General features: G+C 36.9%; 2 protein-coding genes across 3 annotated transcripts; both read right to left on the minus strand.

The window, feature by feature from the left end:
• Nucleotides 1-3688: 3688 nt before the first annotated feature.
• Nucleotides 3689-16179, minus strand: SLC38A11 (solute carrier family 38 member 11). 2 transcript variants are annotated; one of them, XM_053471694.1, is made up of 10 exons: nt 16105-16179; nt 14175-14309; nt 13251-13316; nt 12580-12686; nt 11806-11885; nt 7745-7815; nt 6980-7141; nt 5188-5300; nt 4721-4852; nt 3689-3941 (listed from the first exon to the last, which is right to left on the minus strand). In XM_053471694.1, the coding sequence occupies exons 1-10, from the start codon at nt 16163-16165 to the stop codon at nt 3702-3704; spliced, it is 1167 nt and encodes a 388-aa protein (XP_053327669.1). In that variant the 5' UTR covers nt 16166-16179; the 3' UTR covers nt 3689-3701. The 2 variants fall into 2 exon arrangements, with proteins under 2 accessions (XP_053327669.1, XP_053327670.1); XM_053471695.1 differs by lacking the exon at nt 13251-13316 and having other exon boundaries at nt 16105-16165.
• Nucleotides 16180-50493: 34314 nt separating this feature from the next.
• Nucleotides 50494-108086, minus strand: LOC128501557 (sodium channel protein type 2 subunit alpha-like). Its single transcript, XM_053471086.1, is given in 27 exon segments — nt 50494-54010; nt 54293-54563; nt 55962-56089; nt 56290-56431; nt 56808-56861; nt 57297-57578; nt 62505-62627; nt 66360-66533; nt 67648-67802; nt 69958-70078; nt 71005-71490; nt 71841-72200; nt 73490-73663; nt 76899-77137; nt 77348-77477; nt 78694-79074; nt 79547-79834; nt 80884-81090; nt 81869-82010; nt 82914-82977; nt 83948-84202; nt 85371-85462; nt 86875-87003; nt 87093-87182; nt 89774-89892; nt 95013-95327; nt 107879-108086. Coding segments are annotated over 26 exon segments (6054 nt in total). The 5' UTR covers nt 95280-95327; nt 107879-108086; the 3' UTR covers nt 50494-52829.
• Between the last annotated feature and the right edge of the window lie 13810 nt (nt 108087-121896).

Consider the following 121896-nt stretch of genomic DNA (forward strand, 5'->3'; position numbering starts at 1 on the left):
AAGACCATGAAACATACTCATCTCCATCATTTAGACCTCATTGTGGCCAGGGTGTTCAACACAAGAGCTAAGTCAAACTCATCTGATGGAAACAGAGGATTGTCAGTTGGATAAGACCCATGAGACAATAAAAATGAAGATTATACCTTTATGACACAAGGTACATGGATTTCAATGCAGACTTTTGGATCCAAGTGGTTATAACCAACATTCACACATCTCTAGATGATCCACTATAGAGGCAGCAAGCAAATGGTGCATCTCTGAAAGGATGACTTTAGAAATCACTCAACATTTTCCTGCACTTCTACTGGTTAAATCACCTTGATGGCAAATCAAATTTTATTGACCATAAAAGAGTCGGTATTGCATGAAACCGTTCTTGCAAAATATAAATATTCTCTGATCTCTAGATATGGGAAAACATCTATACAGTAATTATGAAGTCTTACTGGCTTCCACCCAGAATGCATTGTAAAGCTATTTTATGACTAGCCTGAAGGCATTTGGTAACTTTTGTCCTATTACATAGATCGGTACATTCTGTTTACTGCAAATGCAATTATTTGCATTTAACCAACTTAATCTAATAAATCCCTGCAATGCGGCATTTATATGTTTGTCTGCATTACCTCATAGATAAACATTCATTTTTAGCTCTTCTAGAGCTTTACCTTCAAGTTCAGTGATACTACTTTCTCTTGCAGGCAAGACCTTGTTCTTCCAATGTCTTGTAAATGGAAATATATAATTATATCACTGTTGCTGTAATTAATATGAGCTACTAGTACCTGATATTCACATCTTATAATTATTAATAAGCCAACTTCTTGATGACATCATTCACCTGGTATACTGTGCTATATGGAAGTGAATCTAACTTCAAGAGGATCTAGTGCCGTAGGTTATAGTACTCATGACTCATGAGCTTAACAAAATCAAATGTTTTCATTAAGAAACTATCCAGATATACCATAAGGTTTCTAAGAAGGCATAGGGGCCATGGGAGTGGGGCTTATTGAAGCGTTGCTTTGAAAATAAATAGTAATTGACTGAAACTCACGTTCCATTTCCATGCCCCGCTGATATCGCAGACTCCTTACAAATACCATTTTTCATCACCTTCATCAAGAACAAAGCGGGGGGTGGTGAAACAAATGGGTATTTCATCAGAATCTGTCAAATTAATAATTTTGGAAAGCAACCTATTAAATCTGCTCCATTTTTAGTTGGCAATGTATGGTAATTAATGACATAAAATATATTAATTAACATATATATTGTGTTTCCAAACAGACGCCATTTCCATTTCAAATTGAATAGACTGTACCGAAAATAAAAACAATAGCTTTTGTACTATAGGAGGATTAGGTTCTAGCAAACTGACCCAAAATTTAGCATAGTATTCTCGTAATTTGGTTATTTTCAAAAACGTGTTTTTAATCAAGCAAGTAAAGTGTTGTGGGAATCGCCCTTTTTAGAACATAAAGGGTGGCTTTATCATTACGAGTTAGGGAGGTAAATCTTGCCAATGATATTATCAAACTTCAATACATTGCTCACACCTCTGCCCAATTAAAGTGTTGAATTTCAGTACACATATTTGTATAGAATGGAATAGATTAGGCTTCTACGCTTTCATATGAAAAAGAAACGTTTAGTATTAAACCTTAACGAGGTTAGTATCAATTAGTTGTATTTTCCAGGCCTTTTGTAGAGTATTTTGTGCAAAGCTGTAAAGATGTCCTAACCATTAAGATCCTTACAGTCATTATATTAGAATTACCGACTCTCAGCCTTTAAATCTCTTTTGCGCCAGCAATACTACATACAGTGTACAGGGAATTAAATTAGCCCTGACACGTTTAGGCCAGCAGCTGATAAACGAAGTATGTGCGGCTGTTCTTTACGCCTGTAAATTTGCCACGTGTATCCGGCCCGAGGCTGCACATTAATGGACCGGATCTGCTGGACGGGTGGCGGTAAACGTAAGTAGCCAGCGCATTTTCCTGGTTTGCCAGATGGCCAGTCAATTTCTTAAAATTTTCTTAAAAATATTACTGAAATTTCTCAACTTAACAAAATATTAACCCGTTCTGCTTATAAAATGTTTTCCTTCCTTTAGGGTTATAATAAACATTGACTTATTTATTCATAATCTCTTAATAATACTAAGTATAAAACCAAATTGCGGAAAATAAATGGAATATTATTCTGTATAAATAATATCTTATAACATGTTAAAAAAAACAGGATTGGGGCACGTGAAATACCATTGCAAAGAAAGAGTCCGTTAGAAGTAGTAGTTTAAAGAAAATAAAAATTACGGTTATTATATAAAAAGAGCAACATTTAAAAAGACTATGAATACATGTAGTTCCAAGCCAAATATTGCTTTTATCACCGGTTTATTCAGAGACTTGCATTCTTTTCCCTTTTCCCGTTGCACTTCCTTTTATTTTCTGGTCAGTTCTGCCTGGAATTTCCTTGCTTCCAAAATCTCCTTTTAGTGTATTGTTGGGTTTCCTATGTGGGATTCACCATCACAGGGTGCCAGTTCATGATACATAATGAGTTTTCATTAAGTTCTTTTTTTTTTTTGTGTATACTATAAAATTAGCTATTGCAGTAAATGCGGATCCAGTATTTGCTTTCATTTCCAAAAGTCAACTTGGGATGAATGTTTATAGCCCTCAAAACATAGTTACAATTTGAAAAATCTGACCGCTATTTTCACATAGATAAAGAGAATATCGTATATATATTGTTTGGTAAGTATTCTGGATCCATGGAGAAAACGTTAATCATAAGTGAATGGGGATTTTAAAAATACCTGTGATTTTTTTCACTGTGATGTTTTTGCTGAACAAAACCCAAAAATGCAACGTGAAGGGTGTGAGAATTAAACCCGTCCTTAAAATGCAGATGGAGTGTCTTGAATTGTTTCAAAAGGCCTAGAATTGGATATAAGCAAATTCATTTTTTGTTTTCACCAATCACAGTCTATACTTTAGTTTCATTCTGAAACTATTGTTTGCTTCTTGGTCATTTAGACATGTGCCGAAGTTCTCCGTTCTTAAGTTCATTCACTTAATGTACCAGACATTGTATATCATAAGACCAGGAAGAACCTTTAGATTCCAGAATACAGGAACGTTTTATAATCATTCATGGTTAAGGAAGTGAAAGAGTGAGAACAATGCTGACTAGGGCGGCAAATCGGAGAATGAATAACTATGAAGTATTGCCACAGAATGAATAACAAGGCACAAGTCTGCTGAGTTGAATCAATCTATGACTGATAACCGATATACGCCTAAAACTGTTATACTGTTTGGAAAAAAAAACATTTTTACAGAACCAAGGAACTAATAATAAGGAAAGAGGAGATAAAAGTAATTTTTGGTAAGAGAAATCCTACTCAACTGTTCACATATTATTAGATGATGCTAAAAAATGAGAATCCATAGAATAACATAAAACGTTTAAGTCCCACTCTCGCCACCTAAAATAAATAATTCTAAGCACTTGAATTATGCAAGAAGTTTCAACATGAAACAATTAGCAAGAATGAAAGCTCAGAATTTAGAAAAGCAAAAATAAAAAAATAAAAAATTCCATTTGTGTCACTCTGTCTAATGTTCAGAACATGTACGTATCAGACATTTTGATTTTATTACACGTGTTAAGTAGATTAGAATTTAATGAGGTGACACTGAAAATGTTGAATTTTTTAAAAAACAGTAAAACATTTCTCTGCCGTGACTACACTCTTGTGGGTAGAGGACCGCCATAGCAAACCCTACAGGCATTATTACTATCCCAAGTAGTAGAATAAAACATGGTATGGCATTGTTCATATGATACCAATGATCTGTAGAAAGCTTCAAATAACATAATGGAGGGATGATGAAGACCAGAGGGGTAGCACTCAGAACACCCTGCAATAAAAGACATAACAATGCTAAAAAATGCATCTTCTTTATATTGATGTCAGAAAAGACAATGGGTCATTGTTATCATACTTAAAAAAAAAAAAAAAAAAAAAAAAAAAAAAGTTTGTTCCAGCCTGTCAAATTACTGAACTACTGAGGTCTATTCACTAAATAGGGAGTTTGCATATGTCTATGTGTTATGAAAGGGAACCCCCAGTAAACCCCCTGCTGCAAGAATGAATAGCTTAGTTAGTGAGGCTCCATAATACTTTCTGTGTCACTGGATATATTGAATCCAGATCCGGAGACCATAGCTTCAGAAAGACATCAGCAATTTAGAGAGAATAGAAGGGCCGCTAAAATGCTACATGGTCTTACAACAAAAAATACCAGAATACCCTTTTTGCCAGATAGTCATTCAAGGCCTGGGTGGCAGAATGGTAAACGGAAAAGATACCAAAACTCTCAGAATGATATATCAGATGAGTGGTCATATCCTAGTGTTGACATTTCAGAATGAAACACTATTTGTCATTTGAAAATTCCCCAATTAATATTCTACTTTAGTTAAAAAATAAATAAAAATAAAAAAAAATATATATATATATATATATATATATAATATGTATTTTTGTTAAGCATAAAAAAAGTCTATGGGTTATACAGTTTACTTTTATGCTTCTAATATTACCATTTTAAATAGCTGACTATTATTATTGCATAATATTTATCTTATTAATTGACAACTCTTAGCTAAATTCTTTATTCTTACAGATTATACTTACATTGAGTTCTAGGACCATCCCGAGGCAATCGCTGCCCAAAGATATGGCTGTAGTTAGACAAACAACCAGCAGGGTCACTGCTAAATGAAGACTGTATGTAAGTTCTCCTCCAAAGAACATATTTGCTATTACCTGCACAAAATAAGGAACAGATAAATGCGAGGAACCATTTGAAGTTAATAATCACACCATATTATCTGTATTATTATGAAAAGCCATAGCACAGATGCAAAAGGGCTTGAAGTAGCAGCGACATCTACTGCCAAATTAAGAAAACTGTAAGTAGCATCAGGATTTGCAAAAAAAAGTAATTATGGCTTGGAGACTGGGAGTGGCAGATAATTGAGTCGTCAAAATCCAAGAGTCCCAACAGTTGTAATAAACTGTGTATATGTGAGATAGTATCTATCTAATCTATCTATCTATCTATCTATGAGATGATATTGGTCAAGCATGTTGAAACTCACCTCCCTGGCCACAAAACATTCCATTGGGTAGGTAAGAATTATTGTTATTGCATAGCAAAAACGTCCAATTGTTGCCAGGTTATCATCTTTGCAATAATTCTCAAACAGATCCCCTATAAACGACAAATATAAGTCAGGTATTTATATTGAATACCCGATAAAGGACTAAATGTGACAAAACAGGAATATAACACCTACACCACAATTTGCAACATAATTGCTCTTTAAATGTTTGTTTAACTTTAATTTTGTGGTTGGTTCTCCATCTTAAAAATTATGCTACTAAAAAAAAAAGGATTACTCTGAACCTTGTAAGCCACACTTACCCTGACACTCCTTATGGATGTAGAATTTTGGATATTAAGATCACATGGAAGATAAAAGGTGTCTTTTCTTGAATCAAACAAAAGTCTCCTTATTAACCAGGTACATTTGTGTTTAGAATAAAAGATTGGCCAAGGTTTCATTTTTTAGAAAATGTTTGCGATAAAAGGACACACAGCTATTATTATTAATTGAAACAGAATATGCATATGATTAGTTTGCAAGAATATTTTAGCAGATTAAATACTTTTTATTGCAAAACATCAGATGTGTAAATGTATTTGGTAAGACTTGACACATGTCTTCTCTAAGCTTTCTGAACCTATAGAGGTATGCAACAAATTCAGAAGCTCATCTTTTCTGACAAGCATAGTCATGCGGGACTGTAACGGAGTGGACCCTGTTTGGTGGAACACCAGTTTTCTGTAGTCTTTTTTTTGTATGGAGTTTCCAACTCCTCTTCTCAGCATGCAAAGTATGCGACACTGTTGCATTCCCAGTGACATTCAATATACAGGTCACACATCTAACATAACCTCACTACCACTTAGTTATCCCTCCACTTAAGGGCAAAATAAAAGGCTTCCAAACAACATAAATCCAGACTGCTTAGTGTGTCACAGCCTCCATGAGATCCACAAATGAACCTCCTGTTTCAGCGAAGGTGTGTTTCATTTAATCCCCAGTAACTGCTACATCAGCAGATATCAATTAACTAGATTGTAGTATTGGGCTTAGACGCCTGCAAGCAGTTAACCCTTTCTTCAGGGAAACTCGTATACACACCATCACAGGGACCAATAGGGATTCTTTTAAGAAGGTGTTATTTGGCAAGATGCTGGGGGGTTGCTTTTTGTGTTGTCAGTACTAGATTGAAACCTTTTATTAGTTCAGCATTACAAAAGTGCAGTGCAACCCAACCACTGGTAACCTGTAGCGAACATAGACAGATGGGGGCAGACCGGTTTGTTTTTGGAGCAATTTAGGAACCCAGCCATAAGGGCTTCTCAACATTAGGACAAGACACTACCAGACAGGGAACTTCTCCAATGCTCAAGGCCAACACCACCATTAGGTAAACTAGGCAGATGCCAAAGACACAAAGCTGGAGAATGAGGCTGTACCATGAAGCTCTTAGCAAGCAAGAAAATTCAGGCAGATGGGGTCATGGAGACATGGTTTGCTTAGATTGTTAGATGTGACCCTGGCAATGCTAAGGGGCAGCTCAAAATAAGGTCACCTCAAACCGTTTGTTTTCTAAATTAAGCCCTGAAACTAAATATCAAGTTAATGAGTAATGTTCTCTTTGCTCAATAGAGCATGTTTTGTAACACGGACTATCTGCCATAAAAGTGGTTATGTTATCTTCTCAAAAAAGCAAAATAATGGTGATAACTTGCCTAGATCATGATGAAATTACAAAGGAATAGTTAAAATATCTCATAAAGAAATGTGTAAAAAAGATTACCCTGAGTAAGTCCGGTGAATGACATATATCCAAAGATTGAGTACTGTAAACTGATAAGCAATGACAGTATCATTGACGTATGGGTTATACGAGACCAGTTAGTGACTGTAGCTTCTTCTAGAGATCCATAAATCAGGAAGCAAGCATGATGGCACATGAATACTGCAATACAAAATATCACCATTTAATAATCATTTAAAATAGGCCTGTCATGGGGAGGGGGCTAGCGCAAGGAAGGTAAAGGTAGAAAATCCCACTAGAGTTATTGCTTTAAAGACCTTGGGACACTGCCAGAAGTCTTTTGGTGTGTTGATATTAGGATTTCTAGAGTAATCTGGACTTTAGGCAACATTCTGGATCCTTTGTGTGCTCTTATTATGGGTTTTGTATGCATTCCCTTTGTGTCAATGTGCCTTGGACAGGACTGGATAGTGCACAATGAGTGAGGACCTTCCTAGCATCCATATTTAATTTCATTCTTTTCAGTAGAAAAGTAGTTCAGTAGGTTGGGCTACTTTGTAACATTGAGATAATCTGCATGCAGTGAATTTAGTAACAAATTTATTTATTTTTGTAAAATAGTTGGATATGGAAGGGGTGCTGAGGTTTTTGTCCATCCATACTGCCTTACGCAGGAGTGTTCCAGGCAGTTGTAATATCTCAAGGTATGAATAAACTGTCTACATGAAGAACAGAGGATTATACTCCAGAGCAAATCACACAATATTCAAAAGTTGTATTTTTATGGAAAAAACATATTCTTACCAAATGACATGACACCAACTGCTTGCACTGCATTTGACTTTGCAAAAACCCATGCATCTTCGGTGGGGGGTCTAAAGTACAGATGATTATTTTAGAAAATTATACAAATTGTCGCTGCAAAAAGTGGTATATTACTATGTCACTACATGTCTTGAAGAAGGATCAATATGTTTATTAGGAATCTGTTACACTGTGGGAAAATGTTTTGGATTTTTTGCTTGCTGCATGTTATTGTTTCTCTTTGTATATCCTGTTAAACTAATATACTTTATATTTTTGACTGGGTAAATAAAATAATAGATTCCAGTAAGGGATTCAACACTGTCCCCCATGCAGTCTTTATGTTTGGATGTTAAAATAGTTGAATGGATAATTAAACAATTGAAGAGGCAGAAGGTTGTAGTTAATAGTGTAAATTCGGAGGAAGAACTTTTAGGGATCAGTATCACCTTAGGGATCAGTATCGGCGCTCGTACTTTTTAATATTTTTTTATTTGTGATTAGAAGTCCTCACAAATGATACAAAGGTCTGCAACAGGGTAGACCTTCCATGTGAACAAGTCAAATGGCAAATTAGGAGAATAGTTGAGAGTGTGGCAGCTGCAGTTTAATCTTCATAAATGTAAAATAATGCACTTGGGATGTAAAAAATCACAAGGAATAATATAGCATTGGAGGCACTGTTCTGTCGGTGACAACCAAAGAGGAAGACTTGGGAATAATTATGTCTGAGGACTTAAAGGTAAGCAGACAATGCAATAAAGCATCACAAAAAGTATTGCAGGGTGCTGGGTTGTATAGATAGAGGTATTGGTAGCAGGAGGATCCCTGGTCATACCTCATCTAGAGTATTGTGTGCAGTTCTGGGGATCCCAGCTTCAGAAGGAATGATGACACAATAAAAATAGTTCAGAGGAGAGCTACAAAAATGGTAAGTGGTATGCAGGATATAAAATATCAGGAACGACTAAGGGAACTCAATATGTATAGCTTGGGGGAAAGAAGAGTGAGGGGAGATGCAAAAGAAACATTTAAATATTTAAAAAGGAGGCACAGGAGGCAAGCTTATGTTAAAGGGGCAGAATGATGCCACAACAGCAGGGGCGTAACTAGAAGCCTCAGGGCCCCGGTGCGAGAATCTGTTAAGGTCCCACCCCCAACCCATCTACCCCCTTCTCACTATCTACCCTCTCCCTACCCCCCCTACTCACTATCTACCCTCTCCCTACCCCCCCTACAGTGCAAGAGTTTTTACTTAAGTACTATTTGCATCTGCAAAATAATATATTTTAAAAAAAATTTATTTATGTTTACCAAATATCCTAGCATTGCCATTAGCCGCATTCTCTAGAACTAAAGTTTTGAAAAGTTTTAAAAACCAACATTTGGGGCATTTGAAATGTGGGTAGGTTATTGTGGGCAATAAAAACACTCCACAAAGTCTCCTGAATGTTTACAGTACAGAATTTACATGGCTGCTGAATATTATGAATCACCCGTGGTAGGCGTTTTCCCCCTCGATGATGGAAATTTGACTAAATTCTCCTATAGCAAGCAATAACATCCACAAGGCTTATCACAGAAAGCTCTTTTAACACCCCCCTAAAATAAGTGTGTTATAAGCGCGATACTGTTCTATGGTACTATTATATGTAGTATACACATGTGTCTTTATAACACACACTTTTAGAGCAGCCATGGCTAATGAAATGTCTTTTTTTTTAAAACAAAAATAATGGCCTCTTTGCTTTGTGAAAGGTTCTTATTCCACTGAGAATTGGTTCGGGAAGTGCATTTGTATAAAAACAGACCCTAAAACAGTCATTTATTATCATTTTCGGTTTCGTATTTCCTACTTGTGACCCACAAACAAAACATTCCCTCTTTTGCTTCCCAAGCTATCTTTTGAAAGGACATTTTTTCCCACAGTTTGCAGACGTATTTACTTTATCCATGTTTGTTTATCAACCGACTGTGTCAGCAAAATATAAGGCAACAGATTAAAGTAAATTAAAATAAAATCTGAACTACGTTTTGGTCTTTTAATACGATTGTTAACCCTATGAGCGCAGAAAACAATGCAAGCTGTATGAATTATTCTTAAACATAAAATACATTTTACATCAAATATAGTGGTACTATATTGAGGATGTTTATGTTAAGACAAACCCGAAAAAGGGCTAACAATAAATTAATAAACACCCATTTGACACTGTATATATAGGAAATGCAATCCCAATTTCAGTTAATTGGTTTACTTATGTGACATCTTCTTAATCTAAAACAAAACAATTTATTTATCTTTTTAATTTCACTGACATTTTTTTGTGGGATTAATGTCTAAATACGTGTTAATTACTATAATCATATAGGGAAATATTTTGTTTTTGTTAAAAAAATTCTTGAATAGATTTCTTACGAGAATGGCTTTTGGTGGCCCTCTAGTGGCGATAAAAGAAAGCATTTCTACGTTCCCTGTCCCACAGAAGATGTTATTTCAATGATTGTGGTGGAAATGGCAAAAGCAAAAATATGAAGGCAGAGATGATACTGATAAAACAAAATATTAATTGCTTTAATTTTGTTTTTTTGGGAAAGTGGAGACAATATAGTGAGCATGTGTGGTCCTATCATAGAATCGGGTTTGGTAGAGAGTTATCCATATGTAACAGAAATGAATAATGATGTTCCATCCCTATAATTTATAATTAGAAACATACATGATCAAATAATTCTAATAATTAACATATGCAATTATTTGTATCCATAGATTTTATTACAATGCAGTGCTCAGAGTCCTAAAAATCCCTAGAGTGTTCCCTTATTTTAAGCTTTTTCTCTTATGAAATAATAAATATTATTCAGTAATACTGGCATTCAGAGCAGTGACATATTTACCAATTCTCTTACTGCTGATTACTAGGATATGATATTATATCCCGGGGCTCTGCCTTTTAAGACGTGCGGAGCTGGTCGGAAATTAACTATGGAGGCTGTGCTCCATGGAGCTAATAAGTTGATAAGATCATTGATCTTCCTTTTAACTGGCCCATTGAACGGTGGCTTCTAAAAAGAGCCTGATTGCCCAAGTGTTCGATTGGCTTCCTGTTATACAGCTAGGAGGTTGCGGTTTACCTGACCCACTTCCCTAGGCTAGTCGGCCTAGGCCAGATACGCCACTGGTTCAAAGTACAACAACTCAACCAGAACATCCTTATTCAACAGTGTATTATCTTAGTACAGTAAAATGAAAAGATGAATACAGCAAAATCAAGATACAGCTGTGTGAAAAAGAAAGTACAGTTTCCTTGAATTCTGTGGTTTTACATATGAAGACAAAATAACAATCATCTGTTCCTTACTAGGTCTAAAAAATATGTAACTACAACCTGAGATGAACAACACCACCTGACATATTACACGGTGTCATGATTTATTCAACAAAAATAAAGCCAAAATGGAGAGGCCATGTGTGAAACCCTTACTGCTTCCATAGGAGTTAAGATGCAAAGTACCAGACAAGCAAATGTACAACAGAATGGCTGAAAAAGAAAAGAATCAAGTTGCAATGGCCCAATGAAACTCCAGACCTCAACCTAAGAGAATTGAGCATAAACAAATACCCACAAACCACAAATACTCAATGAACTGAAGCAACATTGTAAAGAAGAGTGGGCCAAAATTTCTCTACAACGATGCAAGAGTCATACAGAAAAGATCCTACAGAAAATAACTTCAAGTTATTGCTGCTAAAGGTGGTTCTAAAAGGTATTGAATGTAATTAAGGTGTAATTTGTCTTTCAAACATAGCTTCTCTTTTTGGCTTTATCTTTGTTGAATAAATCATGACACGGAGTAATGTCATGTGTTGTTGTTCATCTGAGGTTGTATTTATCTAATTTTTAGACCTGCTAGGGAACCAATGATTGTTATTATGCCCTGATGTGTAAAATCATAGAATTCAATGGGGTGGTACTTTCTTTTTCACACGACTGTAAAGATAAGTTCATCAACCTTATGTTTTAATGAGCATCTATGAGCCACTGTAAAAATCTACTTACATGATTGAAGTCAAAGATGGTGTTCGAATTATGACAATCAGAAGGACAATAGTAGTTAAAACGAGAGACACCAATGATACCTACAGGAAAACAATAACACTTATTCATCATGTTTTCCAGATGCTAATTCTGTAAATCTATGAAACATTCAGTGACATTAATGAATATCGCCTAGACACGTTTTAAGCGTGTGTGTTCATTATTCAAAAAACAATTCAGAGTAACTATTCCTAGGAACGGTTTTATGGTTGCATTTTCACATTTCCCAATCTCTATTGTCCTTACCCTCTGTTTTACAACCCAAAATACCACTTTGTCAAATTGAAATATAACTTTTGCAGGAACAGCACTTTATTATGGATATCTCTGAGTCTGAAAGACCAGAAATATGTGTGAATACAAGAACTACCAAGGAAATCTATGTATGTATTTTTTGGAATGAACAGCCACGAATGCTTATACTGTAGAAGTTCCTTTGAAGCTAGTGCAGACTCCATGTCTTGTATGAGCAAACCTAGGAACTTTCCGGGATTGACCCAGAGTCCAAGAGTAAAGCTCAACTTCCCCGGGTCACTTTCCTCCTTCTCCGGAGAGAGGGAGCAGAGTTCTACCTCCTCACAAAGCCACTGTCCCAGAAGAGGGAGAGTACTAGGTAGCCTACCCTGAGACGTTTCTACACTTGGGTATGAGACTAGCAATGCCCCCAGTCTGAGACTTTAAGTTAAAAAAATGAAATACATAATAATACTAGCTGGTTATAGAATCATGCTGTACCTTTCCAAGCTTTTGCATGTTCCGATACAATGCTATTGGAAGAGTTACTACCACTGTAGTAAGCAAGATAGCAAAACGTCGATCAGCAAGTATACTTTCTGTGGAAACTGGAAAAAGAATAGGTATTTAATTTTGTGTATCTAAACAAATAGATATAATACATCATTATTTATACCGGAACGTGTACCTTTGGGTCCTTTCATCCAGCTTTAGTATTTGTAAGTACACATGAGTAATCTAGATCTTTTTATTGGTGAATATACCCATTCTGTGTGAAGATCGTATTGGATTTATTTATACCGTATTAAAAAAGTGCACAATATTGTGTCAATCTTTCCAACAATCATTGCAGCCGTTACCTTTAAGACCACAATTTTGCATATAAAGTTACACTTCAGTTGTCGAGAGTTTGGACAGTTCAGGTCTGTTCTGCAAATGTGTTTTGCTGCTATCTGGCATATTTATGGTGTTTGTTAGCAGTTCTGGTGGTTTGCTTTCTCTCACTCTGTACAGTGAGAAGGGGCAGGCGATATCCGACATTCTACATCCAGTTTGGGAACATTGTAAATAACTTAACTAAATTAACTTAATAATAATAACTTAACTAAATTCACTTCAAGAATTGATAAGATGCTGATTAGAATGTGAAGTAACCGAGTGAAGATGCTCACCTCCAGGAATCCGTAGAAGTATTTTTGGCAAAATGTCTCCTGTTATTATGTTATAGCTAACCATCGCTGGAAAAAGAGATAAGATTTTAAATAATTTACCGTATAAGAAAGCATTTTTTGTGAAAACATTGATGAGAACATGTTGATACATTGATGAGAAAGCAAAGTCGATAAGTGTTCTTGAACTACATGTGAAATTTCAGAATAATTTGAGAAATATTTATGCTAAATGTCGCAGATTAGTATTTTTAATAAATCTTATTGTAAAAGGCCGCCCAGCTGCTGAAGTCTTCTACGGTTTGTAAATTATCAACTGTAGACTAAATCGTAATTCCATCGATCCAGTTTTCTGCTGTTCGTTTGAACAAATGGAAAACAAACACCTTTTAGTGTTCTTCATGGTAGTAAAAGGGTAATAATTATACGGTCAGGGGCATAAGCAGGTATTGGGCAGAAGTGATATAAAGAATTCTCATCAGAGGATACAAGAGGGTCTTTGATTGTTGGATTTTATTTCACATTTGGGGATAGATAAGAAATCTTAAATGATATTGTCTCTTTTGTGAAAATATACAAGTTTAATAAAATAGGAACCTCAGGGGAGTTTTAGGCTGTCTCATGCTAGATACTATAACACTAAGTCCATGTACAGTAACTAAGCTATGAATGTGTTAAATGACTATATGTATATATATATATATATATATATATATATATATATATATATATATATATATATATATATATATATATATATATATATATTGTGCTGGAGCAGGTAATCACACACAGTAATACTTGCCTTCCTTCTCTACAGTGAAAATTTTGAATATGGTTAAAAAATATAACTCCCCATGTGCACAAATGTATGCCGCACTCAGGTCTTGTTGATTTCAAACAATGAGTAAAAATCCCGTATCTTACCAGCAAATGGGTATAAAAACTGTAAAAGTGAAAGTATGACATAGCCAGGGAATCCAAATGTCCTGCTGACCAGTGACTGGTATGTAGAAGTGCCGGACATCGACCCAGCTTTAATCAACAATATCATAGAGTAATCTGCCAAAGAGAGAGAGTCATATACCATCCATTATAATGATGTCTTCTTGCAGCTAAAGAAAGAACGTCTGTCTGTCTATTGTAAGGATTGAAACTTTAGAGAAGCTCTGTCTCCAAATACTTGACATTAAACAATACAGGTTTTTATAAAGAGGAAACCTGACAGAATATGGAAATATGTTATTCTTTGATTATTAAATACAGTCCTGTATATAGTAATTGAATTTAGCATTTAACCTAAATCTAAGACAAGACCAAGTATTGATTAAGGTCCCAGTCTCTACATCAGGAAAAATGGACAGACTATATGGGTCAATGGTTCTTATCTGCCGTCAAATTCTATGTTTTTTATTTCAATTTGTTCCAATAAACATCCTGTATCTGCCATTGTTGTCAGTCCTTGATATTTTTGATGACTTTCCCTACTGAAACACCACACTAAGCTAATTATTTATGGCAAGTCTCTTTATCCAATGAAATCCTTTCCTTGGTAGACTCTCATTAAGTCAGCGTGTCGGTGATTAGGACTGAGTCATACTATTGTTTCCCACAAGGCAGCATACTAAGGAGTTACAGTGTTTGTCCAATAGATCAAAAATGTATAGAGATGGCTAATATGCAGCTTTATCAATATAAATATTAATATGCAGCTAGCATTTTATTATACAAGAAAACTTGGAACACTAATTTTGATAAAGATAAAAAAAAATATTAGGGTTTAAGTATTTTAACCTTTCTTTGAGCTCACAGGGCACACATTTACACTGATATACCGTCTTCCTATCAATGTAACTGCCAATCATTTATTGTAAATATCTTTAAAACCGCTATATAGTGTATAAAAATGTAAAACTATCCACTTTAGTTTCTAGGGACAGTACTTTATATAATAACAACTACAGGTAATTTCAATAATCTGTCATTATAAATACATACAGAATAAATTACACTTTTGCAGAAATTGTTTCTAGTGTAATTAATATCTTAAATATTTTTTCTTTAATATGTTAATCGCATGTTATTTTAAATTTCCATAGTTTCTTGAATAAAAGTGAGAGTTTTCCTTTAGTTCTATTGGCAGTGTTCCGGATTTTTGTCTCTGTTGTTTTAAAAGCCACTAATTAAAAACCTTTCAACACAAAAACATATTTTTTTTTGTCTGAAAACAGAACCTTCAGGGTGTAGAGATGGGAAACAGCTTAAATATGTTCTCCTAATTCATTTATCACAGCCTAACGTATTTTCAAAAAGGGTTGTATGGTACAACGTATGCCAAATACTCCCCTAAGCAAAAAGATAATAGATATTATACCCATTTCGAGCTAGAAAGAACATTGGTAAGATAACATGCCATTTTTTCTTAATAAAAATGTCAAAAAACAGAAACAGATTCATGTAATTTATTAACCTTTTTAACACTGGCTTTGTTTTAATCAAAATCAATCCAAGATATCAAAATATTTACTACTTATTTGTATTAAAAATAAATTGGTCATAACAAAGGCCAATATACTTTTATGTTATGTAGTCCTATGATGCGATAAAAAGTGAAATAATAATTACTTTAAAAAAGTTATAATATTTTCGGCACATGAAGGGTGCAATGGGTAGCAAGGCAGTCAGCTCATTTGCCTATGCACACAGGCAGAAATATCTAAAAACATAGAAATCAGTAATAGAAAACTATAATTCTAATAGTCACTGTACATTTTTGGATTTGTTTTTCTAAATATCACTATGATTTGGGTAGATTTTAAATATATTAACTTCTATAAAATAAAAAAGCATGATGTACCTGTTGTGTACGCCACTCCTACCAAAAGTAGAATGCCCAGTGGAAATCCGGCCATTTTCATAGAATAGGGTAAGCCTGAAAAGAGGGGCAGTAGTAAATTGTGGTAGCCAGGGGCCAAGGAGACATTGGAAGGAGACATGATGGTACAAAGTCATACCCAATATCATATATTCTTAAGCATTTTGATCAGCAACTCCTACAGTACGGCCACAACAGGACACACTGAGCTGAGCTGCAGAGCCTGTTGTCCAAAGAAATGTTCCAGAACCCAACTGAGACAAACCAAGCAGGTCTCTAAACAACAAAATTCATGCTGACTTTAAAAAGCTGTAGCTGGTAGCTCTTCCCAACATGTGCCTGAACTGCTAGTCTTTTGGCTTCCAGTTGCATTTTTTTTTTTCATATGGGACAACTGTAAATTTTTTATCTGCTTTATATTCTAAATTTTCTTATTTGTGTCGATAATAGGAAAAGATAGAAACATCAAAGCATTATATCCACATTATCACATCTTCAATTGTGTTCATTAATATGCTTCAAATAAGTTATTTTGCCCAAATTTACCTTTTCTTTCATTAGCAAACCATTCTCCCCTGGAAGTTACAGTATTTAATTCTTTAAAGTGTGTGAGATGTCCCCAAAAGCATTCCCAAAATTTCTGTAATAATAACTACCTTAGGTATACTCAGTGCTATATATTTTATAATTTATGAAAAATTTATGAAAAATGTTGTCTATACCAAAAATACAATGTATTAAATTAGACGTTGTGATTGTATATTGATTATGTTGTTGATTTTTAACCATCTGAGTGCCGGATGTTTTTGAGTTATACACATCTGTGACACCGCTAATTTTGCAGTTCCACTAATCAGCAGCTAATTAAAAGCCAAAAGGTTAGAAAAAAATGCCTCCTGGAATGACAGAAGCGAATGTGTCAGTGATATTGGCGAGCTTGCACAAATACTTTTTAAGAAGAAATATCAATAAACAACAGATAAAAGTGAACATATTAAAAATAACCTCCGCAAAATGTTTCAAAGAGCATTATAAATATTAAAATAAAAAAAAATATCCACATCACTGAAAAGACAGTTTAGAATATATCCCCGAAAACACTCCTTTTTGTCCCTCTATAAATTTGGCCTCCTAATCAGTGGAAAAAAATGTAGACAAAAAGCAGATTTTGTATCCATAGCAGATTCTTCATATCCAGCACTTTGCACACAACGCCAACTTTATACAGATAGCTCTATAAGTAATACAATATTTTATTTTTTTATGTAAATGCCAATTTGGTAGAACTATTTAGAATATCATTTCTATGACGTGCTGTTTGCATTTTTTTTTTTTAAATGTTTTTTTTCAGATGCTGACGGTCAACACAAACTTCTGTCTTCTTACCGATCATCCCCGTCCCGAGAATGGAGTTCATCAGATTAAATCCAGCCCAGAAGACGTTACTTGTTAGCCTTTTATTTTTCGCATCATCTTCGACGAGTAATTTCCTGTCATCTGTTTCTACCTGAAGAAAAATAAACATGTAAACCTATTTACAATTCAAATTAAACTGACTGTATGAAAAGGTTTGTCCTTCTACCAATGTCATACCCCAAATTCCTAATGTGCACTAATGATAACATATATATATATATATTGTATAATATCAAGGATGAAATCACACAAATCTTACCCGTTCCATCCATTGGCTCTCTGTAGAATCCATCCCATGTATCCTTTGGAGACTTTGTGTATATAATAAGGTCGTATATAAAATAACACTATTCCGTTCTTTTTCAGGCTGCTATAGAGTGTGTTCTGAGTTCTCGATGATCACAGGCATATATGGTCCTTTGGGATACACCAGGGTCCTGCGTGCTCGTTCAGTTTATATACCAGTGCCTTAAAGGGTCCTCTTATTCCAGATAAATGCCTCATTCAATGAAAAAAGCATATGCCAGACATAAAAGCAGAAGTACAATGTAACTGGGTTTTCTGATAATATGTCTAATTTAATAAAGTGACCTGCGGATATAAAGACTAGTTGGAGACTACCTAATTTCATTAACAATGAGTTTAGCCTTAAAATGTTTATCGAATTGAAGGTTTTTTGTAAATGTGCTTTTGAAAATATATTTGGTTGACAGCTGTGTTCTTTCTAAGGAATGCTGAAAGTGACTAAGATAGTGTATCACAAAAGCTGATTTCAGCACTTGTACGACAACATCTGTTCAATGCCACCTCCAACAATTGTTTCAGTGTTCACCTTAGCGGCAACACCGATGACTCAGGTGTTTCACACCTAGATAACGTCTTTCTGTCATAAAGGATCATTCAATGCCAAAATACACGTTTAATTTATACCATACATATCCGGAGGAGCTAGGTTATACATTGAACCATCTCAATCTCGGAGAAGTCACAACCTATAGACTCAGGGGAAAAGTTGGTGGGGGGTATGTAACATGCTGTTTTGGAATTTTGTCTGGATGAGCTTGATGGGGCTGTGGGCTTCACATGCTGGAGGGGTAGCGGCTTTGAACTATAACTCGCTTTACACGCAACCAAAATTGAGTTTGAGGGAAGCCAGAATCCAGAGCAGTTAATGTGGCAGGGGTTGTGTGTCTGGGAAACGAAAACTGAAATGAGTTGAGTTAAGAATGGCATGGCATGGCGGAGGTCAGGACTAAATAATAGTGGGAGAAGGTATAAGGATAGACAAAGGTCAGTGGATAGGACCAACCCCCAGATTGGCACCAGGTGAAAACAATGTTGAAAGTCTGGGCTGTGTACATTCATATTTCTGGTTGAAGGGGGATGAAAATCATAAGAAAACAAGGACCAAAATAAATGTATAATGGATAGATAAAAATCTATCCATTATATCTCTGGTTACTGGGGATCTGTGTGTGATTAGAAGCCTTTTGCAAACATAAAGTAATACTTAAAAGTAGTCACTAGAGGGTGATATATCACCATTTTTTTTTAACATGGTAGAAACAATTGATGCTGATGAGATTCACATAAAGGAAAAAAATTACTGAAATAGTAAAGGGGTTCTAGTTTAATGAAATAACTGAATTGTATTTAAAATAGTTTTCTCATTACAAGATCACATTATGCAAATTATGACATTTAGATTTGCGTTTCTAAATGCACTTCAGTTTTTATTACTATGGGCCAGAACACAAAGAGTTTGCCCCTCCAGATGGCGATGTAGACTGGGTTGGTGCCCAATAACCCCTCTCACCCACTGTCAAGTTTGTTCAAATGGCCGAGGTAATAACATAGCAATAGCCTACAGGATACATATAACTGGATGTTACATACAGTTCTACATGCAAGCTAACACAAAAGTGTAGCGTGTGGCCACTTGTATCCAGCAGGTGGCCTCATTCCTGTGATCTGATAAACTGTCAGGGCCCAAGTCTCAGTCCCATCCTAACTGCATTGCAAACATAAAAGACACAGGTAGATGGCCACTTTGCCCTTTAGCCACGTCGACCCAACCTAAAAAGCCCTCTCTTTAGGTAACTGTAAGTTCATTATGAACACAATATGTGATTTTAGTAAATAAGACGTTTGCAATTTTTTGGACGCTTACTCATGGCTACTTTCACATACACGGAGCTTCAAGATGTAAGGAGTGTAAAATGCTCTTGAACAGGCCTGGGCTAGCCATCTGGCACACTGGGCAACTGTGGCTGATAATTATGTGAGCATACAAATTTAGAATATGGCTCCACAAACCCAGCCACGCCTGTGTCATCAGGCGGCCATTGGCCTTAAAGTACCAGGGCAATCTGTAAAAGGTTTCCTGTCTTCTGCTCCATATAGGAGGAATGAAGGGGGCATGGCACAGTAAGGGCCAGGATTAGCCATACATAGGAGTGGAACCAGCCCCAATAAACTTGTAGGCCTGGCTATATCCTGGTTATAGTGATATGCTATTGGCTATTTACATTACTGTTACATTGTAATCTTTAGGAGAATATTCTACATAATGCAGCATCTAAAAAAGGACGGAAAAGAAAAGATGAAGACTGTAAAAAAGCATCTTAAATGGGTTTGAAAAACAAATGAAAAAGTGTTAATTGAAGGTCACAAAACATACATATTAAATTCTGGACCCACAGACGTCTTGACCCACATACCTTTGTTGCTGTTTGTGCTGCAGATCCCATCCATTACTACAGGTCTTAGAATTAATCTAGAATACCGACTTAAAATACCAAATGACGTAAAAAATAAACATGTTTTCTGAGGAACTGTAAAGTGATACATTTTAGTGTGTTTCCTTTGGGAAATAAAGTTTCCTTTAGGAATAAGTTTCATTTAGGAAAACCATTAAAAAAATGCATGCCATTGTAATGAAAGGAAATCAACAGGGTTCCCTTCGGAAACCTGTCAGGGGAGGAATAATTGAATGTGCCCTACGTGCTCCTTAAGTTTGCCTCTATAAAACAGTACATATTTTGCTGTTGCACTTTTGAATTTTAAATTGCACTTTTTGTAGGAAGGACAGTGAACTTACACATCCAACTCTGTTTCATTGTTTTGTTTAAGGACTCATAACCTGAAAACTGCAATACTTATGTGACAAGCAAATCAACCTCACTACAAATCATCTCCAAATCAGTCCTTATTCACAACCTCCTTTTTCAACAGTATTAGTTTTTAGACTTTCGTCAGACAAGCACTTGTTGATTAATTGATGGCTGAATTATTTTGAGAGTTCCTCTTGTGCTAATGCCTTCGCCAATAACGTGCTCTCCAGGATATCCTTAATGTGTTCATCGATGGTGCTAACTCCAAAAGAATACATACGTTTCAAGAAAAAAAATGCTTAGAGACAAAATAAACACTTAAATAAAATAAAGCTTTGCACATATACTTCGGGTTATACATCGCTCTTGCCTGTACATGCTCACATCTGTGCTTTGGAAGCTCAAATATTTAAGGACAATGTTTTGTTTTCTTCTGAATACCCCTACTGTTTGCAGATGTCCATTGAAGGCTAAATTTCTCTTTCAGTGCCTCTTAGACACAGAGATTCCTGGCCCCCCTATGCCTACAAAGTATAAAAAAACGTTTGAAGAAGATACTTGGGTTTAGAATTGGTATGGAATTGGAAGTAGGAGCAGCTTGGTAAAAATGGGCGGAGCATAAGAATGAAAGGGGTTCCTAAAATGCATTGTTTTCAATGGGTTTTGGGACCACCCATTGTCCTTAAGGGGTTAAACTATGCCCCTTTACCAATAATGGTTCTCTTAAATGGCATACACGGCACGATTGCGGCAAAATGTTGATGATGGAATACATGTCTTTTTCAGCCCTCAAATAAATAAAGAACGTATTCATCATTCCCAACATGTATTTACCTTTTTTGTGCCGGTCTCTCTGTTATTTCTAATCTCCTGAACTGCTCATAATTTGAGGAACACACAGTAACATATCGACACTGGAATCTTAAAAGAATAAGAATGTTGCAATAATGATTTTGAGACCAAATACGGTGCTTTTTGTGAAATTGTGAGTCACATTTTACCAATTCCTTAATATTCTTTACTGAATGACATAATAGTCAGAAGTCATGCTGGATCAGGCCATCTGCTAAGATAGCATCTTCCCTCCCCTGGGGATGTTCAGTGCAGTAGCTTTATCTATTTCCTCTTTTAGAGCTATGGGAATACTAATGGTTACTCTCTTAAAACCAAAGGCGCATGAGAGATTTTAGAGACAATGTAATGAAAATACAATTATACACATTATTTGGTGAGCAAGCGGTTGCTCCATTTATGATTATAGGCAGTGCAGTATTTAATCAATATTTTCCATTACATCTTTGAATATATTACTTGCAAAGTGTGGAGGTAGTAATTTTAAGTAGCAACACATTAATCAGGGGAAATAGTTGTTATTTTACCTGTTTTTTTTAGGCATAATAGTGTTTTAAATATAAAATGTACTTGTTGGCCAAAAACATTTCCTGCATGGCAAATAGTGTGTGCGTATATGATTGTATATAGTGAGTGTTTGAAAGTATACTTGTGCTAGTGTGTATGTCAGCTACTGGGGGGCAAGGGTGCGGGGGCGTAAATGCTCCTTGTGCCAGAACGTGCTGGCCCTTCCCTGTGGGCCATTTGGAGCCCTAAGCAAAGAAAACTCAGATAAAATATTAATTTCACTCTTAAGCATGTCAAGCAAATAAAGCCGTAGCAGATGTGGAATTTTATTCTTTCCTCTAAAGGTTTAATCGAATAGCAACACAACAAAAAATAACTTTTTAGAAGCTTTTTCAGTTTCTGTGGCAACGACCTGCTTGCGTGTCACAATAGAATTAAGTGTCACATAAGTGTTAAAATCAGCAACAACACGCTTAATAAATGTAACGCACACACAGGCCTGGCAATGGTGGACATGAGAACTATTCAGATTTTGCGATGCTTCACCTGGAGTCTCAAGGTCAACACAGGGAACCGTGGGAGCGTCGGGGAAGTGGGCACGCATCGCTCCTTGCCCACTTTCCCGTCAACAAAAGATTGTGTCAGCGGGAACTACTACAAGGGGAGCTTCCCAGGTATGTTGGTGGGTGTATGAATCTTTCAGACAGGCAGTAGTGTATTTTGGCTCAGGCCACCTAGACCTAGGGGGGCCGGTCTGTGTGTATGTGGAGGGGTAGCAAACCCTCTGCCGGAAACCAGGGGCAGAACAGCTTCCCTAGCATGCTGTAGCCAGCACTGAGGGTTCTTATGAGGGATGTCATATCCCATCACGCAGCAGTAAAGATGGCGGCCGTGGATCTGGCAGCTGGGGTCTGGATTTTCCATTTGTTCTGTATATTGCATACATTATTGTTGACATAGGCACATGCATCTCTTTATCTGATAGCGGATTGTCATTTGTAGCCAAATATATGTTTTTTGAGACAATATGCGATGAAAGCATGTGCGCAGCATGGCTTAGAAATATCTTAATGTATACACGCACAGTGCTCAGTGTATTGTTCTGATGTCATCAAAGACTAAAATTGATTTTTTTTTCAAATTAACACTTTTGGTGCCGGTGGAAACCATGGAGACTCACTGCATTTCTTGTAAACATAATATACTCTACTAGGCATGTCCCGTATTAATGATTAATGATGTTTACCATTTGCTTCTGTAACGTCCAAATTATTATGTGATGCACTATTGTACAGCGCTGCAGAATATGATGGTGCTATATAAATCAATAAATAATACACAATAACACAAACCCACTGGTCTAGACTCCATATTAATTATTATTATTACTATTATTGTTGTTATGATTATAATATTAATAATAATAATAATATGAAGGGATACCAAATGTTTATGAGTATAATTACTATTTATAATATGATATCAAATAATATGACATTGTAGCTTGGTATTGACTAATACAAAACCTTTGCCAGACATAAAGTGAATGCATGCTTTTGAAGAGAAAAAAAAACCCATAAGTAACCGGTGTTACTTAGAGTTAAACTCTTAACAAATATGCCGCCACCATCAAAAAGTCTTTAGCTACAGGACCTGGAATCCATGGCAACAAAGCCCAGCCCCGCTGAAGCAGAACCTTCCGTTTCCAGCATTCCGTCCGCGTCTGATGTGTTTTTCCCAATCGCAGCCGCTGGGTGCCGCTGTTACACAGGAAAAGGAGAGGCGTTCGTGGCGCATGCGCATCGTCTCGCTAGTCCTGCGGGATCCCGGGGTGTATGGAGCGAGGCTGCCAGTGCTGCATTAGGTTACCCCGCCCTCTTGCAGATAACACGGGCTGGGTTTCTGGCACAGAGTCAGCATCCCTAAACCTCGTGGGATCTCCATCTTTCTCACTTTCTCCACCGGGAGGGGCTGGTGGAAGCTGTATCTGTGTGCCAGGATGTGTGAATAATAGAAGAGGTGGGGGGTTGGGGGGCTTTCTTGCTCTGTTGTGGTACAGAAGCGTATGATATCAGGGAGAGACATCAGCACTTACCTGCTGTTCAATGTACTGCAGTCCAAACTACTAGGGTAACATTTAACCCATTCCACCATGAGATGGGTATGCACATTTACTGGACACCCTTCTGGCTCACAAAGGGTTAAGTGATCTAGCGCATGTTTCCAGTAAACTGCAGATGAATGCAATATATAAACCACGCTCGCACTTTCTTCAATTTACTCCCCTTATTTGCAGAATCTCTCCACATTCCAATCCTAGCAGCTTTCCGATAGGAATTTTAATCTGTCCTTACCTATTAATTAAGATTGTGGCCTCTGATTGTTTTTAGGCTTTGTTTGAAAAGCACTCACCCGCGTAGAATTGATAATGCTCATTGCAGCGTTCTCTTGTCTTTTTTTTTTTTTTGTTCTTTTAGGGAATTGCACTTTCTATGATCACTGAACAGAAGCTAGAACCAGTTCTTTTGATGCACTGCCATTTCTTGCTACCTGCAACCCAACTGGTTTCTGTAGTGCTTAGTCCTCCCTAGGGCCATTTAACATATGGTTCGATGCACTATATCAGAATCACCTTTGGAATGCGCGTTACCCGAGTCCTCGTGGTTCCATTGCCACATTTGCTTTTTCCGTTCTGTATGTCCTAGGCTTTCCCTTTCAAGCCAGTGGTCTTAGGTTGTACATTTGGGAACAAAGTATACTTATGATGTGACATGCCTGAGATTTATAAGCACGCTACTGAGCAGTATTTTGGAACGTATATGCATACTGCTCCTCACACCCAAGGGCAGCATTATATACAGTATGGATATAGCTAAAGCCATCTGAGCCTAAACTATGACAGTTTCCTCTGCACCTAGCGTTCCTCCTGTCCCTCATCCCCTGTAGATGGCATACTCGTGAATGGACCTTCACATACCTGTAGTCTCGTCTATACTGTGCTGAGAGCCTTCTTTATATGTAACGGCGCATAGTTACATACAAAGATGCATAATCGAGCCCCAGATGCATAATTAAGCCTTACAATGAGCCACAGTTAGCTGTTTCTGTGCACAATAAGCAGATATGACGCTTATGTTTTTTTCTTCTTCATTTAGGGGTAACCCCCAAAGAATCTTCAGTAAAGCGTGTACCTGAAGCTATGTCAGTGAAAAACGTGCTTAACGTTAATAGCTTATCCTAAGGAAGTCCCTCTTCAAGAGCACCTCGAATGTCATCTGGATCACTTGCGTCAACACAGAAGAAAACCTATTTTGTTTAAAACATAAGAGCTTCTAAATATTGATTGCAGTAGCAGCAGCCCTTCCCCCAGTACATTTACTTACAATCCACGATACTTTTTCTTTCTCCATTTTTAAATTATTGACTTACTGTCCCATTAACATACAGCGAGCATTTCACACGAGCATGTCAGCCATTGCAATATTGCATTTTAGAAAATAGCAGGTGATGAAGAAACGCAGGGAAACTATAACCTCTACCTTCCGTCCTGCAGTTCCTACTTATGTATTATTAGAACTGTAATTATCAGTCGACTGATCTGGAATGTGTAATGGAAAATTATCATGTCCCATAGCCCCTAACAATGTGGCCTAAGTGGGACACTGATATCAATGAACATACAGATTTTCGCAGTCAAGCTATACGTTGCGACGGCAGAAAAAGCATATGCATGTACAGTAAATCTACGTTTTACGCATCAAATCAATGAAATCTGACTATTGGAGTTCACTAGAGCATTAAAAGGCCAGATTAAAACTGGTTTTATTTAACAGCTTTGTTTTGCTAGCACAAAGCCAGTTTATATAATCTGTATCAGGGATGTCCAACTGGCAGCCTACCGTGTGCCATTTTGCAGCTCATGGCTGAAATATCTCCATTTCCAGTGGTGATGCAACAGCATAACGTCCATTGCACACACGCTGCTTGCTATTGTTATGGAGAGGGGGTACAGAAGAGTAGAGTAAGATACCATCAAGGGTGGGCTTGCATCATAAATTTTCAAGCTGGTCAAAAGTAAGTGGTGTCCCTCGGGGTTCTGTTCTGGGACCAATTTTATTCAACATATTTATAAATGACCTGGCAGTAGGCGTTGAAAGTCATGTTTCTGTGTTTGCAGATGACACTAAACTAGGTAAAGTTATACAGGGCGAGCAGGATATTACTGTGCTGCAGAGGGATCTAGATAGACTGGGGGACTGGGCACACAAATGGCAGATGAAATTCAATGTAGATAAATGTAAAGTTATGCACTTCGGGGTAGCGAATGCACAAGCAACCTACACCCTAAACGGTAGTGAATTAGGGGTAACGACAAATGAGAAGGATTTTGGAATTGTTATAGACAACAAACTAGGCAACAATGTGCAGTGTCAGTCTGCGGTTGCTAAGGCCAGTAAGGTATTGTAGTGTATAAAAAGGGGCATCAAGTCGCAGTATAAAGATATCATTTTGCCTCTGTATAAATCAATGGTAAGGCCGCACCTTGAATATTAATATTAATATTAATTATGGGGAAACAGCTTATTGATCCAAGGAGAAATCTGACTGCCATTTTGGGGTCAAGAAGGAATTTTTTTCCCTGGTTAGTGCAAAATTGGAAAGAGCGAAACCAGGGGTTTTTTTGCCTTCTTTTGGATCAACAGCAACAAATTAACAAATATAGGAAAGGCTGAACTTTCAGCCTATGTAACTATGTAACTGTAACAAAATGCTAGTTAACTCATTGTGTGTAACGTAACGAAGTTTTTTTTTTAGAACTTTGAATGGTTTGCTTTAAGCTAGTGCCTTTATGGGCCCCAAATCCCATGCACCTCTTTTTCTAGGAACTTTCTTGGGTATGATGGTATTACGCGGTTCTACAGCCATAAAAACTACAAAAAATGTTTATATAAAACATGCCTAATCGAAACAACATCTCCTAGGGGGCACCAGAGAGTATTGCTGAAGTGCCATTTATTCTGGGACCAAACCTGATGATAAGCAGGTCTTTTTTTTAGTTAAAACATTATACCCTTATGCATCAGGGACACTATGCAGTATACATAGGTATATCATATTTACCAAATAAAATATGGCGGCACATAAAAAGAGATTGCTTGAGAGCGCTAGGGAACAGACAGTTTATGAAGAAAAAAGACAAGCCGCCGTGTTTGGTGTCCTTACGGATACGTAAGTAATGCCCTGTAAGGAAATATTATACTTATGTAGTTAACATGTATCGTTAAAACGGCCCAAGCTTTTGGGAACAATAAAATGGCAAAAAATGTTAAAGCTGTTTCTCTTTCTCGGCAAACCGTGGCCTATTGTATATGTGCAACAGACCAGCAAGTTACTGAAAAATTACAAAAAAATTGAAACTATTCCTATTTTTCTCTTGCGCTTAATGGGAGCACAGATGTAACAGCATCCACCTGTTCATAACATTAAGCTATTTTTATTCATACTGCCGATGACAATTTTAATTCTAGCGAAGAGCAAGAACAATTGTTTGAGTTGAAGACATGTTTAATGTTAAAATGTGGTTTTTCAGTATGAGAAAAGAGATTCGCCTTTTCTAACAGAAATAAAATGTGATTCAATCTTGGAAACAAGTCTTGCTGATTCTGATTTCTTAAGTTCATGGCCTTTCTCACAGATATAACACAATTACTACCTTCACTTATCAAAATATCCGCCGATTGTATAGTCACATAGCATTTCGAAATAAACCAGCTCTGTGGAAATCATTTCTGATGAAGAATAACCTTACCCGTTTTGAGGCTTGCAGTGAGCTTTTGCAAGAACTGAAAGAACATGGTCAAAGTTTGGACTTTGGAAATGAAACATTCTAGTTCTAGATTCAGTGAGTTTTGACAAGATGAAGTCATGTTTCAGATCCTTTTAACAATTCACTCAATTACAGGAGAAGATGCAAAATATCACACGGAGCTGAGTGACCTACAAACAGATTCATATCTTTTCTCAAGGACAGAAACAGGAATTATATTCAACTCCTCTCGAAAGACAGGTATCCTGTTTGGAGGAAGCCCGTTGCCTACTTGTGCTAATTCTTTTTCTCTTTTGTATTGTTAAAAACCTGTTTTAAAGAATATTGGATCTAATTTTAGACAAACAGACAGAAAGGCATAATTGGTATTGTGCTATATGTCTGTTTGTGCTTTTGGGTCCCAGTGCATTTGTGAATGCCATATTGACTAAATTCAACCTACCCAGTACATTTGGAAAGCTAAGGACACTTTTGTTTTCTTTTTTAAGGAACCCCATGTTATATGATGTCATCACTATGTGATATCTGTGAGAAGAGTGAATTTGAGTACATTTGAGGTGTCAATCAATAAAGTCTCCATGTAGTGTCTGTGTCAAGATCTGACCAAAACTGGGGTATCTAATAGGTGGTGCAAGTGGCTTTGTGACTTGTGTGGTGTGTGTCTTTTGTATAGTGTGAATATTATGTGTTTAACGTGCCAAACATGTATCTTCCTTAAAGAGATCCGACACTCTACCTCTTAAATATTTTGTGTTTAAAATTTAAAAGGAACAACAAGGTGAAAAACTAAAGACAGACACTAATGAACCAAAATGGCTTTTGATTCTAAAATCTAGGTTGCAGCATGCCTTTTTTTCTACTTATACATAATACATGACATGGAAATGTCTTATCTAAATTTCATTTTAAATTAAAGATGCAGTTGCAGATTTTCAAGGTTCTTATTATCTCTTTTTAGTAATTCTACATTTCGTTGTACATACATTCTGCAAAAATATAGCATTTATGTATAAAACAGATACAGAATTTCACCCCTTTACTCGCTGTCTCCGGAGAAACTAGAAGGGAGAAAACCCCCCATCCCCCAAAAAATTCAATTAATTGATCATACCAATGTCATGGCTAAACAATCGATATTCACCATGTCATGTCTCATATCATTACTGGATCTACCAAAGGGTGCGGCAAGTTATGTTTTACATCATAATGTTAAATGAGCTACAGTTCATGTTTATTTTTAGTTGAAGTTTAAGGATGACTATTAGTACAAGCCCATGATGGGGACAATTAAAGGGAGAAAACTCATAGTGTGTAAATTGGAAGTCTAGTGTGTGTGCGAGGTGGGTGGTGCGTATGTACACGTACACTATATGGACAAACGTATTGGGAGACCTGACCATTACATCAACAGGCACTTTTTATTGCATTCTAAATACATAGACATTAATATGTAGTTAGTTCCCCCATTTGCAGCTATAACAGCTTCCACTCTTCTGGGAAGGCTTTCCATAAGATTTTGGAGAGTTTCTGTGGGAATTTTTGCTCATTCATCCAGTAGAGTGTTTGTGAGGTCAGGCACTGATGTTGGACGAGAAGGTCTTGCTCGCAATCTCCGTTCCAGTTCATCCCAAAGGTGTTCGATGGGGTTGAGGTCAGGACTCTGTGCGGCCGGTCAAGTTATTCCATACCAAACTCATCCAAACATGTCTTTATGGACCTTGCTTTGTGCACTGAGCACAGTCATGCTTGAATAGAAAAGGGCCTTCCCCAAACTGTTCCCACAAAGTTGGAAGCATAGCATTCTCCAAAATGTCTTGTAGCATTAACATTGCCCTTTACTGGAACTAAGTGGGCAAATCCTGAAAAACAGCCCCAGACCATTATCCTTTCTCCACCAAAGTTTGCAGTAGTCACTATGCATTCCATTAGGTAGTCCTAAATCACACTGCCAAACAGAGAAGCGTGATCGTCACTCCCCAGGACACGTTTCCACTGCTCCAGAGTCCAGTGGAGGTGTGCTTTACACCACTCAATATGCTGCTTGGCTTAGTAGTTGGTGATGTGAGGCTTGCATGCAGTTGCTTGGTCATAAAAACCCATTCCCTGAGGCTCCAGCTAAACTATATATTTAGTTTAGGTCCTGAGAGCTTATATCTCTACATGTTTTTCTTTGTTGGCCCAATGAATGGGATCCACTTTGTCTAAGGATTCTCTTGGACCAATACAACTATATCCTAATTCCTTATCACGTTGTATGAGCAACTAGTTTTAATACTGAACACAGCCTCCACTTTAAAGACTTGGATTGATGTACATTTGTTGGGATTGTGTTGATCTCTGTTCTTTTAAATGGTTTTAGTGGCATACATTCCAAATATTCTTACAAACTCCATTCATTATGGTTAAGTTGCTAGGTAGGGGATAATTTGTAAATATGTACAGGAAAGTAGCTACAGTTATGAGCTTCATAAAACTAGGTCACCTTTCACATGAAAATGTGTTCATTTTTCTTGATCTTAACATTAATAAATAATGCAACTGCTGTTTTGGCATTGCCCACTCACATATTGGCCACTGGAGTATATGTATGCGAATGCATTTTGGCTGTGCATACACAATCAGTGACCAAGAAAAGTAAGTGAATTCGTTCTTATTTCAGTGTTGTAGAAAATGTCAGAGACTCCCCTGCCAACAAAAAATAAATATACATTGCGATTATTGTAAGCTCACAAGAACGGGGCACTCTTCTCCTTTTGTAGCAGAATGACTTAACATTTGTTCATGTGATTGTCCATTTGGTATGTTGTCAATTTGCGTTCATTTTCACTCCTATTATAATAGCACTATATGAATAAAATGTGGATCAAAAGTGTTTTTGGGTCCTGCTCTTACATGACGCAGATTATATACATTTACTCCAAAATGTTAAATTGAAATATCAAGCGGTGCTAATACGCGAATAGGAGAATCTCTGGCGGCCGATCTTACCTACCACTGAGCCAGCAGTATAAACTAAAGCTGACAGAAAATCCCTGGTGACATAGGGGAGGCAGGTAAAATTTCAGCGTTAGTGTGTATCCATGGGGTATTATTCTATAACTTATTCATTAAGCTCCAGCTATGTAAGGAGCAGTTTCATATGAAGAGTAGAAAATTACTAGTGAAATGGGGCACAAAAATTAACTGATAAAAACCATGACACTGGCTATTGATGTGAATACATATATGTGTATTTAGACGTTAATGTTGTAAATGACTATTGTAGCTGGAAACAGTTGATCTTTCATGGGATATCTTCATAGGTGTACAGAGGCCCTTTCTCACTCCCATCACTCCTGTGTTCCAATGTGATGCTGTGCTCACTAATCCAAGTTTTAAGGCTAATTGATGATTAGAAAGAAATGAAATGTCGCTAATTGACCCCAAACTTTTGAATGGTGGTGTGTATAAATCAAGTAAAACTGAAAGCACACTTATTTATCAATACAACATGAAGACATTGCTAATATATACCAATCTGCTAATACATTTACATAGTTCCCAACTGTCTACATATGGTAGGGGCAGTCCCAACAGCAAGCGGGACAGGGCAACTGGCAACTGCACAAAAGTAATAAAGTACCATCCACCCAAAGCCAACCTAATCCATAATGCTCTCTGTTGTGTTTTATTGCGGCCAAACAGGTTTACGGTATTATTTTTAGGTAAATAATACACCTTAAAATAAATACTGCAGTTATGTTGTAACATTGTTCCAGTCAGTGTCCAAGCAAAACTATGAGATCATTTTAAAATGATTTTGTGTTTGTAGGAATACATTTAAAAAGTGTTAAACAACATGTTACAAAATCAACTACTGCAGCAGCCATAACGGTCTGGTGATTCACCTTTGCCAAGGGTTTCCCACCAGTAAATGTCCAAGTATGCTGTCCATGATATCAGGACATCACATATTCTAACGAATGGGCCACTGATATACTGTACACTATATGGACAAAAAGTATTGGGACACACCTCTTAATTATTGAATTTGGGTATTGTATTGGGAATTTGACCCATTGCCACAGGTGTGTAAAATTAAGCACCAACTGTGCAGTCTGCATTTACAAACATTTGTGGGTCAAAATCAGAGCCGTAGTAAGGGTGAGGCGAGAGAAGCACTCGCCTTGGGCGCAGCTGCGAGGGGGTGCATAGCCGCCCGATCAGCAGCTGCAGCCTCCAGGACAGGTTGGGGAGATCATGGATCTCTCTAACCAGCTCAACATTAACATTGCCATTCAAACGCATTGGGCACACTGGGCAGTTGCTGGTTGGAGGAATCACAATCCCCCTCTAACCAGCCCAACACTGCCCTCTAATCAGACCTTGGCTTCCTCCTCCCTAATCACTACGCACTGGGAATATGGGTGTTTATGTGTGTGTTTGTAAGCTGGTATGTGTGTGTATAGGCAGTGTGTGTGTATGGGCGGTGTGTGTATGTATGGGCAGTGTGTGTGTATATGCATGTTTATGGGCACGTGTGTGCAAGGGCAGTGTATGTGCGTGTTAATGGGCACATGTGTATAAAGGCAGTGTATGTGTATATATGTGTGTTTGTAAGCTGGTGTGTGTATAGGCAGCGTACGTGTATTGGCAATGTGTGCGTGTAAGAGAATTATAGGTATTTGTATGTTTATAAGCTGATGTGTGTGGATGTAAAGGCAGGGTTGTGTAAGGGCAGTGTATGTGTATATGCGTGTCAATGGCCAGGTGTGTGTAAGGGCGGTGTATGTGTATATGCATGTGAATGGGCATGTGTGTAAGGGCAGTGTATGTGTATATGGGTGTTAATGGAAAGGTGTGTGTAAGGGCAGTGTATGTGTATATGTGTGTTTATGGGCAGGTGTGTGTGAAGGCAGTGTATAAGGGCAGTGTATGTGTATATGTGTGTTAATGGGAAGGTGTGTGTGTAAAGGCAGAGTGTATGTGTAAATGTGTTTATGGACAGGTGTGTGTAAAGGCAGTGTGTAAGGGCAGTGTGTAAGGGCAGTGTAAATAAAATAACCTCTGTAAAAAAAATAGCTGGGGGGCACAATTTTCCATTCTTGCCTCAGGAACAAAAGGAGCTAGCTATGCCTCTGGTCAAAATGGGTCATTCTGAAGAGCTCAGTAAATTCAGGTATGGTACTGTGATAGGATGCCACCTTTTTAATGAGTCAGTTTGTGAAATTTAATTTCTGTGATATATTCCACTGTCACCTGTAAGAGGTATTATTGGAAAGGGGAAGTGTTTATGAACAGCAGCCACGAAGCGGGTAACAACTTAAAGTCACAAAGCAGTGTCACCGAGTGCTGAGTCACATGGTATGTAGAACTCTGCTGATTCCATGATCCATCGCTGAAGAGTTCCAAACTTAACTGGCATCGATGTCAGTAAAAAAAAAACAGTGCCACGGGAGCTTCATAGAATGGCTTTGCATGGCCGGGCAGCTACATGCAAGCCTCACATCACCAAGTATATTGCCAAACGTTGGATCGAGTGGTGTAAAGGAAGCCGCCACTGGACTCTGGAGTAGTGGAAACGTGTTCTGTGGAGTGAGGGATCCCACTTCTCTGTTTGGCAGTGTGATGGGCGAGTCTGGGTTTGTCGGATGCCAGGAGAACGTTACCTGCCTGACTGCATTGTGCCAACTGTAAATTGTAGTGTAGTTAATGCCAAGACAGACCCTGTAACAAAGGGATTTTTTCTTTTATAGGCAGTTATTTTAGATGTCATATTGTCTGACATCTGTGTGTGAAGGGACATAGTATGTTCCCCATTTGTTACTGCTGCAGCACAAAATTCCCTGTCTCAGCATGTTTTCCTGCAGAAACTGCTGAAATGTAGCATCCCATTTCAATGCTAAACATGCTTATTCCAAGACAGGGTGAACTGACCATGTTCATACACTAGTACGAATATTCCTGCACAGAAACAAGGAGCAAAAATAATGTGGGTCAACAAATATGAGTTAAAAATTAAATTGTTTTCGTTGTCCATTGCAGTCTTTTGCTTAATTAATGCAGTAAAATCACTAAATAACAAGGATGGAGTGGGGATTGAAATTGGTCCTGGCACTTGAAGCTAGTTCCCAATAAGATGATGTATGTAATACATGCTCTTAAATGTTTGCAGCGTGTGGCTGTGTATGTCCACCTTGCATGTTAAAGGACAGGCTCTGTCACACAATACATGGGAGACACCGTAGGGCTTGAGCATTTACAAGGTTTACCAAATGACCAGTCCAGGCCTTATAAATAAAGATGGCCCATTACTATGCAAAAGCTGTGCATTGTATCTGATGGTACATGTTAATAATCGAGCATAACAGTAAACAAGAACTTAGCATTTGACGGCAGATCCGAAGCATTCGGTCCATCTAGTCTGCCGGTATCTTGATTCTATTTACTGTGTTAAGGATCAAATTGAAAAAGCGTTTGCAGTTGAAATGAGACCAGATTTCAGATCAGCTTTTACAGGTGCTATCTGTGAGTGTGCAATACACTGTAAGTGGTTGTTTAGGCCATAACCCATCATGGTTTATTGATGTTGCATACTTATTATGCTAAATAGGTCATTTTTTTTTGTTAAGCAAATACCCACAGCATTTCTAGGCATCATGACACTGGGGATTCTGAGGGAATAATGGAATTGGTATTAAGGAGAAGGGCCAGAATGGATTTTGGCGATGTTACTAAAACAGAGCTCTCTCTGAGATTTGACAGACTGATGGAATTTGTCTTGTCAATTTTGAAGGAACGTATGAATTTACATATATATATGTTTTTGCTTGTGCAACTGTGTTTTATTTCCAACGTGGGTTTTGAAAACATCACTTACATAAGTGTGAATTAATATGAAATAATGCATCCCTTCCTGTACTTTAAAAGGAGTTAATGCATCCTTGACCTATTATCTCTATTTCCTGTTGTATCCGTTCTCTTGCGCCCTTGAATGGCCTTGGCTTGGGGATTATGCTGATGCATGTAAACTGTAGACATGTGCAACTAGGCAATGATTCCCAGAAATTCATTGCCCAGTGCCACATTCACACTCACTCTCTCTCACGCTGTCATCCTCGTTCACTCTCCCACATTCTATAAATGTTTTCCTACCTTCTCTGGCGACCATGTCCGCTTCTGCATCTTCTCTCTTTGTCTGCATCTCTGTGGACCTGGCCTGAAAGCACAACCATTTCTGTGGAAGTTCACTTACGGGCAAAATAGCGGCTCATTTGGTGATGTCCTCTCACCCGTTTTGTGAATCAGATATAACTTGGTGCAAACTTCCACTTAAATGGCAGCACCCTAAGGTGAACTTCCTACCAAATCGCAGTGCACCGGAAGCGCCACCATTTTGACTGAAGTTTGCACCAGGTTATGTCTGCGAGATGCTGATGAAGAGAGTAGATAAAAAGGAGTGATGAAGAACAAAAAGATGCAGAAGCAGAAGTGGTCAGCAGAGAAGGTAAGGAAACATTAAGAACACGAGAGAGAGAGAGTGGGCCAGAATGAGTGTTTGAGAGTGAAAGGGCCTATGAATTTCAGATGAAAATTCTGAGTTTTTTAATTAGTTTTCATCCCCTTTGTAGGGGAGTTTGGCCTCGTTTTTATGGCTTTGTAAGAATTGCTGAATTTGCCAATATTCGGTAAATGTGCAATTCCTACGAATCCAAATGTACAAGTCTAGTAAATTGCATGTTCTTTGTATTAAAACCTTTATAGGATGACACTTTTGCTTCTTGTAGATTGTCTTCTTATTGTATCTTAATTTAGTTTCATTGTAGCCGTAATAAAATCTCATATTTTGAGGCACCATTATTATTCTCTATTTATAGCGCACCACCAGTTTTTGCAACGTTGTTAAATGGGAAATAGGACATAACAAGTAGTGCATCACATAACAGGCTGGACTTCAAAAAGTTGAAGAGGTCCGTGGGCAAACAAGCTTACAATCTATCACATACAAATTGATGTGTGATACTGAGTTTTTTTTGTTTTTTTTTAAGACGAGGTGTCAAAATGATTTGTCACATTAGTTTGCAAATGAAGATGAAAACAAGTAAAATGTTTGACGCTGTGGCAAAACAATATTGTATTGTACCCTAGTGCTGCAATGCATTGGGGTACCTTGGCTAGAAGTACTTTGCAATGGATCCTTTTGATGTCCAAGGTCCTGATGCGCAGCACTTGCTGCGCCTTAAATTTGGGGCCCGAAATTTGAAAAAAAATATAGTTAATAAAGTTATTGCACTGGCTGTCTGGGCATGATATGAGTGTGATTGACGTTAGCTGCTAGCAATTGTTAGCAATCACACTCCTATCATGCTCAGGCAGCCAGTACATGCACATCACTTTCAGCCTCCCTGTGCCCCCTACACACGCATCCATGCTATCACACACACACAAATATATTCATTCATTTACTCCGCCACCCTTACCTGAACTACAGATCTTCTGGTGCCGCTCGCAGACTTCCGTGGGGGCCGCTGTTTCCCTCTGCGTTGCTCGAACAGGAACGGAGCGGAGTCATGTGATGTGATGTACATTCACGTAACTCCACTGGGTTCCTGTGTCTCCTCTACGGAACAAGAGACGCGGCTGAGCAACACAGAGGTAAGCAGCTGGTCCCCTGCAGATGATTATTTCCGGTAAAAAAACATGGGGAAATACGATAATTACCTTTTGTTTAAGTATTCTTTCTATAAACCATATATAGTCTGTAGAATAGCCAGCAAGATAAATATATAAATAGCCGTGCCTGTCAAATAATGCTTGAGGCATGATGATGCTCCTAAATAATTGTCATGAAGCGCCACATGCTCAGAATTGCTTGAATACATTGTCAACCTATCCATTCCCATTAGAACAGTACAAATAGGAAAACAAAAGAATTCCCGTTCCATACTATAACAGCATCACTAATGACCTCAAGTAAAGTGTTTTCTGTTCATTAAAACCTGGCTTTGCATCAAGCAGTAACCTCTTCCAGGAAAAGCTTTCTTCTTTGATTGGTGAATCAGAGATGTGTAGACTGGGAACACAAATCAATTACAGCCGCAATACTCTTTAAGGCATATCACACATTGAGAATACCATATTGTATGTCGTGTACACAGATACACACCTGCCAGCAAAGGATCTCACACAAAGTATGCAAGGTTTATACTTTATCCTTATGATCAGCACACCCCCCCCCCCACAATTTATTTACTATGTTTTATAAAAGTTTTATTTTTTTTATCAATCTTTCAGAGAACTTTTTTCTCGGCTTCCTTAAACACTTAAACACTACTACAGAAGAGCTTATTTTAAATATCAGCTTTTATTACTTTTATCTGCTGTCATACTTTGTATATCATTATCGATTAGATTACTAACCATATTTAAAGTAGATGAGCCCTACCTTTGATATCAGCAACATTCAAATAATATTCTGAAAGTCTATGTCTAAAAATGTTTACTGTGCCTTCCATTACTATTTCATTTTTAAGTAAACCTTGCATTAAACACAATTTTTATATTGTAAGTGAAACAACATAAACACACCTTTAATAATGTCTTCTTTGCTTGCTCAACTGGTTGGGCAGTAAACCTGAAACGTGGTTATTGAATCGTGGTCCTCTAAGTGGATCGGTCATCCACAAAAGTGAATTTCAGATGGAGTATCAATGTAAATATGATGGCTATAAACAAAGAACTGAATGAAAAAACCTGTTCCTTCACTTAAGGGACGTTTTAGATGCTGTTGAATAAAACTCTGAATATTAAATGTCAAGCAAACTGCCACTGCACAAGAGATCCAGCATCTACATAAATGCACACTTTGCATTACTATAACTAGAAAGCCCTGTGCCATCTTTGCCCTCAAATAGCTATTCTGCGCTATCATTGCCCTCAAACAGCTTGTCTGTGCCGTTATAGTCCCCAAACAGCTTATTTGTGCCATCATTGACCCCGAACAGCTGTGCCTTCTTTGCTACTTGCACATATACGTAAACACGCTTTTTACACAAAAATGTATACTTGCTAACACACATATACATGCTTACAGATACACTTCCTCACACTCACAAACACACATGTACACTCCCTCTAACCTCATATATATATATATATATATATATATATATATATATATATATATATACACATGTTCACATCTATACTAACACAGATACACTCATGCTAACAAACCCCATCTCATACCACTTACACATCTATGCTCACACACATCTATGCTAACAAACACTGTACATACAAACACGTTCACATAGATATTCATGCTCACATACACTTATACACAGACATTCATGCTCACATACACTAGACATTCATGCTTACATAAATACAGACATAGATACCCCCATTCTCCCGCCTGTACCCCAATACCTCTTCTGCAGCTTTTGGTCCACTACTCGCATACTGTATCACCGCACGATCACGTGACACAATGTGCCCCCATAGTTCCTGTCTCCCCATGCCGGTTCAACATTGTTTAGAAAAGGCCCTTCCGACCAGGACAATTATGAACTGGCACAAGGAGACATGAATAAGTGGTCACATGGGTTGCGTGGGCCTCCTAGAGAGATGGACCCTGTGGTAATGCCACTGACATTTTGGCCTTCATGGATTTCATCAGTAAGCTACTTTACTATGCAGAGTGAGCAAGCAATACATATTTGGGTGATGAATGTACTCATGCTTGTATGTATGCTTATAATGCTTAGGGAAGCCATAAAGCAGGGATCTCCAACAATCCATTTAATTCTATAGAGGCGTATTGAAAAAGAAAAATGGCATTTCTGAGCATACCAAACTAATCTTACTAAAAGGACAGTCTGGACTTAAAATGCTAAGAACATTTCCTCTGCGCAGGAGTACCTACCACGAAAAAAACATTTCCTTAGGAAATTATGCAATTATCATTCTATTTATTCCAGCAAAATATTTAGCTATTGCTTGGTCAATGGGAACCTTTTTTTATTATTTTTACAGCTGCAAAGAAATAGAAATGAAGGAAAAAGGCAACTCCTACAATAAAGAATGGATTTAATTGAACTTTTAGCACAAGTGGATCCACAATGAAAATGTCATTATGTGAATTGAAAAAAATAAAGATCTGACGATAGGACCACAGACAGAAGCAATTCATAATCTTTTGTATTTTTATTTGCTATCGAAACATCAGATTCTCGACTCACAGTAAAAGTCACAGACATGGGGTTAGTGAAAAGGCCTTTCTTTGTTTGTCCACCTGGAGGATAATATACACATATTATTTGTATTTGTCTGATCTCTGTACACTATGGAAAAACTAATTTACTGTTTTGGTGTAAATAAAGACTTTCCATACTCATAGCTTCCGGCCAAAGCTTTCTGCTCCTCACCTACAAATTAACAGTTTGGTCTATTAACCTAGTAATTTGATATTTGGAGCTATTAACTAAAGGGAGGGTTGAAAAGAGAGTTTGCAGATGAGTTGTGGTTTTAGCTTTTCTACTACACTATACACTGTACAGCCATAAAATTATGATCACCCGCCTAATTTTGCGTAGGTCCTCCTTTTGCTGCCAAAACAGCCCTGACCTTTTTAGGCATAGACTCCACTAGACCTCTGAAGGTGTGCTGTGGTATCTGGCACCCAGACGTTAGCAGCAGATCCTTTATAAGTCCTGCAAGGAGATGCATCCATGGATGCATCCTGGTACCTTGTGTTCTCCTGGTAAGTAACCATCCACGTGATGTAAAAGAAACGTAGTTCATCAGATCAGGCCGCTTTCTTTCATTGCTCTGTGGTCCAGTTCTTATGCTCAAGTGCCCATTGTAGGTGCTTTTGGAAGTTGACAGTATGGGCACCCTGAATGGTCTGTGGCTAGGCAACTGAGTTGCACTGTGTGTTCTGACACCTTTCTTTCAGAACCAGGGGAACACTCCAAAAGAGCTGCAGTTTTGGAGATGCTGTGACCCAGTCATTTAGCCAGCGCAATCTCAGATGCTTTTCCTATATTTTTCCTACACACCAACTTTGAGGACGAAATGTTCAGTTGCTGCCTAATATATCCCACCCAATGACTTCACTTGTCGGGGGTCATAATGTTATGGCTGATCGGTGTATGTTATGAAAGGCAGGAAGATTTCAGATGGCCTTATATAATTCATAGTTAATTCAGTGAGACTTTTTTAATCTTTCAAATCATTTAATTATGTATTATGCAGTGCCAACTCAGCTTTTGATAGAAACATCTGCCGGTGTTGGCCCTTCATAATGAATAGTGATGCGAGAGAGTTAAAACCAAAACTCTCCTGCCAACTCTCTCCTTAGTGAGTAGAACCCATTTCTATAAAGTCTCATGTGAACACATATTTTGAGTTTATCCTCTAAATCTATTTACTTGATGGTCCCAACAAACTTGAAGCCACGCTTGTCCATTTCTAACACCTTACCCACTTAACATATTTACTAAACGTATATATTTATTAAAGCACTCGTCTTCAGGGCACGCTTTTCCATTGTCTGTCAATGTCTACCGAGTGGTTTGAAATAATGTATCAATGATCATGACACATCTGCATGCACTTTGGGGAAAACCAGTTGCTACTCTCAAGCTCACACGGAAAGCAACATCAGCTGTTTTTAATGCAACATGATCAGTCTAAGACATGCTTTGTTTTAATATTTATTGGTGGCGTTAAAAGCCCAATAGATTTATCACATAGCATTACCTAGACTTACCTTTACTGATTTTGTACTGCATAGCATAACAACCACTGTTTTTAAGATGAAATTGTATATGTTTCCATATGAAACATGCCTGGGTGGAGGTGTGATGTTCAGCTAAACATTTCCTGAGCCTACATGGGTGCTCCTTGTTTAACACAATCTGTAGGGTTTTGATATTATTTATTAATTTAAATAGAGCCACCATATTCTGCAGCACTGTACAATGGGGTTTTGGGTTTTGTGACACTCTAATCCGATTAATGTAGTAAAAGTAATTAAAAAGTACACAAAATACCATGTATGCACTTTTCAGTGATCAGAATAACATGCTTCCCACCCATTCTTATTTTTTCTTGTTTGTCACATTGAGTTTTATTTCAGAGAAATAGTCGTCAGTCATTCATCATCTCCATAAATATATAACAATTCCTAAACGCTACCGCATCTTACTTATTGTACTAAATTACATTGAAGGGAAGCTTTTGTGAACATGCAGCGAGGAATTCTTTATTATCTATTGTGTATTATGTCAATAATCATCATCAATGTTCATGGAGCATCATGGGAAAGACTTCATCATTAACCATACGCTTATAAGCAGTGTACTTAAATGCAGTTAATTCCATACCTACCTATAACTTACTGTATCAGGAGAACTAGAGGCGGCATCAATAAGAAAACACATCTGAAGAAAAGTAGGGGGCAGCAGATCCTTCAAAATAGGTCATCGTGCTCCTGCATAATAAAGTGATGCAGAGATCATGTTATAAAAGAGCTGACAATGCTTTTTCTACGGATGTGCCAGGAGACATTGAAACACACCCAGCCCCCTACTCTACAATCTGAATAGTAAACTAAGGAGCCAAACAGATAGATGGGAGAGCAACAAAGCGCATGATACAATGGCTTAGGACTTCATTGCTACAATGTCTGGTTTGGAGGAAATAGAGTTCATAATTACACTGAATTATTTCACTCATAACAAACTGCTAATAATTACACCCTGCCCCTCTCGGTATGAGCAGCACAGTCCCTAAAATAATAGATGCCAACAAAATGTACGGAAACCTTTGTCGGAAACATATAAAACAATTTATTGATTTTTTTGCCTGAAGGTCACAATGACACAGCCATCATTTGCAAGTCTCCTAAGCTATGATATTATGTCACCGCTTTGTCTACATTAAGTACTCCTTGGCATGTTGCATCTCCTATCTCTTAGCTGGCCAATGGGACATACATTCTGCTTTAGATACTGTCCTAACCCCAAGCTAATTGCCACTGTGCAACAATACTATATGGTCTGTGTTTACACAAACAGTAGACAACAAAAGCATGGAACCAGGAAGCACCTATGTAAAGCTTCTCTCATTGTACTTATAATGTACATTAATATGCATCTCTTGTTGGTGAGGCTAACTGGGACATTAACATACACAAATGTCCCAAAACCATAAGTACCTACACATGTTGGATATATTTTTACTATCAAGACTCTTACATGAATATATTAAGTGGTTGGTCAACTTAACTAGTCTGGGGATGATTATCATAGGAAAATAGTACAAAAATGTGGGGTTATTTTCCAAATATGTTCATTATTTTAATGTATTATTCCTACTAAATGTTGGACTGTACACATACCACATACATATACCCACCCTTCCTGGACGTGGCCAGGAGTAGCCTCTGACGTCATTGGGTGGTCTTGCTGATGTCGGTGGGTGGTCTCACCGACATCGTGGGAAACACCCCCATTTAAATGGAAAATGGGCGAGGAGTGGGCCGTGTCAGGATCCCACTTCCTACAGGATTGCGGTGTTGACCCGGAGAAGAGGCGCTTTTTGCAGAGTCTCCTAGCAAAACCCAAAAAGTATGACTATACATCTAAAAATGGTATCAAAAGATTTATCTGTCCTTTAAAAAACAATATGCAATGTGTAGGCACATGAAAAATAAAAAAAATAAGGATCCTGGTTAAATAAACATAATCTGAAAGAAAGCCCTAGGTTTTTGGGTACAAAATACAATCAGTAAAGAAGGGGTTAATATTCTAACTTTCCTGACTACCGGTTGGTCTGTATCCCATATATTTGGCAGCCTGTAAGAAATATGACTAGGCTTTACATAATAACAGCAGCTTTCCCAATAATTACACGTGTCATTTGTGCATTTTAGGTAATTATTTTCTTTGCTAATCCCTTAACCTCTCTGAAAGATAATTCTACGCAATTATGACCTTTTCTGTTACATGTACTTTTTCATCAGCATTTTACCATGTACTGAAATTGCCATGTTTAAAAAAAAAAAAAGAAAAATGATTCCCCCCCCAATCAATTGATATGTTCCCAGTGGACGTACCGTTCCTATACAACTGCTCACACTGCAGATTTCGTGGATCTAATTATCTAGACACGAGTCAATAACGGAGTACCAGTGAGCTTGCAATTTAACATTATTGACGATGATAATATAGTCATAATTTATGCTTCCATTTTAACAAGATTTGTTTTTTTTTACGATAGGAAACAGTATGCATTATGTGCCAGATCGGAAGCAGGTATTGTATACACATGTAGAGTTGACCAATATATCAGGGATGTAATACGGTCAAAACATATGCAATGTGTATGAATTATTAAACACAACATAGTACACTCCTTCGTATACTGCTGACATGTATGAAATTAAATATATCGATCCAGATTTTTTTTTTAAACATACTACTTTCTGGCTTTTAAATGAACAAATCTGGCTATTGAATTGTCAGTATTATGGCCGCGTGGTTTACAAGATAAGATATTTTTAGATAAAGAGCTGCTAGCTGATATGCAATGTTGGTAAATGGATAAATAAGTAGATAATTGTTAGCTTTCCAGAGCAAATTAAACATATAAACAGTATTTGGAAGAAGGATGATGGGTTTTCTTGGACAATGCTTCTCCAGAAGGCAACGCTAATGCAATATTTTCTCTCATGTGTAGGTTCAAATGACCAGTAAAAGGCTCTTTGGCTCGTATTACTCTTGCTCGGGTTTATTGCATTCGGCACTACAAATATCACATATGTCATTACCCTCTGCTTACAGTAATAGGCACAATAAACATTTGTGTTTTTTATGCAATAAGAATATCAATTGAAGATATGTGGACCACTAGTTGAGGGTAACATTATTTCTGTTCCTTTTGTCTAGAGGTGAAGGAATGAGCACGGTCACTATACCCATCTACTTTGTATATAACCACTCTCTGGTCACAAAGCAAACGTGAAATATACACTAAAATATACATTTCTCTTTGGGTGATAAAAGTGGTAAGTCAGCATGAGCATCATATTGGTTTCCATGGTGATCGCATCACGCAAATCACTTTTCACCAGAATTTCTCTTTATACATCAACTCCAAAGACTACAGAATGCGTTGGTCACCATCTAATGAGTGGCAGTATTGGCACGGCATAGGAAAGAATGGAGAGTAACAATGGATAAAACATGGTGCTGGGTGGACAGAAATTGACTGAGATAGTGTAGACAGGGCGGTTACCAAACCACACTACATTTGGATAATTTTGCTGAACTGCACTTCTTTTCACTCTTAAATACTGGCTGGATGCAGTTATAGCCCAAGCATTGATGTTGGGGTCTTAGTTGGCCAAAACAATTGCAGAAATGGGCAAGTCAGTTAATAATGAGACACTGACCAACTAAAATGGCAGCCAAGCGAGGCCCACATGCATCTGTTTGATCTTTACACCAAAACAATAAAAAAAGAAGGACCTTGAGACAACTCGACTTCAGCTAGCGCCACTCGTGACAAATTGGGCAGAGCCCGACATTGGATGTGATATTAGCTCCAGCCAGCGCTGGACATGTTAAACATGGATGTAAAGAAATAGGTACCTGGTAACCAAAACTATAGGTTCTTATGTGCCTTATTCCATAATGATCATTTTAACTAACTGGTGATTAAAAACTAATTATAATAATTGCATCTACATATTATTAAGTATTATAGCATATGCATACGCAGAGACATACATCGTATAAATGTATGCAGCAGTTTATAGCTGCAGGGAGGGGAATGAAAAAAATAGTATGGTAGCATAAAATGCGGAGTGTGTTCTGCAACATTATAAATTGTTGATGGTGTGCTTCTCCGTGCTTGCATCAGACTGCATTGGAGAGATGGTGTGGGTTTTTAAATGAGCTCTCCTCGCTGTCTTACCCTCCTTCTGGGATACTGTAATATGTCGCAGTTTACTCCTGACTTGGCTGCTGCAGTACAATTCAATCTTCTCTCGTTCGTTTGACGCCTGGGTTATTCTGCATACAATTTACAATAAACTACATATGTTTACAAGATACATATAAATCTTGCTTAAATCTAGTTCGGCAAAAAAGACAATAAAACGTCAAAAAGAGAATAAAACAGCAAAAAGAGAATAAAATGCTGAAAAAAGCCCATCCCCCACTGTAGATGCTGTTGGAAGGAGTACAGAGACCTGACACAGCATGCTTTATATAGCTTTTTTTTCTGAAGATAGGAGAATTCCTTTAACAAGATACTATGTAACAAGTGAGAAGTGTCTTTATTGATCACGTTAAAGGGAAAGGATCATTATTGTTCTAAGACTTAAACACACAGTATTTTCTGCTTAATGTAAAAAGGTAGCACCACACGTATCAGTTAGTCTCATTCACAAGTTCTGTATATTATTATTATTATCCATTATTTATTGAGCACGTACATAGCCCCCCTGCTTTGTACAAATGAAATATAGGGTGCCCATTGACTGACCCTGGTTGAGCGCTGCCCTAGGCCTTGGTCGTGCCCCAGTTACCCCACCTCTTACCTCCACTAGGCTGAGCCCAAGGATATGATGTCCCAGCAAAGGCTAAGTTCACTATGGAGGCTGTGCAGGCTAGGCGCAGTGCGCTACGGTGTACACTGGCAGGTTACAAAGTCTCCCCAACCTGTCCTTGAAGCAGTGGTGTACCAGGCAGCCTTATTGCCCAATAGGGTGATCTGCCCCTGGTTATGTGGCCAAGGGGGTGCTGGCCTAATGTGGTAGGGGAGGGTTGTTCTGGGTCTACATACCTGTGTTTCACTAGAAAATATGAGAATTGCCGTATTGGCACCGCAGGCAAAACGATAATGTGAGTACGTGACACTTTTCAGTGAACCCATGAATACGTCACGCAGTGTATGTAGGTAGACTAAAAACAAAGAGGATTGTCTACAGTAATTGACCGAAACGTTAAAATGTCTGCATGATTAAAATCAATAGGGTATTTCTTACCATGTTTTCCATAAGGGACTAAGGGATATTAGACACCATTTTTAGACAGGAAAAAAGTGGACGCGGTGATATTATAGGGAATACATGAATTGAACATTTGTGTAAAGGAGGTCTTTTTTGTTTTTTTTATACTTTCCATAGTGATTCAAAATAGTATTCAGAGTCCCCTATATACAACCACCCTTCCAATATGCCTCCAGATTATAGCCCTATTCTTTTCACATATGTTTACCCTTAATCTTCCTTAACCTTTGCCCCTCATTTATTGTAAAAAAAAATTATAATGGGATAATTGGTTGTCTATAGCATTTAACGACTTTACATGTAATTACAATCCTGTTTACTGCACCAAAGCTGTGCCTGCCTGCTAATGGTTAATATTTGTTTCTCAAGAAAGAAAATCAGAATTTGTGCTAAATGTTCAGCTGGAATAAGGAAGAATCCCTTCTAATGCCAAATTATAGACAATGACCTGTGGATTGATACCATTATCATGAAAGCTGGTACAGAATATCTAATTCTTTGGTTGATCCCATTGATATGTTCACATACCTTCCAAGTGTCCGAGTTTTCTCTTGACATTTCCAATTTTTAGGCACTTGTTCAGCTGTCCTTATTCTGCGGGAGATGCTCCAGGCTCCCCTGACCATCCCAGGGGGCTGTAAAATCAACAGAGGTCTGTGCAGCATATACCAAATTTTGGGTAGCCCTTACTATGTATGTTTTACTCTGTATTTTGAACATGATCTTTCAAAAATATGTTTCAACAACTAAACTGCTTAATTTGTCTTTGAATAACTAAAAATGACACATATACACATCGAAATCCAAATGAAATTTTTGTACATTTTGTTTTAAATACTGCAGACTGTCTCCATGTTTCCTATGTAATAAATCATTTACTGCCTTTCAATAGTCCAAAGTAGCTAAATGGATTTTATTAATGACTAGACGCTTGCCTTAACACTTATCCCCAGGGTACTGCATTCAGGTCAGGACAAGTACAATGAGGCACTCAAGTAAGAATCCCTGAATTAGCAATATTCTTGTTTTGTCTTAGACAAGTTGAGTAGTAGAAACTGGACAATCACTGTTTCCCTTTAATATATAAATGTAGACAGCTAACATTATTTGTAGACCTGCGGGTTATTCATGGAGGTGCAAAAACATATATTGGATGCAAGTAACCCACATATATATTGCCTATTCCAAGCATTAATTTACATGTTTATTCAATGTTTTCTAAATTCTTCATGAATAAAACAGATTAAAGTTTAATCTGAGTTTCTGCAGTAGCTAAACTCACAATCACTCCCCACTCTTTCCCTACCCCATTCATGTTGGGGAGAAGGGGTAATTAAATTAATCTGTGGGGTGTAGTCACTCAATATACCCCCATCCCCAGCTCTGAATGTGAATGGAATCTGGTCAAACAGATTAACCATTTACTTTACTGACCACTTAGTGAATGGATCCATAAGTAAGACTTTTTTTCTAGAGTTACTGCAATCTAATGCAGGAGTGAGTTCTCAACCCAAAATATAATTTTTCTTTATAAAATACTTCCATGCATTCAGAATGTCCTGATAAACACAGCATCACTATAGAAAAGTGTTATAAGGGAATGTCTGATTAATATAGTATATTTTGCTCATGTATCTTTAGTTAAAAAGGAAATCTAGCCATTTAGCCATTCAGTTAGGGCAGTTTTTTCAGTTTTATTATACTTACAACCTATGGCTAAAACACAACAGCACACCATAAGGATTTTTTTTCAATGATGCATAGGAAGCATATTGATTGGGAAACCAATCAATTCTTTACAAGTCATGAAAGCTTTTTAGGCTAATTATTATTATAAGTGAAATTGCAGTGGGGTTTATTCACTAAACAGTGGATGAGCTACGATGAGATGAAAAATCTCACAACCGAATCAATACACTAGGAACTCTAAAACAATATATGTTTTAATATTTTTATGAGTACAAATAGCAGAACCTTTAGTGCTTATTATCATCAGAGGTTGATGATCTATAGATAATTGGACAACCTTGTCCCCAAAATTGCATTTTTTTGCATGGACTCTATTTCATCTATAAGCATGCAAATTAGTCTATGCATTCCTTGGTCATTGGAGTTAGACAATTAAGCTTCTTCCTGCACATGTTCTCTAGCACTTCTGCCAAGGTCAATGTGAGCTCAGCGCCCATTGAAATCAATAGAATAGTGGCAGCCAATCTCATGTATGTTCATTTTATAGCAATGTTCAGCCTGCAATTGGATAGATGCAATTGGCTGTCCCTCCTTTTAAATGTATTCAGTGGGAGCTCAGCCAGTGACTTATCCCAGCCTAGGCTGACTAAGCCTGATGTAGGTGGTCCAGGAGGTTAGCAGTCCCCCTGATGTAAAACTGGGAGCAGAACGCTGTTTTGAGTGGTCAGGTGCCTCAATGTGCTGATATTTCTGATCTCCCCAACTGGTCCATTTACATTATGGTGTCAGCTCAACACAGCCTCCGTAGACTGCATTAAAAGGTATTGTGTGCCTTAAAGACAGGGAGTGGCGGGATATTATGTCATGTCATGTCAATGTCTTCAAGGCCCACAGTGTTTTTCAATGCAGTTAAGATGGCGGCCAAAGGTAAATACTTTGCTGAGTTCAGCACAAATTGGTTTCACTATGAGTACTAAAGAGCATGTTTAGAAAGGAGGTGATAGACAGAAAAGGAGGAAAATATTGATTTTATTTAGTTTTTTCTTCTGTTCACTTGCTTTGCATTTTGTTTAATGATAAAAAACATTTATTTCACACATGCCTAAAACATTTGCACAGTACTGTATCTTAAATGGAACACGCAGTTAAATATTAGCATAGTTTGACATCATATCCCAATCATGTGACTCTGAATGTAGCCAGATATTTGTCTTTCAGCATTTCTCCGCACTCTCAGTCAATATAGCACTCATGCCAATAACCCATCCTCTATAATTCATTAGCCTAGGCTGCTTTCAAATGTTTCAGGAAACCAGATCCATATGCGCTAAGCTATTAGCAAATAGTTTTCAAAAACAATTTTCATATAGTAAAAACCCCAAACGTGAAAGGAGGACTATGCTTACATTACAGATGCAGTACCTCCATGCAAAAATATTGAAGACTACCCTGGCCGGCACCATATACATCCCTTAAAAGAAGACCGAGTGGAGCTTGTGCCCCAAACCACTTGTGCAATTACAAACCCTGTGTGGTAAAATTAGAAATATATTAGTAACCAGGCCACAATGACATAATTACAAAGCAGCGTTATACCCGATCCCGGTGGTAAAAAAGGATCAAGTGTCAGATTTATCGTAGTAATACAGACTAAAAATAATTTATATATATAGTATACCAATCCAGGGTCAAGTTGTAGCATATAAATATGAAATCGCAATCCTCACAGAAACTAGTGACAGGACAAATGCAGTTAGTATTGGAAATAACATATTCTGGACAATCCAATGCAAGATTCTAAGCAGAACTTTGTGGAATCAACTCGGCAAATGTAATTTGTCATCTGCCTTTTTTCATAAACAGCTTTTAATGCAGCATTAGAAACAACATTACTAGTACTGTTGGATGTCTCAAGCCGTTTATTAACTAGGAACAGTTATTTACCATGTGAGATAATAACTAATATCTGATAAAGCTTCTTTAAAGTTTCGGTTGTTTTTACTTAATTAAACATTCAAAGGAAATCATGAAATTACATTTCTGCTAAGTATTATTTGCTTAACATACTTGAGGTCTGCTACGTTGTGTCAGGGCGTTACTCTCAGGAATGGTCTTCATAAGCAACTCATGATCAGAAATGATAAAGTGACCCATGAGGGATGTAGGTTATCAATGCAGGATCTGAAAATGTAATTATGCCGCTATAATAATCATTAATTAGGAATCATTTAAATTATGCAGTTTATTTTTGGGCAACAGTTCGTAGGAATGATGTTTTTAAATTGGGCTTAATTAATCAAAAAAAAAAGCACAGCCTAAAGGTTGACCTCAAAATGTGCAAATACATTTGAGGTCTGTACAAGGCACTTAAAGGGGAAATATTCACACCACAACTTAGCAGATAACAAAAAGGCTGCTTATTAAGAACAGCCATGGTTCTTCAATATATGGACTGTAGACCACTGGACTGCTCTGCCTATGGAGGTAGTGACAAAAAAAATGGATTTATGTTCAGGGGTACACATATCAATTTTTCCTTGCAATTTTGGATAACTTAGAATGTTTGTGTCCTTTTTAACCAAGTATATAACGTAGAACCTAATCAAATACGGTCAATAACAGCAGTGCAATTATAGAAACATAGAATCTGGAGGCAGATAAGAGCAATTCGACTCATCCAGTCTGTCCATGGGGAGACTCTGACCTTAATCGGTCCATGGTCTCGTCTTAGATCCAGAATAGCCATATGCTTATCCCATGCATGTTTCAATTATCTTATTGTATTATCAATAATATAATTTAACCAGTCAAAATACTTCCTTTGCCACCTTTCTAATTATATTTAGGTTTGACTTAAAATGACTACATATGGAAAAGAAACACACAGAGCCAAACCACATGAATACAATACAAAAGGTAATCTTTATTCTTTTGGCTTGTTTGTAATGTAGTCAGCTGTATTTTAGGTAATAGCATTTTCCTGCATGCAATTCACAGTACACTACAAGGCATTAGTCTTGGAAAGCAAATTAATCTACATCGAACTTGTGCATGTATCCAAAACAGAACATAACGGAGATGACGTGGTGAGCAAAGTCAGGTCCATCTGTAAGAAACTTAGGTTAGTGATTCCTACAAAAGAGCTAAAACATTCCTGTGTAGCATGAACCAACAAAGATGGGATGATTCATTCGGACTATAGAAAGGATAATGCAAAATGAACAAATATTTGTAACTTTTTCAATTGGGGTTCATCCAGAAACAATTTGGTTTTAGGTGCCCCTGGTATGAAAAAGTTAAGACCCCCTGATTCAGGCAGTGTTCATGAATTCTGTCTTCGTATTTATTTCCCCCCTGCTGTTCCTATACTCCATCTTATTTAATACACGTGAGCTGTGGTCCCACTTTTATGTATTTCTATCCACATTCAGCATGTTAGAAAGAAACTAATAATAAAATAGGACATTTACAATTCTCTTATTTCACCTTTTATTTGTAAAGGTCTCAAATTAATTAGTGCTTTGCATGGGTAGTAACAAAAGTGACCACAACAGTAACCCTGAAGTTAAAATTCATCTCATCTCTTTATGTACAAAAATGCTGAAAAATAAAAATTAAATGAATATTTACAATATTTATATCATTTAAAAACTCTGTATACTTTAAAGCGATTTGCAACATAAAACAAGGAAACGTAAAGACAAAGAAGAAACAAAATGTGAACAATACATATATTAATATTTATAGCTGCAAACTATTATTTAACTCCTTCCCTGCCAGGGGTGGGGATCCCCAACTCCCTGTGATGCAGTGTAGGGGTTAATACCAAATTAGTGAGGTCTTGTTGAACAGTTTCATCCTACTTTACCATTGGTATATGGCTTTCCATATTAGGCTGCTGGACAGTGGAAAAAAAAGCACCACCAACCAAAAAAAAACCAAAACATCATATATTTAGTCCAGGCAATATAAACATGCATCTGTGATAACTTTCAAACTATTTATATTGGTACAGAATATTTCTATAATTTTCCAAAAGCTTGCAAACTACACATATTGTGGTACATATTTGATGCAATAAATATTGTGCCCAAGTCATTATTCTTTTGCTCAAAGATCCACCACAGGTTAAAATAACTATTTACATACCGTAACATAGGCATTTCCATTGGCTTGTACAATGTCAACCTTGCTGACAGCTGAAGATGACCAAAAACAATGAAGGGTAGAAGCTTTGCAAATTTTTTTATTTGATCAGATCATGTGGACACCTTTATTTTACACGATGATGAAAGCTGTGCCGCTTGGCCAGAGTTGGTCAATCTGGGCCTCTTCGGGTGTTGTTGAAGCCATCGTCTTCAGCCCATGACAGCTCATTAGATACAGGTCAACCAACTCATGTTCTAGGCACTGAAATGAGGTTTCCAGGAGCCAAGACGTGGCCTTTGATGTGTACGTTATGGGACCTTACAGGCACATATTAACTTTTTTTGTTTATGTGACACAGCATGAACAGTTAAGCACCTCAACATTTAGTGTCACATGATAATGTCTAGCTTTTTTTCTGTAGCTCTATGTTAATTTATCATGCATGACCTATGAGTCTAGCATGCTTTCATGCAATCAGGTTTATTCATATATGTTATAGAGAAAGATACCGTAGAACACCTGGTCCTCATACCTTTAAAGGTGTAACAGCCCCAACCCAACATAAAACCCACTTACAAAAATAGTCGCATATAATAGTAGAGAACCTATGAATTCAAAAAAATGATGAATCCATAAACATATAATCTGTAAACATATGGCAAATATGGCAGTTGAAATGCAAACAGTGAATACAAGTATTTTACTAAAGTGTTCAACACGCACACACAAAAAGTAAATAAAAAATACAGGTTTGCGTCCCAGAAAATGGTCCCCATCTCATACCATTTGAGTAGCCAATTTGAATATCCTCTATAGCAGTGTCAGCTGGGAGATACCCTTTAATTCTGCAGTTGCCAACAACACATTGGTATACAATGCATTGCCAGCCGAAGTAGTTAAAACAGTAGCCTCCAGTCAAAGATGCAAAGATCCATGAAGTCACTTCCTGACAGGGGGTCACTGTCTTTTTTTGTAGGCACTGACCATACATACATAGTTATAAGAACTGTCAGTTTGGCATAAATCTCTGAAATGAGTCCTGGTGACATAATAAAAATGTTCACAGGCTGTAAACAGATTGCCACAGAATTTATTTTTTATGCTCTCTGACGTCTTTGCCCCGGACTTCCTTCTCTACTTTGTCTTTTTCATGCTTTTCCTTGTCTGGTTTTGTAACACTGTCGTAAGATGGAGGAGACGTCGTTGAAGGTGTGAAATCTGCTTTCTCTGTTGTTGAGTTCCCATTTATTCTATCATTCAGCATGTCTTTCTTCATGACGTTGCCTTTCTGCTGATTGTACATAAAGGAAGCATGTTTTATTGTTTTCCTTAAAAGATATCTCCGGAAGCTGCGTTGAATAATAAGGGCCGACAATTCCTCTTGTTTCCTACGTAACGTGGATGTGATTGGCTCATAAGATACTTTGGAAGGATTAGATGCCATGAAACGTTCTTCCATTGGTTGTCGTAAGTTATCCATTTCATCTCCTTCACCCAACACACGTTTGGTAAAGGCAAACAAGATGTCAAGGCAGTGAATTCTGTCACCGCTTACCATTGGAAGATCCATAGCAATTAGCTGCACCTTGTTTGGTTTTGGTATACGGAGAGGTGGATCGAGGGCATCTGCAAAATCAGTCAGCTTACTATATTGTATAAACTGAGATGCATTTGGATCAAACTTTTCCCAAACCTCATAGAACCTTTCAAAGTCATCCTCCCCAAGCGGTTCTGCGCTTTCTTCTGTAGCAACACTAAAGTTTTCCAGAATAACAGCAATATACATGTTTACCACGACCAAGAAAGATATGATGATATAACTGACAAAAAAGAAGATCCCGACTGATGGATTTCCACAATCTCCTCTAACAGAGCTTCCCGGGTGTTCAGCTTCTGGGTCACAGTCTGGCGCCCCGCTATTAAGAATTGGTGACAACAACCCGTCCCACCCAGCAGACGTTGTAATTTGGAACAAGCAGATCATACTGTTGCCAAAAGTTTCAAAGTTGAACATATCATCGATTCCAGCTTCTTTCTTAACGTAGGCAAAGTTGGACATTCCGAAAATGGCGTAAATGAACATCACAAGAAAAAGTAATAAACCAATGTTGAACAATGCAGGAAGTGACATCATCAATGCAAACAACAAAGTACGGATTCCTTTGGCTCCCTTAATAAGACGGAGGATACGACCAATTCTGGCCAGTCTTATAACTCTGAACAAGGTAGGTGACACAAAGTATTTTTCAATAAGGTCAGCTAGAAACATTCCTGCAGAGAATAAATGGACAAAAGACAAATGTATGTAAAAATGTAGATGTGGATTTGTGTAAAAAATAATACATTCTTTGCTAAGTGGATATCAAGTAACAACTTATAGGTTAAAACTAAGATTAAGCCACATAAAAGTGTAATAAAAACCACACTAAACAAGATTATCCTATACTATATTTTAAATAGGACCCTTATATGAGTTGCTTGAGTTGACTTGTTTGGAAACAACAAATCCACTTAATATTTTACTTTTGCAAACATTCATGGCGATATACATACCTACGATAGAGAGGATGACGACAACAAAATCAAATATGTTCCAACCCATAGTGAAGTAATAATGACGCAGGGAAACCAGCTTGAGGATGCACTCCCCAGTAAACAGTACAATGAAAACTGCATTGATCCAGTACAAGTAGTTTTCCATTTCATCAGTCTGGTCATCTGTTTCAATCATCATCGTTACCATGTTCAAACAGATGAGAACCATGATGGTGATGTCAAATGGTTGTTGGGAAACAAAATCAAAGACCGCACCCTGGAATTTGTTCTGAAAAGCAAAACATTAAGGCACAATTTAGTTTCGCGTTGATTGCATTAAACCCCACTGCCTCTCTGCTCTTTCAGTGCAACATTAGTTACATTTTAATAGGAAACAAAATATTTGTTAATTAAACAAATATGACAATTTTTCTCTTAAAGTATCAAAACTAACAAATTAAAATATGACTAAGTGAAATTATAACCTCTGTCAGACACAGCATCATTACGTAAGCCCATAAAATATATATGTATCCCAAAAAACGGCCAATATGGCAACCGTAGGACTTATTGAATCCAACAAATATCGGCATTTTTTATTCCAAATCACAATAACATTTTAGACCTTTCACTAGAATCACGCTTGTATATAACCACCACTATCTGTTTGGATAATATTATGTTATGCTATATGATATATGATATGATATGTATTATATACTGACATCTGTTTGGTATTTTTTTAGCAAACTATACAAATAAAAGTTATTTATAGTTTGCCTCTGTTTGTGAAAAATTGAATATCCTGTATTAAAGGGAGTGTTTAGCAAAATATGCAGGTGAAACCCTGTCTTGTTAAACAAATTACTATTTGAGTACCATAGTAACTTGCAAAGCACTATAGTGAAATACCCTGGGCCCTCAAACGGTTAACCAAGATGCAAAGAAGCTTTGCCGCTACAACAGCTTCCACTCTTCTGGGAAGGCTTTCCACAATATTGTGGAGTATTTCGGTGGGAATTTGCACCCATTCATCCAGTAGATTATTTGTGAGGGCAGGCACTGATGTTGGATGAGAAGGCCTGGCTCGGTTCATCCCAAGGGTGTTCGATGGGGTTGAGGTCAGGGCTATGTGCGGCCGGTCAAGTTCTTCCACACCAAACTCATCCAACCATGTCTTTATGGACCTTGCTTTGTGCGCTGAGGCACAGTCATGCTGGAATAGTAAAGAGCCTTCCCCAAACTGTTCCCACAAAGTTAAAAGCATACTATTGTCCAAAATGTCTTAGTAGGCTGAAGGAGTGGTGTTTCTGCTTCTCTTTAGGTCTAAACCAAGGCTCCAGTCCACAACTCACATTAAAGGATTGGAGTTTTGCAGCTCTGGTCTAAGATATCCCAGCACCTATGTTTTGGTTAAACTAAGCCTACAGGAACACCTGGTACATATATTGATTAAACAGCACTACCATGTAACTAGTTACCAAAATAGTTAACACAGTTTGTAACATTAGTGTTAGTACGTGTACTTTACATACTTTACAGGTATTCTTGGTCTTATTTATAACTAACTGTAGCAACATATACATTCACATGCTTCAGCCTCACAACGCTGTATTTCAGGAATTATTTATTGTAAGAATACTGTATCTATCTGTATTAAACATAATGATTTAAACGGAATCTCTACCTCGGGCCGTGGAACAGGCTTTTGCGGTTTCTTAGATCCCAGCTTCTTCATAGCATTGTAGTATTTCTTTTGCTCTTCTGTCATGAAGATGTCTTGACCTCCGAATTATAGGGGGAAAAAAATCAAAACTGGTTACAATAATGATTCCAATAAAGCCGAGTCAACCGATTCACAGATCTTCATGAGACAAATAATAAAATGTTAACGTATTATTTCCATTCCAATTTTCTGTGTAGAAACTTTAAAAGCGCTTACTCGGTACTGATTATAACATCCATTATATCGCTTATGCAAATATCCTTTAAACAATAATTTCATTATTCAATACTTATCTTTTTCTTTTGTTGATTGAAGTTGTCAATGATGACACCAATAAAAAGGTTTAAGGTGAAAAATGATCCAAATATGATAAAAATAACAAAGTAAAGATACATATACATATTGTCTTCGTATTTAGGCTGTTCTTCTTGCTGAAAATGAATAAAACGTGGGTCAGGAATGTTACATCTATCGCTCTATAAAGTAAAGTCAATCTATTTATCGATCTATTGCTACATACTGCAGGATAGATTTGCCTGTTGGATTGGAAATGTGTTGTATAAATTATATTACAAAACTACTCTATAAACTATGTGTCACGGCATTAAAATACAAGGTCATGTTTATGATGAAATAATGTAATTTTCACTAAAACAGTGCAAAAGCTGTCTGGGTATTGGCTGACATGTTAAAATCTGAAACACATATATTCTGTATCCTTAGTAACAAACGCATCTATCCTAGCGGCATGTAACAAGCTGATTAAAGGAGTCGGTGCTCTTCAAATTGAAAGTGTCATGTACAAACCTTTCTTGAGTCCACTGCAGCATACATGATGTCCATCCATCCTTTAAATGTTGCCTGTGAGATAGGGGTTTGATTAAAAGTATAATTTTGTAAAAAACAAAAAAAAAGTATAATCAATGCATTCCAACACATTTTTTCACCTTGGATAACCAGAACTATCCATAATTGTTTCTATTTTTACAAATTTTGGACTACCAAATAAATGTACTTTATGCATTTTTAAATTTACTAGATTTACAGTTACTTAACCCAATGTCCCCAGAGGTTTACTCAATTTGCAGTTTATGATGATGATAACTTCTAACAAATACATTTTTCTCGGCAAAACCCTTAAAATAGCAGGCTTTGTAAATACTAAATAACTTGGGACTAGCCACATGCCACCATAATTGGCCCACAGCCCTGGCACCCACTAGATCTAGCAGAAATAATCGTCTTGACTATTTAAACTGATAAATTCTATAGACACCGTATAACCGTATATCTTACCACTTGAAGCAAAGCAAGGTATCCAAATCCAACGTTATCGAAGTTCACTTTAACATTCTTCCATCGGACCGTCTCATTATTACTTATTAGATCCATACACATGCTCTTGTTGTTGACTTTAGAGGTTGAAAATAGTTCATCGTCTGTGACGTTGACACAGTAACCATATTTGCCAGCAAACAGGTTTACTCCCATTATGCTAAAAATTAGCCAAAATATAAGACAAACCAGGAGCACGTTCATGATGGATGGAATAGCTCCTATTAGGGCATTCACAACCACCTAATTCAAAACAGTAAAAAAAAATAAAAAAAGGGAAAAAAATATTAGTATCAATTGGTGTGAGATAATTGAACGTGAAAAATGAAACATTGAAATGAACACAATGTTGCACGGAATGAAAGGCGCAAAGAGTAAAAATAAAGTATAATAAAAAAAAACATTAAGACTATCCTATTCTAAATTCACATTTGAGTGTCAGGGTCGTGCATGGCACATCGCCAAGCAGTATCTGAGATGCACACCTTTCTTACACTCAAACGATTTATGGATCAATGGAAATAATAAATAACATAAAGATGGAAAAAAACAGAACAGGAACAAAAAGGAAAAAAAAAGAAAAACCTGCAAGAGGCATGGAGGAAACCTGAGCAGTTATGCATGCTAAAGAGAAGAAAAATTGAATATTAACTAATATAATCTAAACATACTAGGTAAACATGGGCCATTTGCTAAAACATACAATGATGATGTATGGAAAGATGATGATGGAAGGATGAATAGAAAAAAGAGAATGTGGTACAAAAAAACATGCAATGACTTAATTGTAAATGCTGGCACCCTCTAATGCAAGCAATACCATGACATGAATCATTCCCAATTGGTTTAATTAATAGCCTTTTTTATGGTGATCAAAGCCAGGCAGTCGGTAAAAGGTGTATTCACTAAGACTATCATTCCATTATATGCATGAAAACGTCCTTAGTAAATAGAAGTTATTTAGTAATGTATTGCATTATGCTTAATTTCAAACTTCAGTCTTAAGCCATCATGAACCTGGACATCATAAACTTGGACATAATTTGAGGATGAATAAGTATTATTTTTGGAAATAAATGATTTTGCTTTAGTATTAGTTTTATGGCACTAAACCTGCTTGTGTCTTGGTGAACATGTGAAATAAATTGACAGCTTGTTTGTAGTGGAATATTTTTGATTCTCTACTGCCACGGTCCATGTTGGACGTCAAATGACCAAATGTGATAGTACAGTAACAAGAGGCAGCAGCTAGAAAGCACATTGTTAAATGAAAATGGTACATCAATGAGATTGAAAATGAAGTTCACTAATATTTTATTTTAATATATTAATGTTTTAGTAACAAAAATGTAAGTAGGGACATGTTCATGTCTTCTGGTGGCTATAATTAAAGGTGTTTGGTATGAAGAGGAATGTGTACAGTGGTGATATTAAGTACTTACTGCGGCAATGCAAGTTCTTGAGATAAGTATTTTAAAGAGAGGAAATCACAGAAAGTCTTGCTGGTATCCTGCTCATAAAACCATCAGCCTTAAGTTAAATGAAATGTAAAGAAAATCTCAAAATTCATTTGTGTTTGAACAAGTTGCGATTAAAGTGGTTTGTGTTGCAAGGCAGGAAAAAAAAAATGACAGCTCTCACAAGACTTTGGTGTCCTCGTGTTTGAGAAGCAAATGCTGTCTTTATGGAAGCCTTGAAACTCAAACTAAAGAAATGTTGGCCCGTTGCTCAACAAACCACATATAGAAAGGCCATATACAATCCAACGATTCCCTGCAGTCATGCTCCAACTTCTTTTATTGGGAAAACTTGTGGTCAAGTACAGAATATGATGATGTCACTAAAGCTTGGGGATATAAATGACGTTAAATTCCATTAAATATGAATTGAAGTTGGATCAATATTAACTCTAAGACTTAACTAGGTATTATGTAAGTCAGCCTTTCTTGTGGGGGCCTTTTTAGCATTTTCTTGTATCTACCCTGATGAAGTCCTTGTAACAGACATATGAGAACCTTAGTATTTTCTGTTCCGTGTATTCAGAATACATGTTTTGAGAGGGCAGAGGTGCTCCCTAGGGCAGACCGTTACTCAGCTAAAACTCATATTTTAGTGGACTGGTTGAAGTTTTCTCAACAATACCAGGTTTTTCTTTTTTGTCCCTGGTTGATACACCATCATATCTACATGGGTATAACCATACTGGAAAATAGCTAATATAGGGGCAAGATCCACGGAATGAAATCTCTCATATCAAAAATAATTTAAATATTAAACGCTGAGGCAATATACGTAGCCTCTGCGTCTGGTAGGGACTTTTTCATGATACACTTCATTTTTAAAGGGACATTCCAGATTTCTTGTGGTAGTAGAGCTCCTTCGACATTTTATAAACTTTGAGGGTCATCTATTAATAGTCATTCTGGTGCAGTGTTTGAAATGAGTTGCTGTCACTACAGAGACCAAGTAATTGATTTTGGGTGAGGGGGCCCAAGGGGAAGTTGCTGGGGACCCCTAAGGTAAGCCTGAGCTCAGGTCGGTTGTAGCAAAAATTTGATGAATGTTAATGAATTCCTAATGCATAGATATCCTAATATATTTAAGTTCATCTAGTTTAATGGGTTTCTGTATCTTGTCCATCCATATAATGAGCAGACACACAATAAAATGTATTATCAAGTGTAACATTTAAAAAAAAAATGGGCACCAGAGCCTGGCTTCGGGAGGGGCACACACAGACTTAGACACTAACGCACACATCCAGACACTCACACTAACACACAGACACACACACTAACAGACTTAGACACTAACGCACACATCCAGACACTCACACTAACACAACTAGACTTTCAACACAGAACCAGATACTCATACTAACACACATGCAGACACTCACACATACACACTTACACTAGCATACCCCACACACACTAATATGACCACATACACGAAAATACCCAAACACAATCATTCACTAACATACAAAAACCACACACAAAAGTGCTAACATACCCAGAAACACACACTAGTGAGTAGAGCGTATATTATAAGGACATTAAAAAATAAGAGTCAAAGATTTGTATGACACTGTGTGGGTTGTGGAAGTACATATATGTGCAATGAGGCAAGTTTCTGATTATGGTAGACTGTTACAATTTGTTAACATTACCAGTCTTTACTGGTATTGAATATTTTTACATCAGAACCAATTTATTCAATTTCATTTTAATTGGACTGGAAGTTTGAAATACAAAAAGTCAAAGAGCATTCAAGTGGGCATGCATATCTGACAGTTCAACTTTAATTTTTTTAAAGTTGGGTTGTCCTGTTTCTTTTTCAAAGTCAAGCAGTGTTGAAACAAGCTTATGTGTTCCTTGTAAATTAATGCATGCATTCATAAAATATTTCTTCAGATTAGTTTGATTTACTTATTTTTTCTCCCTAAAAATACCAAACCTATAAGTGGCAACCCCAATCTTTACCAGGTTAATGAGGTTTATAAAGGAAGCAGGGAATTTATTTATTACGTTGTAGTAGTTGGGGTTGTTTTTATTCGTTGGATTTAAATCTAGAAATGGTGAAAAAATATCAGGGAAGTAAATCATAGAGCTTGTTTAACTATTTTAAAAACAACTGCAAAACTTCAATGTTTTTATATGTTTTAATAGTTAACTGGAATCTAATCATTGGTAATTTGTAGAATTTATTGCATACAAAATGAGATTTTGCATGTTTTTATTTTCTGAGACTGACACAAGAAAGAGTTGAATAGAAATAGATTGTAGACATGTCATTGGGCATTACATTGGTGTAATATTGCTTTATATTAAGCTAATGTTAATAATTTAGTACATTTTTATAATTAACTATAAATAATATAACTATAATTAGGCCATAGAATGTCATACAATATTTACTACTCAATTTTTGCAAATTTACCAATTATGTACCATAGTTATAAAATAATTATAAAAAGATTTTAATATACCTGACACATCTATCTACAATTTATGGAAAAACATTGTTACTGTTCAATCGTTAACTCTTTCAAAGTTAGTTTAGAAGGAGTTTTGAAAGATTTACTCTCAAATCTTACTGATGAGATTTTTTTTTTCTATATTTTGAGGACACTTAGAAAGGAGTGTGTTTTATACACATTCATTATACATCCATGACACACAATCTTGTGTGTCAGTCAACAGAATTCATCTAAAAGTATACTATACACTCCCTATTTAGTGACAATATTGTAACATGTAAAATGTTTCATTACTTCAAAGTATTGTTAGGGTGAATACTGACAATGCATCCATGCATTTGATGACAATACAAACTCCATTATAGCCTGTAGGCTTTATTATTATATTAATGGGTCTATTAAACAGAAATATTTCATGATGTGCATGATTTACTGTTTTCCATATGGGGAAGATGGTTGTTTAATGTTTAAACTTGGGCTCTAACTTTCACGCATGATTACAAATTAGTGTTAAGAGGAAATCCTTCACCTTTATATAATTTTGCCCTAAAACTGGGGCCTCGTTTTGAACTGATTTTTAGAGACAATGGCAACTTAAGGGAACAAGCGTTTGTTTTCAGTACTTGGGTGTGGTATTGTTTCTTCCACTCTTTTATTCTTGCATGTTTACTTTACATTTCAATAAAAAAAAGACGAAAGCTGGAAACTACAATGGTGGATATGTTTTATTTGGACCAATCATTGAGAGGAGGTGTTATAGGGGGACTAGTTAGAATTTGTAGATTAATTTAACAAAAAAAAAATGGTTAAAGGGTAAAATTACATGTAAATAACTATTATTTCATTATGTGAAAATAGGTTTTCATTTGTTTGTTGGATGTTTTTATTAGGCAGCTACTTGAAGTTTATTATGGGATAGACATAAAAGGGGTATAAAACTGTAAACCCATGATTATGGGATTTCTGTTGAATAGACTCATATGAAGAAAAGCTAGTACAAGTGACAGCATATGGTTTTTGCAATGTGCTAAAGCATTTGACCCCCATACAATATCTGTTAGTGATAAACAGTAGGTATGAGGTTATTGCAGCCTTTCATAATGGATTAATCATTCCTTATGCTTTTTACACATGCATGATTTCATTTTCTCTATGCATGCATTTCACATTCTTTTATGTGATCTTACCCTCATCCCTTCAAACCGTGAGAGGGCCCTCAGAGGTCTCAATGCCCTTAGTGTCCTAAGGGACTTTATAGCCCCTAATTCTGAGTAGCCCAAGGCATTAGCTACTAAGCTAACCAAAGAGACCTACACAAAAACAAAAAAGTAATAGTCTCATTGGTCATCTTTATTCTCTATACATACATTTACTGCATCAAGCACATAGGAGTTTGGTACAAAGATGCTCCTTGATTTTCTTCATCTTCATCCTAAACCTAGGAGAGATCTTTAAAAGAGGTTAGAGAATAATGGTTATCGCAGCACCCGAAGAGACCTGGTAGTTTTAACACTGCAATCTTATTCTCCTATTTTTTCCCCTAGAGCTTCAGTTTCAGGTGAAAGAAAAGTAAGGCCAAGTAAGAAAAAAAGCAAAAAAAGAAAAATTTAGATCAGAAGGTCCTAGGTCGCAGTCTACTGGGCTTACCCTTATTCCTTCAAATCTTGACAATGCGCGCAGAGGCCTCAATGCCCTCAAGGTCCTTAGAGATTTAATAGCAGTTAGTTGATCATACTGGAGTGCCCCAGCCAAAAGGGATATGATTGAAATCTGTTCAGAATTAATGGCATTGTTAATCAAAACCTGTAAAAATCCTACTATATGGCTTGTGCGTGAGCAAGAGGGTAGAACCTTTCACCATCCAGCTGGTATGTGGCCAACCACTCCTCTCATCATTGGTTGAGATGCTATTCATCAACAGATAGATGGTAACAGGTTTACCACCCTGCTCAGTGATGTTGTAAATTAATCGGCTATTTATTTGCAACCATAGTGCAAGTTTTTTAGATTGCCAAATCTGGGAAATTGAAGCAGGCCAGAAAACATCTGATTTCAAATGATTTTTGATATCAGTCTTTGATTTAGAAATCTATATGATATCCGTGGGCTAATATCTAGACCTCTTTTTATGTAATTGCCAGCATTAAACAATATAATATAAAAGGAACAAGAACTTCTATTACTCAGTATGAGCTCATCCTCCGTTCCTTCCTCATATATCATCTTAACAATCTATTAATGTCATAATTTCATCTCTTGCAAATGCATTTTAACATTTCCCTCTGCTTCTCAGACATAATCCTTGTTATAATCTGCTACCCATATGTGTAAATACTTTTAAACCTAAACTTTAACATGATTCATAGTTGAATTATATGATTAATTAGATTTAAATCGTGTTTTGTGCCAGTATGCCTTAATATGTGTGAATGATTTTATATGTTTTGTATCTGATCCATTTTAATGTTGTGGTTAGTTTTTGTCTTCCTCTTGTAACAATGCAACAATATTTAGGAGAGAGAATGCTGGACACCATATGCAACTTTAAGTATAGTTCCAAGGTATTTCAAATTTCAATTACTTTATTAGAGCCAAGTTTGTAGGTCCATCTGAGAAATATGGGGAACCTAAAGCAACAATTTTACAACTGAAATCATGTCTGCTGAAAACAAAACATAAAACCAAAGCCAAAATACATAATATCTAAATATATTAATGCTTTTCAACAGAAGCAAAAAAAAAAAAGAATAGAAAAATGGAGTTAATCAAATTTTGTCACATATAATGGGTAATATTTCAAGTATCGGTTATTAAAAGAAAGTTCTTTGAAGGTTTTAAAAGTTAATTTGGGATCGCTACTAAAAATACTGACAACATATTCACACAAACAAGCACAATATCTATATAAACATCAGTGTCACATATCGATAACTTCATCATAATGTACGGACATATTTTATAACATATTAATAAACATAAACTGTGTCTTTTTTAGTATGGCTTATGAGTGCTCGATAACCAATGGGAACAGACCTGAGAACAGTGAATTCTCGCAAATATGATACGATATACAATTCAGAAAGCTATAAGTCATACTGGTTTATCGATGACATATATGCAAAATATTTTGCTAAATGACAAACAATACGCACATTTAGCTTTAAAATAAATATTTATTTTTAAACTTCTAAACACCTTTTTCATTTTGCTAAATATACTTTTTCAGATAAATTCTCATTGGTATAATGTATTTAATTGTTTAGATTAAGTAAAGGTGCTCTGGCATTCCACAGAATACAGATAGTATGCACAAATATTAAATCTCATAATATGCCATAATATATATATATATATATATATGTATATAAACTCTGTTCTCTTGTTCTAGCAGACTACAATAAAGTTACTTAAAAAATGATTACTTTTTAACAAATTACAAAACATTTGAATCTCTGAAAATAACATTTGACCACTTCCCTATAAAAAAGGTTAATGTACAATGTATATATTTTATATTAAATATACATTTGCTTACAACAATAATACTATGTTATTTAATTTAGAAAATATATGTAAATATATATTTGTATATTAATGTAAATATTAATTAGCAAAAGGTGTCAAGTTGTGTTTTTATTAGGGCGTATCTAAATGTTTTACCTAACAAAACAGAATGATGGTTTTGGGTAAAATATGTTATTTAAAGAAGTAGCATTCCCATCATTTCAATTTCTTTCTTTGCATACACTTGCCAAGTGCCACATTGACATGTAAGATTACCAATACTTATGTATAATAAATAAGATTATGAAAGCAACATACACATTGTTATACCATTTAACAAAAAAACCCATAACTGTATTATTTAACTGGTCAAGCTTATTTCAGGCACACAACTCATTCAACATAAAGCAAAATAAATGTATGGCCATGTAATCTTATTCAAACTATAGGGAAGGTTATACCACTACAGAGTCATTTCTTCTTGAGTTTCTACAGACTAAACTATAGACATTAATGCAGTAGACAGATTTCTGTGAGGATGGCCTCCCATATCAATGGAAGCAATAAAAAGACAAATTCAAGAGATGTTGTAGTAAAGCAGAGTGATATTAGTGTTTCAGTTAGACAAATCTAATCATTCACTAATCTCTTACCCCAATTTTTCCTCAAAATAAAATAAATTTGAAATGTTGGTCTATATTTGCAGTATACTTCTATTTAAGCACCTTCAAAACCTATACTTAGTCTTACAAGTAAAATGCAAAAAATGATTTCTAAGATGACTTAAAAGTTCCAAGACTGGATGACACTTGGTGAAAGAGTTCATCAATTTCTTACTACATCTTTATACTTATTCGCCGTGATATATTTTGTGTGGAGTCTAGCCAATTTACACTTATAACCTTCCATAACAACGTACTTACTACATTGGGGTGCCAATCAATACACAGCCATACACCCTATAGCATCCGATTATTTCTTATATAAAATCAAGAGCCCAGAATAAAAATAATTCACATAAAATGGCGCTAGTGAATCTGAGCAGGCAAGTAATGTTATTTTGTATCTTCTTGCATGCATAAAATGAAGTCACAGTAATTTACTGAATACTATGTCACACAATGCCGTAATATGGTCTCAAAACTAGACATTCTATATAATGTAAGGCATTAGTCAACATGAATGCAAAATTAGAGTAGAACACAGTAAAAACACAATGTTCTTAATTGTACTGCTTACAAATTTAGAAAAATATGAATCCCTCAACCATTTTTTTCTGTTTCTAGAAAGGTTTTAAATATTATTTTTAGCCTTTTTCATATTCCTTAATATTTACCTATAAGAGACAGTGCATACAATACTCAGCAAGAATACAATATAATATTACTTTATCACCCTTTTGTCCATTTATATTTCAGTGCAAAATGTATAAAAACTGCAACTTCTTCTAACAGAACCAATATCATAGTTAAACAAAAGAAGGATAATAAAGGCACTTAGTGTAAATGGGAAAAAATATATGTATTTATAATACCTACATCAACAATCAGGAAATCCAACCAGCACCATGCGTTGGTAAAATACTTAGCAAATCCGTAGGCAACCCATTTCAGCAGCATTTCCAGGATAAAAATGTAAGTGAAGACCTTGTCGGCATATTCCAGCATTGTCTTTATTGCTTTCCTTTGTTCAATGTATATGTCTTCAAAGGCCTGTAATTATTTTCGGGGTTTCAGATTTATTAGCTGAACTATCAAAAAAACATTTCATTTCATATCAAAGGCTTAGTGAAATTCTGTTTCCTATCAGTAATATTAGAGGTCTGGGGACCAATTTTAAAAGTTTAAATGGGAACTGTTTAATTACAAATTGACCCTGATCCAAATACACAACGTCCTAGTATTTTCTAATTTACATAAGTAAAAACATAATAATTAATTAACTCCATTGTGCAAAGTGGGAATTCTACCACCGTGCCACACTATCACAAGTTTTAAGCTTCAACTGCATGGCTTCTAGAGGTTCGAGGCTTAGGGTCTTAAAACTTTCTGTTTGGGATGGATTCCAATTTAAAATGGAATCATGAGGAATGGAAGAAATGGGGGAAAACTAAAAAAAAAATGAGCTGGTTCTGGTGGATGGTAGAACTACAAAGTATACATCTGAATAACTTAAGAATAAAATAAAAACTTTAAAAACAACAATCGCGCTAGATTCAGAGACAAACTTGGAAGAGTCTAGATAGTCAGGTGACATTCATCAGCGTGTGTTATTTAAACTTGCCATGGTTTATTTTTACCCGTACGAATGCTTGAGCACTGCCATTATGTGTGTGACAATAAATCAATAACGTTGGGCCTGCAGTGAAAATTGCACACTGCAAAATAATCCTTTCATTACAAAAAGAGTAGGTTGTAATTAGTAATACCCTTACTGAGTTTTACCAAACATCAACCTCCTGTGCTACAATTTGTTGAAATCTATGCATTTCCCGTGTAAAGCTATTATCGTGGCTACCTGCATCAATTAGAACAAGTGACGTGGCAGACACCGGCTCTCATATATAACATAGACATAAATTGATCATAGTGAAAAGAAGCAAACATGCTAAAATGTTGTATATAGGTATAATAAAGACTGGTATAATATAGAAAGGGACATCACATAAAAAGGGGCTTTTAGCCCATGTACATTTTTAGTAGGTGGTTAATGTTCACAAACGCACCTCATTTAAGACTAAACATCACATTACTTTACACATACGTCTAAAATATAACACAGCAACAACAAAACACAAAAAAATCTGTAATATTATTATCTACTTACCAGAGCACCACTGCTGAGAAGGATCATGAAGATAATAAAAGTCTCAAACCAGTTGTGCTCTACTATCTTGAAGCAGGTTTTTCTTAAGTTCCACCAAGACTTCCCTTTCCCTTCTAGAGTACTAACATCACAACATGGGAATTTCCTAATACAACCTGTAAGCAAAATTAAACAAGGAAATTGACTTGCCAATGGATGAATGCCATCAAATAAATAGATAAAAATAGATTTTTGATGGTAACTTGTCACATGACAGTATCTAATCCTAAGGCCATGCTAAATTGTATTAGCTGTCATCTTTATCTTTTACTGGTCTTCAACTTATTAACTTTGTCCTATTCAGGAGCACCCTAGACAAGGCACGATAGTAGGGTGGCAGCAGCATGTTAACTCGCACTTAGAGTGCAAGCAGTAGTGAAGACAGGGCTCCAAGCGAGGTGAGGGAGGTGTGCTGTGTAAGCTGCAGGGATGATGGAAGAGAATGAGTATGTGTCCATGCATGTGTGTAAGTGTATAGTGTTCAAGTGAGTGTGTGTCTGTACAAGTGTATGGTGTTGGAGAGTTTGTGTGAATGTGTAAGTGTATGATATTAGAGTCAGTGTGTGTTAGCGTATGGTGTTTGCATGTGTGTGTATTGCGTTAGCATATTTGCGTGCATGTTACTGTATGGTATTAGAGCGTGTGTTAGTGTATGCTGTTAGCACGAGGTTCTGTGTTAGCATATGATGTTAAGATGCATGTTTTGCTTGGTGTTAGTGCATGGTTTTAGCATTAGTGTGTGTTAGTGTTTGGTGTTAGCGTGTGTGTTGGTGTTAGTGTTTGGTTTAAGCATGAGTGTGTGTGGTGAGCGTGAAGGGTGAGCCTTAGGTTAGTGCTGTGAGAAGGGAGGGAAATAGTGTGTGTGTGTATGTGTAAGTGCATGGTGCTAGAATGAGTGGGTGTTAGAGCAAGTTTGGATGTTATTGAGTTTTAGTTATGGGGGAGGGTAAAGAGATACTGCACCCAGGCCCCACCACTGGCTGGGTTGAGGCAGGCAAAGGTTTAGAAGAGCTACAGTAGAGGGGAGGTAGCATTGAAAAGAAACCTTTTTCAGCATTAAATAAGAGTGCTCTATACAGTAATGTAGTTTACATTGAAGACAACCTAGTTTATTGTTCCAATAAAATTCCCTTAGACCTATAGGTTGCTATTGTTGTCAGTCATGTGATATTTTGGGTGACTCTCCCTGTTCCAATACTTACGAACTTACAAAGAGCTTATTGTGGTAATGCTAATTAATTGCTGTTTAGCTAATGAAAGCCTTTTGTCCATTAACTTTCCTTAGTTAGGTTGTCGGTGTGTAGGTAATTAAGACATTCAATTGTTTATAACAAGGCAGTATTATAAGAGTCAGAGTGTTTGCCTTGAAAATTGGGCTAAGATAACAGAGCTAGGACACAGCGTCTGTTAAAAATGAAAGCCGTGCCTTAACATTTAAACGTTCAGGCTTCCTTTGGGGAGAAAAAGACACTGATCGGTCTGTGACAGATGTGCAGTTTATCAAACATTAACAAACCTCAAACATTACAAAAGTAAAATGAAGATACCATCATTGCCTTTGGCCAGTATGGCTGTTGGCTACCATGGTAACCTGTCCTGGAAAAAACATCACTATTGGTATATCAACTAGCTGACGTTGGTAAAAATACTTGGTCCTTGGTGCCATGCAGGGATCGGGGGTCGTGATATCATGAAAAACGCACATGTAAACTAATAAAACATTTTTATTATAGTTTTGAAAATAAAAAATATGGACTGATGGAATTCTGCACCATATGTTCAAAAAACAAAAATTGTTTTAGAATATTATGGGACGTTATAAATTACTAAGGTTGCCTTGAAGGTAAATGTAAGCACTGGGTAAAAAATGTCTAAAGAATTGTTCTTCTACAATATACCAAAACAAATCTAATTATAAATTATAGATAGAAACCATGTCCGCGAATAAACGAAAAACTGGCAATCTGTCTACAAATTGGACAATAATAATTGTTATTGTTTTGTTTTTCAATATTAATAAAAAAAGGCGTCATTCTGTTCTATTCTATATTTCTATCCCTGTCATGCTTATTTTAGGTATAACACTATTTTCTGTATTTTGTAATTGTAATGTGTTATAAATGACAGTGGGAGAAAATTACTGTGGAAGCTTTAATTATTATAATTGTGAACCGTAATAATTACAAGGTTACTTTTATTTTACAGCACACAAATAAATAGAACGTAATCATTATTTGAGAAATACAAATTGTCGCAGTTTGTCTCAATTACCTTCTGTAAAGCAAGCCTCTGGTTCAGCCTCTACCTCAGGCTCCACGACGGCAGGGACTTCACCTTCACCAGGTGGCCTGATATCAATCGTACTACCTTCAGACGAGCTAGAATTCAATTTCTACAAGCAAACGGTTAAGAAATACACATCATATTTCCAACATACAGGACTCACGGCGAAAAACAGACTCACATTGATGGCACATTTTTGTATTATGAATTGTCAAGTGAAACATAAGTTCTAATAAGATGGCTAAGTGATATACTGAAGTAGGAAGATGAAAAAGACAATATATGGGGCCATGTTTTCATATATATGCTGCACATATAAAGTGCCACCCTAAAGTATGTAAGATGTACAAACTCATAGAAGGGAGTCTGCTACATCTGACACGCTGTAGCGCAGTGCTTTTTTGTGCCAACACAGACATCCTGTGTCAGGAGAAGGACCTCATTCACTAAGTGGACCCCATCTCAGCAACTACCACAGCCAGGTTTAGGTACCAGGCAGCTGGTCCACTGGGTGGGCTTGCTGGGGTCACGTATCACAAAATTACATGGCCAGGTGTTGCAGCTCATATGAGCTGATCTGAAGAAAGGCTCACCGCACTGTAGGTAAGTGGCGGAGAAGTGTGTGTGTTTTAGTCTCTGTGTGTTAGGCATGTGTGTTAGAGTGAGTATGTGTGGGGTAGTGTCAGTGTACAGTGTTAGATTTTGTTAATATGTAAATTATACTGTAACAAGTAAGCAGAAAGTGGGCCTAGGGAGCCTAGCCCAAACCCCCCCTTTCAAAATTCTTAATCATGTTTGGTTGCATGAAAGGTTTCATTTTGGAGGGTCCAGGCATGAGTCACCTCGGCATCACTGAGACAGTGGTGTTTAGCCCCTACCACTCCCCACCAGGTTCTACCTATTCTCCCCTCAATTGTTGTAAACCACCCATCAACTCCCTCTCATGGCTCCGATATGGAGAGATTGGGGGTCCTTGAGAACTTCCCAGGAAGGCTTCTTTAATGCCAACCAAAATAATTTGGCAAATAATCTTACCTCTTTGCTTTCTTCCAAATCAGACTCGCTGCTAAATTCCTCTGTATTCAAATTCTCAAAATCTGATTCTCCAACAGCAATTGGTACAGTCACTGTAAGGCTTGGGTTGTGTATAAAGGACATATAGTCACTCTCATCAATAATGTACTTCTCAACACTACTGCCTATCCCACTTGTTGCAGTTGTTCCGTTTCCATCTTTCAGATAGTCAAGGTCTTTGCTTATTTCCACTGTAGTGTGGTTGGAAATACAGCTGTCCTTTTGGTTCTGCATGTCTTCCAGAGGTTTGGTCTCATCTAGTGCCTTCTGCTTTTTAACAAACGCCTTCTGGAAAAACTCCCGGACAGTTCTTTTCACGTAGGCTATTCCATTGTGCATTCGGCCTACAGCAATCTGAAGATTGTTCATTTCATTATCTTCGTCTGTAGCGGTGAGATTGTCAGAACTAAATGAGCTGAGCAGCAAAGCCAAAAACAGATTTAAAACCTATAAAAAATAATTGAAAGAGAAAAAAGAATATTATTTTTTTTTACCTACATATGGATGCATTGTGAGAGTATTATTTACAGAACATGGATGTGAGATTTGCATGCATGTTTTTTAAATAGTATTAATATGAAGTGTATCCTGATTAAAATGTTCCTAATGCAAATAAATTGATTGGGAATACATGAAACCCATTTGTTGATCACACCTTATGCAAAATGAGTAGACCTACCAATAAAGATTAATAACACCCATAGCAATGGTCTTGAAAGATCAACACTTAGTAATAATTATATTACAATTTTAAATTTTATGAATTTAACAGACTCTCCTCTTTTTGTTTAACTTACCACTAGATTTCCAATAACCATCACCATCATAAACACTGTAAGACACATAGCTTGTCCTGCAACCTCCATGCAGTCCCACATGGTCTCGATCCATTCTCCGCATAGCACCCGGAACACAATGAGGAAGGAGTGGAAGAAGTCATTCATATGCCAGCGAGGAAGTTTACAATCTTCTGGTGCAATTTTACAAACACAGTCCTTGTAGCTTTTACCGAACAGCTGCATCCCGACCACGGCAAAAATAAAAACAATGATTGCCAACACTAAGGTCAAGTTTCCCAAAGCTCCCACGGAGTTACCGATGATCTTGATCAGCATGTTCAAAGTAGGCCAGGATTTGGCCAACTTGAATACACGGAGCTGGAATGTGATAAATTATAATAAAAAGTAGTTCTGAAACACTGTTAACAAGACACTTTTAAAATATTAACATATTTATGAACAAGAGAATATTTCTTATAACAAAATTGCAATACATAAACCCAACAGAATTACCTAATACATAAACTTTGGATCCACTAATAGATGCGCCTATCTAGTACCTTGGTCTTCTGTTGCAGGCCAAACGTTACGCTTACTCTGCATTCAGAAACGCCTTATTACGCATTACTGTTGTAAAGAGTGGTTGAATATTTGTTGTCCTGTTGTCAGATTGAACACCTCTAGCCATTGTCATCCAACCTTTCTCATTATTATGTTGCCCACAGAGCTGTGTATCACTAGATGTTTTTATTTATTGCAGAACTATCTGTAAGCTCTAGAGACTGTAGTATATGAAACTTCCAGGAGGTTAGCTGTTTCTGAGATAATGGAACCACCATGTCTGACATCAACAATAAGACCACGGTCAATGTCACTTAGATGACAATTCTTCCCCATTCTAATATTTGGTCAGACAGCAACTAAACCTCTTGACTTTGCCAGCAAGCTTTATAAATTAACTTACAACCACATAAATCACTGGATATTTGCGCTATCAAGCAACTGTATCTTATAAAATAGCTATAATTGTTGCCCAAATGGTAAACCACAGGTCCACTGCTGGTTTCAAAGTGCTCTTTTGTATGACCCAATCTGCTTGAAAACCCCATAGCTTCTATTACATGTCAATAATAAAATGATCTGTTTTTAGTTAACCATAAATCTAGTCAGTGAGTTCACAATAAAAAGGATAGAAAATGTATAGCTACTATTGCACCTAACTAAACACATTATTAGAAATGTGGGCAAGATGTTGGTTTCCCATGTTACAAAGTCTTAATTGATCTTTCAGTGTTGTTATACAATTATGGTTATAATTAATAATATATTTAAAAATAATTAAACTGTGTTTTCATCTCACATGAAAATGGTTCATTTTTAGTAAATATGCATTGGAAGAAATGGCTAATGGTATTATACTAAGAGTAAATAACTACTGCACTTACTGTATTTAATATTTATTTTATTTCTTGCCAGATTAATTTTAAATAGTTCTCTGTGCTATTCTGACGAAAACCACATCCAGCTTTTATAGCCTTTTTCATCAGAAATGAAGACCTTGAATGTTAAAACGTTAACAAAAGCACTACCAGATCTTTTCATGTGTTTTGTTTTACATGGTACTGTAGCTGTTTTTTTTTACACATTTTAGAACATTTTATACTTACCAATCGGAAGGATCGAAGCACTGATAATCCCTCCACATCAGACAGACCAAGTTCCATCAAGCTGAGACTTACTATGATGCCATCAAATATGTTCCAACCAACTTGGAAATAGTAATATGGATCTAGAGCAATAAGCTTTAAAACCATCTCTGCCGTGAAAATGCCAGTGAAAACCTAAATGAAATCAATAATGTTATAATTGATATATTGGTGGTCTTATATTATAATATTAAGAAAAAAAGTTTTAAAAAAGAAAATAGTCTTAAAAGTGAATTCTGCAATAAATGAGAACAAACAAGTTTTTTTTTTCTTTACCAATATTCTTTTGGGAGTCTCTGTTTTGTATCCCAAATCCCTCTGTCCCAATTTCTACCTCTGATGACCCCCTTTCCCGGGAGCTCAAATTCTTATAGTGTTTTACAGCTTTTAATGTGACAATCCAGAGGTCAAAGTTGATAATGGCCTGTCTCTCCCTCTTCTGGAGGTGTGGCCTTGTGTGGAGGCAGGGCTAGCCCCAGAGTGGTTTTTGTGGGTGGGGTCAGGGGAAGTGGCCAATGAGTAGACAGAACATGGGTTGGGGAGTGGGTGTGGCCAAACAACTCTCTTCAGCCTGGAGAAAGAAGAAACTCAAGGACCAGGGGAAGCAGGGCTTTACTCAGAGACTCCAGGTCAGACCTGAACAGTTCCCAGGTATGGGGCTAACTCATAATAAGTTATTTAGCTACTTAAATCGTACTGAAATTCCAGGCAGCACAAACTGGTTTTCAAATATACAACATGTTTATTGTTAATCATTCACCTCCTTGGATATATCTTATAACACGCATTCAATCGTTCAGGAAAAGTTTGAGAGGATGGGTATCTTCATTTTGGGACATTTTAAGTGGAACTCTCCATTTTTTCTGCTTCTAAAGTAAGATGTCACTAAATATCGTTACATTTGTAACCTGAGAAAAAGCTGCTGTCCTAACGATTATTAGGTAGTGAAAAACATAACAGAGACTCTTCCAGTCTTGGTATCAACGGCCTTCTTACACATGGAAGGACAGATGGACAGATAAGCAGATATCATGCGATTGAGTGCACAGCTTGAAAGATTATTTTAAAATATTAGTAAAAATTGGGTTTAGGCTTATTTCGTAGCACCATTAATTAGGTAAAACTGCCATAGGTAGCTGTTTAAATCCATTAGGATGTGTAGGCCCATGGACCCAGTATTTCCAATGGTAAAGCACTAAATGACTATGCGCTTAATAATTTATCTTTTCTAAGTACGCAAAACAGAGAAAACAATGTAATTGACAATCTCAGCCAAAGTGTGGTTGCTAATTATATAGCACACAAAGTGCACTGCAGCATATTAATTTTTCATGGCTTTGGTATAAAAGGATAAAAAGCAACATAAAATCTTTCTGGCTGATGAGAAATTGAAAAGTTTCATGAAGGATTCAGGATAATCCGAAAGAAGTCATGGCAGTTCTACGGGCCAAATAAATTCTTATTATATCATAGCATTAGTTATGAATTTGAAAGGATTTATTAGTAATGAGGATGTAAGCTGTGACAATTGTGTAGTTGAATTTTGAAATAAAGATCAAGCATAAGAATGCTCTTAATTATCTTTCGAATGCTTTCTTTTTACTACCCAACTCTACAATAGAAGTTGTCCTTTTATTAGTCAAGGCGAGCAATATTTACAAAGAGCAATTTTTGGAACAATCGTTTAAGATACCAGTAGAACGTTCTTATGACTGACGTACCTTGCACTTAAATTGCTCTTTAATTATTTTCAAGTGACACCACCAGATTTTATTCTATGAATATTGTGTTTCACCAAAACGTTCCACAAAGGAGTGGAAAAAAAGGCTAATATAGGCAGCAACTAGGTATGGTGATACAACCAAACTTTGCACCAGGAACATTTTTCTATGCATTATTAAAATGACTGGTGCATAAACCATAGATTGATATAAATTCAAATAAAAAATTATGTGAATTAAAATTATAATATTAATTTAGGTAGTCATATTTTAGCATGTAGACTGTTTTCAGACACTAACACACATGGTATGGAAAACTGGTGGACAAGAATAGCTCCCATTTTTATTTTGGTTGTAAATACCGGTCATTTCAAGCTATGAATTCCAGAATTAGGTTGCGGAACATATATTTCAGAGTAACATATATGTGGCTGCAATGTCTCATTGGTCATTCTCGCTGTAATCCAGCTTTAGGTAGTTTACATTTATACAAGTTTACATTTAGAAAAAGTACTCACAGAATGTCAAGACATAAACTGTAAACCTGATACTCACATAATTAAAAAATAATAATATCTACATTTTCCAAGCTAATTACAACCCAGTGCCCTAGTCTCATGACACAGAGACTACTGTGTCACCTAGAGGGGTATAGATGACTTTTTCTTTTTTTGAGTTCTACCAGGTGATATGTGGGCAATAACTATAAGATCTCAGACTCACACCAAAAAGAAAATCATGAATAGAGTACATGTAAAAAAAGAAACTGCTGAAAGGGTATACTGTTATAGCCATATCTGGCAGGGCTGCACCTGGAGACCCTGGACCTGGAGAGTCACAAAGGTATAGTTATAGACACCCTGTTCCAAGGTATGTTGATGCAATTGTATATGAATACAACGCAGCGCATATAAAACCCTATGAATGGTTCATCTGCTTTCTTCTTTATGTGTCTCTTATTTTGTCCTGTACAAGCAGTAAGCTCGTAGTGGGGCTTCATTGCAGCTGTAATTCCACCATATGGCCAGGCAATGCATAATGTAAAACAGGATTAAAATTAAAGGGCTCATTTTTGTATGAAAGAGATTTTTTGATTAGTGTAAGGTGATCCAAAGCACTAAAATGTAACATTCAGCGGAAAAGGTGCAATACTGAAACTTGGGTCATCCATAGTGTGCTCCAAAGTATATCAATCTAAAATCTAAAAGTTCTACAAGCTTTTCATTTCTATACAAATTAGATATTTACTGCACTGGAAATTATTTTGATAACACTTAAAGGCACTTCTTAAAATATGCATAGCTACTCGCAAGGTTACTCTTACAAAATGGGGTGGGCTTCAGGTAACCTTACCTTTAGAAGTATTCAACGATGGGAATTAAAAAATACCAGAAACTTTAATAATTTTGCATGCTTTATGAGCAAATCCACGTGGAACGGGTCACATAATGAAAGACTTGAGGCAATGTCTCCACCCTGACCAGGTGCTTTATATGCTAATTTTATTTTCTATGGACATGACTAACCTTAAATCTATATCAAGTGTGGCATCTGGCTGGGCTCAGCTCATGGTGAAATCTTGCCCTCCCGTTTTCTGGCTAACTCGTTATTTAGATAGTATTTTGAAAAACATGATTGGTGCAACTTACCAAATTTCCCACATTTAAGAAATTATTAAATTCTTCGGTTATTGGGTAATGCTCCATGGCCATAAACAATGTGTTTAAAACAATGCAGATAGTAATAGCTAGATCAACAAATGGATCCATCACAATCATGTAGAGCACGCGTTTTAATTTTAACCAGCAGTCACAGCACTCCCAGATAAGGTACGTGTTGGCAAATTTATTCCAGCATGGTGGGCATTTTCCTCTGGACTCCTCAAGTTCTGTGAAAAGAATATTACAGATAAATGAAATACAAAATGCTAGAGTAAAAACCCAGAGTAAAAACAATATTAATGAACAGAAGCATTCCATACATTTTATGGTGGATTGGAAACATAAGCCATTTTCACCAGAATTGCTCAATATTTAACTTAATAACTCAAGATGGGAATCTTATGGTTGACAGATACAAGTGGTCCTTTGACACATACCTTCCATTGTATTAGTGAGATTGCTAGCAATACTCAAGGCTCTTTGTCTCAGAATAGGATCTTCCAGAAAGTCCATGGAAACATGATAGGAACTCAGCCTCCTTCTCAATTCATTTTCCGTGTTGACGCCCTATTGAGTAATGAAAGTTATTATAGAAAATACTTTATATTGTCATTTTAAAATTAATTCTGCTAATGTAAGGGGACATGCTCAGTGCAAGATATATAGCTGTTTTGCATTGCGTGCTTTTTTTTTCTAACTATTTTGTTCTTTTGGATGTATTAAAGGTGTGGGTGCCAGAGGTAGTGAAAGGGTAAATTGTCTGTTTAGCTGAATACATGCAAAAGACGTTCAGAAAGGAGTATATATAGAGAGAGAAAGGTGAAAGAAAGAGTTGCATGTGGTTATTCTGGTTTACTGGTTATATACTACTTATGTAGGACGTCCAACTTTATGCAAAATAACTGCTTATATTGTATTGTGTTATTTTATTGTGTCATATGTGTCATATGTGACACTGAGGCATCACTTTCATGAGGGCTTAAGTATTCAGAAGAGCATGCTTGGAACTCAGGTTCCAAGGAGTTCTCCAGATTGAAGCTTATAGCTGGATCTCAATAAGGCAAGCCCAGCATTATTGAATGAATTTCTAGAATTGTTAAAAAAAAATGGTACAGAACATAAACCATACAATGTACTGATTGTTGGTTCATGAAACAATATTTTCTTCTGTTTCTAGCATCACAGATAGTTGTGAATGCCAAACTTTGCAACAAACGTCTTGAAAAATAAACGTATTTACCATTTAAAATGAAAGTCTAAAATTAGTTTAAAAACTTGGCCAGTAACTTACTTCTCAATATAGAACTATACAAAAATAAGACGTTCTTTACAATAGGGTAATGGGGATTTTCTAAGGATCCTCCTTAAAACCTAAAACTAGCGCATAGACCAGTCTTACTATATCCAAAATAGATTATATTTTAATTAATTCTTGAGATTTTAAGACATTTTAAGAATTATTGGTTTGCTTAGAAGGAATTACATATGTGTGTCTGCATGTATATATTGTATGTGCTCATGTATTAGATTTTAGTTTATCTTAAAACATATTGTCATGCCTGGGGTGTATCAATTTAGCGGACATAATTTTGTTCATACTGCATGTTTCAGAGTATTAATTGTTAGTCTGATAGAGATATATTTTAATTTAGAACTGTTCCTGTTAGTACATTATTGGCATTGCAAAAGCAGGCACATTCCAATGCTTGACCAACCAAAGAGCGTTCCTTATGGAGACACTGGGAAAAGGCTACCATGCCTTAACTATTTGAAACTTCCTTACATTGTCATCAGAAGCTGGTTTATCTATTATCACCTCTGGCAGAAGTAGTCCAGCAGGCGAGGTTGGACCAGATGGACCACCAAGCAGGGAGACCACTCCATTGCAATCCACCGTGCTGTGCAACTTGACATTCACTGGATGCACTGGCATGGTTTTTGATGTCTTGCTGGCTTGACTAATGTTACTGTTCCTCCGTTCCCCATGTCTGTGCGGTACAAACAAGGAACCCCTTCTGCTCTCGTTGTCCTCAAAGGTGCTGTGTTCATCATCTGCAAAGTCATTTTCCGAACCAACATCCTTCCCACGGCCTCTGAAGCTAAAGAGGCTGGTTCTGCTATTGCGCCTTGGGGAAAACATGGAGTCTCGAATATTAAGTAATGACTGTTAAAAAAAACACAAAACAAACAAATATTTAAATATTTTAAGTAATAATGTGATTTTTAGAACAACATAATAGTGGAATATGACTTGAACTATGTATAATTACTGATATTGCACATCTTAAATGTATGTAGCCATCCACTCTGAATCAGAGATGACTTCTTACTAAGTATTAACATATTGTTTAGTATGCATTAACATTATGTTTAGGATGCATTAACATTTCCTGCTAGGTAGAATCTGATTATTATTATTATTGCTGTTACTATCATCATTATTGGCATTACCGATGATGCACCTAATGGTCAATGAAATAAATTGGAAAATGTTTACATTTCATTGTTATCATGATGTATATATTTTGTACTACAGATGAACCCTTTCTATTCTACTAGGATCATAATCCTATACTGAATCTCCTTATACGACCATAATGCTTTAGCTATGTCAAAGTAAAGAAAGGCTACTGTACCTCACATGGGGAAGAGTATTTCTTTTCGTATGTCAACCTGTTTCCTTCAATGGAGAAACGGAAACCTTTCCTTTTAATGCTAGTCTCTGATGTTGACTTGTGGAATTTTTCATCATCTCCATCTCCCTGCTCCTTTTGTTTTCTTTTTTTTCTTCTATTTCTCCTTTCCTTGGCACTTTTTGAGCTTAGCATTGAGGCTTCCGAAGAGCTCTCCGAGAGACCACCATAACCTGTCCCACCACTAAACTCTTTGGATCCTGCCATGGCTTCTGCTGCTGCTGCCGCTGCCTACCATATGACAAGAAATATAACTCTAAACTGCAATACTACAAAGATTTTTCAAATGTAATAAACACAAAGCAGTATTGGTAGTCAATGAAATTAGACAAATGTAAATAATCACATAGGCCAATTTTACAGAATTCACTTTTCTTTAAAGAATGTTTACTGTGGGACTCCAAAGTCATGAATATCTACAATGGTTTTAAATAACCAAGTGCTGAGCAATACCATAATTGAGGTATGCATGGATTTTGGAATAGGGCCAGAATACGTTTTTCTTCCCCACAGTTAAGAGTAATATGCATACGTAATGATCATGCAACTTATTCTATTACACAAGAAGAAGCCTAAACTATAATAGATGAAAAATACCATATTTTTCACATTACTTAATTTAGGAGAATTCACATTTCATAGTGATAACAAATGCTGCCTTCTCTGACATATTTAAATAGGAACAGAGAGACCTACAGTAAGTGGTGTCAGGGGTTCATTCTGCGAGATATTTGTGTTAAGTAATGTTGATGCTTTCTTATTGGTTGTATATTGCGGACCATAAGAGAGCAAATAGAACAAACAGGATGTCCCGTATCTTGCTGTCAACTTTGAGTATCTACCCTGAGCTCTTCCTCTTCTGAGGCAGTGGCTTTATGATGGGCGGGGCTAGTTATCCACATGGGTGGGGTTAGCCACACAGGGGGCGTGGTTAGCCATGGGCTGGGCGGGAATAGCTGCAGACAGGGGTGGGGTTAACCCTAGATAGCATTAAATGGGTTAGGAATGGGAGGGGAATTGGATTGGGAGTGAGCATGGATACACGCTGCTCTCTTGTCCAGAGAAAGAGGAGAGTGACTCTGAGACCTAGGAGAGGTCCCAGGTATGGTTAGTAGGTGGCAACTGTTTTAAAAGAGCTGACATGTTGAACTGAACAAACCCACTGTCCCTAACAGCAGTTGTGCCCCATAATGTTAGGAGACCTCTCTACCTAATTGAATTTCTGCATTGCTTGTGACAACATTCAGATAATTCAGATAGCTCATTAAAGTTTGCACCACCTGGATATCTTCCTGATGTTTTCTCAGTTGTTCCAGCATCTGCTGGAATTCTGCTTCCTTCTGTTCAGCTTCCTCCAGCGTTGCCTGGTTTTGTTCTTCATAAGCCATGGCAACCACAGCCAGAATCAAGTTGACCAAGTAGAAGGAGCCCAAGAAAATCACCAACACGAAAAAGATCATGTAGGTTTTACCGGCAGCTCTTAGGGTCTGCGGGAAAAGCATTCTTGCATTTTTATTTTTGTCTTTTTTATAGATTTCTTTTATTTGCAGCAGAATATATGAAGATAACTTTTTTCTTTTCACTTTATTTTTAATATATATATATATACAGTTTATATGTATATTTATTATGGTTGCACCTGGAACACTTAGAATTAAAAAAAACTAACATAAAAAAAGATTTTTATGCAAGCAAAATTACCAGTATACATAGTATTAAACTGTCTGTTTCCGAGTGTCAGGAAAGGGCTGAGGCTCTCATGGTCTACTTTACAACTTTGTATTTAGTCCATCATTGCCTTTCATTGTACTGTATATTGTGTATATTGCTGCTACACAACCGTATGAATCTTTCAGGATTAATCTTTAACAAAACCGCTCAATGTAGGGATGTGCAAGATGAAGAAACACGTGAAGAAGGGAAACTGTACTGGGTAAACAGGGAAAATTTTCCATTTGCTTTTGTAATCTTAAGGCAGTCGACTCCCATAGGAGATCATTTATCACTTAAGACAGATAGAGAAACCCCCTGGATGGATCAATATGACTGTTTGATGGATGCAGACTTTCTATCTTAAATCTCCTTTCTTGTTCCTTTGCCTATTTCTTTCCCCTACATCATACTGTATATCTGCTCCATCCTACTCCCTTCTTGCATCTGATCTGTTCTTCTTCTGTGCATATGTTTAACTCAAGTATACACAGGCTATCAGTCAAATATGTCATTCGGTTAAAAATATATTTATCCACAACAACATATGCTCACCAGTTGGTAAAGATTTTCCCAATAATCTTGAGTCATTAGTCGAAAAAGAGACAGGAAAGCCCAGCCAAATGAGTCAAAGCTTGTGTAACCATAATTTGGATTTCGTCCAGTTTTCATACACACATATCCTTTTGGGCATTGACTATGTATTAAAAAAAAAAGAAACATGAAATATGGTGTAAATTATACGCTCCTTGATTTTTTTGTTATTCCAAATACACTACAAATAGCCACTTAACTTACAAAAAGGGATATTTGCAACACAGAGCCAATATAATTGAACATAAAAGCTTTCCACTCTTTTGTAAATAGGAACCATAATTTAGGGATAAGATATATCCCCTGGATAATAATTATGAAACAATTTACCACTTATTGGGATATAGGTCAGCCATCTCTAAAGTAAGTAGGCTATTTAATGTAGCAAGCTATACTGCCATTATATATTTAAGCCATATAAGCAGACCTTGCCAATTAGCTTAGCTGGTAAAATTAGCGGTTCTTAACCCAATGTTCAAAAAGGAATAGTGTAAAAAAAAAATCACAAAATAATTACAGAATTAAAAAATAACTCAATAGAATGCTGTCATACAACATTATACTTATATAATAACAGACATTTTAGAATGTTTGTAATAGACTTATTGTTATAAATACAGTCCATATTAATCAGTTATGTCAGATCAGCAAATCACAGCTCTATCAGTGCTAAACGTCAAAACCGGCCATTTTCTTTTTAGACACAGTTTGGTCACGCGGCTTTACTGTATTACAACATTCTCAGTGTCTTTATTTCAGAACCCTAAGCACTTTGTCTCTCCGCAGATGACTATAGACAGGAACTTCCCTGGGCAGACTTCCTGGAGTGGCTTCAATAGAGGGCGGGGTTGTGTGGGCGGGGCTATGTCTGTAATTGGCAGGCTTGGCAGTACAGAAGTAACATTTTAGACCAATCTGCCAGTGTAACAGGGCAACAGGATTACCACCAACAATGGGTCAGTACAACATTTTTGCTAATAATAAAATGTTATTTTTTTTCACTTACCCTGCATCTGAGCTGTTACCACACAGAAGGGCATCCCTCTGCCCATCCAAAAAATAAAAATTCTCTGTTTAGAAAAGCAAAAAAAATAAAAAGAGTAATAAATATATCGTGTCATTTTTTTGCATGCAAAATAAGCAGAAAGCTGACGATGCAAGTCATCATATGGGAAAGGTGTTATTACATCGCAGTATAGGATACATTGATAACATTCAAGTACATGAAGAGTTACTTCATCAATTAGCATCATGGTATTAGTACTTTTGAAGTCAACATATTTTTTCTGGTTGTTTTTCAGAAAAACAGCTTGATATCTTAGGTTAGCGAAGCATCTGTGCCAAAAAGCTAACCACACATATATTTTTTGTATGAACTATTATTTTGATAATAATTATTTTTTAGATCGTTGAAGATTTCATATGCAGCAAAATAGAAAGTAGCAAAATGAGTAGTTATTAGTGCAGTGGTCTAATATGAGTAATGAGATATGTTTATTATTAATTGGACTATATAATACAATAACAGTTAGAAAATTCCCTTAATATATAATATAATATATAATATATAAATGTGGGGAATAGAAACACATTAGTTTTCAACAACCTTTATGGTAGAGACCTGGCCTTAGACGCAAAGGTATACTTAAAAAAATATAAAAAATATACTTAAATACTAATATAAATAAAATAATAGTAAAACACTTATACTTATACAAAAATAATAATGCATATACCACACCCCTGTTTATAATTATTCTCTCTGGTTTGTTCAGACGGAATTGGATTATAATTAAAAAAGTAGAAAAGTGAATTAACTACTAAACCACCAAGCATTAAAAAACACATATTTCATATTCAGTATGCTTCTTGTTCAAGGTGCCTCTCGTGCCAATCTGTTTTCAAGAAGGCAGGTTGGATTAGACATTAAAATACATTTTATTTATAAAGCGCCCGCAGATTCTGTAGCACTATTATGACTGTTCATAACAACAAGAATAAAAGTATAAAGTACATGTGGAATTTAAGAAAAATACTTACTATCCTGCAGGATGTACTCTGCTTTGTCAAACGGATTTAATGTTACATTTATAAAGATACCAGCACTATCATTAAAATAGGAAGTAATATTTGCTTCGTAGTCTGGGGGCCACCTCACGCATTTGTTTCTTAAGTGTCCCATGAAAAGTTGTAGCCCTATTAGTGCAAATACACTCAGACAGAACACTGTGAGAATCATGACGTCTGAAAGCTTCTTAACCGACTGAATAAGCGCCCCAACAATGGTCTTCAGCCCTAGGGAAAATGGACACGTGTTACTCAATGTTATTAGAGGACTTTACTTTCACATAAGAAGTATGTTAACCATGCATAAGCCTAAATAAACATTCATGTCAGTGATATCGTTGTATCTGATGGAAAATTAGCAGGTGGCGGAAATGACAGAATAACGATTGGTTATTCAATAAAATTATATGAAAATGAAGGCCTAAAATTGAAAAAAAAAACACTTGTTTTATAGGAAAACAAGTTATCTTGCTCTTCATGCCATACGTGAAGTATTCTTCATACTCATAGCAGTTGCATAAATAATTGCATCTATATACCATAAACTTTTTGGTGACAATTTTATAACATACAGTTATAGTTCCATCACGGCAGGTGGATAGAGTTATAAAATGTTATGTATATTATAAAACTGCATCCATTTCATAAATGCCAATCATATATTTAAACAATAATTAACCTCCCATGCAATGCCCATGCTGTTGTTACATTATACTGTGTAGTTTTTTTTTTAAGTACATTTTTTTTTTTGCATTATAGCGAAGATGGTTAATTGATTCAGCATGAATTAATAACACGAAGCATTGTCTGGGATGAAAGGAATTCCCGTGGATTAATAACCAGAAAAAAAAGGCTATACACATTTAGGTTAGTCTGATGTGAAACATAAAAAAAAAATTAATCAAAACAAAAACAAACATCACGCAGGCTGGGCATATATAGTGATGTTCCATGCAAGGATTCGTTAAACTCCAAGGCTGATTTAAAAAAAAAAAATGAAAATATTCAAAATGCTAAAAAGCACAAAATCCGTTGGAAATTAGGCGATTGCCTATGGATTTGTGCTTTTTATTTAGTTGATTTGTTATATTTTTTTTCATTGCAATGGCAAGCAACAAGGCTTTGTGCTCACAATGTGAAAAAAAGGCAGATGGAGCAAAAACAAAAAAGGAAAAAAATTCAGCCTACGTGTTTAACCTGGCTCTCACCTGGAATGACTGATATTGTTTTCAATGCTCGGAGAACTCTGAATGTTCTCAATGCTGAGACATTGCCCAGGTCCACAAACTCTGTCACATATCTGTAATAGGGGAGTTCACACACAAACACAATGACAGACACAAAGAAACAGTTGGATGTACAAGGGACCTAGCACCTCACATCAATTACTTCTTACCTGGAATTACAGAAATAGTTTTCAAAGCTCTCAATACTCTGAAAGTTCGAAGAGCTGAAACATTGCCTAGGTTTACAAATTCTGTTACATACCTGTAGAATTAAATCAGAGTTATTCAGGATATTTGCTTAGGTCTTTAAGACAGACCTTTTTCGGTATTATGATAGTGACGATTTACTTTAAACCAAGTTTCGCCCGTGAGATTAAATATAATAATGAAGAGAAATTTAAAGGTGTGGTATCGGCTTCTTAATCAAACCACAACCAAAAGTATTTGCGAGCCAATCAGGGACTCATATTTTGGGACTTAATGGGCTACCCTTCCTTTTCTCAAGGAAGCCTACTCAATTCCTGTGAGATCTGTTGAAACCGAATCTTGTCTCTTCTCTGCTATAATCAGGTATAAACTGAATTTTTACTATACTATAGTACTATAAGGATAAATATTTTGGGTTATCCTGGATAATACAAGGTTTGTTGGGTGGATAGATAGATAGATAGATAGATAGATAGATAGATAGATAGATAGATAGATAGGATAAGATAGACAGATAGATAAGATAGATAAGTAAATAGATATTGATAGATGATGGAATAGATATACGGATAGATGGAATAAAAAGCTAGAATAGATAGCTAAAATTTATATAATTTAAGTACTTTATTATATCAATGAAAGTAAAAGCAACATTAGTAACCCTTTATATGACGAGGAAACATTTCTGGATATATAATTTTTCCACCAAAAAAAGAAACTAAGTTGTACGATCTCTAATTTTCAGTTCGCTATATACATCATGCATTTAGCTGCCAGAGCACTTACATACATGCATGATTATACACTGAGGGACAACTAAGTGACTGTATAAATATAGGTAGTTTATGGGCTATACCGACATGGGTAATCGGAAGTACCTATATACCCATGTTATTAGAAGCTATCACACTGGTTAGTGTAATATTACTAATAGAGAGACCTACTTAGACTCATAAGTTTGCAATCTAATGCAATTCAGTTATCCATTAAAGGTGTCACAAAATTCACTTGTTTTTCTTACCTATATAAGGAATAGATCATCTGTACAGAAAAGTGAAGAATTAATTGTCAATTCATAATTAGGTTCTGTCTTTAATTAAATACTTATAATTACTCTGTGGCCTTAAACTGACATTGCTCAAAATGAACTGTAGTATTCTTGATCTCCTTGGATATGGGTGTTATATGATCATGGGAACTATACTATATAATTAGTATTATAATTATCATTCCAGTAGCTTGATTATGGAAGTTGAATGGTAGGCAGTCAACCATAGGAGTACACCCAACGGAACTGTATAACTCACTTTCTATAATACTATAGTGGGATCATTGGGGTGCACCATAATACCTAAGTAGAATGCCACTATAGCAGTTCAGTTTCCTCATAAAGCCAATACGTAAAAAATCTATATAATAGTGCTGAGTATGTTCACTTTATCTTAAAAGTATACATAGAATACTTACGCCATGACAATGACACTGAAATCCAGCCAGTTCCATGGGTCTCGTAGAAAAGTGAAATCTTCTAAGCAAAAACCTCTGGCCAGGATTTTTATAAGAGATTCAAAGGTATAAATTCCCGTGAAGGTGTATCTGTAGTTAATAGCGAGAATACTTTCCATTGGATTGTGCTAATGATTCATTAAACGGAAATGTCTAAACAGAGTTTAAAATTGACTTACTCTACATTCTTTGTCCATTCGGGAGGGCTGCTCATTGTCATGAACACACAGTTGGTCAAAATAGTGCACATAATGAGCATGCTGAATAATGTATATTGTTGTTAAGGAATAGAACATACGAAGTCCATGGTATACCACAAAATTATCAAAATGGAAAAAACGTATGGAGCCTACCAAGGGAAATATGTAGATAACTGCCCCACATTCTACTCAAATATGCAGATTATAGGGACTACCAGAAGCGTTCTTCTCACTTTGTCTGTTGTACTAGCAATCCCACATGCTATAAGGGCATCATGACCAAACTGTGTGGCAGTTTCACAGCGGTTGCAGATGCCTATGCTCCTTTTTTGAGTTTTATAAGTAGCCTGTTTTGGACAGACAATAGCATACTTAACATTTGAAGTATCTAAATGTGGGCCACTGTGTTGGTGTGCCCTTCCACTCCACTTACCAAAAGAGCCACCTCTGCTGCAAAGAGTCTTGAGATGGCCATATGGCACAGACCTCCATTAGCCCATTGCGGCAGCTTGCCAGGACAGTGCTTGGAAATCTGAAGTGTCTTGCAAAAGCACACCATGTTTCAAACTGTTTTAGGATGGTCTTTCACCTGAAAATCGCGAACTTTACTGCACAGGTGACAGCAACTTAACTCAACCCATTTTAGTCTTTAGGGACTAATTAACTAATACAGTTCCATATTTCAATTCGCTGCCATTGCAAACCTCTCACAGAGTGTTGTGTGAGAGGTGGAGTCTGCTGGATTGTGTTTGATGTGAGGCAAAAGAAAAGAGAAACCAAATGAAAGTCAAAAGGGAAAGAAAGAAAGAAAGAAAGAAAGGGGACAAAGAGGGAAAGAGAGAGAAAAGTGCATGTCATTTTAATGACTGGAACATACACTAGTATGTGTAATCTAAGTATAATCTTGAGATCCGGTATGCATGTAACTATTTGATGTGTGTATTCTATGTTATGATAATCAATATTTTTCATTCTTGAGGAGCATACCTATTGCCAAATACAGGTAATATGTATTTGTTTCACTTTATAACTGTTATATGGCAGTAAAAATAAAGTGTATGAATAGCATTTATTTTCAGCTACAAAAAAAGTATCTACAATAAAACAAAGTATTTGCGTTTTTTGTTTATAAAACAAGCACAAATATGCAGACTGTATTGTACCGAAAGATTTACATGAATGACATCCTTGATTACGTTTGTATAGATGTCAGGCACCCTGACTGCAAACAGGAAGGAGATATATTTGCATGCCATATGAATTGTTGACCTTGACAAAAAAGCATGCAAATAAATACAAATACATAGAAACAAATACATGTCTCTAACCTAAACTCTGATGTCAGCTCCAGGGAACCTGGAATTGCTACAGGTGCAACCCTTTTAATGCTAGGAAGTAATTCTAAGCAATGTTAATATGATCTCTAATATGTAAGAATACTAAAAGTGTTTAAACAAATGAAAAAAGACTGATCACTCATATTGTATATGATATATTAACTATATTGATTTATTCAAACTACTTATAGATTATTATTTTGTTTGTCAATTAGTATAAGTATTCTGGACATGTTTAGTTTTATTGGACCTCTCATGGAAGCTGCATTCTGTGGGAGCTAGTGGACAGCATTTATCGAATACATTTAATTTGTAAAGTGTATCTTGAGAAATGATATACATGTACCTACATGAAGAGATAACATAATGGGGGTAATAATTAAGCATTTCCTGAGAACAAGAAGCTAGTTGCCCAAACCAGCACACCTTGGTTGGGCATCATGCCAAAAGGAGGACAACGCATGGCTAGAAGCACTCATCTCACCTTCTTATGATGAACTGAGGCAGAACATCGGAATGCGACTAGGTGGGAAATGATGCCAAAAGCACATATGCTTTTATAGCTCATTTGGCTGATCAAGAGAGATCCTGTGAGATTCCTAGTCTGCCCATTATCCTCACTGCCCACAAGGAACAGACGGTTCTGATGTATGACATAGTGTACCATATTTATGTGATGTAAACAACTGTAGAATATAGGAGTTGGAAAAGGAGACAATCCAGCCCCTGCATCACAGGTTAATGCAAATCTTTTAAAGAACTTGATGTTAAGTAGAGAACATAAAATTGCCTATTTTGGTGGATAACACTCCTATGATACAATAATGCAGCTTCTAAGACATCAGCAATACAATATTTTGCATTTAGATCTCCTGTCTCTTCTTCTGTAAATCTAATATATTCCAGCATGAAACGTCTTGCTTCAACATAACCTCTAGCTATTCTAACCAGCTTAAAACATTTATATATACTAAACTGGTGGAAGTGGCTAACTATGGAGCATGCACGATCATTCCATAATCCCAGGTTCAATGTCGTCTTTCTAAACAGAAATGTGAGCTGTTGGTTTTTTGGAACTTTTTTGACTATCATCAGAATCACTGGTGGGTCCGTGGTCTGGAATACACCTTATTTATCCACACCTGACATATATTTAACGTGGGATGGGGCAAGGGTATAAAGTGTAGGAAGGCCCCACTAAGTCTACATGGAAAAGAGTGGAAAAGTGGGAACCTACATGTCACGGTTGTCTTCAATAAACGATGATAGCATTAGAATATTAAGAAAAGCATAATTCAATTATTTGAACATATAAAAGGATATGAATGTACCAAAATCTTTATAGATATTTTTCTAAGAGGGTTGAAAGGAGTTAAAATGTACAAGGCAGATGTGGCACTGAAGCGGAAGATTGCCTTCCCTCTATTCAATACTATAAAGGTCTAGAAGAAAACAGAAGAAAAATATGTTAGTAAATATGCATTACTACAAACACTATATTATATATCATGGCTACGAAGAGTATATGTTTTGCCCGGTCAAATAAACTACTTTAGCTTTAGAGTATCCCTTCTATGTTGATTTTCGACTGCAGACAGAAATGGTTTGTTAAGTATACGTAACATAAACATTTCTATTTATTAATGATATTCTTCAAAATGTAATTATTAATTATTATACATTATGTAAAATGTAAACTTTTGGAAGTACCCCCTTAGCCTATAATGATTCCCAAGATCTTTACAGCACAGTAATGAACTCTTTGCAACAGGGGATGAATAAGCCCTACCTAAAACATTATTTATTTGCAGTTCTATATGTGGCCATTAGGGTGTCTTAAGTAAGACTTTAGGTAACATTTACACGATGACTCTATGTATTCTGTACATTTTTTTAATGGTTTTCTTATAGATTCCTTTTCTACAAATCTATTTTGGACTGGACAGGCTAGTGCACACTGAGAACACAATCTGTCAAAGCTATTTTTTATGGGGCCACTTGACAGGCCATTATCAAAGGTTAAATGTTACTAGCCCACCTCTTTTAACAATGGTGCCTATAATATGATTATATTATCAATATCAGTTGGTTAGTGAATTAATCATCAACTTGCAAAGTTTTAAGGGTTTATGTTTAGTTTACCAAGCACCAAAATCTCTTTTCCGATATTATTTGAAATAATTTAAAATACAGTAACTTAAGATAAAATTCGGATCTTGCAGAAAATGCAGACAAATTGTTGCTCAGTGCGTCAAAGATGTCCGTGTGAGTGCAAAGAATACACAGCGGCAATTTATAAGAATTAGAACACAAAAGCAAATTTATACAGGTAAACATTTTTACTTAGCTGGCTAATCTAGTCTGCTTATTTTTGTATCCACTGAAAAGCTCATATGTAGCTTCTAATAAAAAAATATTAACTTAGCTTGTAATTCATTTTTTCCTGTTTTATAAGTTCTATGTGGTCAGCCCCCGGTTTGATGCATATCAAATATATATTCAATTGTTTTATCAGAAGTCTACTATTTTGCCTTAGGTTGTAAAAATCTTAAGCTGTCATACTGGAAAATTACAAAAATACAGCTGCAGGGAGTAGACGCCTTTTAAACTGAATCTGCACACAAGGTTTTTAATAGTTCGGCATTATTGCCAGGAATTTCACAAAGAGCTTGTTTTGTTACCTTACATTGTGGGGAATGTCTTAAGAATTGATTTCCCCTATAACCGGAGAGACATATGGAAAATCTATATTGCAGAAATCGTTGCTACCGAGCAGGATGCATTATTTAGATATGTCCCTGGTTAACGGAAACAGCTGGTCACCCTCACCCAGAATGTACTACACCAAGCTTGCACCAAGCACTAACCTTCTGTTTCTTGAGTGTAAGACTCTTAAACCCAGATCACAAATCTTTTATTAAAATTATAAGTCAATTATTGTACCAAATCCATAGAGATATAGTTTTTTTCTGATGTAAAGTATGCTTTTAAGCTAAAGTATTAGTTCAAATGCTATCCAAATTACATCTCAGTACATTGTGCGAGATCACACGCCATATCAGCGTCTTCTAAGAAAATGTTATCTATGTAGTTTTTGTGCACTGCGTCGCTACATGGATTTGCTGAGCATGACAAAGAATATATGAATGACAAAAGCTGAAGAAGCTGTGTCAGCATTTGTTTATGTAAGGATGACCAGCAATCTGTACAGCAGGCAAAATATCATGCATGCAAAGTACAAGTAACCTTTTAATCCTTTTGAAAACAACGTGTAACCTAGCAAATGTGTTACTCGCACCTGCTAAAAACACAGGCAAGGGAAAGACACACCTTTTACTGCTAATTTTCTGTGAAATATAACCCACTTTGGACCCATACTCATCGTTCCAATGGCTCCAATGCTTAAACAAAAAAGAGATGACTCTCCCCTAAAGGGAAACCTCACCAGATTCCATGTTGTGTGAAAAAGAATGTACACTGTCTTTGAATTCTATGATTTTACATATCAGGTCATACAAACAATCATCTGTTCCTAAGCAGCTCTACAAATTAGGTAAATACAACCTCAGATGAACAACAACAAATGCCATATTACACCGTGTCATGATTTATTCAACAAAAATAAAGCCGAAATGGAGAAGCTATGTGTGAAAAACTAAATACACCCTTATTGCTTCCATAAGAATTAAGTTGATTAGTAGCAGACATGTGCTGCTAATCAAATGCCCTTGATTAACTGATCATCAGGAAATGTGACCACCTCTATAAAAACTGAAATTTTAGCAGTGTACTGGTCTGGAGAATTCAGGTGTGTGTTAACGCAATGCCAAGGACATCAGCAATGATCTTAGAGAAGCAATTTGTGCTGCCCATCAATCTGGGAATGGTTATAAGGCCATTTCCAAACAGTTTAAAGTCCATAAATTGTGTGAAAGATTACTCAAAAGTGGAAAACATTTGCTAATCTTCCCAGGAGTGGACATCCCAGAAAATTCACCCCAAGGTCAGACCATGGAATGCTCAGAGAATCTACAAAAAAGTCCATAAATTGAGACGTTACAGGTCTCAGTTAGCATGTTAAAGTTCATGACAGTACAATTAGAAGAAGACTGAACAAGTATGGTTTTTTAGAAGGGTTGCCAGATGAAAGCCTCTTCTCTCTAAAAAGAACATGGTAGCACGGCTTAGGTTTGTAAAGCAGCATCTGAACAAACCACAAGACTTCTGGAACAATGTCCTTTGGACAGACAAGGCCAAAGTAGAGAGATTTGGCCATAATGCACAGCGCCATGTTTGGTGAAAACCAAACACAGCATATCAGCACAATGCATGATTTGGGTGTGTTTTGCAGCCGCAGGAGTTGACTAGAGTCAAATGTGAGGCCAGCTCAATTTCGTCTGACAGCTAAAGCTTGGACGAAATTGAGTCATGCAACAGAACAATGGTCCTCCGCACACAAGCAAATCTACAACAGAATGACTGATAAAAGAAGAAAATCAAGGTGTTGCAATGGCCCAGTGAAAGTCCAGACCTCAACCCGATTGAAATGCTATGGCGGGACCTTAAGAGAGCTGTGCATAAACAAATGCCTGCAAACCTCAATGAACTGACGCAATGTTGTAAAGAAGAGTGGGCCAAAGTTCCTTCACAATGATGTGAGAGACTGATAAAGCCATACAGAAAAGATTGCTTCAAGTAATTGCTGCTAAAGGTGGTTCTACAAGCTACTGTAATGTGCACTTAGTTTTTCACACATGGCTTCTCCATTTTGGTTTTATTTTTGTTGATTAAATCATGACATTATTGTCATTGTATTGTAAACCTGCTAAGGAACAGATCATTGTCATTATGTCCAGATATATAAAACCATATAATTCAAAGAGGATGTACTATCTTTTTTCATGCAATGTAATTCTAGGATATTTCAATAACTGCAAAACATCTCTGTAGATTAAAACAGAATTTGAAAATGTATCTCTGATTAGCAGTAGCTCTTTTTTAGGGACCATTAATGGGTTTCTGTTCAATTGTTGTGGGATATTAGCCTAGTTGTCCAGTAAGTGTGAGTTATGATTCTAGAGAGTGGTAGGGCTTACTAATCATGAGAGATGTTTTCATACTTACCTATAGTTCATGGAACATGAGAAATAGGTTGGGTCGCCAGCTACTCAGCTTTTTTTTTTTAAGAAAAGCTACAGAATTCTAAATGTATTTGAAATACTGTGGCATAAATAGGATGGCATAACTAAGAAGACCAAAGAGGTGAACTCCCACTTCTAAGATAACCGAAGAGAGGCCTAAAAAGTCAGCCTTAATTTGTGTATTTATTTTTCATTAAATTTACCACTTTAAAGTTATCCAGGGCATTTTACAGAGATGCACCGTTAATTGTCATGACCCCTTTGCAAAGACTTAGTGTAACTGTCGGTTACCATAGTAACTGTTGGCAGTATATGTGTATATATATATATATATATATATATATATATATATATAATGTATGTGTGTGTGTGTTTGTGAGACATTTACTAAGTGGCCAGACATTTTAAGAAAATTATCCCTTACATATACAGAGAAAATAAATTGAAAAACTGTTTTATACTTTTTTCATTAATAGCATTATATCATATGATATAATGCACAGTTTGTCTTAAGCTAGAGATTTATGAATAGCTTAAATGACACTCAAGCCTTCACAAGCGCATAACTGCACAATCGCTGAGTGATCCCTTAAAATCTTTGTGGTGTCAAGAGATGTGTTCGGATGTGTTCTTTAGAGGGGGGAGTCAGGGACAATAGACCAACTTTAACTTGAACTGAAAAAGATTCATTGTCACCAAAATATAATTGTATCAAACTGCTAAAATTGGCCTCACCTCCCAGTAAAAAAAAAAAGAGCTGGACCTCCAGTGCTCGAAAAGTTAAAGCTTTTGTCTCCTTACAATCTTACATTTGTTTTATTTCTCATATACACATTAGTAGAAAGTATAAATTATTTCTACTTAACCCATTCAATGACGATGTATAAGTAATTCCTCTCTCCTCCATTACTCAAGATTTTAAAGGAAATGGAGCATGCTAACTTCAAATTCAAGCAAAAGCTACAAAAACTGCCTTTCTATAAACAAAATATTAAAACAAGATTCTATAAAACCATCTTGTACTTATATCTAATATATACACTATATTTATGAGGTTGACGTGACATAACACACCAACCGGATTACAGGTGACCCTCTGATTAAAAGCAAGGGTTGACAAACTGTCCCATTCACTAGGGGGAATGCTTGTGTACGTTTGACCGCATCAGCAATTTTTCCACAAAATATACACATTTCACGTTTTGCTCACCAATACATTTAAAATGCTGACACTCGGTAGGTGGGATGTATAAATGTATACACAATTCCATTCTGTAACTGTATACATCCTACAAAAAGCAGCTTAGTCCATTATTTGTGAAAACTCTTCCTACTTTCATACAGTCCCTGAATAAATCCAGTCCATGAGCCATATTACTGACATGCCATAAATTTATATATATAAACAAAATCAGACTTACCTTTTTGTTGCTGTAATATGGGTCGAGGTCTTCCATGGGTTCTGACACCATTTCGGATGGTAGGTCTCCATATATAAATGGCAAACTTTTGCCTGCTTCCAAGTCCGAATTTGGCTTGGGCCCGTTTTCATCATCATCATCTCGGCGATCCTTTGGTGGCTTCTTTGCTTTTTCTTCTGCGATACGTTTTTCGATAGCAGCAAGAGATTCTCTTGTGAAGAGACGTAGACTGTCAGGTCCTGGTGGGGGTATAAGTGGCTGCTCCATCTTCTCATCCTGCACTAATTACCAATCAGCCTCTTATATACGAAAGTGCTATAAAAAGAAAGAGAAAACCATGTAAAATGTATGATATTTCAAATATGGCCTCTAGATAAAACAACATTTGTTTCCTGCCTCTCTAATCTTACTTTTGACATTCAGGCCTAAAAATGTCCCTGTTTAGAACAGTCTCTTTTTGGTATTGGGCTTCCCGTAGCCATACTACTTAAGGGTAGGGGTTCTTTCTGGGCTGTTTGAAATGTCGTGAAGTATTGTATGTATCAAATATTTTGTGCTTATACATGTTAAAAGCAACGGTTCTATTGTGTTAGTCTGCGACTAAAAAGACTGCTTCCATTTGACTCAATTTAGACATACTTTTGAAACTGTGAGGTCTTAATTTACCCAGTTATCCTATTTTTCATATCATCTTTTCCTATGTTACCATTTACCTGTATATTCCACTATTTCATTTGTTATCCATTATATAAGCTTTCTGGCACAATTTATGTAGTAAGCACAATATAAAATACATGCGTATAGTTTATCCACAAGAGATCAAATTAAACGAACAGCCAAAAATAAAGCATGTTAAGGGTTAACACAATTCTCTAGAGACTACGTTTAATAAATCAAAGGAGCCAACAGAAAGGCCTAAAAAGTTTTCCCTTATTTTTTTTTTTTTTAGAAATGTCTCTGGGCTACTTTACATGAAAGGGAATATAATTATTAGAAATAGCGAGGGGGGGGGGATTATTTACTGATGTTCCATGGCTGTATGTTCTAATTGTCCCAAGCTAATAAAAAAATATATCTACATATACTGTATATACATAGACTGGAAGGTCTATGAATCTATGTGCGTACAGTGCCACAACCCTAAATCTCTCTCACAGTAATAGAAATGTGTTTATAGAAATGGCAGGTTAGCGACACATGCACTAACCTGTTAAATTGTCATATTTTTGCTGCCATAGCTGTGGTGCAGCCTAGCTCCAACATTTGTATGGAAAAACACTGACGATTCTTACCCGGTTGGTATCCGTCTAATGCCTCTGAATAGTTCAGTTGCGCTAATTTGTTATGGCTATGGCTTTACTACCATTTTCACAAAAAGGCTGATCTGCAATAGCTACTACTTAATCTATCTAACATTAATGTGTTAATTACATAGTAAAGGATGGTACAAACGAGAACAAAGATACACAATTAATGTTTCCATGGACTCCAATGCATTTTACTGCATGCAAATCAAGGCATGCATTCTTTTTTATTGGTGTTAGAAAAAAAGACTTTTGTCTACCCCCCCACCACAGCCACCTCTTCTGAAGACAAGTAGTGTACTTAAGGCAAGCAGTGTACTTAAGGCAAGTAGTGTACTTAAGTACATAAAGTATTTAAGTACTGTTGCACGCCCATTGAAGTCAATGGGAGGTAAGTCGCAGCAGTCAATCGCATGTATACTGGTTACGCATCAATATTGAAATATGATATGTGCAATTTGCCTGTTGCTGCTTAATTTCAATGGCAGTGCTGCAGAATACAGACTTTTGTTCAGAAGAAGAGAAAGAAAGTGAGCCAAAAGTCGCATTAACTCCAATAAGTAAAGAATGCATGCACCAATTTGCATGCAGTAACATGCATTTTAGTATACACAAAATGGACTCCAAAATGCATTTTACATGAATTAGTGTTGGAGCGCCCCTTTAATGTTTCAGAAAGAATCCCCCTGCGGTTAAACAACACCAGGATTCCTGATCTAGATAACCAAAGATTTCGTTTACATTGATGAAGGTGAACTCTTCTGCAATAGAATGAATCTCTGAGTCCTTTCACTAGCCACTCAACACAACTTGAAGCTTTGTGAATAGAACCCAGATGGTGTTTATGCTATATCGATTAATGTAAAGAGTGTGTGTATTTTACTTTGTATTATGCTCCATGCTTTCATCTCATTTGTTACTTTGTTACTCTCTCGAATGCCTCCTGGAAAACCTCACTAGGGCTTGACATGGTTCAACGCAGGGAAATTTAATACGTGAACAATATTACCGGAATCAGCAGCGTACCTAGCGGGGGGCGGGGGGGGGGCGGTCCGCACCGGGTGCCGCTCATCAGGGGGGTGCCAACTTGCCGGCACCCGGCACCCCTCCAGAGACGGACAGTAATGTCCGCCGCTGGAGGAAAGGCTCGCAAGAGAGCGGTATCGGAGGTCTTTAACAGACCTCCGGCTCCCTTGAGTGATTTTAAGCCGGTTCCCCTGAACCGGCTTAAAATAACTCAAGGGAGCCGGAGGTCTGTTAAAGACCTCCGATTCTGCTCCCTTGCGATCCGCGCGGCAACTGCTGCTGTGCAGAGGGCACTGTGGGCGCGGCTTCAGTGCCGCCGGGATCTGACAACAAACCCCGGCGGCACTGAAGCCGCGCCCACAGTGCCCTCTGACCCGGAAGAAGACAGAAGAAGAGGAGCGAAGAGGAAGACTGCTGTAAGTAGAAAAGAAGGTAGGAAATCATTCATTAAGACTGAGTGACAGTGAGAGTGGATTGGTATGTGTGGAATCTGTGGATTGGTATGTGTGGATTAGTATGTGTGGAATCTGGATTGGTATGTGTGGATTGGTATGTGTGGAATCTGTGGATTGGTATGTGTGGAATCTGTGGATTGGTATGTGTGGATTGGTATGTGTGGAATCTGTGGATTGGTATGTGTGGATTGGTATGTGTGGAATCTGTGGATTGGTATGTGTGGTATGTGTGGAATGTGTGGATTGGTATGTGTGGAATCTGTGGATTGGTATGTGTGGAATCTGTGGAGTGGTATGTGTGGAATCTGTGGAGTGGTATGTGTGGAATCTGTGGATTGGTAAGTGTTGATTGGTAAATGTGTGAGAGTGATGGGTGTTATGCTGTACCATTTCCAATGTCTTTTTCATTATAATTATGCTCTAAAGTACATCATAACTCCCATCACTCTATACTGTTCCGTACAGTGTCAGAGCTGGGAGACAGAGGCCTTGCACCCCCACCGCAGGGTGCTGGTCAGGTTCTATGTGGGCAATGTGGACGCTGGCTTTGGGGTGTGCAATCTGTGATCTATGCCTGTAATTTAGGGTGTTTTATCTATAACTTTAATGCTGAGTTTCTATGTGAATTCCAATTGATCAATACCTGAAAAGCTGGGTTTGTATGTTAATGTGTTGGTCTATATCTGCTATGCTATGTTTCTATACATTATTTATGTTTACCAGCAAATACAGGATTTGTATGTCTTATTCAGTTGATCAATACCTGGGGTGCTGTTTCCATGTGTTGTTTATTTGATCTATACCTTCAGTGCTGAGTGATTTCCAGTTGATCTATACCTGCAGTGCTGGGTTTGTGTGTTCTGTTGATTTATACCTGCAATGCTATGTTTCCATACATTATTTATGTATACCTGTAAATACAGGATATTTATGTCTTATTCAGTTGCACGTGCTGTTTCCATGTGTTGTTTATTTGATCTATACCTGAACTACAGGGAGTAATTAAAAGAGAGTTGTGGTTTAGTGACGTAGGGGACAAATGGACTTTGGGGATGATTACGGGGAGAGGACCTCCCAATGTCACGGTGCAGTCAGAAGAAGGGAAGGCTGTACTGACTCTCACAGTCTTCCCCTGATCTGCAGTTGAGGGCAGTACAACATAATCCCTATCACTATACATCGATCTAGACATTTACAATAATGCAGCATAACCCCTACCACTATATACTAAGCCAGACACTGAAGTGGTAGGCCTACACCACATCAATGGCTTTGTATATAGTGATATGGGTTATGCTGCATTATTGTAAATGTCAGGCTCAATGTATAGTGATATGGATTACGCTGCCCCACCGTCAATGTGTGCTCACTATAAAGTGATAGGTGTTATCCTGTATCACCGGCAATGTGGGCCTCAGTATATATTAACAGTTATGTTGTACCACCGTCAGCGCGTGCCTCAGTATATAATGGAAAAAGTTATGTTGTACTACTGTCAGCGCGTGTCTCAGTATATAATGATAGCAGTTGTGCTGCACAACTGTCAATGTCTGCCTCAGTGTATAATGATAGTTATGTTGTACTACTATAAGTGTCTAGCTCAGTATATAAAGATAGCGGTTATGCTGTACCACCATCAATATCTGGCTCAGTTATAGTGATAGGTGTTATGCTGTTCCACTGTAGTATCTGGCTCAGTGTATAGTGATAGGAGTTATGCTGTTTCACTGTAATGTTTGCCTCAATATATAATGAAATTACTTAAGCTGCACCACCGTCAATGTCTGTCTCAGTATAGAGTGATAGGCATTATGCTGTACCACCGTCACTGCCTGGCTCAGTATATAGTGATAGGTGTCATGCTATACCACAGTCAGTGTCTGGTTCATATGGTATATATAATCATGAGTCGACATGGCAACACCACTATATATGCAAATGCTTAAATAAAAAGAGAACAATGTTATGGTGACTCCTGATTATAATATCAGAATTTTTTTTAGTTTATAGTGTCTTTAGCTGCTTAGCCAGTACTTAATTTGTAATGTTTGTCACTCATTTGTTAGGTCTTCTTAGAAACTTGTTGTGTTTGTTGTTTTTTTGGGGGGGTTATTAAAGAAAGCACTATTATATGTTCAGTAAATGTTATTTAAACATATTTATTTTACTTATAAGTTATTAATTTATTTTTTCAGATTTCTTGTTGTTTACAGTTGACATACAGTTTACAAATTGGTGCAATAAATATTCTTGCCAACATAATTTTGTAGATGTCTTTACATTTGGGGGGGGGGTGCCACTTACAGGATCCGCCCCGGGTGCCAAATACTCTAGGTACGCCCCTGACCGGAATATCTTTTCATAAAAAAGCTTTTGATCTCAGCTACCACATTGTGCTAGGGGATCAAAAATAGAACAAAAAATCAGCTTCTTACCTGATTTAAGGATACATTGTATTTTTGCAATATATATTGACCTACAATCACATGTGGCAGCCCAGATATACGGTATTTGTCTGTGATATATCAATTATCAATCTAGTCTTTCCATTAGTAGTAAGTAGACTAAATAAAATATAATACACTTCCAGAACAATTTCAAAGGCTACTAGGACAAAACAAAAATTGAATGCATGTTGAGAAATGCATAATGCTAAAATATGTGTGTTCTATACAAGTTACGTGTTGCCTAATAGCCATTCTTTCATTTTGCCATAAACTGAATAGATCACATAGTTATCCAAGCAATTACTGTTACACTGGACCAGTATGAAGGCAGCAGTGGACAAATCAAAGTATGGGCAAGATCTAAAGAAAAAAAACTTTATCTGAGAAGGTCTTTGAGCAGACTATAGAGATGGATATATCCGTCCTACTTTCTTTTCGAACATCTTTCCATGATTTTCCTGGCAATAAAACCCAGGAGAGAATCAAATGATGTTACAGTGTGTAAATAAGGCATGATAAATACATTAAATATGAAATATAATAAATGTAATTATAAATATTTAAAGCATGTGTTGGTCTTGCATATCTAATAGACTTTATGAGATTATTTTGTGAAAAGGTTTCAGCATAAGGAATAAAGAATTATCACTTTAAAGAATAATCTACAACAAATACAATATAAAAAATAAATTAAAACAAATCGTGCTTCAATTTGTGAAGAAAGAAGAAGAGACATGTGTGGGCTTTGTGACTCTCCAAAAAGTTTATTTGGCTTTAACCCAAATCGTGAGTAACCCATGAAATGCTGAACCAGCATGTTGCTGCAAACTCCCACTGAACATATATTAATATTATTGCTTGCAGTCTTTTATGTGCGAACAGGGGTGAGCCTAGGGTTAGTGGCTCCCGAGTCCCAAGTGCAGTATTTCTTTGGTGCCTCTCCCTGCCCTCTAAATAAAACACACTAACATACATGAACACACACACTCACTCTAACACCATACATAAACACACACTCTTTGTCTCCCCCATCTCCCAGGGACCTCTAACCCTAAGCTCACGTCTAACACCATATGCTGATATTCCTATGCCTCTCTCTCGCATGCTTTCTTCTCTTCCCCCTCCCATCTGCTCCCCTGCCTCCTTTTTACCTAGCCCACAGAGCTTTTCATCTTTAATGCAGCTTGCACCCTATGTATAAGCTGCTGCTACTACCGTGGGGTTGTGTAATGCACGTTACTTGACCCCACTGGATGCCTCTGTTACCTTAGTGCACCGCTGAGTAAGAAAACCAGATATGGATCATAGAATAAACCCATTAAAAAAGGTGTTGGGAATTTATGGACATTTGCTGAAAAGAACGCAAGCTATCTATCTGATAACCCATTAATTGACCACTCCAGCCATCACTTGCATGTGTGTTAGCTAAGTGCCCCTTTTAAATTATATGGTTCCTCCACCTTGCAATTGCATGGTAGGAATTGGTAGAATACTCGCTATGCATTTGCCTCTTTTCCCACCCCACCGGTTCTGAACACATCTCCTGCTTGCCACTGAGCATGCATATCATACTAACCATCAGCCAGAGCTGGCATGTAGAAGAGGTCCACAGGGTCTACCAAAACTGGACCATGAAAAGGATATCTCTGGCGCTAAGGCTTCACAGGTTGAGAATGTATATTAAAGTACGTATAAGGAACTTCAATATGCATTCTTCATTAAAACATCAGCAATGATTTTCTTTTAGATAAGATGCCAAAAGAGAGGTTTAAAAACATTTTAGTGAACGTGCATACATACTCTACATTAGCAGGTCGATAAGTCTTCATAAAAATGTCTACTGACTTTTCTATAATGCATTACCAGGAAATGCAAACAGTTTTCATCCGCCTCTGACAAGTTTACATGGATCATTTTTGTCCTCAACACTTTATAGGTGACATTTATGCCACGTGTCGTTAGCCTCAGACTGGGTTCATATACACACATTGTGACAATGAAACCCGCTGTGTTTAAAAGGCATAGAATTTTTTTTGTACAAATATACATTTAAAGGGACACCCCAGTGCGGCACGCAGCTCCGCCAATAAAGAATGCATATTAAGGTTCTTTGTTGAGTGTATAAGGTATATAATCATAATATAATATGAGTGAAAATTGCACGGGAATGCTGCTGTTAAAATTGCTGCCTCTTCCTAAGAAATTATTCATTAAATAATAACGCCAATAATAGTTTCCAGGGCTGGATTTATCTCAGATGTCAGAGTTCCCCTTCAATTACAATTCAATTAAAGAAATGTATTTGACTTGATTCTTACTCTTGTCATCAAATTAAATTTAAACACGTTCATTGTAGTTTTCCCAGTGATAGGTAAACAAAGTGCGTATATGGATTACAAAAAATGGAAATCAGTTGGCCTTTACCGTTCTTACAGATGAAAAGACTGGGGGACGGGGAATGTTCTGAATTTGGGACCTGACAACCTCATAGGTAAAGGAGCTGCCAAAATGCCAGCTTGCCGTGTTTCACATGTATTCCCATCTCTGGGCAGGGAAGCGGTGGTGGCCCTTGCTCCCCCTCACCCAAATTCCACCCACTACCACCTCATACTCGTTCCTCTAAAGTATGTTTGGGAAAAGCCTCATCACTACATATGGTGAAACCCTCTCATGATCCCCCCCCCCCCCCAGGGAGAAGGGAACTCGGGGCAGATAACCCTGGGAAGATCCTAGGTATGTAAATCGAAATTATGTTTTATCCATTTAACTACTTCCTGTGCCCACAAACCAGGGCAGCTTATAGGCCATCATGATTGATTTATTCATAAAAATATAATTAAAGTGTCGTGTATTTTGCTTAAAAAGAATCAGGTCAGGTTTAGTCTCATAGTCTCAGTTTAGCTTGACAGATGTTACTAATTTGATGATGTAATGATACCCATGGGCTCTTCAGACCATCCAAAAACTCTCAAAGGAGGCATTAATGTACACATACAATGGGATCATTTCACTAAAGGAGATGAATTGATCTGATTGCTAACAGTAGTGATTCTTCTTAAAGTAAATTATCATTATCATGTAATAAGAAGAAGGAATCTGAATGAACTTCTCTAACCATTCAAGACGCACAAAGTTTCTTCCAGGATCAGCTGTAGATTCAATGGATACTTAACTAAAAGACTTACTTAATTTGGTCAAATGGAAATGCAACCTTTTGGCTGCCATTCTGATCATAAATAGTTCTTTTCCATGTAGGAAAGACAAAAAATTATTTTTGCCTCATGTGTATATCAGTTACCTATGGTCCCATGCTGGAACACAGTAGCTACAGCAATATGGGGGTGGTGCGGTGATGTTATGATCCACACATGTTTCCTGAGAAGCATCGTAATGTCACCAGTTCTGCCCATGGAAGGCCCCATGTACATCTGTTTTTAATATGCACAGTGTGGATTTTATAACTTCAGATTAAAAAGGACATTTGTTGGGACTGCTTGGGTATTTGTCAGGACTGGCCTAGAACATTCAGAACATATGTGTTGATGCTGCGAATGTCTCTTTTTAGAGGAAACAAAATATATTTTCCCATAGAAGACCACTATCAAGTAATGTAGATAGAGCCATGCAGGACACCGTGAGCAGTTTGGTGCCCGAACGTGGAGCTAAACTAGTCCACAAAAACACCACTGGCAGGGATGTCTTATTAAAGGATACTAGATTTGGTCATTTAGGTCATCAATACTTAACAGGAAGTCTGTTCCATTATTATTAATATATCTGACATGCAACTGAATGTAAAATAAAATAATGTTTTACAGCGTTATGTTTGTTCTCACATTCATTATTTTCCATCAATTTTATGTGTTGAAGCAGAACTTTCACCTCCACAAAATGGCATTGGTCCAGAAATTAGCAAAAAGCAATTGAATCTGACATTTATTTTATATAAAAAAAAAATTTAATAGATAAAATATTTATATAATATGAATGGTAGCTGGTTATAATCAATAAAATACAACAAATATAATAGAAAAATATAATGAAATTTAAATTCTGAACCAGAGTTTCCAAATGATATGTTCATTAAAAAGGGGAATTGGTGGAGCTGGTGCTAGGAGCCTGTTAGGGCCTCCTTTATACCAGTGTCTCTACTACTGCAGGGTCATGTAATGTTTGTTATGTGACCCAGTTGGATGCTTCCCTGCAGCTATAAGCATGGGGGCCATCCACACTGCTGTCTCAGGTAAGAGAGAAGGGCAGCAGGCCCCCCCTGCCCAGCTGGGCCCTATTTTTCTTTTTTGGAAGCCCGAGGTGCATGCTCCTTTGGTGCCGCAGCTGGGCCCTATTTTTCTTTTTTGGAAGCCCGAGGTGCATGCTCCTTTGGTGCCGCATTCTGTGCACAAGGCAGCAGAAGCCAGACTACGATACCGAGTTCCCTCACGGAGAACTCGGACAAATTCCAACCCCCCCATGGGAGGGTCGGATCCGAGGAGTGAGACTCCTTGCTGGCTTTTTTAAGAGAGCCCTATGATCACTGCTGGTCTAACCCCCTGATGGGGGCCCTGCTTGCCCTTCATGCATGGTACCTGAAGTTAGAGCAAATCTCTACATATTTAATGTGAGCAGTCAGTATGTACTGACTGAGTTTAGAATGCTTATGGATGTGAGTGTATCACAGTGTTCTACAGTACTAAAAGTCACAATAATTTGCATAGAAGCAACCACAAAGATGCTCATAAATTAAATATTGTAATTAAAATACAATATTCTTCTCCTAATTTCCTTACTCAGCCACACAGTAGCTATCAACAGTCACATAAAAATTCAAATCCCTGCTACCTAGCCACACCCCCAACACAGAAGTGTCCTTCATTGGCCATTTGAAATGTCGGGAGGTGTGTCATCACCCATAATAAAGAAATGTGCTTAGAAAATACCTCCAGAACTTTATATGAGCACAACATACAGATTATTTTGCAAGGTTCTTCTATAACCTCATTTATTTCTCTTTCCTGCTTGTCAAAGTAGGAAGAATAATCTCTCTTTGGAAATTTTCCTCCAACAACCTTTAAATGCTCCTGACGTCCCATGACGTACCTAGTCCTGACTCAACCAATCTCTTCTATCAACACAACAGATTGTCTCCTTGTTGCTACACCTACAAGAATGGAACCACTTTGTACACGGTGACAAGTGTTGGCCCACAATCTTCAAACATGATGGGAAACTGATGGCAAAATATAATAATAAAAAATAATTTTTTGTAAACATTTGTTTCAACATATAATTTAAAACAAAAAGAAAATATATTCCGTCCTAATTTATTTATGTTTTTACTGTCTTGAACTGTTCACTACTTTATTTTATTAAACTTATTTTTTTAATTACACTTAATTAAATCCAAGCTTTCGTAATGTTTATATCAATAAAATATGGACTTAAGGATAGTTATAAAAAAAGCACATCTTAGCAGTCTAACACTAATTATTATAATGTACTCTTCACAAGAGCCTCCATGTTATCAAAACGTGGCTGCAAACAGGAATTAGTCAATAGATAATGCTAATTTCGCAGGAAGTTATGGCCATTTTACGATGACTCAGAGAACTCAAGTGATAAAAAAATTAGTCCTACCATGAAAGTGCTTAGACATTGCATCTTGTAGATGACAGAATAACTATTTCACTCTAGATAGTAATTTGGATGCCCTTCAAGAAAAAGATCATCAACTCGGTTTGAGCTTTGATCTAACAAACCATCCTTATGGGAAACTACATAAAAGACAACCCAGATCAAAGGCATAAATATGTATGATCAAGATAAGTACAATATAGCCATTTAATCTTCTAAAAAAAAAAACACACACAGTACGTGCTGTGATCAGGATCCTATTTGTATGAAATTTGTTTTTGTTTTTTAATCATCTGTAGCGTCGTATAGAACCCAATTTTGAAATTCTCCATAAAACCAATGATAAAACATCATCAGAAAACATTTATATTTTTAAGGGGGTGCTAAGTATCCTCCAATGTAAAATACAAAAATAAAGGATCCTGAAATTGAGAAGCGTATTTGTTGTAAGGTGGTCTTCTATTTAACATACACGTTCTAAGGTGGTCCTCTGTTTAATGGCCCATATAAATGTCTCAGAATGGTCTCCTTGCTGTAGGGCATTGTAAGGCAGGGTCATTGAGGAGTGCCCTAGCTCTCAGGACACCATTGGTATTAATCACATAAGGCGAGAACAGGATGACATCAAAACTATATTTGGCCTATATCAAAGTGAACTAGGCGACTGTACAATGTCACATTTCCTAAAGTAGGCATGTTAGGTTACTGTGTATACTGGGAAATGCATGAAAAAGTCAGCTGTGTCACATAAGTTATAATATGCAGCAGCAGCTCCTGAACACACAGAAATAACACACTGCCATCTATAGGAAAAGATACGGGTAGTTAGAGTCATTAATAGGCATGCAAAGCTGCGTCTGCATCTTGTGCATGGTACACCAGTGAAAAATGTTTCCACTGGAGCAGTCAAACCACAAAACATGTTCGTATGAAACATGGTAGTAACATGTACATGTACATAAATCAACATAAGTCTATACTGCAACATCTATTTTGTTTTTTGAACACATGCCCTTGATGGTGCAGTGCATGTTGTCACCTCTCTAAAGGAATGTTTCTTAAGCAAATATTGTTACATCTTGACATATATGACTAACTAGCAGCACATAGGCAGAATTATGTCTTGAATTTAGGCTTGGGGAAGATGGCTATTTTGAACAAGTATTTCTATATTACTATACATTTGCATATATTTCTATATTCCTATATCATGTTATTTTCTATTAAATGGTTCGCGGTTGGTTAGAAATACACCAGAGCATGTTTTCGGATAATAAGGACTTAATTTCAGTAGATCAGCAGATGTTGAAGACCCATCTATCCTCAAGGGGACCATATCCAAAAAAGACAATTCTAATGTATCTATGGGACAGTTCTTCTACATTTAGTAATGGTGATTCAATATAGTTGCTATTTCCAAAACACAATCCACCTTGTAGTAAGATATGTCATTCATGGAAATGAGTGGACCTCTTAATCTGGAAGAGATTTGGAAAGAAGGGGATGGGATCCTTGTTGCTACCCCTCTCTACAACCCTATCAGACTCTACTGGTGAAAAGGAAATGGGACTGCCACATTCTACAATGCTCTTGGGTTCCAAACCACTCTCTTGCACTGTCTGCGCAGAATGCATAGCTCAACCATTATGACCTCCATTTGAGATATGAAAAACTTCCACATAAAGTCCAGATAAATGTACAATGTATTATTATGAAAATATATGCAGTAAGGATTAATCACCAAATGGACATTATTGAAGGAAAGACAGTGCAGGCCATTGAAACAAGGTGACTTGAAAATGCAGCAGATCCAGGGAGAATGTTAATGTCAGCTAAATGGGGAAAGCATCTTAGAAACTAACCATAGAGTATTGCAATGTATAAATTCCTACTATGAATGGGCTCACATGCAGAACATATCTACTGCTGCAATATGCACACACCATATACCTTACACTAAGCAGCTGGCATCCTTGCAATGTTTAATAATGCTGCAGGCTTACCTGATGTAGGGGAAACTCTGGCAATCATATCCATATGAAATCTGCAACAACAAAGAATCAGAATATTCCTTCTGTTGAAGATTCTATGATCTTCAAAAGCTGACCAAGCATTAGTCCTTAATCCATAATTCACTGGGAAAGACGACGAGGCTCCTCCACAACCCTCTTCATTTGTCCCTGTGCTTCCTGCTCTGAGCAGCACTCTACAGTGGGTAATATATATCAGGAATAGGTTTACAGGAGCATGAAGATGAGTAGAGTAACCAAGGAAAGCAGCGCCACCTGCTGGCAAATCGACTAGTTGCAGCATGCAGTTATTACAATACAATATTTTTTTTTCTGCAAACATTTTGCCGCATGACTGACAACAATCCTGATGATGATGTCTTGCTTTCAAACATGCATACTGAGTGTACATTCACAGTAACGAAAATGTAATTTATCATGAAGGAGAAGGAACAAAAATCCAACCTTTTCATATAAAGCCCACCTTGCACAGGGTCATTTGTGATGGAGACAGAATGGCAAAAACCTTTGATTTCATTCACAGATGATGCTTTTAATCTTAACCCTATGAGGGCTGAGTGGTGGAAATGATACACAGATTGTTGTATACAAGTATAAAAAACATTTACTGGCTTGAGTGCTTTTTCAATGCCATTTTCCCCATATTATGAATGGAGATGAAGTGCGGGATGTACTTTAAAAATGTTGTAAGTGTGGATTTATTGACACAGAACCCACTGGCAAATTCTCCTTATTGGCCTATTTGATCTATTTTAGCTCCTTATAAATATGGCTCATGGTTTTTGGCCTAGCTACTTATGTGAGGTGCAATCTTATTATAGTAGCTCTTCTGAATTAGCTTTCTCCTTCCTGGGCCTTTTTTGAAAGCATACATTTATTTCTATATTTATTTAAAAACTCATATTGTAATATATATATAATATATCATTTATCACATGGGTTTGGTTCAGACCTAATAAACTTGTTAGATGTGCCATTTTACATTACAATATATTGAAGTCATAGTGTTGATATTTATGCAGATGGTATGTATGCATTTGGGAAACTATATTTCCACAACACGCTCAGCTAGTCTGAGGGAGAAAGCCTGGAATTGTGGAGGAGCATGCTGGGAAATGGCGTATACAGTGACCTCACTGCCACAAATGATCTGTGTTGTCATTGTGTTTTATTACAAATTTAGATTTATGGAGAAAATCATTATTTATTAAATATGCCTGCCTGGACTGGTCATCTGACAAACAGGGCAAATGACTGGCGGACCGGTGGCCGATAGGACAACATACTTACTGATACTGCTGCTTCAGTGACAAATCCTGTCCAGTAGTGTGTGGCCACCAGTTGGATACCCACAGCCACATGCTGCAAGAGTATAAAATGTGGCTGTACATATCCAGCCAGCGGCCACACGTATGACATTTGATAGCCACTGGTCTTAGAGTGTCAGGACCAGTGGTCATCATAGGACATATGGTCAGGACCAATTAGTCAACCTAGTTTATTTTGGTTAATAGGTACAGAATTGGGCAGTGACATCAGCATACATGAGAACTATTTGCGCCTGCTTTTTAGGCTTAGGGTATGCGATCTAGGCGGGACGATGGATGTTTGGATCTATACAATCCCTGCCTATTCCTGCTCATGTGTCTTGTGCTTTTTCCTCGTCATTGAGGATTCGCCCCCCACAGCCCAACTAGTCACATATGGGGGGGACCTTCAGGCCAGCACACCTATAAAGTGTTGTGCAGTTCCTATTTTCCCATAAAACCAAATTACCGTTATGCGTATATACTATTGGCCAAACAAGTGTGGTGTAGCTGATACTCTGATCTATCACAGAATGCAGTGACTCTGAGCTCTGTGCCGGTGCAGAGAGAATGGTGGGTATATGTAACCTACCTAGCAATTGCATTTGTGCAACTACAATTATATGTCAACCACAGGTGGACACAGCCAGAAGTGCTTAGTGTTTAAGAACCCAGTCTATCGGGGTATCCCTGGTCGACGTTGCCACCTTCCACACATTCTGGGCCAGCTACAACATGGACAGCTGCTACGGTCATCAGAAAAAGGTGCTACTCCGGAGAAGACTCTCCAACGACATGACAAAGAATCAGATGCAGAAGAACACACTTCGTTGGGACTGGGCATGGTTTATATTGCCACTTTACCAGGGGAAGGCGAGTTGACATAAGACAGGAACATATGAGAGGAACCGGCACCGGACTAATTTCATGGGGAACAATGGGGAAGGAGCAACAAAGGTAAAGGGATTAGGGAAATCACACTTCCGTGTAGACTAGACAGTTAGACACTCTTAACACACATACATATGGAAACAAGGTTGAAAACACACAATGTTACAACTGCACCCCTGCTAATCAATGTAAAGTTGCAATCCCAACTACTTTCCTAAAAAGCAGGCTTTACATCAGTTACAGATAGCACAACTCTACTCCTCGAGGGCCGCAAGCAGGCAGACATTTTTAGATTCCTCAGTTTGAGCCCGAAGGCATCTCAATTAAGATTTCACTAAAATACTTGTTTTCAGGCAAATATACATAGAATTCCTAGCCTTGTTGTGGCACTCAAGAACTGGGCTTATAACTAAAAATCGTATCACGCGCTAAGTTTGTTGATTACACATTTTTAAGTGGTTTAACTGGTTTTGTACTATTTCGTCTCAAACACATAAGAACACTTTCCCTGGTTATGGATTATAATACCTGAAAAACCTCACTTTAGACTTTAGGGGCTTTATAAATTACTGCCAATTATTGAAAGGCCTGATATGATCACTTTATAGGCAACGATGGACGCACAACTTACTTTTCATGAGACTCTTCTAATAAAGTGGTCATCCTAGGAGTATATATATACATTTTGTTACTTCTCACCTTTTGAGAGTTTCATCAAATATTTTAGGTATCATTTATGAAAGTTCCCCCGTCTTCCATCCATTCAGTGCTTTGAATAAGTGACATAAGAAAAAGGCACATTTTTATCTAGGACAGCTTTCAAGAATAACTTTGATGTCTGAATGTAATAAATACATTGCTCCGAACTGAGAATTTGATTCAGAAAACCTGACTGGAAGTATCTCATGTTGTACAATACAGATGTCCGTGTGGCTTTGTCCTCTGCATTTTGGCCAACAATGGCAATTATGCAAATACATATTGGGTTTAAGTTGAAAATGTCTGTATGCATCAAGACATTACAACAATAAGGGTTGGAGACCTGTGCAGGAAACTTCGTATTTAATATCCAAATAAACTAATAAACTGGCTTCTGCCTTACAAAGATGCATGGTTAGTAAGGCTGATAAACAAAACACACAATCCCGTTGAGTTTAAGCCTTCCAAGGTATCTCTGGTGGCATTGATCCAGATGAAGGAAAACAAAATCCCCCCTTGAGCATGTTCCAATCACCCTTTAGGCACATGTAAACTCTAGTGGTGGTAGACAAAACTTTTTTTTTTTTTTACAAAGTATATAAAAATGAGAAAACGATCCAAAGTGGTCACCTTTTACATAATTATATATAAAAAAATTCATGGGATCAAAACGACGGACTTTAAATATAAGGGTTTAAAAACATGTAGATGTCAGCACCAAGTGATGCATTATTTAGGTAGTAATGGCACTGAAGTGTAAAGAAGAGTTTGCATTTCTGATCAGACACCAAGGGAGCCATGTGTTAGGAAGATGTAAAAGCAGGGAGTACATTTGATAAGTAATGCACCTACATTAGCAATGGCACTCGTGTTGAAATTCCCCCAGTGACTGCGAGCACTCACGTTGCTAATGATGTATAATGCACCCATTATGTGTGGTTGATAATACCCCACTATCTCAGACCACGTTGCTTTTTTTTCCTCCACTTAATGTCCTTTTTAAATGTGTCTGCAACTCTAGGCAAACCTTTCTTTGTCCCATTCAGCAGTTTTATCCTTTAGTGTTTTCTTTATGTTTGAATCAGGTTTATGAGCCGTAGACCTTAATTGGTTCAATAGATGCAAATTATAAAGCAATGCCCCCTGGACAATCTTTTTTTTTTTAAGAGTTTTCAGTCTTTCATACTTTTGAATGGCAAAGAGTTGCACAAGACAAGTGTTTTTTTGGAAGTAGAACATTCCTTAAATTGAACAACAGATGTTTAATAAATCTTGGAACTTTACTTTCTTGGAGGTGTAGCCGGAATAACAGAACCATCATAACAGTTCTAAAGAACTGAACAAAAAGTTTATAAAACAACAATGCTATCACTAGAACAACTATAAGAACAAAGTGTACAAAACTCCTCGAAGCCGCAGCTGTTTTCCTATCCCTGTTCACATCCAGACACAAGCAAACAGATATGCTATTTATTTAACAATTGCGGAGTGTTTCCGAAATCTATATGCAGAACAAAAGGGTAGAGAAGGGCTATGTTTGCATGTTTGTGTGTCTGGCCAAAAAAAAATATTCTGCAAAATGCTTTCCAGCACTGTAACGGTCCTAGGGAGGAGTTCAGGATACAATAGCAATGATTAAATAAAATAGAATAAAAAAATGAGATTTGATGCAGAATTACAGGTGGTTGACAAAAGCTGTGTCAGACTAGAACCCAATGAAGATTTATTATTACATTTTTACTTTAAGTTATAACGCAGACATGTGGCAGGCTTATCTGCAATAAAGTTTCACAGGCCTAGGCTATGAACAGGTCTGTAGATGCTAATGAGGGATTCTAGATTCTATAAAAGGAGCAAATTAAATCTTAGAGGTGTTTTGTGACACAAAATGCATGGACAGAAGTAGAAAGTGCGATAAAATATTCACCCATATTCTACAAATGGTGAAAAATACCACAACTAGAACAAATAGAGTGCTGCAACCCCACCGTAACATTTCTTGCCTACTGGGTACGGTGCCTCAAGCCGTCATATTGATCACAGAAAAACCCACAAAAAATCCTATAAGGGCTGTATTACAGATAGTATTACCTATACCACCGAAGAGGCAGCGAGTAGCACCGTCTGTAATAATAAAACTGTAAAAAAGGGTTTTTTTTATTTTTTTGTCCTGTAAATATAAAGTATAGGTTTTATTATTACGGACAGTCCCACTCACTGCCTCTTAGGTGGTATAGGTAATACTACTTTCAGCCTGTATGGGATTTTTAGTGAGTCAGTGAATCTGGACTAATATATGTTTTATCTGTTTTCCATTGCAACCTACATAAAACATTTTTTTTTAAATACCAGTACTGTTCAATTACTTGTGCTAAAGTTATCTCTCGCAATGAATGCAGCTGATGTAGTGTCAGCTGCGTATACGGGCATATTATTAGTAAATGGCTTATATTTCGCCATCATATTCTGCACCCTATTGTTTCTATCACCCCAGGCCAACTAACGTGCCTACCACCTAGATCCTGCTGACAATATTAGAGCAATTTGTGTTAGCACCCTCTACCATATCAAGGTCCAAGCTAGCTGCCTAATTTCCTATATTGTTGGACTGGCTTTGCTTCAACATACCAAATAACTATGGAAGATCGTCTTTGGTTGAGCTCAAAACAACCACACAACAACTTGTGTGGTTGATATGTTTATATCAACGGTTACAGCTTCTAGGAAATCCCCCAGTCCAATACAATGGGTGCAACAGGATAGTCTCCAATCTCATCCTCTCATTACTCATCCTCTCATTTCTTCAATGGATCACATATTCTCAGCAAATACGATGGGGAAAGTATCAATATCTATTTGTCTCTCCCTGCGACCTCTTGGATTACTGTTCTAGCGTTACCGTTCAGTGTGATGTCCCGTAATAGAGCCGAACAACTCCTGCAAGACGACTTTGATCAATAAGTGTGAGGTTTGGATATAGTAAGAAAAAAAAAAACATGCAGTCTAGACTGAAATGTGTTCAGTTACAGCGATACCTTCTATAAACTGATCAGTGTACAAGGTTTCTTTACCCTGTTAGTATATATTTGCTTGCAGCTAATACTATGTATCAAACAATATAGTTAAAGTAAAGTACTTTGTAAGTACTGCCCCCCAGGTTCAATAACAGTTGTGTGGTCTAAAATGCAAACCCCCTCCTCCCAGCACATGCTCAGTGAGTGTTTGCCCCCCCACACCTTTGCTTAATAAGGACTCCAATATTCCTATTTTATTTTTTTTATTTTTTTGTGTATTTTTAATATTTTGTTTTTGTAATGTATAAGCTGTGAGATCCCCTTAACTTTTTGCCCCCTTTGCAGATTGCATGGGGGGGGATTCTGCAGAGTCCATCATATCTCTTAGATCTCTTTCTCTACCATCCAGGTAAATTTCATGAAGGAGATGTCTTTGGCAGAACAGATCCCGTCGCTCACCTCCAGTCAGCTTTAGGCCTGGCTCTGGTATCACTGGAGGGTGAGGGTCTGTTCAGACCCCTATGCACACCAATGGAAAGTGCTCCCATTGATTCAGTAGGAGCACTTTACTGCCACTGATTAGCTGCTTTAAGCGGCCGATAAGTGGCAACAATAGTTGGATCATCCAGGACAAGGGAAATGGCGCTAACATGACTGCAGCTTTAAGTTTTTCCATTTTGGAAGAATGCATATTAAAGTAATCACAGAGGGTGTTACAGGCTTTAATATACACTCTTTTAAAGTGTGTGTGTGTGGGGGGGGGTGTCAGGGACACTAAACTGTCTCTTTAAGGGGCAGAGCCTGACCTTGGGAGAGGCACTCACACTAACACACATCACAAACACAAGGCCAGACACTCATATGCCCACATATGCCCACAGACTAACATATGTACACGTGGACACGTAAACTAACACACCCAGACACTTTCACTAAAACACCCAGATTCTCACACTAACACACCCAGACACTTACACTAACTCACACACACCCGGGGGGCAAGTAAAACCAAGTGGCCCTTTCGGCCCTCTTGGGAACTCAAATCTTTTGCATAGATAGTACAGGCTTGCAATCGTGCATCAGTCTTATATGTTCTTAATCTTATGTTTCTACAGCACATCGAAAAATGTATAATGAACAATATCCGGAGCCATTCTTAAAATGTTTTAAATATTTTATTTTTAAAAACTATAGGCATGTCCTCTAGCTCATAAGCTTGCAAGCAGGGCCCTCTTTACTTAAAATATCAGTTCATCTTTGTCTGTCAATTCTAGTTTTATCATACTCTTTGAATGTATGAGAAGTGATGCATACATTGTTTGGCGGTATATAAATAAAGTATATTAATAATAATGTTCCATATTCAGTTATGGGACATTATTAAGTTTAAGCTTTTCCGTGTGATAGCTGTGTTGGACGGAGATGATTTTAGAACAATGGCACCCTCTGCTGGTCCTGTGCGGTTATTGCATACCTTAGAATACAGCAATTCTTTGATCAGGAGTACGGAATTACAACTGAATTAAAATGCTATGTGACATAACTTACCAAAGCCATCTTTTGATCGCCTTCGTTTTTTAATAAATTAACCCCTTCATGACAGTGGCTGCCAGAGCTTTTTTGACATTTTTACTGTTAATAATTATCTTTTATTTATATAGCGCCAACAATATATGCATTGCTTTTTAAAGTGAATTACTCTTGTGGTGATGTGCTGAAGGACGTAAGTTAACCTGTACAGAGCCTCCTGGAAACACTACAAAAATTAAGAAAAGTCCCAGCACATTCGATATGAAACAATAATTCACATATCTTTATTTTATCACATCACAAAATCATGTACACTCACTGGCCACTCAGACAAATTATCCACACATTAATTCTCTCCCTCATTCAGACAATTCATCCACACATTAATTCATACTCCCTCATCTACCCCCTTCCCCCCTTTCTCACTATCTACCCTCCCTCTCCCTCCCTTCTCATAATCTACCCCTCTTTCCCTCTCTTCTCATAATCTAACCCCCTCTCCTTCCCTCCCTTCTCATAATCTACTCCCCTCTCCCTCAGTCACTATTATCTACCCTTTCCCCCCTTTGTAGTTCACTTACCCTCCAGAAGTCCTGCGGTGAGAGCGCAAGGCCTATGTCTCCCTGCTCTGCCGTGGTGCGCGCTGCTGAGCGCTGGAATATGATGTCCTATTCCGGTGCTCTGCACGGGATTACGGGACCCGCAGGTACAGTGTCTGACCGCCCTTTTTCTGTTCAGTTCTGAAAGCATTTGCAATGGTTACCATGCAACGCAGAGGCAGTTAAATTGGGTTTTCCGCTTATGTCACTCTTAACTCAACAAATCTATAACTGGAAATATGTAAATTGAGTTTTGGATCTCTAGAAACACTTCACATAAGGTGTTCATGAGATAATTGAAGCTCTTGAAGAATCAACTATGAATGAGTAATCATGTTTAAATTTCCATCACAATGGGCCAATTAACTTCAACCCTGCAATTTTGAGCAGATCTATTCCTGTATTTAGGTTTAACTATATGGGGTAGAAAGGGATCTTTATGATAACTTAAAAGAAAATGTGTACTTTAAACATAAGCACACTTTTCAAGCATTGATTTTTCTTTCAAGGCATTAACTAAATTGATGTTTTTTTACTTGTATTTTTTCCCGAATTTATGGTTTATATTAAATGTGGTTTCAACAAAATGATTTCATGTTTGCTGTGCTGGAAGCTATAAGAGTAGGGCAACCAATGTATGCCTGTCATAGGGACTACACTGAAAGGGGCTGTTCACTAGACGTGTGTATTCGGATTCGTATGTTGTGCATTGGTTTTGATCTCTTTGGTTTAGGAAATGGACAGTGGATCCAGCTACTATGATTTTATTTTATTCTGCAGATTAGAACTGAAGTCACAGCTTAAAAACAATTGATGGTTTAAGTAGGATCCATGTTATTGATATACAAGGTGTCCCAAGCCACTGTGGCACGCCAACAGTTAAATGTATTGACACCTGGAATGCCTTGCTAAACCGATCAAACTGTATTTACAGAAATATGTCTCTACCAGCAAACATGAGAACTGCCATAATCTAAACACAGCTGTGAGCCATGCAAGCATTTTTTTTATTATTTTTTTTTAAACACTGTGAATTTTCAGAACACTTTCAAATTACAGTAACCACACCACATTCAACAAGGGATCAACACAGCTAGAATCTGCATCACAATCAATGCCGTGGCCAGAATTTGTCCTGAAATATTTAATGTAAACAATCAGCTCTCGGTTTATAAATGTATCTCTTAAAGGTGCTTTTCTACCTAAAAACCGAATGTAACATTTTTTGAGACCAAATGCAACATCTTTAGTTATTAGGGTTAGAACATGAGACTTCTGTCTAATTTAGCTCCTCCCCTATTGGCTCTACTGAAAGGAAGGGGCATACCATGGTATGCTTCTTGCACATGCTCAATAGAACTTCTATTTAAGTCAATGAGAGCTGAGCTGCCGACACTATTATTATTATTTGGTATTAAATCAGAACTTTTTTGCTGGTAGTATTAATAACTATTTAAATTATACTAAAAGAACAGTGGACATTGTCCAAGCCAACTGTTCTAATGTCTTAATTATAATGTAAAGAGAAAGTCAATTTGGACACATTGTTACAACATACCCAGAGTGCATAAAAATAACATTAGATGGCATTTATTATTAATATTATTAATATCTTTTTTTTTTTGTTTTAATAGCGCCAACAATTTACACAGCGCTTAATACAATGCATATATTCAAGGGGTATGACATGACAAGAATTGACAGACTAAGACAAGCCGATACATGTATGAAAGTTAACATTGTAGCATTTTTTCTGAGATGATGCCGCTGTGTGGCTTAAGCTCTTTGGTGGAACCACATATAACCTATAATTTGAAATGCAGGATTTGCATTACATTACATTAGATTTGCGATAGTTATAAAGGGCATTTACTCTACGCTATGATGGATTGTAATTAAATGAAGATGAAGTTAAATAAAATCTATGATACTTTAGACTTAATATAGCTAGCCATGATTTATTTGAGCCTACAGCAGCAAGTATGACCTAGGTGTAATAGTCCAGCTAGTGAAGACCTCGGGATAGGAGCCCAGAATGCTGGGGTAGTACACAGTCCAGAGGTTGAAAAGGCAGGCAGCAGTCAAAGGGTTAACCGGCAACAATCTGAGGTCAAAAGACAGGCAGCAGCCAGAGACTTATCTGGCTATACAGTCCTGGGGTAAAAGGGCAAGCAGTAGACAAGGGGTCAGGAACCAAGAGGTCAAAAGGTAGCACAGAGGTAGGGTCACTGTGAGAAACCCCTGCTAGGTACTAAATATCTGAGCACAGGCATTAGGGTTTCCAGGGCCGTCGGGCATGATGTTATGCATGATGTTGCAGGCCCAACCACCTATGCCTTCTAACACCAAAGGTAATAAAGGAGGTGGCGCTGGCTTCATGGACTGAAGCGCTGCCCCTTCTGATGCTGTGCCACCCCACTGCCACAATCTCCAGCTCCCCATGTGGACACAAGAGGGAGAGAAAATCAATCCAGTATCCAGATACCCTGTATCAAGTCAAAAGAGTAATTCAAATGGTGGTTAAAATACACGTAGAAAGTTCAGTTTAACCAATTTTGTATAAATAAATATAACCATCATAAATATAAAATCATAGGCCACCCACACGGAATAACTCTAGCAGGCGTCATGTGTTTTTTTGTTTTCAATGTTGGAGTATCACAGGGAATAGAGCTAAAAAGACCATGACTGTAGGACAGTTATACGGGAGGTCTCTGTTCTCCCGACCCATTCACTGAGTTATTGGCAAACAAGGCAGCCACTGGGGACACTGTTGGATTTAGCTTTTTGTTATTTTACTGAAATACACATGTTTTGAGGATGTAAAAAAAACCCCAATGTGTAAGATTATTTTTACATATTTTTATGTATTTATGACATTTTACATCCCAGCACCAGGGATGAAATTAAGGCCCCTGCAGTACAAAATGGCCATTATTATATAGCTTTCAAAAGCTCTTCTGGGCCTAGTCCGTTATCCTGTAAGTCTTCACCAACAAAGGGTCCCACATTTATTCAATTAATCTATTAAAGAAATTGGCATCTAATATAATGTATAAACTTAAAGTTATAAGTTAACTGATGCTGTTGGTGGTTATGGAGCAATAACCAAACTTCAAAACAACTCCTCAAATGTAGAACAGAAAATGTATTTACAAACAGTTAACCGGAATGAAATGTTAAGGAAGGGAATAGCAGGTAGGCTTTTGGATGCTACATTCACTTTTATTAACCAAAAAAAATATATTTGACATATATCTTTTCCGATGCCAGTTAATCATGTGGACATTCACAAAATGTTTTCGTAGTATTAGCTCTTTCGGGGGGCAGCATATGCAGATTTGGCAGAACGGTTTTTGGGGTGGTATTCCAAATATATGGTTGTGATTATTATTGCATAGCTCCCAGACACCACAGTATGCTTGCACTTTCTGAATACAGTTCAGCACAACGGACAGCTCTCTTCTATACACAAGATATGTAAGAGTCTGTTTCCATCTATAATATCTGTAAAACAAAGAAAAATATGATTCTGGCGGTTTTGGAAAATTAGTCAATTGTATCATTGCTATATCATCCTAAATGTAATATATTTCATTTAATAAATGTTAATGGAAACAAATACAATTTCATCAGTTAATTTCATAAGGCTTTTCATTTTGAAACCAACATACGTTTTTGTGCCATCTTTTCTTGACGCATTGGGGCAGATGGATCTACATTTCCCTTCTTTGGGAATTTAGTGCCAAGGTAGAAATCTCTGTCCTTAGTCCTCAAGGGCTGGAACCAGGTTTTCTGGATATCCCAGCATGTACTCCGGCAGCTTAATTAAAATGTTTTGAACTGATTTAAAGTTTGTGGCTTCTTGGCTTCTCCCATCAGACAGTGTGAGAGAAAGAAGCCAAAGAAATACTTTAATATTTGTAAATATCTAAGGGGCATATTACTCTGCTACTGTAATATGATGTAAAATGGGGACAATTCACGCATCATCCTCTCAAATCCTTCCATGGAGCTTTGGATTACGACGTGTGACCAGTATCTTCCATGTTTGCAGTATATGGTGGATAGTGCTATTTGGGTGTTCACCCAAGCAGGAAACCCATGAAAATGACCGCTATAATAAGACAGACTTGGGTAACTAAGTGAGTAACATAGTATATCATCGCATTGTTTTCAAACGGAAAACATATTTCTAAAGCTTTCTAAAGTTGAATTAACAGCAAAACACCAACTTACCCTCAAAGTAAATACACTGTTGAATATAATTGATTGATAATCAGTGTCACGTCCTTGAGCCAAGTTTACTGGCATTTTACTGAGATTAGCCTTTTAGGTTAAAAAACCTTTGACTGTAAATACATACCGTGTATTGTTGCAAATGTCAGGTAGTCTGAATAATACAGAACCTGGGACAATTTCCGTGATGTTAAAGACTTGTCTCGTATTTAGTCTGGGACAATTGTTTGTTAGTTTTTCTATAGCTACAGCTGAAAATGAAGTTCTTCATACTCTCACTTAAGGTTGCTTATACCGCAAATGTGGACAAAAATATTATTGATACGTAAGAAATACGATTCTGTCCACTGTGTCTGTGATACCGCGTGCTTTATTACCTAGTTTATGATGTCATGTACTATAATTTTATTGCACCGATGTCATATGTTATGTTACTTTACCATGAACTGGTATGAACATGTAGAAACAAATAAACGAGACTTGAGCCAAGATCCTTTGACAAAGGTTTGCAGACATCTAGGGAGAATGTATCACAGAATTAGATTACACTTTGAACATTTTCTCCAGATTTAACATGATTTTGAAATATCAAACTTTATTTCTTTTTTTTTCTTCAAAAAACCTCGAGGGGCTTTTGCAGTAGTCAGAGAAACCAAATACAAATGCAATTCTGCGTTTTTGGAAATGTCAGAGAACCATTATTTCACTTGAAGTGCTCTTTTGTAGTAAAAATTTATTTTCAGCCTTTTTTAATTAATTTACTATGCAATATATTGTAAAATATTTTTAATTTAGTCTGTGCCTCCATACAGCGATGTGTTCTGGCCTAGGTTGGCAGGTCTTAGGCAATCAGGACATTTTGAAAATATTTATTATTTAATATATTGAAATTAAGAGAAAATTCAGAGAAATAAGTTCTACTACATGCTGGGATACACTACTTTCTAAGCATATGGTGAAAAGAAATACGTTAAAGTAAAAAGTTTACCTGTCAAAAACATATGAAAATTTGCATATATCTTTAAGTACATTCTGTTATAATTTAAGTCGCTGTCAGGGGAAAAAAAAAGTTAGATCGTATCTTTAGAGCCCTGTATAATTCCTATACCCTATAAAGTCTGTTTTAGATGATATTGTGCAAGTGACTATTGTGTTATTCCTCAAGGCCTAATGATGCAATCTATCATTAATAGTTCTTTAGAATAAAAATGACATGTTAAAAAAAACAGCTATGTGTGATTAACTTAAATGCCATCATTGTATGTTATTTTTAGCTCAATGTCCATTACATTACATGTATTTATATAGCGCCAACATATTCTGCAGTGTGTTGGGTAGTTGTGTAGTACATCGGTCACAGTAGAGTTTGTAAAGAATGCAGCAGTTATAAAGATCACGGCAGAAGTCCATAGATAACATCACAGTTTGTAAAATTTGCTACAGTTTGAATAGCAGTGATAATATAGTAAGAATTAGACTTGTGCATTTAGATTCATACAAACCTTTTTTGTTAAAGACGTTTGTCTAATTTGTGCATTCGTACAAATCTCCAAAATAGAGAAAGAACCCCAAACAAAACTAACAAGCAATGAATGAAATACCTCAAAATATTGGTTATCCACTCTTTTTTGAAGAGTGACTCATGTACTCAATTTTGCTTGCCATGTGCACGTCTAGGAAGAAAGCACAATTAGGAAGTGGAGTCATTAGCA

Source organism: Spea bombifrons, chromosome 7, assembly GCF_027358695.1.
Source record: "Spea bombifrons isolate aSpeBom1 chromosome 7, aSpeBom1.2.pri, whole genome shotgun sequence".
Taxonomy (NCBI): Eukaryota; Metazoa; Chordata; class Amphibia; order Anura; family Pelobatidae; genus Spea; species Spea bombifrons.

Excerpts from the sequence above, each read along its gene's own strand:
- SLC38A11 (XM_053471694.1), bottom strand. The coding sequence starts at position 16,165 with ATGAAAATGGCCGGATTTCCACTGGGCATTCTACTTTTGGTAGGAGTG. Across the intron at positions 7,816-11,805 it reads CCATCTTTGACTTCAATCAT|ACCCCCCACCGAAGATGCAT; the intron begins GTAAGTAGATTT and ends TCTGTACTTTAG. Across the intron at positions 7,142-7,744 it reads AGTTGGTGTCATGTCATTTG|TATTCATGTGCCATCATGCT; the intron begins GTAAGAATATGT and ends TTTGTATTGCAG.